Below are 144,179 nucleotides of genomic sequence, written 5' to 3'. Positions count from 1 at the left end.
TTCCGTGCTCCATCCCGTTTTTTCACCGCTCCTTGAGCCAGTTTCCTGCCGCTGCATCCCCTGCGGCCCCTCCCCCCTCCTTCTCACCACTCCTTGAGCCAGTTTCCTGCCACTGCGTCCCCTGCGGACCCTCCTTCTTACTGCTCCTTGAGCCAGTTTCCCGCCGCTGCGTCCACTGCGGCCCCTTTCCCCTCCTTCTCACTGCTCCTTGAGCCAGTTTCCCGCCGCTGCGTCCCCTGCGGCCCCTCCCACCTCTTCCTCACCGCTCCTTGAGCCATTTTCCCGCCGCTGCGTCCCCTGCGGCCCCTCCCCCCTCCTTCTCACCGCTCCTTGAGCCAGTTTCCCACCGCTGCGTCCCCTGCGGCCCCTCCCCCCAGCCCTCCCATTGGACAGGCCCTCCCGCCTCCCAGCTGCCACACCCACCCTCCCCTCCTCGTATGCCAGCCGTGGCGTGGCCGCGCCGCAGGCGCGCCGCTGGCGCACCAAAGGCAAGCCCGTCTGCGCCCGTCCGCGCCTGGACCACGCCCAGCGCCACCCCCCCAGTCCGCGAGACCCCTGCACCTCCAGATGCCGCTACACGGCCGACCAACTCAATGCCCTTAACCCCGGCCGCATCACAGCTTGCTCCCAGCCCTCACCAAGGAACACCCACGGATCCTTCGCATGCCACACCTGCAGATTCACCTGCGACAGAACAACAAAACCAACAAAGACTGAAACTAACCACCTCCACTGCATACTCCTCAAAACCCGCTCCGCACGCAAGCACGCCATCGAGCTCTGGGACCTGCTCGACTCCACCGCCCCAGACGTAGCCTTCCTTACCGAAACCTGGTGGAACGACTCCTAGGTGCCCGACATCGCAATAGCCATCCCGGACGGCATCAAGATCATCCGTAGGGACCGCAAAAACAGAATCGGAGGAGGCATAGCCATCGCCCACAAATCCTCCCTCAAGGTCGACACCCACACTGACGACTCCCTCAAGACCGCCAAACACCTACACTTCTGCATCCACACGACCCCAACACCACTCTCAGAGGAACGCTCATCTACAGACCCCCCAGACCACGAGCACCATTCAGCGAATCCCTCGCTGACCTCACCAGCACCCACGCACTCACCTCAACGGATTACATCCTCCTCGGGGACCTAAATTTCCACCTGGAGAACAACAACGACACCAACTCCACTACCCTGATCGACAACTTCACCAACCACGGCCTCAGACAACTCGTCAACACACCAACCCACATCGCCGGCCACACGCTTGATCCCATCTTCTCCTCAAGAGCCCATGTCACCTTCAACCATACCACCGTACTCCATTGGACCGACCACCACTGCATCCACTTCACCTACAAGAAACCTACCAAGCACCACTGCACCCAACAACCACCCCGCCGATGCTAGAGCAAAATTATGGAAGTCCAGCTTACCAAAGCCCTTGCCCAGAACCCACCCCCCGACCCCACCGACCCAGACACCGCCGCCAACAACCTCACCCTGTGGATCAACGACTGCGCCAACACCCTCACGCCACTCAAAAAACCCACCGACAACCAAGCCAGAAGAAAAGCCGCCTGGTTCACCGACGTGCTCCTAAATTCCAAACGCGACTGTCGGAAGCTGAAAAAGAAATGGCTCCTCAAACGCACACCTGACAGCCTCACAGCCCACAAGGATGCCACCCGCAAGCACCACCAACTCATCAGACAAGCCAAACGATCCCACTTCAACAACGCACACGACAGCAAAGAGCTCTTCAGCATCGTGAAAGAACTCCCCAACCCCAGCGCCAACATCAACGACATCCCTCCATCCCAAGAACTCTGCAACGCACTGTCCACCTTCTTCCACCGGAAGATCACCGACATCCATGACAGCTTTGACGCCACTCCCACGCCAGACCCCACCCCCAAACACTCCACCTGTGCAAACCACCTGACGTCCTGGACCAACGTGAATGACACAGAGACACGCAAGATCATGAACTCCATCCACTCAGGATCTCTGTCAGACCCCTGCCCTCACCACGTATACAACAAAGCCGACTCCACCATCGCCCCCAACTACAGAAGGTCATCAACATTTCCTTCAAAACAGCGACATTCCCTGAAAAATGGAAACACGACGAAATCCGCGCCCTCCTCAAGAAGCCCAAAGCAGACCCCAACGACCTCAAGAACTTCCGACCCATCTCCCTGCTCCCTTTCCCAGCAAAGGTGATTGAAAAATCATCAACAAACAACTAACCAGCCACCTCGCAGACAACGGCATCCTAGACCCCTCCCAGTCCGGCTTCAGATGAAACCACAGCACCGAAACCGCCCTTCTGGCCGCCACAGACAACATCAGACGCCAAATGGACAACGTTGAAACATCAGCCCTCATCCTCCTGGACCTATCTGCCGCCTTCGACACAGTCTGCCACCGCACCCTGAAATCACGCCTCCACGAAACCGGAATTCAAGGTAAATCCCTCGACTGGATCGTCTCATTCCTCTCCGGCAGAACCCAGAGAGTCTGCCTCCCCCCCTTCCGCTCTGAAGCCACCGACATCATCTGCGGCGTCCCCCAAGGCTCATCCCTCAGCCTGACGCTGTTCAACATCTACATGGCCCCCCTCGCTCAAGTGGCCCAACAACACAACCTCAACATCCTCACCTACGCCGACGACACCCAGCTCATCCTCTCACTCTCCAAAGACCCCCACACCGCCAAAACCAACCTCCAGGAGGGAATGAAATCCATCGCCGATTGGATGAGAAACAACCGTCTGAAACTGAACTCGGACAAGACGGAGGTCCTCATCCTCGGACCCACCCCCTCTGCCTGGGACGACTCCTGGTGGCCCACCGCACTAGGAACCCCGCTGACACCGCCCGACCACGCTCGCAACCTGGGCTTCATCCTCGACTCCTCCCTCACCTTGTCTAAACAGGTCAACGCAGTTTCCTCCTCCTGCTACAACACACTCTGCATGCTCCGCAGAATCTACAAGTGGATCCCGACAGAAACAAGAAGAACAGTGACACAGGCCCTTGTCAGCAGCAGGCTGGATTACGGCAACGCACTCTATACAGGCATCCCAGCAAAAGACCTACTACGCCTCCAACGTATCCAAAAATGCCTCTGCCCGGCTGATCCTCAACGTACCACGCCACAGCCACATCTGCCACCACCTGAGAAACCTTCACTGGCTCCCCGTGGACAAAAGGATCACTTTCAAGCATCTTACCCACGCTCACAAAGCGCTCCACGACACCGGGCCAGCCTACCTAAACAACAGACTCAGCTTCTACACCCCCACCCGTCAGCTCCGCTCCACTAACCTCGCCCTCACCGTCGTCCCCCGCATCCGAAGAAAGACCTCCGGTGGCAGATCCTTCTCATACCTCGCCGCCAAAACCTGGAACACCCTCTCCACCAACCTGCGACAGACTCAAGACCTACTCATCTTCAGAAGACTCCTCAAGACATGGCTCCTCGACCAGTAACACCAGCTCTCCCCCCCCAGCGCCTTGAAACCCTCACGGATACGTAGCACGCTTTCAATGATTGATTGATTGATAAAATCTTATTCGAGTTGCCATATTGTAGTTTTGTTGATGTGCTTATTGATATTGAGACTAATGAATATGCTAGTAGGTTGTAACTAATAGGGAATAAATATCCAAAATCTTACTAGACTTGTGTGGTTATTTAATGGCCGAAAGGTCATGGGGTGTTTCATTCTCATTAAATGTTATCGATTAGTTTGATTAATTATTTATTGTGAATATCGATTTGATTATCGGTCTATGGATTGAGATGTTAAATAGATATCTTGTCCTGAGGAGTCTCCAATCAGGGTCAAAAGGTTAATTGGCCTAAAACGAGTCCTCTTGTAAGTAAACTATCAAAGGTGGGGTGCGTTATCACCACCTTTGCCTCATTTGTTTTGTGCAACTGTGGCGCAAGCAGTGCTCTGCACTGATCCACCTTTACAAACTGACGCATTGGGCCCAGTGTGTCAGTTTGTAAAGCCTTGCGTCACATTATATCTGCCCCAAGTATAATGTATGCAAAGTAGGTATTCTCATGGCAAATCCACGAAGAACTGACTCCGTAAAATTTACAACATTTTACTGTGCCATTCTACGACTTCAATACGTCTGAGTTTTACCACGTGCTCACAGCAGGGGTAAAAATGACGCAGGGCTTCTCTCAATGGGGGCCTCCTGGCATTGCTCGAGTAGTGTCATTTTTTTGCGCTAGTCCAGCAATGTGTGAGTTTAACGCCACAGATACGTCAGAATTTCTGAGGCATCTGTAAAAATGTGTGCCATGGAGCTCTGTATTGAAAGCACATCGCATCCATGGTGTCATTAGCGGGTCGTAGGGCAGCGCAAGAAATCTGACGCATCGGAGCCGATGCGTCAGAAACTCATAAATGAGGCCCATAGTGACTTTGCAAGTTTCAAATATCTGTACACTATGACTGCATCTTTACATCTCACAATGGCACCCAAATATGGGATGATAGTAACAATGCCTATCCCTACAGATCTTTCTACTTCTCTCTCCCTCCAACCATATAAATGCAATTTCCGACTGGAAAACCCAGTGAGGTAACCAGTTAAGCAGACTATAATCATAATAAATTTCTAAATTTCATGCAGAGATATGCAGAGCTGTTTAAAGCTGATAGGTACTGAAAATCATGTCTCTCACACCTCATCATCCACCACACTGCTACGAGCTGTGTCTTACAGGATAACTGCACGTTGGTGGTCATCACACATAACGTGGAAACACTTCCCATACAGGATCGCAAAGCAAAGACAACATCCTTCAAACCACACACCTTCCATCAGGGTCGGATTGGTAAAGTGGGAATTCGGGCATCGGCCGGTGGGCCAGTGCCTGAGGCCCACTTCTGGGCTGATTTTTTGGGTGCAATGATGATGCCGGTTTTGGAAGGTTTTGAGATGAGCTGTGTTGTCTGGCATTGTCTTGGCAGTGACTCTAAGGGAGCTAAGCGCCCTCTCTGAAAGCCTACAGCAGGGACAGACGGTCTCCTCCCGATCCCCTGCGGCACTGTCCCTACTCGTCCTTTGCTGGGTCTGCCATTCAGTGAGTGGGGGGCTACGGCCACACTTGAATGCAGATCGATACCAGTGAGAGAAGAGCAAAGAGGAAGAGCTGCCTCGCTGCAGCACAGGTGTGAAGAGCAATTATCAACCCTCACCTCTCTGTTAGAGGCTGGCAGTGTCCTACATCTGACCACTCCCCTGCCTAGCTCCACATGAAGGGCATTGTGGTGGAGGTGCGGATGGTCCTGAGCAGCCTCGGTGGAGCCAGGCTGAGGTCGGCCATTTCACACCGACATCTTCACTTTAGGAGACTGGCTTTGTACTGCCCTGATCCCTGCCCTGCCAAGTTCTATACACTTGCAGGACAAATTGAAGGGGGTGGGGGACAGCGTTGTTAGACCCTGCAAAGCCGTGGGCATTGGTACTCCCTGAAGGAAGGCAGATAGGCAGATGGAGGGAGACGTTTACGAGTGATAGGGCGAAGAAAGGGTAGAAGACAAGCTTAAGGGGGTGAGATAGACAGGCAGAGGGGGTGAGCTATGGAATAGATGGGAAAGAGACAGAGTTATGGAAAGAGTAAGAGAGGCAAAGAAAGACAGGTGGAGACAGTACAGCTGTGCTACAGGACGGGAAACTAAAGTTCCAGAAGAAAGAGAAACATAAGTGAGTGGAAGAGAGATCGAAAGATTAGAGACAGTGAAAGAGAAGAATGAGAAGTAGAGAGATAAAGAGTGTGTGAGAGGTAGAGAATGTTGTGTGCATGAAAATATAGTTGGGCACCCTCTGCACTCTCCTCCCTGTAGCTGGGCACCTCCTATCTCGTCTCCCTACAGCTAGACACCCTCCGCACTCTCCTCCCTATGGCTGGGCACCTTCCTCTCTCTCTTCCCTATAGCTAGGCACCCTCTGCACTCTCCTCCCTATGACTGGGCACCCTCTGCTCTCTCCTCCCTGTAGCTGGGTACCTCCTCTCTTGTCTCCCTATAGCTCGGCACCTTTCTTTCCCTTCTCCCTATAGCTGGGCACCTCCTCTCTCGTCTCCCTATAGCTAGGCACCCTATGCACTCTCCTACCTATAGCTGGGCACCTTCCTCTCTCTCCTCCCTTTGGCTCGGCATCTTCCTCTCTCCTCCATATAGCTGGGTACTCTCTGCATCGTCCTTTCTATAGCTGTGCACCCTCCTCACTCTCCTCCCTATAGCTGGGCCCCTTCGGCACTCTTCTCCTTATAGGTGGGCCTCCTTCCTCTCTCTCATACCTATAGCTGGGCACCTTCCTCTCTCCTCCTCCCTCTTTCTACCTATGTTTTTGTGCCTCATTTCTTTCTACCTCACCAGTCACCAAAACCCTGCTAAAAATCACCCACTCTCTCTGCATAACCCATCACCTTTTAATAACTGTCTGCCTCTTTCTCTGCCTCACCTATCTTTCTGTTTCAGATCTCTTCCCTTGCGGTCCTACCTAAAACCATTACTTTCCCTCTCTCTTCATTGATATGTAGACTTTATGTACTGATCCCTAATCTCTATTTCAGCCCTTTCAACCACATTTCTTTCAACCACACCTCTTTCTTCCAAATAACCCTCTCTGAATCCTCCCTATCTCTATCTGTCCCCTACTCTTTATCTAACTCCAAACCCTCTCTACCCTGTTGCTACCTCACCCCTTTTCTCAGCGCCTGGCAGTCCTTTTCATATTACTGCACTGTATTTCTCCTCCACCTGCTGTGCCCCTCTCACTCGCTACCTCATCCATTTCATCTAATTCTTTACCTCACCACTCTATCTGTATGTCTCAGCTCTACCTTTCTCAACAATCTTTCTCCTGCATCTCACTGTCTACTTCACATTTCATACACTACTTCATCTTTCTCCCCACACATTTCTCCCTCTCTCACACTTCCCAACCTCTCAGTTTCTGTTATCATTTGAACACTCCCTCACCTTTCCATTTCTTTCTAGCTCTAATCCCACTGTGTTGCTTCTCTCTCAACCTTACTCTTTTATCACTGTCTCTAGCCATCTTTTTAAACTATCATTGCTTTTCTCTCTGTCTTCCATCTCTTTCTCTCTGGCACACCTTTAAACACACCTAGTGTGCTTCATATCTTTGGCTTGTTCTTTTATATCTATCTACTTCACCTCTCTGGCTCTTCTTCACACTTTCACTCTTTATCTATTTCAATTCCCAAACCTTTTCTCCACCTCACCTCTGTCTCTACTTAACTTCCTTTTATTACAAATAATCTCCTTTTCTTACGTACACCCTATCAACCTACCTTTCTCTCTACCTAACAGGCCACTTTACCTAAACAATCTTTCTGTAGCTTAATTATCATTCTGTCCCTTTCTCTAAGTCACAGCTATCTCTATCTTGCCTTTCCGTATATTTCTGCCTCATATTTTTGCCTGGGTACTCCTGCAGCAACCCTCTTCCTACATTACCTTTCCCTCTACTTCACCCCTCTCTGTACCCCACCCTCTTACTTACATTTCTTTATTCTTAGCTCCATCTATATGTATCTACCTCTCTACCTCATTCCAAAATCTTATCTATCATTCTAAACCCCTTTTCCTATCTACCTTTTCCTAAAATTCCACATCTTTTTTTCTGGCCTCCCTATCATTATCTTCCTACCTGTGTCCTCATCTCACCCATCTCTCTATATCATCTCAGTTTTACCTCCCTTCTCCCCCTACATCTCACTGGAACATTCTCATCACCTCTCTGTCCTTTCAATTTTGCTTACTCAGCAGAGAAGGAGCTTACTGTCAAACTAGAGAAAGAAAGGTAGGGCGGAGAGGCGAGGCAGAGGAAGAGAATTAAGCAGTACATTATTTTATTTCACCCAATATAATAGTGAAAATCTTCAGAGTAGTACTTTGATTTTCATGACTGCAGCAAGAGGGAAACGAGGGAAAGTGGTGAAGAGAGATTTATGTAAGATTTTAGATATTCATCAACCAAAGCTACAATCTGAAGCACTATGTGCATATGTTTCAAATGTTATGCACTAGTCCACTAAGCATCCACCAAGCCAACCTTACTGTGTCTTTCCTAGAATGGGAGGAACGGGTGGGTTGGATAGTGATTTGCACATAAAGTATTGTTTTTGCATGACAAAGCCATTTCTTTTTGCAGTTGGGCTTAAATATTTTATCAATGCTTCTTCAAGCCTTATGTTGGCACTATTTAACTGGAAGGTGCAGGGCAGCTCCAGCTTTTGGCTGTTTTGTGTGCCCCCGTTTCTGGAAGGTTCACATATAATTTAGCGTAGTTTGACATGCTGGGAGCTTACATTAACTGAAAATTGATTTAAAAATCACATCTCTTAAGATAACACTGAAAATATGAGATTTGTATGGGACCTGTGTGTCCAGGCTGCCCCCTCACTCCTTACTCATCCAGTCAGCAAAGTGGGGTTTCTTTAAGGAAGGAAAGGGATAATTATAGATTTTCTTTCTGCCTCCTACTTTCCAAGCCTAATTTCATCAGGCAAGAGCGATAAAGCATCTAGGTTCTACAATTCCCACTACCAGCAGCATTTAATCAAAACGTTGCTGGAGGAGGACTAAGAAAAGAGCTAACCAGCTCTGAAGGCCGACAGGAGAACCTGCCTCAATAGACTTCTTTTCGACCATTTCTTCAACTCCTCATGTCCAGTCATCTCCTCCCTATGAGGAAGGAATCCTTGCCTGAATCAAGGCCTTCAGTGCCCCACTCCAGTTCCCGAGGCCCAGGCCGAAAGGCAGACCACAACTCATGCATCCAAAACTAATCAGGCTCACCTAGCCCTTTGCTTTATGTAACTCTGTCAAGCCAGGAGGACCACAGGTCAGCAAACCCAAAGGACAAGCAAATACACCTGTCACCCCCACTCCCATACCCAGAGAACTGACAAATGCAAGCTGCCCTAAACCCTTAAATCTTGGCTTTGAGCTAGATTTCTATGGTTGAGACTGCAAGTATGTATTCAGCTTCTAAAGATACAGTATTTCTTGTCTTGACCAATGTTGTTCCCCCCATGAGCTTCCAATGCTTTATTTACCACACATATTTGCAAAAATGAGCCCCCTTATATTAATCCAGCAGTGTTTCATGAAACTGCGATCTGCCACTATTTTGGGGTTACCCTAGCCCATTGTTGGCCCCAATCCAACCCTATCCTACATTGTGTTACTGACCATGTAGGTAAGAGATTCAGTACCCCACATTGGGGTTGTGAGGGCTTCCATAATTACAGCAGTGCAATACTTGTGTTTAAGAAACAAATTAGAAATAAATGATGGGCTTGTGAAAGACCCTCTCTAAATAAATCGTCATTTTATTTTGCTAACAGTTCGCATTATAAATCATTATGCCGAAAAAAAGGAGGCAATCAGTTGGAAATGGTAACGAGTCATCTATTTTCTACTCATGGCGAAGCCAGGATTGAATGTGAAACATTGAATACAGAGTCCTGTGTATGTTTCCATTTTAGACAGTTGATGGCGCACAAGTCACTTCAAAGTGAAATAAAACCGTTGTCCTTTCGTTCTCGTATTCACCACAAGCGTTCATCCCGAAAAATGAAACCGGGTGCACCGCATGCGAGTCCTGTATGGGTCAGACATACAACTGTTCGCGGTGCATCCTCCTTTATGGCAAACCGTTCAGCTTAAAATTGTTAGGTTAAAAAGAGAGAATCCTTTCGTAAGAAACATAAACATATTGTCAAATAACGTGTAGAGCTGCCACTTTTTTGTTTGCATTTCAGGTATGCACGCACCGCCGACTGGGTTAAACAGGTTTCAGTCCCCCGTGTGTGTCATAGCCCAGACGGCTGCAAGTTCAGGAGACTTGAACGCAACTGCCTGCTGGGGTGGAGATGTGCCCGCAATTGAATTGCACCACTACTTTCTTGCCACGTTGTTGCTCTACAGAATCAAGATAAGTTCAAAGGCGTCAGATGTTAAGCATGAGATCAGTGTCGAAACGTAAGGATGCTGTAGTATAGCCCCTGTTGTGGTCACCGGGAGAGATGACCGACTTATGAATGTAGTGCCCAAGGCTGTCTAGGAACACAGTGCATATACACAACTCAGGAGTCTGGCTCTATGGTTCTGTCTGGTCTCCACGCAGGAAACTAGATCATTTTATTACTTTGCTACGCCCCCGTCATCGTCACAACCATTACACGGTTGGACGGCAGGTCTATACCTCGGGGATCCTGACTGCTGAGGCAGTGGTGGGTTGCCCGCACAAACACTAAAATGTGACATCCCTCCCACAATTTCAGAACTAACAAACAATGAACAGCAAACAAAAGAAAAATAAAAAGTGGGGGAGAGAGAGAGAGAACAGCATGGAGGAATTGGGATATTAACACTGCACCAATGAACATTCTTCAGGGCCTGAGATCCCTGGTAAGTGTGGTGTGAAGAGGAACCTATCCTATCCTAATAGTGAGAGGCTCATATGCAACACACTCAAGGCCTACCTGAGCATTACTCTCTCTAAGTAGAAAAGCGGCTGGGCTGAGGCCTGAGTAGATGTTCCTCAGTGATGCTCCCTTTGACGAATGTGTGACTACAAGGAGCATCTTCCCTACCTCAGACCAGGGGCAAGCTGCCCTTAAAGTTTAGGGTACCTCCAAATTTGATGGTACAGCCACTAGCTGGTCTCGTCTCTCGTTTCCCCCCCATACTTTTTGTGTTTACGGCCTTGAACTCTCACCAACTTGCTCCCTGGATGTCTGTGTATTACGAGCACCAAATCTTCTCTCCCTAACTGCCTATGGTGAGCTCTTCTCTTGAGAAACATCTTATCATTCTTTTCCTTCCTGTGACGCAAAGCAGCCGGTGCTTCGTCTTGGAGGGCAGAAGGAGATTCTAAATGCGGAATGGTATCATTCACTGGCCTGTTCAGACACAAATTATTTGGGGTGACCCCTGTTGTGGAATGGGGCATTTGTCGGTTTCTCGGAGGTAAGTATACAGGGCACAGTCCACACTCCTCCCTTGCGCCATTGCAATGCGAACTGTCTTGTTCATTGTCCTCATCAGCCGTTCCACCTCTCCGTTGGCTTGTGGCCACCGAGGCATGATTCTCAGATAACATACATTTCGGGACTTCAAGTACTTAAGGAAATCTTGGCTGGTTAAGGCGAGTCCATTGTCAGTGCGCAGTTCATGTATTTGTCCATGTGTGTCCATTATCTTTTCAATTCGAGGAATTGTTTGGCTGGCGGATGTAGGGCCAGATTTTTGGAAAGTGGCACTGCACCAATTCCAGCGCCACTTTCCCTGCGCCCCTTAGCACCCCCCTACTGCCACCATGTGTGCACCGTATTTAAAATACGGCGCACCACGGCGCAGAGTAAGGTTCAATAGCGTCATTTTTCATGATGCTATTGATGTACTCTGGAGGAGTAGTGCCAAAATATTGGCACTATTCCTGCACAGTACATAGGGGCCCATTCTAAAGAATGGAAGGCCCCTTTTAATGCCTGCTCTCACAGATTTCCTTACGAGATTATTCTGGCTCCCCCTAACAGGGGAACGCCTGGTGCAGGCATAATGTAGCTCAAAGGGTTACATTGCATTGCACCACTCTGTAAATACGGCACAGGGATTTTGGCCTTGTTGGGCCACATTAACATAAAAAATAATGATGTTAATGTAGCGCAAGGTGGCACTAGCAGACTATAAATATGCCCTTTAGTGTCAATTATTAGTAGCTCAGGATATTTTGAGAAATCATTTACTACCACAAGCATGTGGCGACCTTCTGGTAGGCTGCTGAAATTTGCACTTGCCTGGTGCCATGTGATCAGTGAAATGGGAGTTGTAATGGGTGCTGGAGATTCAGCCGGACCAGTGTCTTGGCACATTGTACAAAGGCTGATGATTGTCTCCTCTAAGTGATCCAGCAGGGGAACCACACTTTGCTTCTCAGCTGGGCTTTGGTCTTCACGATGACCCTGGTGTGCAGAATGGGAAAGGTCCAGAACCCTCTGTTGCAGGGCCGGGGGTATCACAATGCAAGGTCCCCCCAGTAAGCATCCTTCGGGACACATCACTAACTCATCCTTCACATGTCATAAGGAAGTAAGGGTCTTTCCTGCCTCTGGCATGCGACAGGCTAGATTTCAAGTCATTTCATCACATTTTCCAGAGAACAGGGCGGTCATCGGCAACTGAAGGCAGTCATCCCTTCGGGTCTCAGTGACGATTTTGTCAAGTGAGATCGGCAACGGTCTGGGACTTTTCATGACTAGTCGGATATACTCTTCGACTTCTTGAGCTTCAGACTCATCCCCGGTGGTGGCCAGACGAGCAGGTCGGGACAGATAGTCTCTAGGGTTGAGTGATCCAGGGCAATACTACTGAGAAGCAGTACTCCTGGAGCTGTGGAATCCATTTCTCTATCCTCAGGGTGGCTTAGAGGAGCACCCTGAGAACAGGGGGATGAGAGGTTTGTGGTCTGTGTAGACCGTGAATGGATGTCCATACAGATACAGGTGAAAATTACGACATCCCCAATGAATGGCAATAGCCTCCATCTCAATGTGAGAATACCTCTGCTCTGTGTCAGTGAGTGCCTGACTGGCATACGCCAGCGGTGCCCAGTCTTTGTTGGGTTGTCTCAGGGACAGCACACCTCCCAGTCCGGTGGGGCTGGCATTACTGATAGTTCAGACTCTAGCCGGGAGTCGAAATAGGCCAAGGTGGTGGTCTCAGATAGTGCATCTTTCATGGCTTGGAAGGCTTGTTCTTGTGTGGGGCCCCAGTCCCACACAGTGGCGGATTTTGTAGCTCGCGAAGGGGAGCTGCTAGCGCTGTAAGATTAAGGATAAAACATCTGCAATAGTTCACCATGCCTAGGAAACCCCTTACGCCTATGACAGTGGTGGAAGCCAGTGCAGAGCGGATGTCCTGGACTTTGGATGGGTCAGGCATAACCCCGGGCTCTGAGAACTGGTAGCCAAAGAAGCTAACCTCTTTTTTTGAGAAATGCACACTTCTCACGGTGCAATGTGAGCCCATTGTGTTGGAGCCTTTGGAAGGTCACTCTGAGCCGTTTGAGGTGTTCCTTGAGAGTTAGAGCATGTATCAGAATGTGGTCACTGACATTTAGGACACTAGGAAATCCTAATAAACACTCCATGGGTGGTGTCTTAGAACACCTCAGCTGCACTTGAGACTCCAGAACTGAGGTGCTTGCATTGTTGAAGGCCTACATGAGTGGAGAAGGTGGTGATGGGTCTCGACTTGGGTGTCAGCATTAACTGGTGGTAGCTGTCTCGAAGAGACACTTTTGAAAACCATCGAGAGACGTCACTATGTCATCCACTGTCGGAGTCAGATGCTTTTCCCTTCAGATCGCCTGATTGGGTAGATGCATGTCCATGCCTATCCTGATTTCTCCTGGTTGTTTAGGCTTGCGGGCTACAATGATCAGGGACATCAATGGCATGGGGCCTTCCACCCGTTCAATGATGTCCGCCTCTTCTAATTTCTGCAGCTCTGCCTCCACTTTCCGGCGGAGATGAAATGCCACTCGGCGATGACTGAGAGCCACAGGCTGGACTGAGTGGTCAATGTGCAGGTGTACCATTCGGTCCTTGAGGCATCGGATGCCTTCAAATAGCTTCAAATACTCCACTATCAGAACATCAACTGTCGACAGGTGCACACTGTATGGAAACGTGATCTACAAAAAAAACGTGGCTGTGCTTTCGGGTTCGCACATCCCAAGTGCACAAACAAAATGCTATGGGAAAACTGTGATCTATAAGGTTGCACAATGTCCTCTAGGTGCCGTCCTGGTATTCACACCCAATCACCAATGGTGTGGTTTTCCCAACTGGAATTCCAATTGGGACTGAACTAATTTTTAAGATTAGCAAGGCACACTGCACTGGTCCACAAAGTCTGTATTGTGTATAACATGTACGACTACGACATTCTTTACTACTCTTCACCTTCACTAACTCTAAGGCTTGTCATGGCCATGTTTTTTTTTAATATCTCTGTACTATTGCCATGCACGGAAGACATTCCATTATAGAACACTTTAGTCAGCATGATTATGCCTTACTTATGGACACTTTTTCTCTGAATATGCCTTGAGAAAGTCTTGATGACGAAACACGTGTCGGCTGTTGCTATTGGAATCATCGTGTCTTGGGAAGAATAAATCTCAATGAGCAACAATACGTGTTCAGAACATTTGTGTACATGTTATACACAATAAAGACTTTGTGGACCAGTGCAATGTGCCTTGGTAATCTTAAAAAATTGTATGCAAACATGACGAGTTGGAGGCATTCTGTGGTCTTGCAGCTCAGGAATATTCCGGACCCTTCATGGGTCAAGTACACCCTTGCCCTCGTGGTTTGGTCCTTGTGCTTGATCTGAGTTTTGAAAGTGCCAGCAATAGGCAGTGGTGTAGATGAAGGAATACACATGCATGCTTGTTGTTCTCAGTGTTGGTGGCCCGGGGACAGTCATGAACACAGGTTCCGTCATTATATTGATAGAGGCACCAGTGTCAATGAGCCTCGAGATGGGATGCCACTCCATGGTTAACATGCATTTGGGAACATGAAGTCTTCAGGTTGCATTGTATGGATGATGCACACCGTTCCCTCCGTGTCATTGTTGTCCATGTCATCATCACTGCCCAGCTTGATAGTTCTGTGATCTTCATGACTCTGGTCTTTTGGGTAGGCTCGACTCTTGTGCACTTGCATATTTTCGCAAAAGGGTTAATTTTGGTACATGCTGAACACCTCTTCCCCTGGGCTGGGCCGGTACCTTGGTGAGGGTAGGAACCTCCACACCAATGGCATAGTTTTGGGGTTGTGGTTGACTTGGGATGGGTTTACTTCAGTCCGGAGTGGTGGCTGTGATGGCATGTACTGGTTCAGTTTTCACTGGTTGTTGCAGAACAGTTTTCATGTGCCTGGTCGCACTTTGGACAGTTCTTTGGGGTGGCCTAATGTGAGGATATTGATCATCGAAATGCCTGGCACTTGGAGTATTCTCTCCCTTAGTTTTGTGGATGAGCATCCTTGTATAAATTGTGCCCTGGTCAAATCTTCGGCGTCGGGCAAAGTGCACATGCTTGCCAGGTCTTTCAAACAGGTGTAGAACGCATCCACCGACTCATCCTGTTGTTGCCTCGCTTGGTGCAGTAGAAACCTCTAATAATCGGGGTTCGTCAGTGGTTCAAAGTGCGCCCCACTTCAAGTAGAGACAGAGCTATTTTATGAATTTCGTCACTCCCCAAGTGCAGAGGCAAAGGTTGTTTCTTAACATCTTTGATTGCCATGGCTGTAAAGTACGTCTCCAGTCATGCTAACCAGTCCTTCCACTTGGCTGCGATTGAGGACAAGGGCCCATCGCAGAGAAATGGTTCACAATGTCTCTTCTTTTCCTTTGGACATACTCTCTTAGAAGCTAAATCTGTAATTTCGCTAATTCTCTTTTACATTGGAGGCATCCACATGTGCTAAGTCTGAACTTGCGACAGAACATGTGTGTCTCCTGATTATGCTGTAGTTGGTTTTTCCCTTTTTCCTCTTTCTTTAATCTTCACTTTCTGTGTGTATGTGGATCATCTGACAGGTGGAGCAAAGTCTGTGGTACGCTCCTGAGTAACTCCTCTGAGGGCTGGAGCAGAGCCAGTGAGTGTATCAAGTGTCAGCTTGCAGGGGGGAAAAACGTGCCACTGGCATTCACACAGACTGACGTGGAATGACGATGTCATTCGGTTCCGGGCAAACTGGAAACAGTCCTTCCAAAGCGGCCTGGAGACAGACGCTGTGTGCCCAACGTGGCTTGCTGGTGAAAATGGGGCGATGCCTGTTTCATTGGAGGCAGGAGGATCTTGCTGGCCACATGGTCGGAGCGAGGAGCGCACAGGCCACATATCGGTGAAGCAGAGGAGCCGATGTGTCTCAGGGCCAGCCACGGGGGAAACAGGTGGTGAGGCTGCAGCGAGGATCCAGCGTGGGCTGGCAGGATGAGAGGTCAGTGTAGCTGATCGGAGGCACGCAGCTCGCAAATCTGTGCAGTTATTTCAGTCCACCAAGGGAGTGGTGGGAAAGGTACCTGCTCATTACCAGCTGTTATGGTCATCGGGGCGGTGACCGACTTATGTATGCAGTGCCCAGGGCCGACTAGGAACAGGGGGCCCACACATACGCATGGCTTTCACAATTTGCACAGCGCGAATACACAACTCAGGAGTCTCGCTCTATGGTTCTGTCTGGTCTCCGCGCGGGAAACTAGACCACTTTATTACTTTGCTATGCACACGTCATCACCACAATCATTACATGGTTGGATGGTGGCTATACCTCAGGAACCCCAACTGCTGAGGTAGTGGTGAGTTGGCCGGCACAAAAACTAAAGCATAACAGTCCCCTAAAGGGACTGCACTGTGATACAACCCTAAGGAGGGTAGTCGAGTCTCCTCCGCCTCTGACTTCTAGTAACAATAGGAACTCCGACATTAGCATCAGAGAAGATCGAAAAGTTTGAGTGGGAAACAGGCGCAGATTATTGAGTGCAGGATACCAGTTGTACGAATTAAGGTTTTGAGCATGCACACGAGTGTCTGGCTATCAATGCGGGCCCACTCTACAGTTGTCTCCCTTCAGAGTACATGGAGGGTCCCTCCCCATCGGGCTCAGTCAGGAGCTCTCAGGCCGGGGTACTATGCTGAGGGGGCCCAATGGAGCACGGGGTGTGGGTATAATGTTACACCACTGCATGAGATATTGATCACTTAAACTTCCAAAGTTTGGATTGTGTAGCATCTTCCCCAGCTTGGAAACATGCAGATGAGTTATGCCATACAGGAGCTCTGCTTAACATTACTTTGTTCTTCAGCATACACTCATCAACTGCCCATTATATCATACTTTCTGTTAACCACACCCTAAAACCTCGCTGCACATTATGTGCTTCCTGTTTCATAGTCCACCCAGAACCAGTCCCAATTAATATTGAGCAGAATTCAACCATTTTACTTTTGTTCTACCTTTATTTCATATAACTTTCATGAGGATGTATACACACCTAGTTCTTTGAACAAAGTACATTAAAAGCTTGACTAGCTTCAATAGACATTAGCCCTAATTCCAAGTGAATGGTTATATTTGGTGTACTTTGAGGGAGACCTACTAGTATTTTCAAGAACATGAACTTGGAAACAGACAATGTAGGAGTAAGACTCCAGATGTCCCCACCGTAAATAGCTGCTGCCATATCCTGCACCTTATATACTATCAGAGCTGAAAACATCTGCCGACAGACCTTTTTGCAAGCTGGAATGCTGTCTCTGCAGTTTGAGAGAGAATAATATATGGCATAAGGCACCCCCTGCGATATATTATCAGGACATTGCAAGTCATGGAGGAGTTCCTTCACCATATAGAGGAACAAGGTTAAAGTCTGAGCTCCCTTATGTCTTTAGGGACCTCCGAGGTGACATGTAATATGCTTATCATGTACTGCAGTGGGTATTTTATTCCTTACAATACAAGGCCAAACCATCACCTTTCTGATAAACCACTTAAATCCTTGGGTTGTAGCCCTTTCATGTGACAAAGAGAGCATGTTTGTAAATATGAAGAATACAAATAGAATCTTTAGTGCAAAATTAAAGAAATAAAAAAAAGGTCAAATATTTGTTGCAAAACTATATTAGAACCAGTTTAGTACAAATCAGCTTGCTTTCTGAAAAAAGTGTAGTAGCTTGGAATGTGTAGACATATAAAGAAAGATTCTAATGTTTCTTTAATTACCAATGGAGTGGAAAAATAAGCATGTTGCCATAAATATCTTCTTTCTGTCTGTCACTGCACAACCAAAAAACAGAGCAAAACAAAGAAAAGCCTAATATTGTTTTCATTATGTAAACAGCTGCTTTAATTATTCTCTGTAACCTGACCTGCCCTTCACCTCAGCTTCTAGCTCTGGAAGCAGGCATTACTAAGTCAGTACTCAACTGAAATATTATTACAATTGAGTTTTGGCATAATTTCTTCATAATAGGTGACTGGGTAGTCACAAGTCACCTGTTATAATTAAATTAGAGATAGGTTTTTAATACCAGGACTGCAGAATTCGCGTACTATATGACTCTTATGTATATGGTTTTTCCATTTCTCAACATGACTGTATCTGACTTCAAGACAGTGTCAGAGACAGTTTCCATATGAATGTTATTCAAAATTAGATTATCATGAAAGGATTTATGTGGGTTGAATACCACATGGTTGGTCATAGTTTGATTAATAAGTAGACCATTCTCAATGCCATAGTTCTGAAAACAGCTTAGCAGCTACTCTCTTTAGACTGGCCTAAGGGAAACCCTCAGGGTGGAATCTGGAAATAAAATTGTTGTAATTTTAAATCCTCAAAAGATGGAGAATTATTTGTGGAATTTGTACATGTACCCATTACACTATGAATAAATGGAGTAAACATTCTAGTAGGTCAATCCACAGCCTTGACCTAGTAATTTCCCCATTTGGGCTCTTTAGACTTTGGACAAATATGATAATGCAGCCATATCAGCATTTTGAGTAAATATGGCAGCATTACAAGGCATGGAAAGCTTCCAAAATGTATCTACTGGAAGACTATCAAATGCTGGTTTTAGACTGACACAAACCACTTAAAGTGATTTATTCCTCAATTCCACATACGTCCCCACCAACAAATGGACTCTAAAGGTCTGGTCTATAGTGCTTGTGTGAAACCCTGCCCGACAGTGCGAAAATATGTTGTTTGAAGAAACATGTTGTTCAATGCGATCCAACAGCATATGCCCATAGATTTCTGTTAATTATCTATGGAGCTAATGGGTCTATGGTGAGCAGGACTACTCCTACAGCTCTTTTATAGATGGAAACAAGCTCTGCCCCAAGCCATGTGGGGTAGAGAGAACCACTTTGAAAAACAGCATTGGCCAGAACTACAAAGCAATGGACCTATATTGGGAGTTCTGATTTGGAAAGGTCAGCTCGAATTCTGTTTATGCCCTGCTAGCCTCCTGTAGTGCAAATGCAATAACATCAGGGCTTGGATACCAAGTGAGATTAAATCCCTGATAATATAATCAGTTGTTCCTTCTCCTTTATTATGGAATTACAGGTATACAATCTGGAGATACATCTGGAGATATGTGCATATCAGGAGTAACCAATGTGTCTTTAAATCCGTAGGCAATTACATTTTCCAAAATGCATGTATATCTTTCTTGCTGGTTGCATCTATATGTTCCAACCACTGATATTGCATCCAGTTTTCTTTTAGCTTCTGTAATACATTTTTATAGGGTTTGTGCAGGCTATGATATTTTCACTATTTCCATTCTTAATTTCATTTAAGAGAGCTTTCTTTACATTTTTTAATGGTGCATCATACCAACTGCGAACATCTCGGTTCCTGGAATGTGAACAAGAGGGTTTTTTGAAAACAAAAAACATGCCTAATGCTTCTATTACCCTCTAATGTGCCTATATGTTACCAGTGGGTTCATGAATCAAGCAGTGGTAGCTGATTATTGTACGATTCAGAGACAATTACTCCCGACTACGCTATCCCACTTTACCCTCCTCCTGTTATTTGATACCTGAAATGCAGAGGGCACCCCTTTCCTATGAGCACTATTTCCTTATCCAAAATTATAATTAAATACAGGGGGCCATGGTCACTTTCTATTATAACACTTACTATAATATCACACATTAGATGCTAATCAAGGTGTTTAATAAAAAAATAGTCAACATAACTTCCACTCCTCCCTTAGGTGATTGTGAGTCTGGGTGGATGAGCATATGGTGTCCTCACATTAGTTGGTCTCAGATCATGTGTCAATGTCAAGAGAGTTGGCTATTGTGCGATTGCTTTGACATTTTTAGCAGGTGTTAAATGAGTTGGGGTATACCCTAATTTGTGTTCTTATCTTCAATTAAGTCAGAGTGTCCTCCCAATTATCTAGAAATTATGATATGCTTATCCCAATCAGCCAGGAAGTTGTCTAATAATAATTCTAGACTGACCAATTTGCCATGAATTTTACTATGGATGTGACTTTTATTTTAAAGATTAAATAATGTCATATGCCGTCCAGGTGGAAGGGATAGATCAACCCGGTGAAGACCCTTCGAATTTATATGAGTTGGCAGTGTATGACAGTTTAATAATACAATTAGCAGAACTGTTAACTTCCTGATGGAGTACCTTTCTGGGATCGGAGTGCAGATATACCTATGTTTCTAAGACCTTGTAGATAAACTGGATCTATTGTTTCCTAGAACAAACATATGTGTTGTTTTGCAATACACTCATACCACGTTGGATCGAAATATCTATGGGTGAGTCACCCTATGTTCCAGCATAAAATATGAATTTTTTTTGCGAGTAAATCCTGTTTGGATGGCTTTCCCCTTGTACTATCCCCATCCTTCCTTTTACTATCCAACATGAGAACCCCTTGCTTATTTTTTAAATTCCATTTGCTTTGAATCTCAGGGGTGGCTCCTCCATAAGGGCGGAGGAGCGTCGCCCCTGCCAGCAGCGAGAGCTGCAAACTTTTTACCAAAAAACAATAATAAACTGTGTTTATTATTGTTTTTTGGTAAAGGGGGGGCACAAGCTGTGACACTCACCGAGGGGGAGTGCACAGCACTCTCCCTCAGTGCGTATGAATGTTTGGTCGGCAGACTTGGGAAGGCCAAACACACATGCACAGTAGGCTCTATCCAGCCCAGCAACACAGTTGTAGGGCTGGAGAGAGCCTGCACAGCCAATCCTAACGCTGCTGTGAGCAGCATCAGGATTGGCCGCAGGGCAGCCTAGGAGCCTGTGCCTGCAGCAGAGGAGCGGATGGAGCGGTGCGGCAGCAATTGAGGTAAGTGTTTTAAAAAAAATAGTTTTAATTTAATTTTTATTCCCCCCTCCTGCCCCCTCTGCTTGCCGCGAGCCATGACTGTTGATTCTACCTCCACGTCGACCAGAAGTCTATCAAGCTTATTGAAGGCGTCGCATCAGTGTCACTCAAATATTTTGTTCAAGAATGTTCCTTTCCATTTTTAAAAGGGTCCCAGTTTGCATGTGTCTTATGCTGGATTTTCCTTCTTAACATAATGGAACATGGTCCTCCTCCGCGAGCGGGGTGGGTATTTGATGATTCACCACTTGCTCAGAGAGTAGTAGGTTAGGTTCTTTGAGTCACAAGCTCCTTGTATATTGATGCTTGATGAGGAACTTCTGGGAGGAAAGCACTTCCCTTGTATACCTGTAGATTTAAGGATTACGGGCTTGCAATCAATACTAAGCAAACCGTCTTATGAGTTCAGAAGTAGACATTTACAAATTAGTGAAATATTGTCCATCTCCCCTTTGCCTGTATCTCTTAGCTACCTTAATATTGTAATACTGTCTATGGTACAACAACAGTGTCTTACTTATAGTATCCAATGCATATCTCTTTTGATCTGGGATTCCTGGGGTTCAGCATGAGCTCCCATGGGCTATTTCTGTACGCCGGTCATGTAGACAGATTTAGAATCATCATATGTCAGGATCTTTCTACCATTAATCTATTGCTGTTCCAGTTTAGCTGTGTTGCCTTGTCCCCCTCCTGACTCCCAGCTGCATTATCAGATCTTATAACACCTTTTCCTCTTGAGCCCCGCACGTGTTCTCTACAATTATCAGGTCCTGGTGTACTGAGGTCTGAACTTTTATAGGGTACATTTCATTGTATATTCACTGACACTTTATTATTTCAGGTATCATAGAAGAGTTAATCTTATCCTGTGGGATCCTACCAATTGCTGAGTTTCATGTTCTAGGGCTGTTGATACTTGAGAATAGGTGTTTTTATTTACTTTTGATGCAAGCAGACAATAGATTCTCCCCAACCGATCTTCCATCCTGAAGACCATATCCAATATTCTGTTAATTATTACAGCAAAGCTTTTCAGACTGATAAACTTGCATGTGCAGCGTCTAGGTTCTTTTGATGCAGGCTCTATAGGAGAGCTCTTGCGGTCATCACTATTAAATATTATTGATAATTTGAGGAGCCTTGATGTATTTTATTGGGGATTGTAACACCATTAGCAAATCAGCATCTTTATATACCAAAAGAACTTCCATCTCTTGCCTTTCACCACTAATCGTGTTAAATAGAAAAATGTGTTACAATAGTTTGAGCAGAGAAATAGGTACCAAACTGTCTTGTGCCTGTATTGCAACGCTAAGAGCTCAACCATTGTTTTTTTTAACCATATTCATTTATAGTACACACCTGATGATATTATGAGTATAACGTAGTTTACTCTCCATTAACATAGCAAACATAGGAATGGAAATCTTAAATTCAAATATACAACATACAATATATTTCAATTTAGATATTTATTATAGCTAATTAAACATTCAGTTCGCACATAATATAATCAACATAGAATCAACCCAAAAAATATATAATACAACCCCCTACCCTAAATGAAACATACATATATGAAAACATAAATAACATAACAGTAAATACGCAAAAATAAACAAATAACACAGAACCAACAAAATCACAAAATAGTATACATACAAATTTACAACCGCCTCATACATGAGAGGATATTTAAACAGCACAATAAAGTTACTGCTTTGATGCTACAATTATGCGTTGTAGTTTGGATTGTATAAAATTCAACATAATAACAGCCAATTCTAGGTTATAATTTCCTGATTCAAATTCTCGTGTTACAGGCCTGATGGTAGCCAATCCTGGTCAGGGCTTCAAATTTGCCAATTTCAAACACTTCATGCCAATATTCAAGACATGCCAATTTACCACACCTGATGATATTACATGCTGGGTGCACTTAGGATTTTGTTAGAGGATGGCTTGTTTTTTTTTTACCTATACAAAGGACATCTCTAGGTTTCATTTTCACTTTCTGTTTTGAAACTGCGTCATCACCAGTTCTGCTGCAATCCACAGTCAATGCGCTGTGGGCAAATCCTGTACTTCCTTTTTAGATCAAGCATGCAAGGGCTTTGACCAGTTGTAATCTGTCTGGACTTATAACCAAGCCCACGCACGCCCATCACTATCACTCATTCATGGGTTTTCCTTTCAAAAATACTTTATCATTGGTAAATGCTTTACGTTTGTCCCTCCTTGGGATGGTTTTGTTACCGCCTTGGACACAGACCCTGTTACATGGATTGCACGTTTGCCGATACGTTTGACTGCGAGTGAACTCCTTTTCCTTTTGTGACTCTCCTTCGCGCTCATGGTGGCCTTGGCACTTTGAATCGACTTGCTTATGTCAACTGTTTTACTTTTTATTTTCAATTTATGTGGCAAGAAAAGTCCAGGTAGGAATTTACAACGCTAATAGCTCTAACTCGAGCAAAATCGAGACCCATTGATTTGCAAATGCTTGTTATGGACTGGCTTGACAGCCCACTTGTCACCAGACAATTATGTGAGAACCAATAGGAGAGGCACTTTGGCTCGTCCTACTTGTTGGGAGCCAGGAGTACATGTTTTGATTAAACAGAAGTTATGTGCTTCCACACAAAGAGGGTTTGTCCTCCACAAAGCTGTGATCATTTTGTTCATATATCCAGCTGCCTAAGATTGAACTTTCAGGTTCACATACTTTTTTTAAATTCTAACAATATATAAGTGTCTTAGATAACTAGATAATTTATGCTGGTTTTCTCTGACAGCAGCACATATCAGAGGAGGGCTGTCATTAACCATACATGTCAATCCTCCGGATTCAGGTGGGAGACTACCGAGTTCAAGGTTAGTCTCCCACATTCTGATTCCTTTATGCAGAAACCTGATTCAGAATTTTGTAAAACTGCTAAAAATAAAGTGTTGATGCCTGTTACGCATGCTCCAGTCACCCCTGCAAGAAATACCTTTGGCATCAAAGATTAACGCTTTGTTTTTAATTCTTGGAGGGGGAAATTAGAGCATGTGACAGGCCTAGACATTTTATTTTTGGCAGTTTTACATAATGCTCACAAAAACAGAGTTCAGAACTGTTAGCGCGTCAGGCCTTATTTGATTAATTTATTTTTAAGCGTTGTAGGTCGATGGACCTTTTGACTGCGCTTCGAGTAGTTCCCATCATGTAACCCAGTAGTAATGTAAATCAATAGCAGTAAGCAGTAACAATCAATAACATCAATAATCAATAGGAGTCAGTGATTTCCACACACCATGACCTCTCGGCCAGGAAAAACCACACCTTTATGTAAATGTTAGAATGTTTATTTCCCTATATTAACAATGCTGATATCACGTAACTTGGTCTAAAAATCAAATGGTAAGCATATAGAAACAATACTGGTTGACCAATCTCCTAAAGAATCGCAATTTAAACAAAGCTTGGACCACTACACATTCTAAGGTTAAAATACAAATTAATAGCAAGAATAACTGTGAAAACGAAATGGCGTACATTTAGATTCAGCAAGGAAGAGACATCAACTATTATTACATGTGGCGAGCATCATCACTGAGTTCCCTAACTAACCTTCAGATTAGAATAGCATGTTCGGACTTCATGGAAAACAATTTAGTCAACACAAATTTGGAAAGCATCTAACTATGGTTCTATCAAAATTAGTGATTGGTACCTAGGGACCAAAGCAAATAGACATAACAATCAGTAACAGCATCTTATACCTGGTTTCAGTTTGGTTCCCCAAGCTGTGACAGTCTTCATCAATTGGACATCAGTTCGGTCAGCATTGCATCAGGATTCAGAATTAAAATTCAGAATAGCAAAGTCTCAAGAATAGACATACGGAATGTCGCTTCTAGGCAAGAAAGTTAAAGAAATTAAGCATGTCCCTTCTCAGGACAGTCAAGAAAATAATGGTGAAATGGTGTTCTCCTCTCAGTGCAGTCTGGCTCAGTTAGATTTCCTAAAACTACTTCCCACATTCCTGTTTGTTAAAGAATCATACGTTTACATTTAGTTGAATGAAAGTAGAACCCCAAAACTAAGAATTTACTAGTACACGGTTCACATGTCGATGATTGGCTCCTCTTCTCCTGTTCCTATCGTTGGGCTTGGCAGGTAACGAACTTGTATCATCTTATACTCTAGTCAGTGCATTCATTGTTTTATCCTGGGAAGGTCGTCCTTACACACAATATGTTGTACATTGTATCCCTAGCTAGTACAGCATATTCTAGCAAGCAGTTCTCATGAGAAAGAATTTAATCTACTAGCATTTGGTCAACGCAAAGGAAAATCACAATTTAATTCTCTAAGCAGCCATTTTATAAATCGCCTGAGCAATGTGGCTTGACATGAGGCCGTGGAGCCAGGCCCAAGACCTTGCTAAATTAAGGCCTATGATTAATACAGCAAATACATAATACATAACCTTTAGTATGACATGCTACTACATTAATCCAAACAAAAGTTCAACATTTTACATTAATAAGCTGTTAATGACTACACTTCGTGAACATTGACGGCCACTCAAGTAGGCACCTTTTCAAATGAGTGCATTATTTCTCTACGTTAACTCATTTTCTATGCAAATCAACACTCAGAATACATGAATATTCATTAGTAAATATTACAGCATTAAGAATCCCTACTCTGATGACTAAAGGTATCATCACACATACATCTTCCCAAACAAATGTTCTCTCTTTATTTCTTCCCTCCTCTGATCATTTTTCATCTTCTTTGATTTAACCATTCTACACAGTTTACATATTCCATATGCTCCAATTATGCAAGACACAATACTCAATATCCCTTGTATTATTTTCAATATTATCACTTTGACGTTGTTGCTGAGCCAATTTCCAACTGAAGCAAATCCCTTGCCAACTTTCACCCAAACACCTGGTTCTTTCAACTTTTTCAAATCAGCACTTTCATTAATCAGATTAGCTTCTAATTTCTTTGCTATTATCAGGAATATATGAGCAGCAATGCTTCAAATTAAGCATTTTGCAAACTCGGACATCGTTTGCTAAAAGAATGTTTAATGCAAGGCAGTTCTGAAGAGTCATAGATCTTATTGCAGCCATGTCTGTATCCATTAGGATCTTGGCTCCTTGAAAATTTGTCAACATGTTGTCCATAATAGTAGACAACTTTTGAGTCTTTATAGAATTCAGAACAACTCCTACTGAAGGAATTATTGCTCCAAATATATCTCCCACTATGGCAGAAGGAGACTCTCTCTTTTGTTTAATGTGATATAACCCAGTCATTTTCGGTAATCTTTTCAAGTTCTCAAGTTGGAATATCTTTGGGAAAACTATCCCCAAGTAACATGTGTCATACCATCCTCTTGGAAGACGGTAATAAGCATTTGGTCCACAGATGTAATATATACCAGGAATCGCTGGGCCCTGTACATTCAACATAAATGTCCATTTACTCTGAAACAAAAACACATGTCTACATTCATTCGTTCCCACAAATAAAGTGTCAGTGCTTGATTTAGGCCTATATATACACAAAACATTCCTACGTGTTGCACATCTAAAACTAATTTCCCTTGTGTTTTTATTACACTAAAAGCGTAATCATTTCTAAAAGTCCTTTTCTCTAAGCCCTTTTCTAACTTCTCCTTTAATGCCTTTCTCCTCTCCTCTGTGTGATCTATGAAGCTCTTTCCTAATGGTGTAAACAAGCATGTCAGGTTATTCATGTGCGCACATGCCGTGCCAAAAGTTAATTCAGGCTCAAAGAAACCTCTCACTAATACTATGTCATTGTCCTTATCTACTCTACTCAGGTATCTAATTATGGGGACAAAGGAAAACTGGACGTCATGATTGGAGTAGAAATCGTAAATGCACTCCTGGTTATAGAATCTTGTTAGTAACAGAATACAACTTATCCCATACGTGAGGGGCAAACTATGAAAGGTAACTCCTTCGACAGAAGGAATCTCCGTGCACACATAAAGATTTCTCGCATCCATCATCTCAACATACTCACTCAATAAGCGATAGAAAACATTAGAAGAAAGTTCCGCTTCGGCATTGTCTACGTGCACATACTTCTCATCTAACCTAAACTTCTCTATCTCTGTTAGTGCAGTAGTTGTCTCTAAAGCTGAAGTGTGGTTGGCTTTACTCTTGTGAAGAACAGTCATTCCCACAATCAATATCAACCACAATATCACGCACACAATTGCCAAACCAATACACATGATTTTACAGCACCTATTCTTCCTACCTTGCTGGCTAACATTACTCATGATCTGTAAAGAATCAGAAAGTAGAAAGGAAAAATAGGAACTATGCTGCAAAGTAAAAAATAAAATCACCAGTCTTCTTTCAGCAGTTATTTACAGCTTTCAGTCTCACTTCCAGGATCCTTTGGTAATCGGTAAGATTGTCAAAAATCAGTTTAGCAGCTTGTCAAATCAGGTTATCAAAGTATTTTCTGGTTACTTTCAACAGTCTCTTTTTCTTTGTACTTTTCTCAGCTTGTAATTTCAACAGTTCAGTTCATTGATTTCCTTCAAGTGCCAAAATATTTACCTGGAATGTCTTGTTCAAAACAAAAAGATAAAAATTCTCTTTGCCATTCACTTGTTGTTGCATATGCCCATTCAGGACCAGCATATCTTCAACTTGCTATTCTCTTCCTTTTCAACTTTCTATCTCCATTCAATTCTCCTTCACTCAGGTCTTCTCTCCTTGTCGTATCTACTTCCTCCTCAATTGTTGTCACAACAATTGCTTCCTTTCTCTTTGCTTTTGGCTCCGGCCACTTATCTCCTTTCAGTAGACCCTTGGTCAATGCTCTTTTCAGTGTTGAACTTGCAACTTCTTCTTGCTCTGCAGGATTTTCTCTTGACGGACCTGCGACTGGTTCAGGAGGGATCAGACCACATTGGCTTTGATCCGCCTCAACTCCTTCCCCCTTGGAGTCTGGGGTTTGCTCTGTTTGTCTCTCAAAATCGTCTACTTCTGGGAGAGCCCTCTTTTGACTAGACTCTCCTGCGACCTCAATTGTGATTAGCTCACTGTCACTCTCCTGGAGGTCTTCTCTGACTCTCACAAGAGTGACTGAACCGTTCTTAACGTGCTGAGATCCGGTTTCAGTTCCTCTTTCTTCTCTTTCTGGCTCTGAGGCTGGTCTGGTCGTTGTTGGTACTCTCAACAATTCCTCTTCATTGTCCAGAGGATACGCCACTTTTCTCATATGGCTTGCGTGGACCCAGTTAGGAACTCCAGAGCACTTCACAGTTGTGGTAGTGATCAGAACAACCTAAAAAGGGCCTTTCCACAGAGGTTCCAAACACGTCTTCCTCATGTTTTCGTATCACAACCCAGTCACCAGCTCTCAGGTTGTGTCCTTGATCTTGAGATGGTTGCAGTGTGGTGGCTTTGACCTGATGAGAGAAACAGCGAACTACATCAGCAAAACCTTTGCAGTAGTCCAACACCATATCATCTGTTATGTTCACAAGAGCATTTGCAGAAACCGCTGGCAACCTCATTGCTCTGCCCATGAGGATATCCTGCAGTGGCAATCCTGCCTTTCTTTCGGGTGTGTTTCTCATTGTCATCAGGACTAACGGTAGTGCTTCTGGCCATTTCAGATTTGTGGACGCACACATTTTCGCAATTCTTGATTTCAAGGTAACATTCATCTGTTCCACAAGTCCTGATGCTTCAGGGTGGTAACTACAATACAACTTCTGCTCAATGTTCAAGGCTGCACATAGTAATTTAACTACTTCATTGTTGAAGTGACTTCCTCTATCTGATTCTAAAGAGATCAGAACCCCGAAACCTGGAATCAGTTCCCTTAGCAATAGTTTTGCTACTGTGAGGCTATCATTTCTTCTTGTAGGGTAAGTTTAAATCCAATGACTAAAGATGCAGACAATCACCTACACATATCTCAATCCTCTACACATAGGCAACTCAGTAAAATCCATTTGTATTCTGCTGAGTGGACCTCCTGAACTTCCAGTGTGGTGCAAATTACCTACTGCCCCTTTTCCTGAGTTCCTTTGTTGACAAATGACGCAACAATGGCAAACTGCTTCACCAACTTGTCTAAATTTCCGATTGAACCAATTTTGCTAGAACAGGCGAATCACAGTGTCCCTCCTAACATGTGTTGACCATGATAATACCTAGCCATTTGAGTAAACAAACTGTTCAGGAAAACCAACTGGCCCTCTTCTGAAACTCACAGTTCTTCCTGTCGCTGTATACATTTCATGTTGGCCCATTATAATTTTTCCTCCCTGTCAACATTATTCTGCAGTGTTCTTAGGTCTTCCAACGTATTTATTATATGGAATGCATAACTTGGACATGTTTCATCTTCTTCAGGTATCAATTCCCACTTATCCTTGAACGATATACAGTTCAGTGTGCAAAACCTTGCGACTTGATCCGCATATCCATCCGCAGTGGCACAAACTTTTGCGATTTCAGATGTGCACTGCATTTCACCACAGCAATCTTTTCAGGCATTTGGATAGCTTACAACAGCTCTTGAGTCCTTTCACCATTTCTCACTGGTGAACCAGAAGAGGCCAGAAAACCTCTCTGTGACCACAGCTGGCCAAAATCATGGACTATTCCAAATCCATACTGGCTATCTGTATAGATGGTAACTTTAAGTTGAACAGAAACATGGCACGCTCTAGTAAGGGCTGCCAGTTCAGCTACTTGTGTAGAATATACTCCTCGCAGCCAGGACGCTTCAAGTGTACCAGAAATCGTGCACACAGCATATCCTGCTCTCAGTACTCCCGTACTGTCCCTTAGACAGGAACCATCAACAAAGATAATTTGGTCATTTTCTTCTAATAGGGTATCTCTAATTTCAGGTCTTAGTTTTGTACATAGGTCAGTTACTTCAAGACAATCATACTCAATGTCTTCCAATTTTTCAGTTTCAACATTTTCATCCAGAAGTAAGGTTGCCGGGTTAAGCACTGTACATCTTTTCAATGACACATTTGGAGACCCTAAGATGCTCGCCTCGTAGCGAGTCAATCTGGCATCTGTCAAGTACTACGTTTTAGCCCTGGCAAGTAAAACTTCAATAGAGTGAGGGACTATAATAGTCAGGGGATTTCCCATCACAATGCCTTTACAATGTACGAGGCTCTGTCAAACCGCTGCTACTGCATGCAAACAGCCTGGTAAAGCTGCTGCACCTGGATTCAAAGTAGCTGAAAAATATGCTACTGCGCGGTTTACACCGCCATAAACCCGTGTCAAGACAGACAAAGAATGTGCATCACTCTCATGAGAAAACAACGTTAAGGGTTTTTTGTAGTCAGGCATACCTAAAGCCAGAGCTTTGCACAAACACTCTCTCAATTCAGAAAATGCTTTCATATAAGCCTGGTCTAACACTAGGGGGTCAGTGGCCTCTTTGTGAGTCAGCTTCTCCAATGGCTTTGAAATGACTGAAAAATTGGGAATCCACTGGCAACAGTAGCCTACCATCCCTAAAAACATCCTAACATCGCTCTGTGTGGTTGGGGGATTCATCTGCAATATGGCTGTGACCCTTTCTCTGGATATTTGCCTTATTCCCTTCTCAATCTGGTGACCCAAATAGTTCACCTCTTTCTGACAGTACTGCATTTTAAGGGGGGACACTTTATGACCATTCTTTCTCAAATGGTTCAATAAGGCAATCGTATCATACTTGCACTCTTCCTTTGTTTTGGATGCAATCAACAAATTATCAATGTACTGTACCAATGTCGATTGAAAAGGCAATTCCAATGACTCCAGATTCCTTTTCAAGATCTGGTTGAGTATGGAAGGTGACTCTGAAAACCCTTGAGGAATTCTACACCAACAGGAAATTTGATCTAAATATTTGAAACTAAAGAGAAATTTACTATCCTTGTGAAGAGGCACAGAAAAGAAGCCTGTGACAAGTCTATGACGGTAAACCATTCAGCATCACATGGAATCTGAAACTAAATCACAGCTGGATTGGGCACTATGGGACAAGATTTGATCACAATGTCATTTATTTTTCTCAGATCCTGGTCAATCTGAACCTTCCCACAGGGCTTTTTCAATCCGATTATTGGTAAATTACATGGGCTTCTCAACACTTTTTTCAAGACCCCTTGGTTTACAAATTCTACAATTATGCGAGCAACTTTCTCAATGATGTCCTGTGGCATGTGGTATTGGGAAATCTGAGAAAAAATTGCGTTGGGCTTTATTGTAACTTTAACTGGCTCATCTCCCTTTATCAGGCCAATGTATTTCCCTGTCAAATCCCACACTCTCTCTTTAACTGTTCCCTGTAAGTCAGAAGGAATATCATTTACTGTAAAAACTGGAAAGAAACTAATCAGGGGGTATTCCTCGTTTATTACTTCACCCTATGTCTCTGGAGCTGGTTCATCCTCATTGTCACTGTTGGTCTGTATCTCGATTCTATCATTTGAACAATTAATTGAGCACCTGGTTTTACATAGCAAGCCTCTCCCCAGTAGGGATACCAGACTTGAGTCACAGACTACAAATGTATGTAATCCTTGAAAGTTGCCAATTTTAACCTGAACTGGTTCTGTAACTGTATTGGTCAAATACTGATTCGCTACTCCTACAATCTGGATTGTCTTTCCTGAAAGGGGCAAGTTTGGGACTTCTGCAGTCCTTACTGTAAAGCATGTAGCTCCTGTGTCAACCAAGAAGGAATCCTTATGACCCATTACTCTTCCCTTCACATAGGGACCTTTCTGATCTACTTCCAAGGAAGCTGCAGGCACATATTCCTCTGCATTCGAACTCTCACTCATCCAATCATTGTTTATTCCATTCTCACTGTGTAACCTGAATTGGTGTACTGTGTTATTACTCTGGTTAAACTTCTGACCTGTAACCTGTTGAGGACGCATCACCTGCTGCTATTCCATTGGGACTTGAGGTATTTGGATTTGCTATCTAGGTACCATTTGAACCTGCTGCGGCACTGGATGTAGCTGTGTCATCTGTACATGTGGCATTTGCACCTGCTGCATGGGTTGAAAATTTTACATCTGATTCATATTGGTATGAAATTTTGAATTATAATCTCTCATTCTCGGTCCTCTCATGTTTTGGAACGAATCAATGTCACTTGTTTGCTGAACAACATCTTCCTGCACCATCATCGGACACTCCCGCTTTCAATGTCTGACTGCTCTGCAAGCGTGACAAGGCAACAATTTCTTCATTTCCTGCACATCATTCTGAACTACTACAGTACTCAAATGGGGACAACGGTTTCCAATTCCAATTCCTCCATGACCTCTACCTCTCACCAGATTTTGAAATACCACATTTCCCTGATGCTGTGGAAAATTTTCCTGCAACCCTGTTTGTGCCACTTTAATCTGAATCACCATCGCCTTTTCTTTCAACTTTCTCTGCTTCAACTCAGTCTCGTCACTACAGTACTTTGCATACTGCAATACCTACTCAATCAACTTTGATTGCCAGCAAATCAAATGACTCTTAATCATCTTGCTAATTTCAGGTCAGTCCTTCCACAAATCTGAACACGAAATGAATCATACATTTCGGCTTAATCGTTTCTGTACCATCATAATGCTTAAACGCCTGCAACAATCTTTCATAATACGCATGTATTGACTCTTTCACTTCCTGAGCTGTCCTGCCTATTCTCTGTCAATTAATGTTTTGGGCGAAATTCTTGTTTTCAAAAATTCAATCACTTTGTAGTAATATTTAATTACCACAGGAGATGGTGCGCCTGTAGTCTGGTCTCTCTCTGGTTCTTTTGTCAGCCAATCTATGCTCCTCTTGCACTCCATCCACAAATCAGCTGGAACTAATATCTCTAGTAGATTGTTCAAATCCTCCCACAGGCATTTTGCAAGTTTCACAAACCTGTCTGTCTGCAGGTACCATTCTACTGGGTCTCTCTCAACCTGGGATAGTCATTTGTAAATGATCTAATGTCACTTCTGCTCTAAGGGACATGCGCAAAATTCCCTCCCGGAATCTCTCTCATTGGTAAACTTTTCACCAGATCTTTACCCAGGTGAACATTTGCAGTAAGAGCCACAGAATCCCTTTTCTTTTTATCTCTCTTCTTTACCCATCTGCCTTCCCACTTGTCTACTGCCCCCCACGTCTGGACACTTTGGAGTAACTCCCTAAAGTGTGCCTTCATACCTGCAGATCTCATGTGTTCAAAATCTTTTGAGTCAAAATCTAACCTGTAACTCCTCTTCAAATGTTTTGTTTTCTCTATTCCTATGCCATACTTCTCAGCCACATCTGCTAGCCTTTGATGCACATTGCCCACCCCCCTTGTATAGTTCAAGTACTCCTCTCCCCTAGGAGCACTCAACTGGGTATTCAGCTTGTCTAACCATTCAGTCAATTGTTGAGCAGTCAAACCTTGCAGCAAAATGTTGTTAGCCTAAGCATTTGGCAATGGTGGCACAGCTACATTTGGAGATTGCAGTGTCAGTAATTTCAGGCTGTGACTAACGTTTAGCCCTATTACCATATCTGGAGAAACTTTTAAGGGACTAAGGTCTAGCAATTATCTGGTTCCGTCAAAAGTCTGTCCCACACGAGAGACTATTCGAGCATTCTCGTTGAGCCCTCCCGTCATTGAATTCTGACTCAGGGCTCCCTGTCCACCTGCACTGTTATTCTCTTGTGCAAACAAAGATACAACTGGGCCAATGGTAGCAGGTACAAATACAGCATCTGGGCTTTGTCTAACACTCAGGTTCTGTGGGTGCATTATTCCTGTATTCTGACTCATCAGTACAGACATGTCTGTCTGAGTCCCTGTCATCAGAGTGTACTTTGACATGGCTTGCAGCTGCACTTGAGGCAGTAAAAGTGGAGTCGGCTCTGTCTGAACCAATGTCGGTTTTGGGAAAACCTGTCCTGTTGACACTATTAAGTTTGTGGCAGTGGAATCTGCTTTTGTGCTACCGGTGTAGTAGGTGCATTCAGAATGCTCTGCATTGGGCTCTGTGTCATGCTAGGATAAATCTGCACTGGACTTGTCATGTTAACCTGTGTCAGTGCTGAAGGGTTTACACTAGTGTTCGGACCGCTCTCTTGTGCTGCATATGGTGGGGGACGATTTCTCAATAACTGTAAAATAAAATCATCATCATTTGACTCTTCCTCAAGTGTTAAAGATCTCCTAGACTCCTTTGATCTCCACTCTCTCCTTTCAGAAGGGCTTCTGTTTATCTTTCTAGTGGCTTTCCTTCCTTCTCTCTCGCTGTCCTGTATAATTGCAGGAATCAATTTAATCCCCTGTAAAGTCTTGGTTCTCCAAAATTTCTGCTCACTGTCCCATCCCATCTAGCCTCTGCTAATGTTTTCTCTGCCTTTCTCATTCCCCTCTCAAATTTCTGTTGATGTTGCTGTCTAGCAACTAATTCCCAGATTGCTAATGTCTCGGAGGAGGTTTCAGGTCATACAGCACCCTGCTCAAATTCTCTATGCTCTTCAAATTAAATGTTCTGTGGGCAGGAAACGCTAACTCCCATCTTCCTCTATCATGTTGCACCATTGCTTCAGCCAAAGACATGGTGCAGCACCATTGTCCTCAATTACAATGTGAGCTGGTGTACCTTCTGGAGTTGCAATATCCCCTATTTTCATTGTAATGTATGTATCTCCCCTTAAGGCACTCATTAAAGCTTTGAAAAATGTAATTTTTGCGACCTTTAGGCTATTCTAAATCGAATCAGGAATTGACTTTTAATCCCAGAATCCTCTTCTCCAACCTTCTCAACCAATTGGGCTTCATGGTTGTCTGCCAATCTGTCTGCAACCCTTCTTTCTAACCAACCTATCCCAGCGCAGCTCCAATAACGTCACACTCACACGTATTGAAGCTGACAAAGTCTTGCGGCTTGTCCTCCTAAGCTCAGATTCACACTAGGCTAATACAAAATTATTGTGAGCACTTAATAAAATAAAAACCCAATTTGTTTGTTTACTGCAGGTAGGGTAACACCATCGCTTCAGAAATCTTACAGATTTTTCACTGACGGCGTTTCGCTCTAATAGCTACTCCTTCTTTCTCAGTTTCCCTGATTCGCAAGTAAAATCCGACCCACAAATTTTACTCTCAACTGATCAGTGGGTCTGTCCTGATGCACATAGGACTCACCAGATCTCAGTCAAAAAATTATTTCGCTCTTTTTGACTCACACTCTGACTTGTCGACCACGCCCGATTGACCTATTAAACCAGACAAATTACAACACAAAACAAGTGTCTCATACTCTTTTCAATATACTCCGGAGTCTTAGACCACGAGGGGCCATACACCAACAACCACATGGACAATGTTTTAGCACAAAGTGCCACACACATGTGAAGTTTGAAGACTTCCCTACTCTCACACTTCAGAATACGCACACTCCTTCTACAACTTCATTTGGAGTATGCAAACTCCCTAAACCCTCACAAATATCACAATTTACCTGCGATTTGCATAAGCTGTGCAAGTGTGAAAACTACTTCATTCGCACTCACTAGAACACCTGGGAACATCCTCAAACAATCACTGGCAAGTACCAAGGTTCTGGGATAGTCATTCTAAGTACTTTGGGGCACATTTCCTCTCCGCTTTGTATCATCGAATCTGAAAAATTCAACTTTCACTAATTTTTCTTACCAAATCTGTAAATGTATTTTTATTTTTTTATTTTTTTTATTGTCCTCATCTCACTAATCCGTGCCAAGAAAGGAAGGATCCACTACTCCTTGACCCCCAGGTGTATAGCCCCACAATATCAACGGGCCACTCCACCTGCCACTCTCTTCCGTGGATCCCCCTGTGACCTTGGCAAATCCTTCCCAGCTATCCACCTAGTACCATAAATGGACAATACGCCTAGATGCGCGGAAGGGGGGATCAGGTATAATCATCGGACTTCATAACCAAACTGAGCATCTCCAATCAAGTAAGGATTTGACAAACATTTTCCCATCCCAGCCAAAAAATATCTCTTTTGCTAATAGGCCCGGCTCTGTCCAACTTATATAGTCAATCTACCGAGTTCTGCCACTCCTGCACTGTGGGAGGTAGTGAGCATACCCATTTATAACAGATTTGCCGCCGGGCAATAAGCATCAAAACAAACAAAAGACATTGCTGTGTTTGGGCTTTCAAGTCACAAACCCCAAATAAAACTAAAACAGGATTCAATGTTATTCCTTCACCAAATATCTTGTTTAGGACTTTCTGCACGGATTCCCAAAAATAAGCCAGGCTGGGACAATTCCAAAACATATGAATATCATCCGCATTTGGGTCATCACATCGTGGACAGTTCTTCTGAGTTTTGCCAATGCGGGACAGCCTTGCTGGAGTCCAGTACACTCTATGCAAAGTAAACAAATGGTTCCTCCTCATTGCTGCTGATTTAACAGCGGACCAAAGATTTGAACATGACCTTTGCCACAACGATATTATATCAATGGTTGGAAAAACCTCTCCCCACTTCTGGAGCAAGAGAGGGCGGGTCCTCCTCAGTTGCCTCCAACAAGGCTTGATACTAAAAAGCGATTTCCTTAAGTAAAGGTCTCTGAGTTAATTTCTCCTCCCAACTAGATCTACCAATTTCTCCTTCATGTAATGATTTAATCCAACTAGCCAAGTGATAATATTTCAATTTAGAAATGGACCCCCCCGCTCTCTCCAAAAATGTAGCCCATGGAATCAACTTCACAGCCTCTATAATCTGTCCCCACCGTAGTACCCCACTCACTTTCAGCGGATGATAGCTTATCAAGAAGACATACCAGGGTACCTGGTGAATCCCAAATTGGGGCTAATCCAGAATAATAAGCTATCCCTAGTAGGTTACGAATCTGTAGCCAGACCTTACAGGCCTGCTGTGGAATCTTAAGTCTGACTTTTTAAAAAAACCTTGGATGACCAAATTTATACAAAAAAAACCCGGCCCCTTCCTCTGCCTGTGCTGTCAAAGCTTCCCACATTGGGGTATACTCTGACTTTTTACTTAAAAGAATTCTGATATTCTTAAATTGAAAAGCCAAATAATACTTATAGAAATCAGGTGCTGCTATCCCCCATTCCTTCTTCTTACACAACTTCTTCCAAGATATCCTTATTCCCTTATGTGCCCAGACAAACGAAGACAAATCTCCCTGCAGTTTTGTAAACCACTTACCCTTTAATTCCAAGGGGATAGCGTTAAATAAGAAAGTACATTTTGGCAAACTTATCATCTTCAAAATGTTAGATCTACCTATTAAAGAGAGAGGGAGAGTCTTGAAATGGACTTTCTCAAAATGTATCCTTGCTAGCTCCCCCAGATCTTTTATAATCTGAACTCCTAAATATCTAATCTCTTGTTTAACTAACTGGGATTCATATAACATATTCCAGCACATAATCTCTGTCTTCTCAACATTAACATTGTAGCCCGACATTCTACCAAAACCTTCTATCACCGAATTTATAGAGGGAAGTGAAAAAGAAAGATCCCTAGTATAAATCATCAGATCATCTACATACAATGCAACTTTCTTCTCCCAACCCTTACTCTGAAAGGAAAGAATGTCCCCGTTATTTCTAAGCGATATCGCAAGAGGCTCAATATATAAATCAAATAATAAAGGGGATAAGAGACAACCCTGACGTGTCCCTTTAAAAATGCCTACTTCCTGTGATAGCACATCGTTAATCAAAATTCTCGCTGTTGGTGACCTATATAGCTCTTTGACTGCTCTAATGAAAGTGCTCCCTAATCCAAACATTTCCATTACAACCTGCAAAAATAGCCAATTTACCTGATCAAATGCCTTAGCCGCGTCAAAAGTTATTGTTGCCAGAGAGAGCCTCTCAGCTAAGGCCAGGTCCATTGCGACAAGCAAGTCATGCACTAATTCCTGCAGCTGTCTACCTTTAATAAACCCTTTCTGATCTGGATGGACTAGTCCAGAAATGGCTTTCCCCAACCTTTTAGATAACAAGCATGTATAAATTTTACAATCTGAATTAAGTAATGAAATAGGCCGATAAGAAGAACATTGTGTTGGATCTTTACGGGGTTTCAAAATCAAACAAATTACAGCCTCAGTCCAAGAACTCAGTGCATGAGCCCCTTCCAGAAGCATATAGTTGAACAATTTCAATAAAACCGGGATTAGTTCTTCCCTCAGTACCAAATACAGCTCATTCATTTTGTATTTAGAAAAGGGCTTGGAGCCCCGTCAACTTCACGTCAGTGTTTTTTATTGGTTTGTGGGCTTCCCTAATAAAATCTGCTTGCTTTCATTAGTCGAAGGCACCCATATGTCATGCCTTATCCGGTGGCAAGCCCTCCGCGAGTGCAGCGACCAAGTACAGAAAACATGCGAGGCTCGCTGTTTTCCATCGGGCTCGTGGACTTTTTTTTCTTTAATTTACGAGCGCGATCTCGCTTGGCAGAAGTTGAGCGCTTTACATACTTGATTTCACTTTTTTGGGTTCTGTACATAAATGCACTTTTGCCCGATAGGTGAAAAGTCGGGTTAAGAGTTTACAACGCGATCAGCTCTAACATGAGCAAACGCGAGACCCGTTGCATTGTAAATGCTTGTTTTAATGTTTTGCCTGCACAGTGCTTGCTTGTTTACATAATCGACGTGGCTGCAGGCATTTCAAGCTTGCTTGTTTTCAATTTATGCTGTCATGGTTAACGTGAATGCACAGCTGACTTCTTACACTTTGGGTGTGTGCATCACCAACATTCGCAACAATGTGCTAAAAGTCCTCCAATGCGTATTTTCCTCAGAATATGGCGTCCCTTGTGATGATGTGCACTGGCCAATGGTGGTGCATGCACATCCCTGCACTAGCCAATGGCAGTGCACACACAGTCCAAGTGCTCAGAAGTTTTACGTGCCCGGGAGACAGGTACATGCTAGTAACGTTTGGCGACACACCACACTGCATTAAGGTTAATAAAAAACGAATCTTTTTTGTTTCACTTCATGTTTTTCACTTATGAGAGAGGTCAGCTAACATATTCCTCCCCTTATTTTATTTTTTTAATTTCGGCACAGGAAACCAACACCTCCACTACCACCTTCCGACGTTGCACATCCTGTTTTACAATATGGGGGATTTTTTCTCTTTGTACATCTGAAACGGAGGTGGAGCCAGGTCACAGTGTGCTTAAAAATACTGCTGGTGATGTCAGCACATTGCAGTTTGTGCGGACTGGCTATCTCGTATGGGTGGTGTGTTTCTATGTTCTTATTCCTTTCTTTTCACATGATTGATTTCTCATGGCCAGGATTCCGGGATTCTTCCACGCTTCACTGATGGTGTATTTGGGGTTATGTTTGTTATTTTGCGGGGCAAGTTCTCAGAACTTTGTTACAGAAGGGTGCAACGTGTAGGCACTCTACTGACCTGCAGCCCTGGAAACAAGACTTCCTCTAACTTCAATGCAATCTTTTTCTTTTGAGTTCAGGTGGCCTAAAGCAGAAAATGAGTTTAAGAATACAGATTGCAACAGTGTCCTTTGCCTGGACACGTGTACGTTTTTAAAAACATGTCATTGTTTTGCTGTCTGTTCAGTTACAGGACTCCTTCTCACACTAGGCAATCTTCCAGATATTGTGGTCTGATCTGTGTGAACTAAAATCCTGTGCCTGACACGGACTCCCACTGCTATCTGGCCATTAGCTGGGTTTTTCCTCTTGCTATATCCTGGTAGACGATCACACAATGGTGAACATATACATCCAAACCAAGTCTGGACAATGGTTTTAACCAGTGCTTGTTCTCATTCTGCACTAAACACACATCAATCACCATACCCTGAGGCACCCTGAACTCACACACTTATCAGCCTTCATTCATGCACCACTCACCCTGCACAGAAAGCACTCACACCATTCTCTCTGCACTCATACATTGCTGCCACACCTCTTCAATTATTATTAATACCGTAGGCAAAACCGAATACATTCATCAATGCTTGTTTTTCTAATGAAATCCAGCAACTTTTTTTTGCTGAAGAGATGTATTTTTTCAAAAAGCAAATACAGAGTTTTATAAAATTGCATTCAAACTAAAACTATTGTTCGACCTGGCATCCTTGTTGTGGTTTTCCCCTAACGTTTTGCCTTCAGACCTCCTGTTTTGGTGACTTTGTTGTTGCTGGCCTGAGGACTCTGCACACTTCACCACTGCTAGCCACTGCTTAAGTGCTTGTACTCTTTCCTTAAAACATGCTGAATTGGCTTACATGCAACTAGCATATTTAATTTACTTGTAAGTCCCTAGTATAGTAGCACTACCTGTGCCCAAGGCATATATATATTGAATGCTACTAGTGTGTCTGCAAGACTAATTGTGCCACCCGTTTACGTAGCACTTTCAACATGTCAAAGGCCTGCTGTTGCAGTCTTGTGGGACAGTTTTAAACTGCCATTTGGACCTAGCCAAATGAATATTTTACCAGGCCCAAACCTACCTTTTTGATACATATAAGACACCCCATAGTAGGCCCTGGACAGCCCGAAGGGCAGGAAGCAATGTATTTAAAGAGGTTGGGTATGTACAATTACGTCTTACATGTCCTGGTAGTGATGAACTGTTAAATTCATTTTTCACTACTGCAAGGCATACCTCTCCCATAGGATAACAATTGAATTACCTTATTCCATTTTGTAATTGTAATTTCAAAATGGGAACAGGTGACCCCCTTCACGTTTGTTTGTAGTTGAAATTGGAATTTAAAATGTTAACTTATGGTGAAGTCCGATTTTAAGTTACAATTTTTAAAATGCCACTTTAAGAATTTTGGCAATTTCTTGCCTTAGCAATTTGGTGCCTGCAGCCTGTCTCTAGTTCACTTGACTGGGTGACGGTGACAGTTAAACTTTGTGTATTTCTCCCAGACAGCTACACACAATGGAGAGCTTAGGTGTGACTGGATAGGCATCACTGGCAGGATGGGAGGGGGGAGCTGGGCCCAGCTCCACTTACACTTGAATAGGCCTTGTCCTATCTCTACACAAAGAGCTGCATGCCCCCTGTAGTTAATCTGGAGCCAGGGCCAGAAAGGCATGCAGCTAGAAGATTCTTCCTATTTCAAAGGCTGGGTATTAATACTGGACCTCAGATACCACCACTTCAGTACATTGGTAGACTTATGAATACTCTACCAGGAAAAAGGACTGCTGTACAGCTACAAAGACTGCCACTCTGCTGGACTGCTCCCTTGCTGTGATAACATGTTGCCTACTGCCCTCTTACCTGGGTCAGAAGGACTGGATCTGCAGCCTTGAACCCAGAGTTGGCAGGCCTCCTGATTGAAGCTTCATGAACATAACAGGCTTCCAAAAACCTTATACCTGCACTTGGACTCTGCCACCTGTGAGTCTATCCTGCAAATGGTGCCACACCAGTCCTGGACCCTTGGAAGGGGACTTAAGGTGCTCTGCCAGCCCCTGTGAATCCAGCAGAACAGAAGCATCTATCTGCAATGCAGACCCAAGCAGAATTGACATTTCTCCACTGCTGCATGGATTGGGCCCATCCTAAAGAGCTTCATTACTGCTGCAGTCCATCAGAACCGCAACTACGCAATGCATTCTCGGCGCAGGTCCTTGCATCCTGCATTGATGGCAGCCATGATACCGCTGGTGGACTCCTCATTGTAGCCTCACAGATCTTTGGAACTGACCCATCGCCCTAACTGCATGCTGCATCCTCGATGCCAGACTTGGAATCGCAAGCCCCCTCAATGGGATCCTTGATAATGACTCAGGCCCTTGCATCGCAGTCTTTACATCTCTTAACCGACGCTTTGCTCCGATTGCACAACACATCTTTGATGCAGATTCTCGCAAGGCTCTGCAAATCAGGAGTTAATTTATTTTGTTCAGCGAGCCTAACTGGGTCTCTGTAGCTGGCCCACGCTCCATCACAGTCAGCCTGAACTTGTGAATTTGTCCCGGTCCGACACTTTGTGCTTTTTGGCACTAATTTCACTGAACCCTTTAAAACTAAGTAACTCTGTTTCTGCTGACTGGATTTTTGGCGTTTTGGTCTTGTGTTTTTCTATTGTAGAAAGGGCAATTTTTCTAACTTAGGCCCATATTTATACTCTGTCATTTTTTTTTTAACACACATTTTTAAACAAATCTGTCACAAATTTAACTCCATATTTATATTTTGGCGTTAGACATGTCTAGCGTCAAAATATTGGAGTTAACTAAATTTTTTGCCTGCGGAAAACTACCTTGTGTCAGTGAGATGCAAGTTAGGCGTTTCTGCAAAAAATGTCTCAAAGGCCCTAGCGCCTTATTTATCCTCCCGTGCAAACATCACACATGGGAGGAGGAGGGCCTTAAATAATGGCGCTAAGCCTGCTTAGCGCCATTAGTTAACGCCTGGGTATGGGAAGGCGTAAGGGGGACCTGGAGAGAGATTTCCATGGTCAGAGACCATGGAAAGTGCCCTCAAGTTCCCTTCCCTGTCCCCAGGGACACCTGCACCCACCCTTACCCACACCAGGAGGTCACCTATGGATGGGGGATCCATCCAAAGGTAAGTCAGGGTAAACATTTTTTTTTTTGGACCAACGCCACTCGGGGGCCCTGACTTGGGGCCCCCTGCATGGCACTGGCCCCAATGGCCATTGGGGTGGTGGGCATGGCTCCTGTCTTCACTGAGACAGGAGCCATGTCCATGGGGCTTGTGTGCCAGAAAATGGCGCTACACAGCTTAGAGGCATTTTTTTGTCCCGGTTCCCCCTATGCCACTCCGGCCCTGTTTGCATGCTTTGCAAGGATGCTAACAGAGCCTTAGCGCCGGCTAGTGCCATTCCATAAATCTAGCGCCCGGCCGGCATCATGGAATGACGCTAGCCGGCGCTATACTTTTTGCTGCAAACCTGCACTAACGCAGGTTTGCGTCAAAAGTATAAATCTGCCCCTTAGTGTGGGATCCTTTTTAGGTCGAGCGTAAGTGTTCGACCTGGTGTATACTTAAATATACTTATACTGTGGGTTTAAAGCAATTTAATTTGTTGGTTGCAGTGTCCTTTAAAAATTCTTGCTCGCTAGTGGTCAGTTCTCCCTTTTTTCCCTCTTTTTTCTGTTTCAGAGCAGTGACCAACTACTGCATTGTTCCACTTTGGTTTCTTTAACTGATGCTGTGACATATTATTTTTGACATTTTTTTGGTTCTCCCCTTCACTGTGGGTATTTTGGGCTGGTAGCTGCCTGCATTTTATTACAGGATTCCGTTCCTCCCACCTCCTCTCATGTCGTTGACGTTGTTTTGCCTTTATTCCAGTGCCTTCCTTGTTTACCTCCAGCTCCTAAAATAAGCTTATTTTACTAAACAAACACCCGATCATTTAGCTCACTGCTCAGGAAAGCCACAAGATGCCCTTCATGGTAGAATGTAGCTAAACCTAGAAGCAATTCTGGCTTAGCCTCACATCGCAGAGAGCCTCTCTGTCCAGGGTCCCTCCCTGCCAGCACTAACGACATTGTACACTGGGCATTGCTTATCTCCTTTATTGGGGCCATAAATCTTCTCAGGCTGCTCTGCACACTTCATTAGCGCTTTATTGAAATGTGAGGCAAAAATGCTTGCAAGACATTTCATTCTGTCAACATACAAACACTGTCCTTGGCCCGAAGAGTGAAATTCCCTTTCTGTTCACATTCAGTATATTTTTCACTTCGTTTGCTTTGCCAATATTGTAGACCGACTTGGCCTGCCTTCTGTAGCCTTTGTTTTTTTGTTCTTTTCCCATCTTCAGTTTTGCCAGCGGAGGTGGGTGGTAACCAGGCTTCAAACTCAGCTACATGGAAACAAGCTACTTTCAAGACAAGCTGATCTGCCTATGTATTGTGGAACTTCAAGCACAGGGGTCCACCCGAGCCCAGTTCCTTCCCAGTTACTAGCCTCACCAAAACCCCTTAACAAGCTGTAACTGGTTAACTTGATTATTCACCAAAAAATGCATGCGATAAGAAATATAAAAATATTAATTCAATTAATAGAACTTTGTAACGTTGTCTTGCTGCCTCTCATTAGCGAAGCCACAGTGAGTTTCATATGGAACTGTCTTCTTGCGCCACCTGCTGGACACCAGTTATATTAGCAGAGGCCTGAGAATCAAGTGCTTGAATTTATCACATGATCAGATTCACAAACACTCGGTCAAGATTGCGGATATCAAATGGGTGATTACCCACAAAGTCTCACATTAGCCATGGCCAGCTGTTGAAGTCATTAAAAAAAGTATGGGAACTGTGATATGTGGGGAGGTTGAGTGAGCGTTGGGACAGAGGTTTAAGGGGTGGCTAAAACATCAAAATGTTCTGTAACATTGTGAGGTGCATCTCCCTCAGGTAAGTACATCTAAAATAAAGCACAGTTTAAGGGCAAAATAAATTCAAGTTAAGTTTATCAGTGGGAATTCTGTACTGTATGACACCACTATCAGTTAATGCACTGCAGAAGTCTGTGTCTGTAACCTGTAACAGATTTGAATCCTGGTTGGAGCAGTGGAGAATAATGACTTGTATATGTTTAGTGCTAAGTGGTCCTAGTCTGTGAGAGAAAGAACTGTGAATATTTAAGTCATTACTTTAAACTTGTATTACACACAGTATAAGATAAGGTGCTACAAAAATGACCAAAAACCTTTGAGATAAAAAAAACTCCTTGCATCTTTTGGTGGAGCGTGCAAGCGCTCTGATGTGTTGTAATCTATCTGTGGGCTTTTAACCACATCTACCGCACGCCCATCACTATCACTTGTTCATGTGCTTGCCTTTCAAAAATCCTTTGTTATCATTGGTAAATGCTTTACATTTGTCCCTTCTTGGGGCAGTTTTGTTACCGCCTTGGCCATCGACCCAGTTAGATGGATAATTGCACGTTTGTTGATAAGTTTGACTGCGAGCGAACTTGTTTTTCCTTTTGTGTCTCTTCTTCGCGCTCAGACTCATGGCTGTTATGGCACTTTAAATCTACATGCTTATGCAAACTGTTTTACTTTTAATTTTCAATTTATGTAGAAAGAAAAGTCCAGTTAGGAAGTTACAACGCTAATAGACCTAACACGAGCAAACACAAGGCCCATTACATTGCAAATGCTCAGTGTGTGGTGTTTTCACTTTAGTACTGTTTGAAATGTTGCATAAATACTTTACACATTTCCTCTAAATTAAGCCTTGCTGCTCTGTGCCAAGCTACTACAGAGTTCAGCACAGGTCAATTTGGAGTTTGCTTGTGCCTTATCCTGACAAAGACTGTGGTTTCTACTTGACTATGGCTCACACCCCAGTCAACCAGTAACACAGTTTCGTACATATACATTTGCAGATGGAAGTGACTAAACATGTAAAGAGAAAAGCAGTGCATTAGTGTGGGTTGTATGATTTATAGATTTGCAATAAGCAGTAAATACTGGATTTAAACTGGCTGAGGGTGTGAATAGTATGTGAAGGGCATGTAGCTCACTTGAACCTGTGTGTGATGATAAGAATTTAACAAAATGTGTCTATCCCAGGCCCACTTCTTTCCCGTTCAGTATAGTGTTAAAGGGACATGTCAATCTTTAGTAAAAAATTTTTAAGGGGAAATCCCACTTGGCTCTCATTGAGTCAGCTTTTGGAAGAACTTCTCCTCACTCATATCAGGGGTTCACATTTGGAGGCAGAGTTGCCGAGGCTGGTAGCAGTTATTTATTCAGTATGCAGAATTATAATTTTTTGTTGAATTTCTATACTCCACCATCCTTACAGCAGGTGAAAACAACTCAGTATTTCCAACATGAAAAGAAGTAGTAAATCAAGCCTAAAAGGATAGTCTTTCTTCGAAGTAAGGCACCTGCATTAAGGTGAGCCACCCGTGCATTTGTCAATGCCCAAACCTGTTGGTCCATACTACAAGACTAAAAGATGGGTTCCACTGATTTATCTGCTCAACACCTTCTCCTTATGCATAGTGGGGGAAATAGAGCTTCTTCTACTGTACAGAAGGTGTCACAATGATCTCCCAAAATCATGAAGAACATTACCAAGTACTCTGCAGAGGCCATCTGTCATATTTCTCTAGATAGCTCATAGAAAATTCACAAACACACCTCAGGAACCTCCCCTTCCATTGATGAGAGTGGGTGTAATAGTATGCAGAGGAATGTGACCTTGAATGTGTTTGAAATATTTTCTGGCATAAAGATTACATAAGCGAGGCTCACAATGGACAACATTTCTAGACACTTACTTTATGCTCAATTGCCACTTACTAGAGAACCTCAGCAAAAACATGTGGCATTCAGTTGCTAAATGTCTCGGGAAAGGGGGGAAAATAACTGGTATTTGTAGTCTAGAATATGGTTGAGGACTTCTACACTACGGTATCAGGTTTGTGAAAATTGAGGGGCATATTTATCTTAATGTTGCATCACTCTTGTACCATGCAAGTGGCCCCAAGGGTGAGGCAAAAACAAGGTCAGATTTACGAAGCCGCACAAGGTCCCCTTGCATGGTCCTGAGTGACTTGACAAATCTGGAGTAACCAAAGGCAGTGCAAATCTCTACCTTGCATTACTGTGCCTCAGAGAAGCGTTCTATGGTTAGAGCTTGGGTGTTCCCATGCATCCACCCATGGATTTTGGTGCATTATCAAATATACCAACAATGGTAAACCTGGGAATGCATCAAAATGCTACGCCTTCCCAGTGGAGGTGCAACAAGGAGAAATATCTTTATTTCTCCTTGTTGTTTCCTCTTTCTAAAAGTGCTGCGTTCCTCAGCACACTTAAAAAGAGGAAAATGACTCTGTGGATTGTTTTTAGGCAGGAAGGTGCCCCTTTCTGCACAAACCAATCCTACTTGCAATGGAAGAAGGGTGCCTGTGTTGGCATGAGGCAGCATATTGTGTACCATTGCAAGAAAAGGGCAAGAACGTGTCATATGATGTTAAATGTAGTGCATTCCTGCCCTTTTCCTTACATGCAGAGCAGATCACCAAGATGGCTTGCTGCGTGAAATAATTATGAATCTGCCCCTAATAGTTTTAGCCCGCAAAAAGCTTTCTTGTATTGTTCTGCTCTGACCAAGTTGTTATTGGTCCCAGAAAAAAGTGGCAAAAGAAATCTTGTCTTCAAAGGACTGTGGTTATTCAATGCACTGTTAAGGCTTCCTCTGCAGTGTCACTCTTATTTTTATACTATAAAGGCAATGGGCATGTCTGGGTGTGAAAGGGTGGCAGCCAACTATGATAATTTTGTGTTCCAGCGCTAATTTATACAGATGAAGCACTGCATCTAATTGTAGACACAAACTACGTCTCCAGTTTCCAGACTATCAATTTGAACACAAGAGAATGCTTTAAAACAAATAACATTATTGCATGTTGGTTCATCAAAGGTCCAGGGATGGCAGAAGTAGTATCACGCACCATCTGACTCCCATGACATCATAATGTTGAGCCCTTGTGGACTGATTATTTCTTCATCGTCAGCCTACATGATGTGAGGGGATTGAACTCTGAGAGCGTCTTTACTGTCTGTTTCTGCTGCTCTCTAACAGCCAGATGTACAAAGCCCTTTTGCATTTCTTAACGGTCCAAGTCGGTATTTTGGGCTGTTAAGAAATGCAAAACTGCCTTTTCTTTTGTACAGAGACCTTTAAGAAATCGCAAATTGTGATTTCTGCCCTGTGGAAATCGCAATTTGTGATTCCCAGAATAGGAAATCGTGAAATGGGATTTCCTATTTGCGATTCCTATTCTGATGTACAAAGCATTTACTAAATGCTGCTTGGGCATTTAGGAGATGCAATTATCACCAAGTCGGTGGTAACCAGGTACAATGCAATAGGTCTAGCATTTGCTTGAGTTAGAGCTATTGGCATTGCAAATTCATAAGTGGACTTTTTTTGCCACATAAATTGTTCAACCCTGCCTCAAAATGTCGTCTTTTCCTGCCATATAATTCCAGTGTCCCTGCATATAACAAACAACACTTCCATTTACCTTCTTCCTCTATCTGCCATGCCAATTCCAATAAAATACCACTTTCACCACCTCACCATCAGAGTTGCTGGCTGGCTAATACAATTCCCCAAAAAAGACGCAAGACAGACACGGCGAAGAAATACATTAGAAGGGTCACCCAAAAATATAAAGATTGTTCAAACATTCATAGTGTAATAAGGATGTTAAGATGGCCTGAATCATGGTCATAATTGTATTAAGGAGAGAGTATTAAAACATATACAAATATCATATAAACCTTTATCAGAAATACACTTTTGGCATTAGACTTTAATGCTCAAAACAACCTCTAGGGCGCAGCATAACAAAAATATAACCATATTGTTAGCCCTTAGGGAGCATAGCCCCCGGAAATAAAAAAGGAGAAAGTAATGCAGTATAACCATATACTTAACCCATAAAGGGTGTTTTTAGGGCTAGCAGTCCTACTGCAATGATATTACAAACAAGGCTTTGAAATCAAAACTTCTCCCAGCTGTGAAACAAAAGTTCTAGCCATGAAAAGACACTGAATGGCGGGAGGGCTTATTATTTTGGGGTCCCCACTAACCTAGTGTGGGGCCCCAGAGATGGTGTATACAGAAAGAATGTTTTGAAAGTGATCCCATTGTCCTAGGACCACCAGAGGCTGAGTTATGAGAAAAATGTTTTGAAAAAGTAATGCCCTGCAAAGCATTATGGGGTGCGTTTTCATGCCGACTGTAATGCTTACAACAGCCCCTATAGGACACATGTATGTAACCATACTGTCAGCCCTTAATGAGTATAACCACATGAAAGAAATGAGAGAAAGTGGAGAAAGTAATGCAGTGTAACCATATATTTAGTCCCTAGAGGGTGTAGTGCACACACATTTTCAGGATAGCAGCCCTATTGCAGTAATACTACAAACAATGCCCATAAAACGTAACTTCTCCCAGCTGTAAAACAAAAGTTCCAGTCAGTGTAAAAAGACACTGAATTGTGGGAGGGGTTGTTATTTTGGGGTCCCACACTACCCTAGTGTGAGGACCCATAGATGATGTAGACAGAAAGAGCATGTTGTTGTGAATGTTTGGTGGTGGTCCTTGTGCGCTATTACCACCACAGGCTGAGTTATGAGCAAAAGTGTTTTGTAAAAGTAATGCCCTGCAAAGCATTATGGTGGAAGTTTCCGTGCCACAAATATTTTAGTTAATTGATATGACTGTAATGCTTAGAACAGCCCCTAGAGCACACCACAATGAAAATAGAATTTATAAGACACATGGGGGGTTAATACAACTTTGGAGGAGGTGTTAATCCGTCCCAAATGTGATGGATATACCACCAGCCGTATTACGAGTTCCATAGGATATAATGGACTCGTAATACGGCTGGTGGTATATCTGTCACTTTACCGTCACTTTTGGGACAGATTAACACCTCCTCCAAAGTTGTAATAACCCCCATGGTCATGTAACTATATAGTTAGCCCCTAGCGGGCATAACCACACAAAAAGAAAATGGCAATAAATAATGCAGTGTAACCATGTATTTAGATCCCTAGAGGGCATAGTGCATTACACATTTTCATGGGTAACAGGCCTATAGCAAGGATATTACAAATACGGCCCTTCAAACACAAGCTATTCCCAGCTGTTAAACAAAAGTTCCAGCTACAAGAGTTCTTACAAAGACATTGAATAGTGGGATGGGGTTACCATTTTGGGGTCCCACTAACCTAGTGTGGGTACCCATAGACTGTTGTGAAGGTTTTGGTGGTGGTCCCATTGTCCTAGGACCACCAGAGGCTGAGTTATGAGCAAAAATGTTTTGTAAAAGTAATGCCCTGCAAAACATTATGAGGCGAATTTCCCGAGTGCAGTGAATATTGTAGTATCAACTCTCCCGCTGTGCCGGGAGAGCCGCTTTCTATTTGAGGATTTTTGTTTTACGTAAAGCATTTACCAATTTCAAGTGTTTTAAGGGGAGAACCACAAAAATTACTCTGATTAGGTAACTGTGAACAGTGTGACCAGCACTCCATTTCCGCCAATCGAGTGCATGCTGTTGTGCCTGTTCACGCTGTGAATGCCATGGCTGCCATGCAGTACGAAGTGGAGGGACAAAAGGAAAAAAATTGGTCACCCAGACTGAAGTATATCTTCAATCGTGCAATAATCCATGTAACAGTGGCAGTCTGCAAGGTGTGGAAAAAAACAGCCTCAAGGCAGGACAAACGTAAAGCATTTACCAATAACATCAAGTGATTTTTGAAAGGCCAGCCCATGAACTAATGAAAGTGATTGGCGTGAGATGGACATGGTTAAAATCTCACAATACTTACAACAGGTCAAAGCGCTTGCGCGCCTGACCCAAAAAGCACCCCTTAGATATATGTGTGCTGTACAGGTGCACCCCTATTTTTGGGATGCACTAAGGGGGGCCTTTTGCCATCATGGTTTAGCATTTCCTAAATAATGATTTCTTGATAAGACATCACTATTTAGGAAATGCAATACTGGCCCAATGACTAAAATGCAATGGGATTTCTTAATACCGATTTCCTATTAGCGATTCCTACTTTGTATTAGGAAATTGGTATCTCTGTACATAGCATTTTGCATTTCTCAAATCGCCCTAAATAACCTCGTCGTACGGTTTCAATGGCAATGCCAGAGACAGGAAAGTACAAGCCCTTTGTTGATGCCCAGGCATTCCTTATTGTATACTACATTGTGGAGCAAGGGAGTGGCCAGAACATTAAAGTAGCTCCCACTTTGAACAATACTTCTTCAGCACCTATTGAGCAAAGCCAGTGAGCCTGACCGTCCCTAGTATGGTGGATTTTGCAGCATAATTGTTTGTGAATTTTTAGTGAACTGTCTTTCAAATGACTCTCAAAGGACACAAAAACAGGGGATTCTTTTCTCTCTTCCTTTCCCCTTTTCAATCAACCATAGTTTTTTCTTCGCCTTTTTCATTTTTTGCACTTCCTTACTTTTTCTTTATTGTATTTCTGTTTCTCTGTTGCACTCTACATTGTTGTTTCTCCTTTCTATACAATTGTGATTATTTCTCTTTCCATTTCTCCATCGCTGGGTATAGCTCTTTTCCCGTCCCTCAACATTCAGCTCTCTGTTCTGTGATGACTTTACATGTAAAATGTTATTCAAGAACGATTTCAGACAGAAATGGACCCAAAAGGCATCAATTAGGCTTTTGGTGTGACCAAGTTAGTCAGTACTTCAGGGCCAGTGTTGGCCTCCACTGCAGGTGCTTAAGGCTGAGTTCACTATGGCCTTGCCGGAGAGACTCACAGCATGCTTCCATACCTGACTACTTTCATTTCACCAACCTAAAAGCAACGTAGGACAAACCAGCACTTAGTATTATGCAATGGTATGTTATGCAAATTTCTGGAGCACACTAATCACCCATGAGGGTTTCCAGGCGTTTGGGCAGGCGAAAAGGCGTGTGGTACATGACGAGTTATTCGAAGAGCTAGGTCTTCAGTTTTTTGCAGAACTCAAGAAGGTCATTCCATGTTTTTTGGTGCGATGTAGGAGAAGGAGTGACCTCCTGTTCTGCTTCTGTGAATTGGGGGGGTCTATGCGAGTGAGAGTGAGGCTTAGTGGGGAGGTGTGATGGCCTGGTGAAAGTGTATGCAGTAGTTGAGGTATCTTGGGCCACTGTTGTGTAGTGCTTTATAAGTGTATGTGAGGAGCTTGAATTGGATGCATTTGTGGATGGGCAGGATGAGGAGCTCTCTGATGTGAAGAATGATTTATGTGCAGCAAGGCAGGTTGAGTGTGAGTTTTGCTGTAGGGTTCTGTATGGTTTGTAGACTGTGCAGGAGTTGTTTGTTGATTCTGGTGTAAAGTGCGTTGACGTAGTCAAGTCTGTTTGTGATAAGTGCGTGCCTAATGGTTCCCCTGGTTTTCTGTGGTAGCCACTTTTGTAGTATGCATAGGATGTGGAAACAGGCAGCACTCACTGAGTTGACTTGTACCATCATGATGAGATCATGCGTCCGAAGATCATAACTTCTGTCTTGTCAGAGTTGAGCTTCAGGCAGTTGGTTCCCATCCATTCTGCTACATTGATCATGCAATTGTTGAAGTTAATTCTGGTGATGGTAGTCCAGGAGGGAGAGTATGAGTGTGGTGTCACCCATGTAGGAGAAGATGGTGATGCATTGGGATGGATGATTTTAGCACGTGGTGTCACATAGGTGTTGAACAGGATCAAGATGAGCAATGATTCCTGGGGACTCTGCAGAACAGGTTCTTGGACTTAAATGTAAAAGGAGGGAGTCTGACTCTTTGAGTTCTCCCAGAGACGAAGGAGAAGATCTAGCTGGGTGCAGGTCATTGAATTCCAATCTTGTGTGGTGTGTTGTAGTGTGGGTGACTGTGTGGAAGACTGTAGAGAGACTGGGGAAGATGAGGGCCTCTGGATTGTCTGTATGTCAGTGGTGGCCACAATGAGTGCCATTTCCGTGCTATGTTTTTTTCCTACAACCAGATTGAGAGTTGTCCAGTAAGTTGTGTATTTAAGGTGGCTTGTGAGTTGTATGTTGTCGGCATTCTCTATCACCTTCCTAGGTAGGGGAGCATGGAAATCGAACAGAAGTTGCTCAGTTGGCTTGGGTCAGCCAATGATTGTATAAGGTGTGCGTTGACTGCTGCATGCTCTCAGTGGTTTGGGAATGTGGTAGATATGATGGAGTTATTGATGATGTGGGTGAGGGTGGTGCTGAGAGGTGATATTCCGAGGTTGTAGATTTGGTGGAGGTATGGATCAGTTGGGGCCCCAGAGTGGGCGGTCTCCATGATTGTCACTGTTTCTTCTATAAAGAGAGTTTTCCACACGTTCAGGAGGATTCCTCAGGTGGTAGTTGGCAGGATGGGGATGAGGTTGCTGGGGTGTGGGTGGTGTGAGAAGTTGTAGATGTTCATGATTTTGCTGTAGAAGAAGTAAAATGGTTTGCCACAGAGATCTTGGGAAGGAGTGATGTTGGCGGAGGCTGACAGTGTGGTGAATTCCTTGACGATTGCAAAGATCTCACTGCAGCTGTTGGTGCTCCATTTGCAGTGTCCCACTTGCACTTTTTTTCTTTAATTTTAATTGTATTTTAAAGTGTATTAAATAAAATACCAGTCACATACAGTTACATTCAGCATGTAATATTTGTTTCATTTTATTTCGAGCCCAATTTATTATCAGAGTTTGACAAAAGATGGGTGAGAGTGGCAGACTAGCAAAAAAGACAATGAGGGTGATGTGAAGTCCCCCTTCCCAGTGCTTTCATCTAGATGGCCCAGGCTTTTCATCAGAAAAGCCAACGCTTTGTGTTTGGTGGCAAATTAAGTTAAAGTTTCCACCTCTGTGCACATTGGTGGTCATTGGTTAGTGTGAGAAGTTAATTGCATTTTTTAAAGTCCATTGTCGAATCATGAGGATGTGCCACCATACTGCACAGTGGCAAGGACCTAACCAAGGATGTAACACAAGCCTCTGCAGCTCCTGCGGCAAAGGGGTGCCCTCACCATTAAAGTGGCGCCCACTCTGCCTTGCCCCATTAATATATTTGGTCCCCATCATTTTTTTTTACGCCACTGGGCATAACACAGGCCCCCTCAGCCCCAGCTGCTCAGGGGAGCCCCAACCCTTCAGGTAGCCCCATTCAGCCCAAGCCAATGAATATTTGTGCGATATGCAAGAAGCAGGGGCCCCTCATATTCTGAAGGGGGGAGCACCATCTGGGTAATGCCGCTTTAGAGTGGCTAATCATACCATGCCTGCAGTTGTATTTTAAGTCTCAATGGTAGAGGTGGAGTGCTTCAGCAGTAATGGTAGACCATGCTTTCTATGAAACGTCTCGCTTCTGGGGCTGGCGAGCGATCAAACAGAGCGATGGCACAGCTTCCCCCATCGATTCCCCTGCACATTATAACCGCGAGGCCTAGTTTCATGGAAGTTATGATTCTGCATCTGCCAAAGAAAGCAAATGATCCCTTTCCCAGCCAGCTCTGCCTGGCCCTGGCAGTTTCACTGAAGAGACACTCGGGATCAATTAAACTAAGGTTTACAGTGCAAGCTACAAAATAACTGCTTTTATTGAAAAGGCGCAGCACAGCAATGGATTTCCTGTCAGATTACTGCAAAGAGCAATGGCAGTAAACTAAAGGCAACTTCAGCACCATTTAAGGCTTCTGCTAGCATAGTTATCTAGATATTTTAAATAAGGGCCTCTTCAGGTAAATTCAAGTTTCTTGATAAAGAACACATCTTGTGTATAGTTTGTCAATTAGTGAGAACAATTGCTTCATGTTACATTCATAGCTGTAATTAATGCATTTCATGACTAGTTACGTATCACCAACAATGTCACACCGATAACCCAGGCACCTTCATGCATGAATGACATTGCCCTTTATATGTTATGGGTGATTTCTCAAGATCATTCCCTCTTGTATAGACAACATTTCATTAGAGCCACCAGTAAACGCCCCATTCATGAGGTGACTGGTCTCCCTGTGACAGTAGGTTTCCGTTCAAGGGGGCGCCGCACTTTTCTAGAACACAAGATGAGTGGTATCAGTAAAGCATATGCAACTGACATATCGTTACAGTATAACAGATCTGTGATCCATTCAGTCTGCTTGGGTGTTGGTCTACTTCCCCAACTTATTGCAACTATCCTTTTGGCTAACAGGAGTTCCAAGGCCACAAATCTCAGAACCGAGGAGGTGATATCTCAAGTGTATCCAAGAAGGGATATTAGTGGAGACAGTTCGACATTATCACCCACCAACCACCTCCATTCTGTTAACTCTGACTCTGATGCCGCTTCAAGGATGAGACTTTTGCTACATACATGATTTACCGCTAGTCCCATGGAGTTCAGTTCTGACGGATTATATAATGTATGTTCTGTACAGAAATCTGAAGTTAATTAGTCTTTGTATGTTCTGTGCAGAAATGTGAAGTTAATCAGACTTTGTCTACTGTTTGGGGATAATAATCTTTCCTCTCCGCAGGAAAAGTCCAATTGATCATCTGTAAGTAAAAGTCCAAGCCCCCTGATCCAACGTCATCTCAACCTCTCATATTGCATATTTTTCGTGGTTGTGCATACTCTCAATACGAGATGTCTAGAATCCGGAATTAGAATCATTTTAGACAAAGCGAAAGCAAATCAGGTTCTAATGGGAATGACTGGTAAAATGCCTGCATTGCACATCAAAATTTGAAGTACAGGAAGGTATTGTGTGAGGCTATCACTCTTCCTCTTGGAGTTTTTGTACATACACATTCCCTCGTGGTAGCACATGATGCACACACCTTAATCCCAGATGTCTCAACTATTACCAGGCCTTGGGCTCTGAGTTAAGAGGGAATGTCACCAACATTTCCCAGTTAACTTGAAGTCCAAATTAGCTACCAAATTTAATGATCTCTCAGATCAGGGAGGAGAGGTTATCTGCCAGGTCTTTGAAAAACAGAAGAATGTGATACATGTATGTGTCATCCAAAAAGTGGAGTTGGAGATGATGTTCTCTCAAGTAGCTAGACGAAGGTTCAATAACCGTGACAATTAATAATGAGGGAAAAGGAGAGCCTTATCTTGTGCCCCTAACGAAATGTAGTGTATTCAAGATAGCATTATTTGTTTTAACAGTGGTGGTGACCCCAGTATGGAGGAGCGACGTTAAGCTCACCAATCATTCCCCCAGCCCCACCCTATGTAGTACTGTGAAAGATTTGTACTCAAAGAAATCAAACGACTTTTAAGCATCAAAAAATATGTGGTGGGCAAAAAATGGTGGGCAGGTTTGGAATAGTCAGTGCATCAATTCGAAAAGCGTACAGACGTTGTGTGCTTTGATTCAAACCAGTGTAAACTCAGACTGCTCTGGAAATAATATCCCTGACATGAACAGGAGGCTTATTTACAATAACTTTTGTTAGCACTTGTTTACCCTGTTAAAAATAGACAATAAATAAACTGCATATGCCAGGTAATTCCTTCTTCTCTATCGTCTTCATACATTGGCAGTGGGGGAGGACAAAACGTCTAAGAGTGTCCTCTAAAATTCTATTGTGAATCTGTCACTACCCAGACCCCTTTTTGGACATTTCTCCCACGGCTGTTTTATTTCAGTTATCGATATCAGTTAGGCAAGAACCTCACTGTGAGGGGAGTAGCTTTAGGGGGGTGTTTGGGGTGTTACACCCGCCTAATAAATGCATTGTCTAGTAAATAGTTGGGTACAGGTGCTTTCAGTCAAGTATGGTGAGGTGTCTGTCGGATTTCACCTAGGATTTTTACAGGCACACACAGACCAAAACATGCACAGACTCTCTCTCTAAGCTCTGTTTTTAAGTTCCGAAAACTGTTTGATGCTTCGCAACATATTGTGTTTTTGGTAACCCTAAAAATCCGCACTGCTCTCCCTTTCCATTGCCTCTTAAGCCCCCTCATGCCCGGCATTTTAAAGTAAGTATTTTACCATGATACGCCACATGATTCCCAGCTCACTGCCAGTGCCATGCACCCACACTAAAAAAACATCAATGAGATATTGAAGTATTTCTGCTTCCAATCAGAAGGATCGGGGGAATTCGGGTTTATGGAAAATGCTGTAAACTCTTGCAGGGTACCAGGTGTATCATACACCCAGATACTATTTTCTTGCTCAACACCCATTATTTCTCCAGACGCCCATTGACACCCCAGTAATACAGCCAATGTGGGCCCTGAACCTTCCCCTTTTTTGTATACCGATGCCCTCCCCTGTTTTTCTACAAACTTCGACTTCATTCCTGAATTGAAGCAACCTGACTTTCAAGTCTTTCATGGATACTCTAACATCAATTGCAGCATGTTGATACTCTACATTGTGCAGATCCTTCTCCAGTCTATTAAGTCTAGCGTGACTAGAATATAACTCCCCTGAACATTCAACCAAACTCTTCCAAATTTAGGGGGAAAATATTCTACAAATACCGCTTTCATCTCTGCTGCAAACACTGTATCAAGAAATGTCTCAGGTGGGAAAAGCCAGAGGTTGGATATAGAGATCGGGATGTGTATATATAGTGGTATTTATGCTGCATAATAATCTGATAGTGTCCTCTGGAGTATTTCTTTGCTTCTCATAGCTGTTCAGAAATTCAAATCTGCAGGAAGGAGGTGCTCAGCCACATTAATAATATATCGCGGATACCGATTGTGATGTTGTAGTGATAAAAAACACAAGGGAATTAGGACCTCGCACGTTAGGTGAGAGCCGGAAGCGAGGGAGCTTGTGAAGGCACCGGCGAGGGAGCTTGTGAAGGCACCGGCGAGGGAGCTTGTGAAGGCACCGGCGAGGGATGAGTTTGGGACCAATAAAATCACGATAGTAAGTGAGAAGGCAGGAGCTCGTTCGAGCCTTGAGTTGAATAATAAATAAAGCACTTGTTGAAATGATTAACTGTCGTCTATCGTCCATTCCAGAAGTTGGAGAGGTCATCAAGGAACTGCCGACTGACATCACGTCATCTTATCAAGAAGTTTGTGAAGCACTTAACAGGACATTTCTCTTCAAAAGAAACATAGATTATGAACGATACACTTTCAACTTGGACTCTCAAGAAAAAGTTAAATCTATGGGAGAGTTTATCTCACGTTTCAAATATCTTTCCCTCTACTCTGCGTTTGACACCTTCATGACTGAAGATGCACTTCGGCTGTGAATAACAGAGGGTTGCCAATAGGAATTCCTGGGCCGGCGTCTCATAAAGAAAAGCTACTCATTGTATTAAATAGAAGTGACAACCTGAGTCCATGATCAAGTTGAAGAACATGCAAAGAAAGTGGAGGCAGGAAAGGTGGGAAAACGTGAACAGGCCTTCAGAATTCAAGCTCGTCATAGAGAACATTGTTCATCTGACAATCGGCAAACATCCAAATCCACAGATCGCCCCCACCAGACTGATCCTCAACACAGTTCCACACTAACATGCTACCACTGTGGACAAGGATTTCTGCATGCCGAGTCATGCTCTGCCATCGGTCAGAGATTTCACAGATGTGGAAAAGATAATCACTTTGAAAAAGTAGGGCGAGCATCTCAAAAAGAGGTTCAAAGAAAGTCTAGGGAATCTAGGTCTTGCCATCATGCAAAGACAGTAAGTAACCGATGAGACCACTCTATGAGCTCATTGCGAACAAGTCTTTACTCTCACAGTACCTACCCAACTCTACCGTCCACATCTTGTGAGTCACAATCTCTCATGCCAATCTCACAGGACAGTGAGTAGTATGTCTGCATGGTAGCTGACCATGATAGACTAAAGAAATACCCAAGCCTGCTCATTCATATTCGAACACACCCAGCAAAATTTGTGCTAGACAGTGGAGCGTCTCTCAATTACAGCTGTGTTACGGAATATAGTAAAATGAATCCTAAACAAATATTGCACAAAGCTGCCATGCAAGTTTACACGTGGATGTCCAAAAAACCTCTACCATGTCTAGGACAATTTCTTACTTACAAAGATAGAACTGTACAGGAACACATCCATGTCATTCACTGGCCTAAAGGAGCAGATTGCCTCCTCAGTCTGCCCACCGCAGGACATCTGAAGCTGGTAGAAATACTATACCAGGTAGATGATGAACCTGACATTGTGAACAAGATTCCAAAATTGTTCACAGGACAATAGATCATTTTCAAGTTCGCCTTCACATCAATGAACAAGTGGCAGCCGTAGCTCAACATTATTGGAAAGTACCTTTTTATCTTTAACAGGCAGTGGAGGATGAGCTACAAGATCTCCTCCTGGTGGACATCATCAAGAGATTATCCGGACCAACTCCAAGGGTGTCCCCAGAGGTTGTAATGCCTAAACAAGGATCAGAAGGAAAAGTGGCTTATGTGTGCACATGGCAGCTCCAAATATTGCCATTGAACAGGGACAACACCCAGGACCTCATATCAGTGACAATATTACGTTGTTGAATGGAGTAAAAATCTGCTCTAAATTGGACCTTAACAAGGGTTATCACCGGCTTGAACTTCATGAGAGTTCATTCTAAACACCACGTTTTTGACTCATTACGGATCAATCAGGTATAATTGCCTCAACTTTGGTGTCTCATCTGCAGTAGGAATTTCCAAGAAGTGATAAGAAGAGTCATCATTTATATTCCCAACACCCTCAACTACAGTGATTACATCTTAGGCCCATATTTATACTTTTTGACGCAAACCTGCAACGCCATTCCATTGCACCAGCCGGGAATCATATTTAAGGAATGACGTAACCGACGCTGCAGCCTGGTTAGCGTCAAAATAAATTACGCTAACCAGGCAGCGGAGGCGTAGGGAAGACTAGGGGTTGTGCGTCAAAGAATGGTGCAAGTCAGGTTAGAGTCAAAAATATTGACTCTAACCTGACGAGCGTCATTTTCTGACGCACAACCCCCATGGAAATGACTCCTGTCTTAACAAAGGCAGGAGTCATGCCTCCCTTCCCAATGGTCATGCCCAGGGTACTTCTGTCCCCTGGGCATGGCTATTGGGCACAGTGGCATGTAGGGGGGGACAAGTTAGGCCCCCCCATGCCACTTTAAAATATAAAAAAAATACTTACCAAAACTTACCTGGACTTACCGTGGATGGGTCCTCCCATCCATGGGTGTCCTCCAGGGGTGGGCGAGGGTGGCAGGGGGTCTCCCTGGGTGCAGGGAAGGGCACCTGTGGACTGCTTCCATGGTCGAAGACCATGGAAATGAGCTCACAGGTCCCCTAATGCCTGCCCTGACCCAGACAAATGACTCTAAACAGGCTTAATGCCATTTTTTAAGGCCCTCCTCCTCCTGTGCGTAATTTTTGCACAGGAGTATAAATAAAGCGCAAATGCCTTAGAGTCATTTTTTGCCCAGGAATGCCTACCTTGCATCTCATTAACGCAAGGTAGGTTTCCACTGTAAGAAATGACTCTAACTCCATAATTTTGGCAATAGACGGGTCTAGCGCCAAAGTATAAATATGGAGTTAGGTTTGCGCCAGATTTGCACCAAAAACAATGACGCAAATCCGGTGCAAACAGAGTATAAATATGCCCCTAAGTGTTTGGTGACACCGTCAAAGAACACGACAAAGCACTAGATCGTGTATGTCATGCGCTCATGGAGGCAAACCTAACCCTCAACAAAGACAAGTGCGAATTTAACAAGTCCACGTTAAAATTCTATGGACATATCTTTTCAGGTAAAGGGAGGAAGCCAGACCCTGAAAAAGTCTCAGCTCTGAGTGACACACCTTGTCCCCAAGATGCTGATGATATTTGATTGTTTCTAGGAATAGCCAGCTACTGTGCTTGGTATCTCAAAGATTATGTCACTATCAGTTTCCCCCTGCAATAGCTGACAAAGCAGGGTAAACCCTTTAAATGGTCAGAGAAGTGTGATCAAGTCTTTGACACCATGAAAGCTTCTGGCTTACTTCAGCCCACGCAGAAAGGCAGAGATCACTGTGGATGCTAGTCCCATAGGACTTGGAGCCACATTAGCACAATATGACAAAGAGGGCACCCAACGACATATAGGGGGTCATTACAACCCTGGCAGACGGTGTTAAAGCTGCGGTAATACCGCAAACAGGCCGGCGAAAAAAAAAAGGGAATTATGACCGTGGCGGAAACCCCCAACATAGACAGCCACTTTAACACTCCGACCGCCGCGGCGGTACAGACAAGCAGCGCTCCGGTCACTGCCAACAGACAGGCGGAAAACAATGTACTGCCCACAGTATCACAACCCGCCAATCCGCCACCTTTTCCGGGGCGGATTCACCGTGGATAAAAACACGGCGGAAACAGACATTTCAAAGGGAAAACGCTCGGGGAACACGAGGAAGGAGGCCACCATGGAGCCGGAACTACAAATACTCCCTGCTCTTGTCTTCCTGCTCCTCTACGAACACCAGCAACGTAGGCGCCAAAGACAACGGTGAGTACTGCACCTACGACATAGGGGAGGGGGGAGGCAAAAGTCACGGACACACACATGCAACACCCCCACCCCCAACCCGACCCTCACCCACTACAACACACACACCAATGCATTTCCAAACAGCACAGTAACAACCCACAACCCCCCCGGATGAATGCAAAGACAAAAGGAAATCAGTTCAAACTTTGTAATGTATCAAAATACAGTAACCAATGATATACAGATATATATCAACATTATAAAAATCATACATCACGATTAGTACTGCAGGTATGCACATATCAAAGTCCGTGGACCACTGGGCCCACAATGCATGGGTGAGGCCCACACTAGATACCCGTCCACAAACGGAGAGAACACTGCAGGGGCATCAGATAGAAATACAACAGGCACCTCAGGGGGAAGGGAAGGGGGGGGCACCTCAGCCGGATGACTGCACCACGCCAGATCCACGACGGGGCTCCATGCCCATTGATGTATCCTGGGGAGTGCAAAGCCACAGTCTCTCAAGTCTTTTCAGTGGGTGGTTTGCCCACTGCTTTATCCTGGGGAGTGCAAAGCCACAGTCTCTCAAGTCTCTACAGTGGGTGGGTAGCCCACTGTACCTTCCTGGGGAGTGCAAAGCCACAGTCTCACAAGTCTTTTCAGTGGGTGGTTTGCCCACTGCTTTATCCTGGGGAGTGCAAAGCCACAGTCTCTCAAGTCTCTACAGTGGGTGGGTTGCCCACTGTACCATCCTGGGGAGTGCAAAGCCACAGTCTCACAAGTCTCTACAGTGGGTGGGTTTCCCACTGTACCATCCTGGGGAGTGCAAAGCCACAGTCTCACAAGTCTTTCCAGTGGGTGGTTTGCCCACTGCTTTATCCTGGGGAGTGCAAAGCCACAGTCTCTCAAGTCTCTACAGTGGGTGGGTTGCCCACTGTACCATCCTGGGGAGTGCAAAGCCACAGTCTCACAAGTCTCTACAGTGGGTGGGTTGCCCACTGTACCATCCTGGGGAGTGCAAAGCCACAGTCTCACAAGCCTTTCCAGTGGGTGGTTTGCCCACTGCTTTATCCTGGGGAGTGCAAAGCCACAGTCTCTCAAGTCTCTACAGTGGGTGGGTTGCCCACTGTACCATCCTGGGGAGTGCAAAGCCACAGTCTCACAAGTCTTTTCAGTGGGTGGTTTGCCCACTGCGTTATCCTGGGGAGTGCAAAGCCACAGTCTCTCAAGTCTCTACAGTGGGTGGGTTGCCCACTGTACCATCCTGGGGAGTGCAAAGCCACAGTCTCACAAGTGTCTACAGTGGGTGGGTTTCCCACTGTACCATCCTGGGGAGTGCAAGCCACAGTCTCACAAGTCTCTACAGTGAGTGGTTTGCCCACTGCTTTATCCTGGGGAGTGCAAAGCCACAGTCTCACAAGTCTTTCCAGTGAGTGGTTTGCCCACTGCTTTATCCTGGGGAGTGCAAAGCCACAGTCTCAAAAGTCTTTTCAGTGGGTGGTTTGCCTACTGCTTTTTCCTGGGGAGTGCAAAGCCACAGTCTCTCAAGTCTCTACAGTGGGTGGGTTGGCCACTGTACCATCCTGGGGAGTGCAAAGCCACAGTCTCACAAGTCTTTCCAGTGGGTGGTTTGTCCACTGCTTTATCCTGGTGAGTGCAAAGCCACAGTCTCACAAGTCTTTTCAGTGGGTGGTTTGCCCACTGCTTTATCCTGGGGAGTGCAAAGCCACAGTCTCTCAAGTCTCTACAGTGGGTGAGTTGGCCACTGTACCATCCTGAGGAGTGCAAAGCCACAGTCTCACAAGTCTTTCCAGTGGGTGGTTTGTCCACTGCTTTATCCTGGGGAGTGCAAAGCCAAAGTCTCTCAATTCTCTACAGTGGGTGGGTTGCCCACTGTACCATCCTGGGGAGTGCAAAGCCACAGTCTTTCAAATGGATCACAGTCTCCACTGGTTCAGGAGGGTGACTGGTGCCCAGAGTGCTTCATCCTGTGCAGGACAGACGGAGTGGATGAAGGTCTCCACTGGTTCTGGAGGGGGACTGGTGCCCAGAGTGCATCACGCTCCCCGTGACGGTCCCAGTTCCGTCACTGTCCCAGCTGCACATGGGCTAACGATGCTTGATTTGGCGGTCTTTACGCTGTTCAGCGGTCTTCACCATGGCGCTCTCTGCCCTGTTCAGCGGTGCTTGCCTTTGCTGTCTCTGACCTGTTCAGCGGTGCAGTGCCATGGCGGTCTTTGCCCTGTTCAGCGGTGCTTGCCTTTGCTGTCTCTGACCTGTTTAGCGGTGCAGTGCCATGGCGGTCTTTGCCCTGTTCAGCGGTGCTTGCCTTTGCTGTCTCTGACCTGTTCAGCGGTGCAGTGCCATGGCGGTCTTTGCCCTGTTCAGCGGTCTTCACCATGGCGGTCTCTACCCTGTTCAGCGGTGCTTGCCTTTGCTGTCTCTGACCTGTGCAGCGGTGTGTGGCATGCCGGTCCCTCAGTGCCCAGTGGGGCTGTGGCTGCCGGGGCCCTCCAGGGCACTGACGCTGGTGGTGGTCTCCGGACCAGTGACGATACTGCTGCCCTCCAGGGCACTGACTCTGGTGGTGGTCTCCGGACCAGTGGCGATACTGCTGCCCTCCAGGGCACTGACTCTGGCGGTGGTCTCCGGACCAGTGATGATACTGCTGGCGGTGGCGTCCCGGCCGGCGGGGAGGATGGCGGCCTTCTCCTCCGTGCTGCTTTTACCAGACCTTGGAGACCTCTTCTGCCCCTTCACCACCTTGGGAGGAGTCACAGCTGACTCGGCACTCCCCCGGGACCCTTGTGAGTTGTTTTGCCGGCAGGAGGCTTCACCCTCTCCCGTCGGGCACTTTCCAAATTAAGGTGCTTTACAGGGGGTGGACTGGCAGTGCTTTGGCTCCGTGTCACACTGGCTGCCCTGGTGGCCGGTGCACTCCACAGACCTTTAACACGCACCACTGGTACCGGACTTTTTTGGCTGAGGTGCTACTACGGGACCGATGAATTGGAGGGGGGGGGTGATGGGAAAGAGGTCAACGTTGCTTAGGAAGAGTCTCTGGCGAACACTGGGATGGGTAGCTGGAGGGGGTCTGGGAGTGGAGGAAGAGGAGGTGGTTGTAGGAGGTGTAACTTTAGGTGATTTGGATGCAGGTGCATGTACTGGAGGCTGTCATGAGGTGGATGGATGTTGGGTGTGTGGGTGCCCGCGTTTGTGTACTTTGGGAGGGGGCGTCACAGACACACTGGGAGTGGACACAGGGGACGTGTAAATGGTAGTGGGGGTGGTGATTGCAGGTGAGCGGGGTGTGGTGCTGGGTGTTCTGGTGCGACTCCTAGTGCCTGTAGATGTAGTGCATGCAGGTGAGAGTGTAGACGACACTGGGAGGGAGGAGGGAGACGACGAGGAGGGGGACACAGTGGAGGCAGTGGATGTTGCTGTGTCTGTATGTGGGTGATGCTTGTGTGAGTGCCTGTGGGATGTGTGGTGCCTATGTTTGCCAGAGCCACTTTTGGGTGTTGAGGTGTGTGCATGCTGGTCTGATGGTGTGCTTGGGTTAGGCTGGGATACAGGGAATTGGGTCTGGGTGGAGGAAGTTGGAGGGGGGAGGCTAGACACAGGGACAATGGCTGCCATCAGTGCTGAGGCCAGAGATTGTAGGGTTCGATGAAGGGCAGCCTGACCAGAATGAATGCCCTCCAGGAATGCATTACTGTGTTGCAACTCCCTTTCTACACCCTGGATGGCATTCACAATGGTAGACTGCCCAACAGTGAGGTACCTGAGGAGGTCAATGGCCTCCTCACTGAGGGCAGCAGGGGTGACTGGGGCAGGGCCTGAGATGCCTGGGGCGAAGGTGATGCCCACCCTCCTGGGTGAGCGGGCACGGAGCGAAGGCTGAGGGGCTGCTGGGAGGGCAGTGCTGGTAGGGGGGGTGGCAGCTGTACCTGTAGAAGTGGGGGACAAAGATGGTGCTGCAACCACAAGGGAGCTCCCATCGGAGGACGAGTCCGTGTCGCTGGTTGCTGATCCGCTGACCGGCGTGAAGCTCCCCTCGCCCTCCGTCCCACTGGTGTATTCGGAGTCCGTTTTTTGGCCCTCCATGGCCATGTGGGATGCAGCTCCTTCGTGCTCCGGTGCCACTGTACCCCCGCCTGATGATGCTGATGCACAGAAGAACAGGGAGAGCACAAAAAGGGGTGGGGAAACAGAAGAAAGACAGGTTGAGTGCAACGCTACCGTTGGCGGACAATACAGACACAGCAGCCCCCTGCACTACGCCGTGCTCTTGGCCTCTACAGATGCAATTTCTGGGATATGGCCTACATGGCTATAAGTGTCATCTGTCCACATAGATGACACAGGCGCATGTATACCTGTACTTGGAACTCTACAGAGGTGGGGTGGGGGGCCACAGGGCCATGCCTTACGAAGGGGCCTAGCCTACGGAACTCGCCCTGGCCTAGGGAACCCCACAGCCCTCCTCCCCCACCCAGACCCCTCCACTGCGCGCTAAGTCCGCAGAATGAGAGTGTAATCACCCCCTTGTGTCTGCTGTGATGCCCTCAAGCGCCCATCCAACTCAGGGTAGGCCACCGCCAGGATCCGGAACATCAGGGGGGTCATGGTGCGACAGGCACCCCTCCCACGTTGGGAGGCCATCCCCAGCTGAGCCTCCGACGTCTTCTTGCTCCAGCGGCGAATGTCCTCCCATCTTTTATGGCAGTGGGTGCCCCGTCTCTGGTGGACCCCCGGGGTCTGGACGTCCTTGGCGATGGCACGCCAAATGTCCTACTTCTGGTGGGCGCTGACCTACATGACATGTACAGGGGAAGAAGAGAAGTCATTACCAACTGCACCGTCGAAGTGAGTGGCCCCCATCCCTACCCTTGCCAGGTGGCACATGCATTCACAGCCCTTAATGGTCGCAGAACTCTGCCCCCTTCCTACTGACATCCAGCCCTCTCCACCCAGCATAGCCCATACAACGTGCTCCCTGTGTACTTACCTGTTGGTCTGGAGGACCGTAGAGTAGCGTGTACTGGGGGAGGACCCCGTCCAAGAGCTTCTCCAACTCCTGAGCAGTGAAGGCAGGGGCCCTTTCCCCAGATGCAGCAGCCATTGTCTCTTCCAGACCGAGGTCACAGCAGCACTTGCAGTGTAGGTCCTCTCCTGTCGAAGATCAGGTATCGAGTGATTGAACAGATGGAAAATGGTGGTCACGACCGTGGCAGTGACGTCTGCGGCGGTGCGTATCATCACCGCCGGCGCAATTCATAATTGGCTCCTGGGACCCATAGGGTCCAATGTTAACCAATGCAGCATTGCGCCGTGGTCTACGACCACCTACCACAACGGTGTACAACGCCAGCGCAGTTACCTCACATCCCATTGTCCCAGTTTAGAGGTCAGGCAGCCGCCATTTCAGGGGCCCACATGGCTTCATTTACTACTGCGTCACACATACCTAGGCCTACACTCAACACACATACAGGAGGAGTTTAGTATTTGGTGTCGTGTTCTGTGTAGCTGTGGGTACATACCTGAGAATTTGTTGACTTTGTGGTCGCTGTTGTCCTTCTTAGGCACCGTCAGCTGTGACATTTGAGGAGATGGCGGAATCCTCCGGTGTACCGACCGCTGGTGGACCTGTTAACAATGGAGGAGCGACATTTGATCATCACCTACAGGTTTGACCGTGCCACAATCCAGGAACTGTGTACCCAGTTGGATCCAGACCTGATCTCACCAATCCGCCATCCCACAGGAATACCCCCTGAAGTGAAGGTGCTATCAGTGCTCCATTTCCTTGCAAGTGGCTCATTTCAAACAACTGTGGCCATGGCATCAGGGATGTCCCAGCCTATGTTTTCCAACGTGTTGTCCAGAGTGTTGTCTGCCCTGCTGAAATACGTAAGGAGCTACATCGTTTTCCCTCAGGTGGAGGATTTGGCTACAGTGAAAGGTGACTTCTATGCCCTGGGACATATCCCCAACATCATAGGTGCTATTGATGGCACACATGTAGCTCTGGTCTCCCCACGCAGGAGTGAACAGGTGTACAGGAACCGGAAGAGTTATCATTCCATGAATGTACAGATTTTATGTTTGGCAGACCAGTACATCTCGCAGGTAAATGCTATGTTCCCTGGCTCAGTGCATGACGCCTACATCCTGCGGAATAGCAGCATCCCGTTTGTGATGGGTCAACTCCAGAGGCATTGGGTGTGGCTATTAGGGGACTCTGGTTACCCCAACCTGTCATGGCTGTTGACCCCAGTGAGGAATCCCAGGACCAGGGCAGAGGAATACTACAATGAGGCCCATGGGCCGACTTGGAGGGTGATCGAACGCACCTTCGGCCTCCTGAAGGCCAGGTTCAGGTGCCTCCATATGACAGGTGGTTCCCTATTCTACTCACCAAGGAAGGTGTGCCAGATCATCATCGCCTGCTCGATGCTTCACCATCTTGCTTTGCGACGCCAGGTGCCTTTTCTGCAGGAGGATGGTCCAGATGACGGTGTTGTGGCAGCTGTGGAGCCTGTGGACAGTGATGAGGAGGAAGCTGAGGAAGAAGACATAGACAACAGGAAGTCAGTCATACAGCAATATTTCCAGTGACACACAGGTAAGAACACATTTTTTACTATTACATTCACTTTCACAATTCTACCTCTATCCTGTCTGTCGATTTCAACCAGTATATGGTAACTGAGTTGTACATTTCCATTATGGTTTCACAGGTGTGGTTACCAACGTGTGTCATCTGCTTGCATCCTTCATGGACTTGTGATGTGTGACATAGGTATGTTGGCATTACATTTGAAAACACATTTTTTCACTGTCATTGCTTATACACATTTTCTAGATCACAGACTGACTCCAGATTGTTTTGTGGTTCAAGGATGTTTATTGAGGTGCTAATTATTGGAGGGGGTGGCAAAATGGTGATGGGTGATGGTGGAGGAATGTCCATGGCAGAGTCCAATCTATTAGTCACACAGGTGCACTGCCCATATGGGCATAGGAATTGGAGCTGGGGCATTTCCAATCTGGACAGGGTAACAAAGTGAGACAGTGGGAGGACAATCAGGGTGGTCTCATTTCCTGGCGGGGGTCTTGCCATCTTGCTCTGTCCTGTTCCTGGATCTCAGGGACCGCTTGCGGGGTGGTTGTCCGTCTGCAGGGGGTGGGGTGCTGGTGTGCCGGTCCTGTGGCGGGGCGTCCTGTCCACTAGCGCCGGTGGAGGTGGTGGGCAGTTCATCGTCCATGCTAGTGTCAGGGGCCCCTTGGAGCGCCACGGTGTCCCTCATGGTCTTTTGTATGTCCTTCAGCACCCCTACGATGGTGCCCAGGGCGGAGCTGATGGTTCTGAGCTCCTCCCTGAACCCCAAATACTGTTCGTCCTGCAGGCGCTGGGTCTCCTGAAACTTGGCCAGGACCGTAGCCATCGTCTCCTGGGAGTGGTGGTATGCTCCCATGATGGAGGAGAGGGCCTCGTGGAGAGTGGGTTCCCTTGGCCTGTCTGCCCCCTGTCGCACAGCAGCCCTCCCAGTTCCCCTGTGTTCCTGTGCCTCCGTCCCCTGGACCGTGTGCCCACTACCACTGCCCCCAGGTCCCTGTTGTTGTTGGGGTGGTGGGTTACCCTGGGTTCCCTGTAGTGGTGTACACACCGCTGACTGACGTGTCCTGGGTACGGAGGTATGGGCCCGCTGGGTGGGTTCTGTGCTGGTGTTACCAGAGGGTGGAAGGTCAGTGTTGGGCTGTGCCTGTGCAAGGGGAACCAACTGTCCCGAGGCCCACGATGGTCCGGGCTGGTCATCTGGATCCAGTTGGCCTAGGCTGCTGTCGTCACTGTGGGCCTCTTCTGTGGGTGGGGTGGAGATGTCTGGACCCTCCTGTGTGGTGACATTACGTAGTGGTCCTGCAGGGGTATAAGAGCATGATTATTGCATGTGTGTGTGTCATGGTGTGCAATGGGTGGGTGTGCGTGTACCCCAGTGCAAGCATTCCTGTGTGGGGGCTTGTATGATGATGGTTGGGAGTTGTTATGGGTATGTGCAGTGAGCATGCTTTGGTGCTGGGTGTCCATGCTTAGTTGTGTCATGCAGGGCTTGGTCTTGGGATGTGTGGTTTGTGTTATTAGTACATTAGTGAGGAGTTGGAGTGATAGGGGAGGGGGTGAGGGTGGGGGTGTGTGACAGCATGCCGTAGGGTGGGGATATGATAGTTAAGATTTGACTTACTAGTGTCCATTCCTCCACCGACTCCTCCGAGGCCCTCTGGATGCATGATGGTCAAGACCTGCTCCTCCCATGTTGTTAGTTGTGGGGGAGGAGGTGGGGGTCCGCCGCCAGTCTGCTGAATCGCGATGTTGTGCCTGGAGGCCACTGAACGCACCTTCCCCCGTAGGTCATTCCACCTCTTCCTGATGTCCTCCCAATTTCTTGGGTGCTGTCCCACAGCGTTGACCCTGTCGACGATTCTTCGCCATAGCTCCATCTTCCTGGCTATGGAGGTGTGCTGCACCTGTGCTCCAAATAGCTGTGGCTCTACCCGTAGGATTTCCTCCACCATGACCCTGAGCTCCTCCTCGGTAAACCTGGGGTGTCTTTGGCGTGACATGGGGTGGTGTATGTGTTGATGAGTGTGGTGATGTGGGGTGTTTTGTGCGTGGATGTTGTATGGGTCATGGTGTTGTGTGCCTCTGTGTGGTAGGGTTGTCTATTGCTGTGCTATCTCTCTGTCGCCTTTGTCTCTAATTTTTGGTCATAGTGGTTTGTGGGTGATGTGGGTGTGTGTTTTATATTGTATTGAGTGTGTGGGAGTGGTGTTTGTATGTGTCTCAGGTGTGTGTAATTCGAATTGTCCAATGTGGCGGTGTTTTGGAGATGTGTGTGTATTTTGAGCGCGGCGGTGTGTACCACCAATGGAATACCGCGGTTGAAAGACCACCGCGTGGATTCGTGGGTCGTGATAGCATGGGCGTGTTTCTGTTTGCGTGACGGTGGAGGTTTTGTTTTCGCCAGTTTATCACTGACCTTTGGTGTGGCGGACTTGTGTGGGTGTCAGAATTTCGGTGGATTCCAAGCTGTGGGTCATAATAGCTGTGGCGGAATTCCTCGGCCGCGGCGGTGTATTGGCAGTCTTCTGCACGGCGGTAAGCGGCTTTTACCGCCAATGTTGTAATGAGGGCCATAGTGACTTATGCATGCTACAGTCTGACTGACACTGAGAGAGCATACTAACAGCCAGAGAGAGAAAGCCTGGCTGTAGTCTGGACCTGTGAGCATTTTCACATCCTAATCTATGGGAAGCACTTAATTCTTATTATGGACCACCAAGTTTTAACATCCATATTAGGGAACCCCAGAGCGAAATTGCTGCCCAAGATTGAACGAAGGAGAACTTGCCTTCAAGAATATACCTACAAGCCAGGAAAAGTAGCAAATCCTGCGGATTACATTTCCTGACATCCTCCAGAAGGAAACACTCACTAACTGGGGAATGCATCCACTTTGTCATTGATCAGGCAAGACCATCTGCAGTTCTACTTGAAGCCATCACTGCGGCCACTGCTGAAGATGTCACTCTTCATGATGTGACATTTCACATGCGAATAGGCATGTGGAGACATTTGGAAGAGCAAAAAAATGAACAGAACATTGACATCAAATAAATAATTTCCTTCTGACACATCAAAGAGGAACTGACTATTGCCAAAGATGGGTTAATACTCTGGGACAAGAGGATTGTTCCAATACGACTGCATCAAGGGGTGGTCAGCCTGGCCCATTAATTACATGGGTCATTGTGGCCACTTAAAGGGCACTACGCAAGCATGTTTGGTCCCCCTCCTTTGACCTGATGGATTAGAACACATTGAAAGATTGCCATCAGTGTCAGCTTGTCAGGCGAGAAGAACCACCTCTGCAGCTGCAGATGTCTGAACTCACAGAAAGGGTATGGCAACATGTGGCAGTGTACGTCTTTGGCCCTCAGCAATCAGGCAAATACATCCTTGTTATAATGACTGAGTATTCCAGATTCCCTTCTGCTCAACCAGTATCATTTACAAAAGCCTCTACCACCATACTGGTACTGAAAAATTTGCAGCACAGGGAATTTCCAAGGTGGTCGAAACAGATAATGTTCCTTCCTTTAATGGACATGAATTTTCCCATTTTGCCAGTGATAGAGCGTTCCGTCCTAATAAATTACCTGTATTTGGACGCTCTTGGGTCGATGAATCTTTTGACCAAGTGGGGCTCTCTTCACCCGAGATTAGTCAATTTAATCAAATCAATAATCAATAACGAACATAAGCAATGCCCTGATCAACAACTCCCTTTCCAACCTTCTCCCAAACTCCTGGTTCTTTCAATTCCTTCAAGTCTGCACTTTCTTTTGTTAGATTTGCAAGCATTGTTTTAATCTTTACACTGTTGTCTGGTATATACGTGCAACAGTGACGCGCACCAAGCATTTTGCAAACACCGCCATCCTTTGCTAAAAGAATGTCTAGGGCAAGCCTGTTTTGAAGAGTCATAGCTCTTTCTGCTGCAAGTTCAGCATCCATCAGGATTATAGCACCTGAAAACTTTGTCAACATGTTATCCACTATAGTAGACAACTTTCTTATTTTGATGGAATTCAACACAACTCCCAATGAAGGAATCATGGCTCCAAATATATCTCCTACCACAGCAGCTGCGGTCTCTCTTTTCTGGATACGATGAGATCCAGACGTTTTTGGAATCACTGATAGGTCATCCAGTTGATAAACCTTTGGGAACACTATACCCAAATAACATCTCCCCCACCATCCCTTTGGAAGACGATAATAGGCATTTTGCCCACAAATGTAATATACACCAGGTATGACAGGATCAAGTCCGTTCAGCATGAATGTCCATTTGGCCTTAAAGATAAACGTATGTTTACATTCACTCGCTCCCATGAAAATGTTATCATAATAAGATTCACCACGATATATACAAAATTTCCCTACATGCCAAGCGTCTAAAGCTATTTTTCCTTGTGTTTTTATTGCGGCAAAAGCATAATTATCTACTGAAGTCCTCTTACTTAGCTCTTTTTCTAATTTCGCATTCATTTGTGCCCTTCTATCATCTGTGCGATCTAAAAAGCTTATTTCTACTGCAGAGAGCGAGCATGTAAGGTTTTCCCTATGAGCGTGAGCTGTTTCAAAAGGTTGCATTGGCTCGAAAAATTCCCTCATTATTTTAGCATCCCAATCTTTAGCAATCTGGCTTAGTTGCGTTATTATAGGAACATATGCAAAGGTAACATCATAATTTGAATAAAAATACTGTATGTTAGTTTGACCATAAAATCTAGAAGTTACTAAACTACATGTAATCCCATATGTAAGAGGCATGTGGTGATAAGTCACCCCTTCCGTTACCGATGTCGGTATCTGTGTACACACATAACAATCTTTCGCATCCATAGTCTCAACATATTCTGTTAGTAGGCGATAGAAAACATTATACGAAAGTTCCTTCTTATCATGCAAGTGTCTCTCATCTAATTCTAGTCTTTTCAATGCGGTTAGTTCAGTGACAGTAACAGGAGCAGAAGTAGAAGCATCAATTTTCTCATTCTCACCCTTACCACGCGTTGCAAGCACTATTGCCATTATTATTAGTACACATGCAGTTATCAAGCCTATACACGCATATTTACAATATTTCACTCTACTGTTTTGTGTAGCGTACTTAGTCATGATCTGTATAGAATCAGAGAGCTAGAAGCACTTATAAAGAAACGATTTAGCAATTAGTTACAAAGCTGAACGAGCGCAATGTTCACACAGTTTTCTTCAGGAGCCCAGTCACTTATCGGTTAGCAGCATTTGTCTCAATTCGGCAATAACTCAGTCTTTTATCAGTTAGCAACGTTGTCTCAAATCGGGTTTAAGAGTCAATCAGGTTATCAAAGTCTTATCAAGTTAGCAAATGTCTCATCCGGTTTAGCAATGTCTCAGCTGGTTGTATCACGTTAGATTATAGCAAGCAATGTCATTTATCACCCTTTCAATCAATAGTGTCCATAAAACTTTTCTTTTCTATTGGTATCTCTTCTTCTTCGTTCTCGAGGCTAAGAGATACAAATTCGTCGGTCCAATCGTCATTGACTACATATGCCCATTCTGGACCGGAATATCTCCTGTTTGGTATCCTTTTCCTTTTCAATTTTGCATCTAAGGACCTGAGTCTGCCTCACTGGTACTTTCCTCTTTGGCCAAGTCTTTTTCTTCACTTGATGTTGGTACCACGACAGACACTTCCTTTCTTTTCTCTTTCACTCTTGGCCCTTCACTGTCGTTCAACGTTTCTCTAGTTCTTAGTTTTACTGGTGATATACTTGGTCTTCTCTTTGCACTGTGTCTACTTGATGGACCTGCGATCTCTTCTGAGGAAGTTTGAACAGTTTCGTTCTGTTCTGCCTTGTCCCCTCCTTCTGGGGAGTCAATCAGGTTTTCCTTTGCTTTTTCTGTACCGTCTGCTTCTGGGAAAGCCCTCCTCTGATCAGGCTCTCCTGCTTCTTCACCTCTTTCGAGCCCTTTATCACCGTTACTTTCTTCAGGCTCTTTGTCACTTTCAGCTGCTTCAGGCTCTTTGTTACCTTCAGCTGCTTCAGGCTCTTTGTTACCTTCAGCTGCTTCGTCGCTGTCTGAGGTTTCTCCTTGGTCTTCCCCAAGTGAATCGGTTGTTTCGTCCTCAGAGAATATTTCTCTCTCCTCTATTTCAGCCTGTTCGCTTCTAGTTCTGTTTTGCTCTGTCTCAGCGCTCAGCACTTTGTTATCAGGTACTGGCAGTTTCAGCGCTTCAACTTCCTCATCTGTGGGACACAACACTTTCTTTGTATGACTGGCGTGGATCCAGTTGGGAACTCCCGCACACTTCACAGCGGTAGTGGTCCTCAGGATCACTTGGAAAGGGCCTTTCCAACGGGGTTCCAGACACGACTTCCTCCTGTGCTTCTTTATCACGACCCAGTCACCTGCTTTCAGTGTGTGTCCTGGACCTTGGATCGGTGACAAGGTGGTTGCTTCCACCTGGTGAGAGAAAGAGCGAACCACGTCAGCCAGACCTTTGCAGTAGTCTAACACCATATCATCTGTAATATTCAAAAGTGCGTTTGCGGGAACTGCAGGAAGTCTCATGGCCCTGCCCATGAGAATTTCGTGCGGGGACAATCCAGTCTTTCTGTCAGGGGTGTTTCTCATTGACATTAACACCAAAGGCAATGCGTCAGGCCATTTCAAATTTGTCGATGCACATATTTTCGCCATTCTTGATTTCAGTGTACCATTCATCTGTTCCACCAGTCCTGAGGCTTCAGGGCGATAGCTACAATGCAGTTTTTGCTCAATGTTCAGCGCTGCGCAAAGTAACTTTATCACCTCGTTATTGAAGTGACTTCCTCTATCTGATTCTAAAGAGATCGGGAATCCGAAACGTGGTACCAACTCCCTCAACAATAGTTTTGCAACTGTAAGGCTGTCATTTCTACGTGTGGGGTATGCTTCAATCCAGTGACTAAAAATGCACACAATCACCAACACATACTTCAGACCTCCATGCACAGGCATCTCAATAAAGTCCATCTGCATTCTGCTGAACGGGCCACCCGCCCTGCCAATGTGGCTCACGTTCACAACCGTTCCCTTTCCTGGGTTCATCTGCTGACAAATGACACAACGATGGCAAACTGCTTCTGCAACTTGACGGAATCTGGGGTTAAACCAATCAGTTTTGAACAATCTTATCATGGCATCTCTCCCTAGGTGAGCCTGCCCATGATAGAACCGCGCCAGCTGCGCTAAGAGACTATTTGGTAAAACAAATTTTCCTTCATTTGAAACCCATAACTCATCTGGTCTCCTTGTACATTGTGACTTAATCCAGGAAGCTCTTGTATCCTCCCTGACGCTATTCTGTAATGCTTTTAGTTCATCCATTGTATCCACGACCTTCAAGGCAAATGCTTCAGCTGGTTCGAGCTCTGGTTCACTTATCAAATTCCATTCATCCCTGAGCAATATACAGTTCAAGGCACAAAATCTTGCGACTTGATCCGCATATGCATTTCCCAGGGAAACATAGTCCTGTCCTTTTGTATGAGCACTACACTTTACCACTGCAATTTCGGCTGGCATCTGAATGGCGTGTAACAATTCCCTTATTCTCTCCCCGTTTTTCACTGGGGACCCTGAAGAGGTCAGGAAACCTCTCTGTGACCATAGTTGCCCAAAGTTGTGCACAATTCCAAACCCGTACTGACTGTCAGTGTAAATGGTAACCTTCATCAATGTAGACAGTTGGCATGCTCTTGTAAGGGCTACAAGCTCTGCTACTTGTGCGGAATAGACTCCTTGAAGCCAGGACGCTTCCAAGACACCTGTTACAGTACATACAGCATATCCTGCTTTCAAAATTCCCAATGCATCTCTTAAACATGACCCATCAACAAAAACAATTTGGTCATTTTCATCAAGCTTAGTATCCTTAATGTCAGGTCGGGGTTTTGTGCAAAATTCAGTCACCTGAAGGCAGTCGTGCTCGACGTCTTCAGCGTTCTCAATTTCGGCATTTTCACCGGGAAGCAAGGTTGCTGGATTCAACGTAGTGCACCTTTTCAGCTGCACATTCGGTGAGCCCAGAATTATTGTTTCATACCTTGTGAGTCTTGCTCCAGTCATGTGTTGCGTTCGGGAGCGGGTCAAAAGTATCTCAACTGAGTGAGGGACCATGACTGTTAATGGGTGTCCCATCACTATTCCTTCACTCTGAGTGAGGCTGATACCAACTGCTGCTACGGCGCGCAAACACCCTGGCAGTGCTGCTGCGACCGGATCCAAAGTAGCTGAAAAATACGCTACTGGTCTGTTTATGCCACCATGGGCTTGGGTCAAGACAGACAAAGAACATGCATCACGTTCATGACAAAACAATGTGAAAGGCTTTGTGTAATCAGGCATACCTAAAGCTGGAGCCCTGCACATGCATTCTTTCAATTCAATAAAAGCATCCATCTCATCTCCTTTCAGCTCAATTTCATCCAAGGCATCCTTCTGGGTCAGTTTCAGTAAAGGCTTTGCTAGAGTTGAGAAGTTGGGAATCCACTGGCGACAGTAGCTCACCATCCCCAAAAACTTCCTCACCTCCCTCCTTGTCTTTGGTGGACTCATTTGAAGTACACTTGTTATTCTTTCCTTCATTATTCTCCGTGACCCTTTCTCTATTTGATGACCCAAGTATTTTACTTTCTTCTGACAGAACTGCAACTTTGAAGGAGACACCTTGTGTCCATTCCTTCCCAAATGGTTCAGTAGAGCAATGGTGTCGGTTGTGCAGCCACTTTCTGTCTTAGATGCAATCAGTAAGTCATCGATGTACTGTACTAGGGTTGACTCGAATGGCAATTCTAACGCTTCCAAGTCTTTCTTTAGAATCTGATTGAAAATTGACGGTGACTCCGAAAACCCTTGAGGAATTCGACACCAACTGTAAACTCTGTCTAAGAATTTGAAACAAAAGAGAAATTGGCTGTCCTCATGAAGAGGCACCGAAAAGAATGCTTGTGACAAGTCGATGACTGAGAACCACTCGGCATCGCAAGGGACTTGAAACATTATCACAGCTGGATTCGGTACTACAGGGCAGCATTTAATTATGATGTCATTTATTTTCCTCAAGTCCTGCACTATTCAGACCTTTCCACTCGGCTTTATCAGTCCCATGATTGGTGAATTACATGGACTGCTTAACACTTCTTTCAATACTCCCTGTTTTACAAACTCGTCAATGAGTTGGGCGACTTTCATGAGGGTGTCTTGTGCCATGTGGTATTGTGGGGTCTGGGGAAAGGTTACATTGGGTTTTACGGTCACTTTCACTGGTTCCACTCCTTTCACCAATCCCACCTCTTTTCCTGTCATATCCCACACTTCCTTTCCGACTGTTTCCCGTAATTCAGCTGGAATATCTTCTTCAGTTATCATCGGAAAAAGGTTAATCAGAGGATATTCTTCATCGACAGTTTCCATCTCATCCCCTTCTACACTGTCCTCTTCTTCCCCATCACTGCTCGTCTGAATTCTAATTCCATCGTGCGAACACATAATCGAACATCCCAATTTGCACAATAGGTCTCTCCCTAACAGTGCTATCGGGCTTGAGTCACATACCACAAAATTATGTAACCCTTGATAGTTACCAATTCTGACTTGTACTGGATCTGTGATTGGGTTCGTCAGGTGCCTGTTTGCTACTCCCACTACTTGAACTGTTCTCCCTGAGAGTGGCAAATTTGGTACTTCAATGCTCCTAACAGTTGAACGTGTGGCTCCTGTGTCAACCAAGAATGAAACACGATGACCCATAACTCTTCCCTCCACATATGGACCCTTTTGATCAACTTCCAAGGATGCTGCAAGCACACAATTTCCCTCCTCATCTGAACTTTCACTCTCCCATACATTGTTTATTCCATTCTCACTGTGTAATGGGAACTGTTGTACTGTGCCATTTGTATTCATCACCTGACCCGAGATCTGTGGAGGAATCATCACTTGCTGCTGACTCACTGGTGCCAAAGGTATTTGCATTTGCTGATTAGGTACCATGGGAAACTGCTGTTGCATTGGCTGCATTTGCGTCATCTGCATACGGGGCATCTGCATCTGCTGCGGCTGCATGGGCTGTAATCCCTGCAGCTGATTTATGGTCTGAAAATTTGGGTTTGGACCTCTCATTTTCGGTCCCCTCATTGTCTGGAATGCATTGACATCATTGTTTTGCTGACCAACACCTGCACCTTCCTGCACCACCATCGGGCACTCGTGTTTCCAATGTCCGACGATTCCGCACACGTGACACGGCATCACCCTTTTCATTGCCTGCACACCATTCGGAATCGCAACAGTGTTCAAATCCGGACCATTACTCCCAAAGCCTCCTCTGCCTCTGCCTCTCGCCTGTGGCTGAAACACCATATTTCCCTGCGGCTGCGGTATCTGCTGTTGGAACCCTTGCAACCCTTGCAGACCTGTCTGAGCTGCTTTAAGTTGCATCATCATCACTTTCTCTTTCAACCTTTTCTGTTTCACTTCAATTTCGTCGCTACAGTATTTCGCATAATTCAACACCTCATCAATAGGTTTCGACTGCCAACAAATCAAATGCGTCTTTATCATCTGACTTATCTCTGGTCTCAGCCCTTCCACAAATCTAAACACAAAATGAAGCATGTCCTTCGCCTCTATTGTTTCCGTGCCACTGTAGTTCTTGAACGCCTTCAACAACCTCTCATACTAACCATGAATCGACTCTTTAGCCTCTTGGGCAGTTCGATCAATCTTCTGCCAATCCACATTTTTCGCGGCAACCTTCGTCTTCAAATGCTCAATCACCTTATAGTACAAGTTCATTACCATAGGTGATGGTGCACCCGTATCCCTGTCTCTCTCTGGTTCACTTGTCGGCCAACCTACAGCCCTTTTGCAGTCTTCCCACAAATCTGCCGGAACCACAATCTCAAAGAGGGTGTTCAGGTCTTCCCAAAGACATTTTGCAAGCTTCACAAACCTATCAGTCTGTTGATACCATTCAATCGGTTTCTCTCTCAGTTTGGGAAAATCATCCGTAAAAGACTGAATGTCGCTTCTGTGCCACGGTACATGTATTAATTTTCCCCCTGCTGTCTCCCTCATTGGTAACATGGTTATTGCATCACTACTCTGTGGTCTTTTCTCCTTATGCTCTGGGACACTGTCTTTCCTCTTTTCCTTTTTCTTTGCCCATCTGCTTTCCCATTTGTCTAAGCACCTCCACACTTGTGCACTCTGCAGCAATTCTCTAAGGTGCGCTTTCATGCCTGCTGACCTCATGTGTTCAAAGTCTGTGGTCCCGAAATCCAATCTATAGCTCCTGCTCAAGTGTTTTGTCTTGTCTATCTCAACCCCATTTTTGTCAGCTATTTCTTGCAACCTTCTATGTACTTTGTTCACTTCTCTCGTAATCCTGGGACATAGATACCTCAGCTCTTCTTCCGAGTAGGACTCTAACCTATTCAAACTCATAGTCCCTTCCACCATTTCTTCTGCTTCCATGTTCAACCTGACCCTATTCAGATAGTCTTCTCCCTTCCCACTGGCTGAGCTTTGTGTGGAATTCAGACTGTTGAACCACTGTGTCAGCTGTTGCGCATTCAACCCCATCAGTGTAGCATTCACATCGACTGCCATTGATGGTTGCGGCAACTTTTCAGTGTTCGATGATAGCGGTATCATCAGTGGGGGACTCGACCTCACCACTGTTGACTGAGCACATATGGGACTAAACTCCATCAAGGACCCAGATCCAGTTGGCAGAGCCGCTATCGGAGTTGTCTCTGGAGTATTTTCTATGCACCTCCTTTCCGTCCCATTCTGCACCATTGATCCTTGACCGCTCATACCTGAGTTAGGCTGAATGTACAAAGGTACCGGTGGACCTACAGTAATGGGTAGGGATATCGCATCTGGGTTCTGTCCATTCCCCAGGTTCTGAGGCATGTTCATTCCCACACTATGGGTCATCATTGCCGGCATGCCCGTCTGACTCCCCGTCATCTGAGCATGTGCGGTTTCCCCCTGCATCTGCTTTTGAGGCATCAAAAGCTGGGTTGATTCAGCTTGTGCCAATGTTGGGTTGCGACCATTCTGTACTCCCATTACGGTTGGATCTAGAATCATTCCCGTACTGTTGTCACTGCTGTAGTACCTTGCGACCTGCGGCTGATAATTTTCTGCTGTTTTCAATATAGGCACATCTGGATATATTCTCCTAACCTGCGGTATCTGCGGGGTAAACAGTAAACTCGGGTCCTTAGATCCCAATGGCGTTTCTGAACTCGGAGTTTCATTATTCTGTACCGGTGCCGGAGGGGCAGAACTGGTACTTGGACCTTGTTCACTCTCTGCATAAGGTGGTGGACGGTCGTTCAGCAATTGCATGATGAACTCCTCATCCTCTGACTCTTCTTCTCTCCTTAACTTTTCCTCGTCCTCTCTATCTTTGGAACACCTCCTGTTTGTCTTACAGGTAGCTTTCTTGCCTGTCGCCTCTTCTTCCTTAGCAATTGCGGGAAACAATTTTATCCCCTGCAATATATCTGATCTCCACACCTTCTGTGCATTATCCCACCTAGCGTCCGCTAGTGCCTTTTCTACCTTTCTTATCCTGGTCTCGAACTTCTTTTGCTGTTGCTGTCTAGCCATTAGTTCCCAAATCGCTAGAGCCTCAAACTGTGCTGGCCTTGGAGGTACCTTCATGTCGTACATCGCGAATCTCAAATTCTCTAGGATCCTTATATTGAATGTCCCATGGATCGGGAACGCTATGCTCCCATGTCTCTCTGTCTGCTTGTGCCATTGCTTTAGCCAAAGGCATGGAGCTACCCCCCTTTCCTCCATTACAATGTAAGCTGGTGTACCTTCGGGTGGCGTCTCCTCTCCTACGCTCGCTTTAATGTAAGACTCCCCCTTCATCGCACTCTTTAATGCTTTAAAAAATTTCATTTTCTCGTCTTTTATTTCACAAAGTTTGTAATCAATAAGTGACTTTAATTCCCGGAATACTCTTCGCTTGCCTTTCCCCTTCCAATCGAGCCCCACGGACTGCGTCCAATCCGTGCGCGACCCTTCTCTGCAACCAACCTATCCCAGCGCGGCTCCTAGTGACGTCACACTCACACACTGCGGCTGACAAAGCCTCGCGGCTTGTCCTCCTTCACTCCGCTCCTCTCGTAACAACTTCTGGCATGTATCGCGAGCAACCAAATAATAATAAAACAGATCTGTCGGTTTACTACAGGAAGGGTAACACAATCGCTTCAGGACCTTAGGGATTTTTCACTAGCCTCGGCAGTTATTCCATCTTTCTCGGTCCCCACTTTCGCAAGCAAATCCTGACCCGCAGACTCTGCTCTCAACTTGTCAATGATCTATTCTAGTGCACTTAGAATTTGTCAAAGCCCGAAGTCGAAGTTTTCTTTCACTCCCTTAACACACGTACCGACTCGTTGACCACGCCCGGTCAACCTATTAAACCGACCAGACCACAACATAAAACAAGTGTCTCATACACTTTTCAACATACTCCGGAGTCTCTTGACCTCGCAGGGCCCGTCTCAACAACAACAACCACGTGGACCTTTTTCTGCACAAAGCGCCACATGCACATGAAGTTCGACGACTTCCTTACTCTCACACTCGGAGTCGCACCTCCGCTATTCTCTAAAATCCTCGCAACCTTTTCAAACAATCTGCGGCAATAAGCTGTGCAAGCGCAAAACCCTGACTTCACTCATACCGTCACTAGTACCGCCAACGCCGATTTCACACCTCCATTCTCTCCATTCGCAAGCTCCGAGATCCCGGGAAAGTCGCGGGGGACTTAGGGCATCATCATTCTCTCAATCTGTTTTACCCAAGAAAAATCGAATTCAACACCGTATACCTCTCGAGTGGGGTCTCAAAGAGCGCAACCGTTACCTCTCGAGTGGGGTCCCAAAGGGCGAAACCATTACCTCTCGAGTGGGGTCCCAAAGTGCGAAACCATTACCTCTCGAGTGGGGTCCCAAAGTGCGAAACCGTTACCTCTCGAGTGAGGTCCCAAAGGGCGTAACCGTCCTCTGCTACCATCTACTGATAGAGCGTTCCGTCCTAATAAATTACCTGTATTTGGACGCTCTTGGGTCGATGAATCTTTTGACCAAGTGGGGCTCTCTTCACCCGAGATTAGTCAATTTAATCAAATCAATAATCAATAACGAACATAAGCAATGCCCTGATCAACATAACACTTCACAATTAATCCAGAAAACATTTCGGCGAACCATGACCTTTCGGCCATGAATAACCACACCAGTTCATTCAAAGTTAATGAATTTATTTCCCTATATTAACAAAGCTAGCACGATATAAATGTGTCTCAACACCAAATGATATATGTAAATGAACATTAATAGCTGTCCATAACGGCGAAAAAGATGCAATCTATGCAGCATTTGAATAACAATGCATTCGATAATAGCAACGCAAACCACTAAAACTATAATCTGTAATGGGCTAATTGCATACATTAGTCAGCATAACAAGGTCCCAAATTGCATCGTGCAACAAATTAATCCTCATCTAACCTCAAATTAGCATCTGCATGTGGGACTTCATGCAAAAAAACAATTTAGCAACATTGATTTGGAAAACTCCTAACTAGGGCTCTTATCAAAAATCAGCAGTTGGTTACCTAAAAAGAAACACAATGCAATTGTACATTTTCCTTTCATATTTACCAAATTCAATCAGCATTCAAGGAAGTCTTCGTCTCACAGGTACCGATTTCGATCAGCATGGGACGGGGGCAAAGGGGCAGGGTGGACGGGGCAATTGCCTCACAACGGCAAGATAAAAGGACAAAACTACTACTTCATGCAAAGGGACGATCAAAGTTAAAGTCTCTAGGGCGAGAATTACTTAAAGTCTCTTTCTCTCGATTAGAGAAAGCATCAAAGTCTCATTCAAAATGGCGTCGAACATCAATTGGCATCGTAGAAGATGGCAAAATGACGAGGTCGGCAAGATGGGCCATAATGTCTGCAATGGGCAATAATGTCCTCAATGGGTGCAATGGGTAATGGCTAATGTCCTGCAAATGGCGGGTAATGGCGCGCCTTCTTCTTGTGCACCAGGTTTAAATAATCAACAGTTCAAATCCAGTAGGGTCTTCCATTGGAGGGTTCATAGGTTGGCTTCAAATTGTCCAATCAAAAACAACAATTCACAAGCTTCTACCTAGGCATACATTATCCTTGGAGTCGGGAACCTAAGTTGCAACATATTTTACCAATTAACTCACTTTCAGAGCTTCCATTGTCTGCACCTGCAGATTGACCTTGGAGCAAAGAAGAAGATGCCAGGCTGGCACGAAACCTTAAAGATAAGCATGTGAACCGATCTCACTGGAAAAGTACAGCTCCAAGCAAGAATACACGTTTTATTAGCACATTAGAAAAACACGAGCATCTAAACCGTGAGACAAGGCAACTAGGCCGAAGCCTCCACTAAAGTTATGCTAAGCTAAAACATTTCAAACAAGCAAATCATGGCACACGTTTACGGTTATGTCAGATTAGTACAATTCTAATACATCACGTTATATAAAGCACGCTTATAAATGTTGGCGAACTACTCTGAGGGCACATTTGTCCCCGTACAATCTTTATTAGTTCGGTTAAAGTCACACTTGATTATTGCGGCACTACGTTTATGCGCTAATAAATGTAAAACCTTTGTTTCTGCGTCATCACCAGTAGCCTCAACTGTAAACATTGGAAAATCATCCCCATGTGGCCTCAAGCTAATGCGGTGGTGGAGAGATTAATGGCCATTTTAAAGAAGACTGTACAGCAAGCTGAACTGTCAAGGTGAGAGGGTCAATTGGCCTTAAATGAAGTACTGCAAGCAAACAGAACCACACCTCGCAGCCAATGTCCTGCCACCTTGATGCTGAGTCGTGCTGTGCGCATGAGGATACCCACCTGGGAAAACTCAGCAAGCCATGCTCATCAAACTCCGGATCATGAAAAGTTGGTCGAACTAGATCAGACCAAGAAGGCAAAAATGAAGGAATATGCGGACGCTTGTGGGAAGGCCAGGCCATCAACGGTCCAGGAAGGAGACTGGATGCTTGTCAGGCAAGAACAGAAGAAAAAGACCGACAGTCGACATTGTGAGCAACCCCTGCAAGTGACCGTTCTGAAAGGTACTACGGTCACGGCCGTCTCTGACAACAGTACGATAGCCCAGAACATTTCTAACTTTAGAAAGTGTGTCTCAGCAACCAAGGACCCATCTTAGTCTCAGACAATGACGATCTCAAAGCTACTAAAGAATCAACCGGCAGTCCCAACCCTCATTCTCCTTCTGCTACAATGGAACTGCCAGTATTAAATTCAGTACACCAGTAGCAGCGAGCACCAAAGACCTACACGTCTGACTGAAGAAATCTAAAGACTTGCCTCACAGCGAGACTCTTGTGCAAGCAGGGTGAGATGTAATGTTATAGTAATAAATAACAAAGACATTTTGACCTCACATGTAAGGCAAGAGCCGGAAGAAAGGGAGGTTGTGAAGGCACCGGAAAAGGAGCTGGGGACAGATACAATCACAATAGTAAGAGAGAAGGAGGAAGCACATTAGAGCTCCGAGTAGAATAATAAATACATCACTTGTTGAAACAAATAACTGTCATTGGTTGTCCATTCAGAACAAGACAGAGCACCGACGTCACGAAACCCAGAAGTTATTCTATTTCATTTGGGACCACTGAGGGATCGGGCAGGAGAAGAGTGTAAAAACTGTGATTAGGCACATGTTCGATGCTGCAAATCATCTAATTACCAGATTCTGGAAAAAAGAACACCCAGTTGCCTTTAGAGATGGTTAAACTATGGTATACCATGTAGTTGAAGAAACTCCCATGATTTGAAACAGATGCACAAGACGCTTGAGACAATTTCGGAGCAAGTTATTAGTTACTTTACTTCATTATCCATATTGCATGATTTCCCACCAAAATTATTAGCACTCAGGTTATTTGAAATGTGAGCACTTGTGCCCAGTGGCGGCCACTTTATCAAAGGGGTGGAGGGTCAGCAAATATTACAAAAATAAAAAAATAAATAAACGTACCTTATGTCTCTCCTTCTTCCTCGTACTTCCGGAAGATCAAGGCTTCCAGCCTCCCCTACAATCACAACGCTGCTGTCAACAGCATGACAGCAGCGTCGTGATTGGTATGAGTGCCATGCTTTGTCGCTCAGACAGGGAGTAGGGCCCTGTACACTTTCTCCTGAAATGCAAAGTGTGCATGACTGTTTGGCTGGCCTAACATGGCTGGCCGAAGAGTCATGCGCACTTATGTGCACATAGCCCTCCTCCAGCCCAGCCCTGCCCCGCCCCTCCCTAACCCCGCTCCCAAGGAAAAATAAAATGATAATAACGTTGCGTTATTATAATTTTATTTTTCCCTTTCATCCACTGCATAAAGCAGTGGGGCGACGTTCCTCCGCCTTACCGGACGAGCCCGCTGATTGTGCCTGACAAACATGAAGATATTTTCAGTATGTCAAATTGCCCCTTGAGAAGAATACACTATTATACATGTTTGAGGCTGACAGGGGGCGTGGTGGATATGTTGGAGAGGCAACTGGGTGGGGGGCTGTTATCCCAGCGTACGTGTCCAAGGCTTTCCCATCATATGGGAAGTGAATCTACATTTGATTTTAAACATTACGGGTCTATTTTCGCCAATGTGTGTTCAATGTACTAAAAGATCTCTAATGATGCAGTCTGGCTAATAATATGATACAATTGCAGACATGCATTTTTTAATTCAATGGAATATTGGGAAAAAGCATCACATTATATGTGGGTTTTGACAAATAGGAGAGAGTCCTGCGTTTTACTTTAGAAAACACTTTATGATTAACTGGATGTTGCAGAATAGGCACCCGTTTAATCCAGTTTTTTCATTCCTTGCAGACATCCTAGTCTCCTTGAAATGCACTGCAAACCAATATAGTGGTGCAGCACTTATTCAAGAATAATTAGCATTACTCTGACATCGATCTTGTGTATAATACAGTCTACTTCGTAGTTAAAGACAGTCCCAGTGACAGTCCCAGTGTGGGTAGCTTGTGACACTCTTCAGCCCCTCAATTAATGGGACTGTAACAAGATGTGGTTGTGGCTAGGAAACTCTGTACAGTTGGTGAAAGCATATGTCTATCACATTGTTTACATATAGATACTTCGCCCATGCCTTTTTCATATTATAGATAATACACATATTACAGCACTGCAGTTGCTGGCGTGAACTGAGAAAGTCACCTTATGAGAAGATAAGAATTTAAACAACTCTTATTAGGGCAACCACCTTGACCTCCGGTAGAGTGGCATGATAGCTCACTGACTGTTTACTTGAGTCCTTCCTAAACACTTTCACCAGATCACATACGGTGTCCCAATATATTAACACATTGACAATTTCTCAAATCTGTCCTTTATAGATGATGGTTAAAAGAGAAATAGGAGCAGTTATTTAAAGCATGGGGCTGCTTCTCAAAAGATGGCTTGGAGAAATGTTCCACGGACGAAGCCTCTGTTTAAAAGGTATGACACAAGGATTGATGTGCTGGAACAATGCAGAACTCCCCTTATGCACCACTGTTTCCACTGCTGTAATCCAAACCTGGTTAAGGCGCTGCCTTTGGAATAAAAGAAATAATGTAGTACATTATTATAGTATAGGATATAGTATGTGTACCGCCTTCTTCTAACCTACTCTCTCCTACTCGTCTTTTTAACTTTCCTTACTCTTTTTACACGCCATGTCTTCCCTTCTCTCTTGCTGGCTCTCCAGCCTCATACTCCCTATAGTCTGCCTCTCCAATGCTCTTAAAACCCTATTTAGTCATGTGATTACTTATATCGAGCGCACGCTCCCTCTGTTTGGTAGGCAAAAATTTCCTTGCCCAGTAATCCAGGAAGAGAAACCCTTCTGGTTCTGTTTATCCATTGTAAGACCCAAAACCCAAGCACCTCCTCCTCTATGCATGTGAATGTCTGTACCAGTAATTTTAAACTTTCCAAAATCCATTTGCCCGGGATGTTCATAGCTGGCCTTAATGAGTATGGAAATGAAGACCCCAGGAGACCAGGATTCTTCGGCACACCTCTCAGGCAAGTAGGTCTTGTATGTCTGATTTTTTAAATCTATATTGTACTCCAGTCGAAAAGAAGGCTGGGTCAGCAGAGGGATGCCCGCTACTGGCCTGGGAGAAGGCCACCTTCCATACTAAGGACCATATTTATGACCCGATTTACGCCCCCCTTGCACCACATAACGTGATGCATGACCATTGAAAACCTTAAGTGAGATTTATGAAGCCAAACAAGGCCACCTTCCGTGGCCCTCCGTGGCCTCATAAATCTCAAGTAATGTAACGCAGCGCAAACCGCTGTGCTACATTACTCTGGGCCCGGGAGGTGTTTCCATTGGTGTTGTGTGGGTGTTCCACACAACATCCATGGATTTTGACACATTCCCAGATTCACAAGAACTTATAAACCTAGGAATGCGCCAAAAAGATGTGCCTCCACAGGAGAGGCGTAACGAGGAGAAATATGTTTATTTCTCCTTTCCTCTTTTTTATGAGCGCTGCACTCTGAAAAGGCCTCTCGGATTTGTTTGTGCATGAAAGTGCCCCATGCAAGGATATTCTTTTAAGTACTGAGCATTCCTGCCCTTTCCCTGTGTGGCAGGGCAGCGCAGCAAGGTGACTTGCATGAATATGGGCCTACATGTTCTCTGCCAGACAGGCAGAGATTGCTATGCCTTCAGCAGAGCAGCCACAGCTTCCCTAATGCCACTGAAGCTTAGTTGAGCAGGTGCCATTGGTAATACTCTTGCTACGGATTATTTTATTTTTTCAAAAACTTAGGTCCATATTTACTGAGCCTTTGCATTGCCCTTGTGTCATGCAAAGTGACACATGGACAGCACAAAGGCTTCAGTAAGATTTACAAGGCCACACCAGGGGCAATTTGTGCCACCTTGCTTGGCTTTCTAAAGAAATATAACGCAACACGGCAGCTTTCTCTGAGTTACAGTACATCTGGAGCTTTAGGCGTTCCCTGGGTGGAGACTGGGTTTCCTTTGCATGCACCATGGATAGTGTGCAATTCCAGATTTACAAAGGTTTGTAAACCTGGGATTGCTTGAAATCAGTACGCCTCCCAGAGGATGCCGTAAAGGAGAAAATTGTTTTTTTTCTCCTTGTTATTTTCTCAGCATGCATCACCCATACATAGAGGAAAATTCCTCTTTAGCTTGTATTTGTGCAGGAAGGTATCCCTTACTGCACAAACCAATCCTTTCATAACACAGGCACCATTTCAGTATGAGCCAGCCCAAGGAGAGAACAGAAATGCTCCATATCTTTGTAAATAGGGAGTAGTTTTGCTATCTTTCCTTCATGCAACGCAGAGCAGCGCAGCACAGTAGGTTCCCTTTCTGCACTGTGTTGCATGAAATAATAGCAAAAATACCTATTACTCTCTAAGTGGGAGTTTGTTATTGAAAAACAAAAAAACAAAGGGCCCCAATACACTGGGAGATTTCTCAGTTGTGCCCCCTGTCATTCCCTCTGATAGCTTCTTTTATCTTCACAACTACACTAATTAGATGAGAATTATGGGGCTTGGATAGAGAGAATTGGCTAAATTTGTGAGATGGCTGAATTTCATCTTTCCTGGGGATGTATTTCTACAAGTGTAAATTTGACTTAAAAGGACATGTGTTCAAGCTGAACATTTGAAGGTGATGGGCTAATGTCTTCTTTTGAAATTTCAGGCCCAAATTTACTAATATTTTGCGTCGTGATTGTGCCACTTTTTTTGACGCAGAACTACTAATATCAGATTCACCCATTATGAACTCTCCATCAACCCTAACTCAGAAATACTTGGTCAGGCAGGCCCTGAGACCTAGTTACTGATTGACATGCCACAGGTGTGTCTGTTACATCCTCTTTGCATGTGTGCTGCGTTCTGCAGCACAAACACATAGAAGACCATGGCTCTAAGGAAGTTTGTGTGCAGAGAGTTACCACTTCCTGCACAAAATCTATCCTGCCCACCACACAAGCACATTTGCAGCACAATGCAAGGGTGCCTGCAATGGTGCTTGACAGCCAAAAGCGCATCAGCAGCACAGCAACTTTCCTTACTGTGCTGCGAATGTTTTAACTTTCAGTTAATCTGTGTTTTGCCATCAAGTATCCATCCATCCTTAGTTCATCCATTCTGCCACTCTTAACACTGCATGATGTAGTGACATATTTTGCTAAATCATCTTCAAGCTAGGGCGTTCGGATTTTTTTAAGTTTTCCCTTATCAGATCTCCTTCAAAGGAGTTGATTGCTTAGAACCTGGTGGAAGAATCACCTTTCAATACTACTTATTGCCTTTTAAAGACAAATAGTCACTTGCACATGATGTGGATACCCATATGGACTTTAGCAAATACATTCCATGACTTATTCCAAACAGCCGCTGCTTACAGAGGACCTCATTTTGGCCAGCAGGCAAATATGCTGAGCACATTGCAGGATCAAACGGTGGGTTTGGACACTGGCAGGCAAACACTGACCATTAAATTAGTGGTACAAAAAGGGCTTGTTTCACCCTTACCCGTTGTAGAAAAAATGTTCCCATCAACACCACCAATGGAACATTCCTGTGTGCTAACTCTTGCAATACCGGAGTTGTCAGAATAGGATTGGTCAGTCCCCAGTTTGAGCAAATATGCTGGGTGCAGCATCCCAATTAACTCCTTTGCACCACGCTTTCTTGCCAAAGTTGGTGGTGCAGTCAAACAAATTAGGTGGAACTGGTGTCTACAAAGTGACCCTAAAAGGCTTCAAAAATCATATAAGTAAGCAATTCATTTCAGTCCCACTAAATTTAAGACACCTACAGTTCATCCAATTAGCTACCCCGTCCAAGCAACCCAACGTCAAATTGAATTCATCTTGTGTCCCTGTGACATTTGGTAAATCTTAATGGCATTAGCACAGGGACGAAATTGTAGCTTTTGCCTCTGAGTACTGTCATCAGAGCCACTTAAGTTATTTATTTAAGCATTTTCAGGACAGGGGCAGTCTCCAATCCTGTAAATGGCCGCTGCAACATTTGTTTTTAATGTTGTGGCCAGTCAATCAGAGTGCTCGCTCCCATAGGACCCTCAATCCCATGGGAGCAAGGTGGTCAAAGGAGAAAAATGCCTCCTTGGTTAATAATGGTCTGTATTTTGAAACTGTGCTCACATACTCTCATGAGAGTCCCTCAAGCCCAACTGTCTAAATATACAAATATTTTGTAACCTTACTTTCTCAAAGGCTACTGACTCAACCAAACCACAAAAGGTTGCTTTCCAGTCCAGAATCTAGCCTCCTGCCAAGTCTTGTGTGAGTCCATTCAGCAGATTTTGCCTGTTGCACATTCCAAAAAAATTTGCATGGAACTTTGTGCTTTTGGATCCCATTTTTCTCGGCCTCCATTAGGCAGATCACCCTGAAACATTCCAGGAATTAACTAAAGAAAAAAGAGCACTATTTGGAAATTTTACTGAGAATTTGTAAAACAGTGCCAAAGCTATTAGCAAACCAAAAAAGCCATTTCAACACCATCCTAACTATAGCTACCTAATGGTGACCACTGCTGGGTAATGGGGTATTTATTTATATGTATATATGTATACATTGGGGAACCATACCACTTCACAAGAAGAGTTAGATTTTTTAAGGATAAACAGGCAAGCCTATCACATGCCCAAACAAGGAGTTGCAAAAGGAAGAGGAAGAGAAAGAAAAGAAGAGGAGGAGAGGTGAGGTGAGGGAAAGAGGAGAAGACGATCAGAGGTAACTGGCAAGGAGCAACAAGAGATACTGTTGAATGAAAACACAGTAATAAACTTAATGGCCTTGATATTGACTAAGGAAGAGATTCAGAACCTATCTTTAGAACTGTCTTATTGTGGCAGAAGTTATTTTTATTATGTGCAGAGCATGAGTGACCTTTTCAAGTTTACGAGGAAACTTAAATTAATGAAGCTAAATAAGATGAAAAGTGTGAGAAAGCCTCCAACTATGATACCTTTGGTGGAGGTCACACATAGCAACTTACTTATTGAGGATGTATATGTGATGAAGGAATGTGTGGAATTGGGAAATGAACTAGCAGGATACATAGGGGAAAGAAAAGTAGGAGACATTTTGGGAAAGGAAGGATTGATGTTGTTAGAATAAGGAGGAACTGTATTGAGACCCAGATCTAAGACTATACAAGGAAACATGAATGACACGATAGAACAATTTGCGGATGTAGTCACCAAAGAGTTGAAGCAATTATGGCCTAAGAGTGTAAGGAACATAACCAAGCCAGAGAGAAATTACATTGATACTATCAAGAAAATAGCGACGAACCCTGAGGTAGTAGCACAGGGCTCATATAAAGGCGGCAGTATTGTCCTCTGTTCAAAAGAGGCATACACGTGTGAAGCTTACAAACAATTGAATGACAACACCTGTTATAAAGGAGTGGATTATGTGTCCTATCAGTCCATAGAAGAGGAGTTCACATGAGCACTAAGAGAATGGTATAAACAAGAACTGTTGAGTGAGGATGAATGGGGCTCTTTGAAAACTGCTAACCCTAAACTGCCAGTCTTTTATTTAACCCCTAAAATATAAACAAAACACCCAGAATCCCCCAGGGAGGTACATAATATCAGCTCAGGAGGGGCTTTTTGAGAAAATTTCACATTATATAGATTAATTTTTAGGCCCTTTGTACAGAACCCCCTGTGATATTTGAAAAATACTACTGACTTTTTAAGGAGAATGTTTGATTTGAGTCGGGAAGAAAGTATGCTTTCAATGACCTTGGATGTTATATTGCTCTCTACAAGTATACACAGTGTTGATGGCTTAAGGGCTACAGAGTATTTCGTCTGAGCAAGGTTATATAAGCACAGCAAGATGTTACTTAAATTGATGGAGTGGTGTCTAAAAGACAATATATCCTTTTTCAACAATGACATTTTTGAACAGCAACACGGTACTGTGATGGCCACCTGCTTCACCCCAGATATGTACATTTGCATATAGGCTGGTAGGAGGAGCAGGTGCTCTACAGCCCCCCCTTGGATGTGTGGAATTCAGACATTGTTGCATGGTTTCAATATATTAATAATATCTTTGTGATATAGAAAGGGGATGATGCAAGTGTACAACGGTTTGTGTGTGAGATTATTGACAATTACCTCAATTTGACATTTACTAGTAACATCAGTAGTGTTCAAATAGTTTTTGGATGTGAAGGTGAAAGTTGAAGGACATAGGTTGAAAACTACCTTATTCAAGTGTGGGGAACAGCATACTGCATGCAAGTAGCTCTCACCACAGACCCCCAAAGGAGAGTGTTCCATATGGTGAATTATTGAGAGCCAGGAGAGTATGTAGTATGTCAGGACACTACAATGATGTTGAGAAAAACATTTACATGAGATAAAAACAAAGGGGGTACAATGACATAGCAAAAAGGAAAGTAACAAAAAGTGAGAGGGAAGTAATTATTTATTTATTTATCAGCAGAAGGGTTTTTTCAAGTGTAGTAGGTGCAAGGCATGTAGAAACAGCAGGAATGTTAAAACATACAAGACGGCTTTGGGGGAGGTTAGAAGGATAAATAAAGCTCTCTCCTGTGTTTCAGATTATTGCATCTATGTATTACAATGCCCATGTGGTTTGCAATATGTTGGGAGCACTATTGGTCCTGTGAAAAAGAGGGTTTTGGAGCACTACAGAGCTATTAGGAATTATGATACCTCATACCCGGTTGCCAGACATTGGTCGAAGTTGCACAATCGAGATGCCGAATGTTTGGTATATGATGGTATTGATAAAATTGAGAGAAATATACGTGGCGGTGATCGAGAAAGGCTCCTTAGAATAAGGGAATCTGAATATATTATTCTCCTTGGGAGTAAAACACCGGGGGCTTGAACGAGGATGAGGAACTTTATGTACATGTAGGCTTAATGTGATGAGAAACAGTGAGCAGAGTATATTCACCGATTTCTCCTTTAGGCGCTTTTTCTAGATTGAATATAAATATTGGACAAAATTTGTGGAACTTTTATATTAGTGTCACATGTTAATGGTTTCCCGGGGAGGGTGTGTTTGTTCCGTTATGATGACAGATTAATTATGGCCGTTTGGCCAGGTATGAGATGTAATATAATGCAATGTAAGAAATATAAGGGATTGGTTCATTTATATTTATATGTAAGGTATTATGGACTTTCTTTATACTTATGAGAAGTGTGGATATTTTGACATCTGTTCATTTGAATAGGAACAGGTTAATGATTAATTAATTTGCAACTGTGTTGCAGGTGTTATATATGTTTTCACACCTAATAATGAAAATTAGATTGGTTATTTATTTTATTTTATTTTCTTTTTTGAAATTATGGAATACATAGTGAAATCATTTTAGTGTTCTCTGTACATGGTAGTATTTTTTCAATGTTTATGAACTGTGGGTATTTAAGGTGAGAGGGGAATGAGCACAGATTTTTTCATTTGGGCCACGATGAAAACACTTTGGTGTTGAAACGCGTTGCCATATTAGAAGTAGACTCTGGATTGTTATATAAAATAAAGCCTTTGGCTTGAGAAGCTGACACGCTGGGTGCAACTTTCTTTTCCGCTATTTGAATAATGTGGCAGAAATAATACATTCATCTCATACATTCAGCCAGGAAAAGCGTATTGGAACATGTGCGGGCTACTGTGAAACAGGATGCCACTTATCCAGTGGCTAGGCACTTTCTGAGCAATCATAACAGCAACAGTAGTCATTTTCATTTTTTCTGTTTGGATCAGGTCAGCAAAGATGAAAGTGGGGGGACAGAGTCCACAAATTAGGACGAGCAGAGTTTGAAAAAAACAAAGGTTAAAGTAATGTTATTGTTAGGTGAATTTCTCAATGACAGTGTTAACGTTTTGAACCAAAAGAAAAACACAGAAGTTCACCAGTTATAGTTAGCAGAGCTAAAACTATAACTTGGGCCCCCGCCGTGCACTGCTTAAGGCCTCATGTATGACATCACTCATCACATGTTCTATGACATTATGTATGACATCACTGATGACATCTTAAATTACATCATTGATGACATCACCAAGCTTGGTCCCGTGCAATGGGGAGGGGACAGGTAGCCCCCCATGCTGGGCTAATTTCTGCACTGGGGGCCACATCCCTCGTAACCCAGCACTATATTGAATGGGGAGCAGCACCCACGCAACTACCTCTCCCTGACCCAATTTTGGCCCTGGAGAGCCCATCTACCGGAGCCTGGAACTATTTGAAGCGGGAAGGGGGCACATGGCCTACCTCCACGGGTTGATTTCAGCTCTGAGGACCCCATCCCCCAGGGCCTGTCCACACTTTAAAGGGGGAGGGAGGCACGCACCACCCCTCCCCGGCCCGATTTATACCCTAAGGGTCCTCATCCCCTGGGGCCCAACAAATTACACAATGTTAGGTGGCACATAGCTCCTCCTTCCCTGGGCTGTTTTTGGCCCCAGGGACCTCCTCTCTTGAGGCCCAGCACCTATTTAAATGGGGAAGGGACTTGACTCATGACAACATCAGGACTCCACTGTGCAGGGGCATCATGTTGGATATAGACAGGCACCTTGAGTAGGTATTGGGGGGTGGGGGGACTTATTTTTGGGAGATGGGTCCATGGGTTTGGGAGGGGCTCTTTACCCTTCCATTTTGGGGCAGAGGAGTGGGCTGGGCGGAAGTGTTTCACTCATGTGCCCCTTAGTGGCAGCTGAAGTCTCAGGAGGTGGAACAGGGCTAGATTTGATGCAGGAGGTACTTGGTGGGACCTTTCTCTTTCAGGTAGGATGGGGGAAAGGGGAGGGAAGAGTTCAAGGGGGGAAAGGAAAAGCTTCTTAGAACTAGTGGGGTGGGCTGAGGGAGGTGGTATGGGAGTGGAGGTAGAGGGAGTGGTTGTAGGAGGAGGAGGTGTGTTGGACTTGGGTGCAGGTGCATGGACAGTGTGCGTGTGTGAGGTGGATGGCTGTTGGGGGTCTGAGTGCGAGCAATTGTGTGTCTTTGGAGGGGGCAGACAGGGTGGGGGAAGTAAAACAGGACGTGTGGATGGATATTGTGATGGTGTTTGCAAGTGAGGTGGGTGTGCTGTATGAGGTGGTGATGGTGGTGACTGCGCATGTGGTGTATGGGGTACATGTCTGCGGGTCTGCCGTTGTGGTGACTGTGGGCAAGAGTGTGCACATGGCAGGATCTGGGGCTCTTGATGCTGTGCATGCAGGTGTGATTGCTGATGTGACTGTGAGGGAGGAGGAGGAGGGGAGACAGTGGAGGCAGTGGATGATGTTGTGTGTGCATCTGTGTGTTGGCTGTGTGAGTGCTTGTGGACTGCCTGTGTTTGTCTGTGCGAGTCTTGTCTGTTGTTTTGGGAGCATTCTTGTCAGAACTTGAATGCTTGTCAGAACGTGTGCATGGGATTGGTTTGGGGAGAGGAGACTGGGACTAGGAAGTGCCTCCTTGAGGGAAAGTGAAAGAAACAGAGACACTGGCTGCCGTCAGAGAGGGGGCCAGAGCCTGAAATGATCTCTGTAGGGCCACCAAGTCCGTGAGTGCCCTCCAGGAAGGCACCGCTTTGCTGCAGCTGGGATGCTAGCCCCTGGATGGCATTCACTATGGTTGACTGCCCTACAGAGATGGATCTCAGGCTGTCAATAGCCTTCTCACTGAGGGCAGCAGGGCTCATTGGGACAGTGCCTGAGGTGCCTGGAGTGAAGGAGACGCCCAGCCTCCTGGGTGAGCGGGCACGGGCAATTCAGTGGAGGGCTACTGGGAGGGCGGTGGCAGTAGAAACTGTAGCTAGGGTGTTCCCAGAGGGGTCCGCCACCACCAGGGATCTTCCATCAGAGTCAGTTGTATCAGCTCCTGTCCCCCCTCCAAGGTGGTCCCCTCGCCCTCCATCCCACTGGTCCCCTCGGTGTCGGTGGACTCTGCCTCCTGGGTCCCGAATGCTGCAGCTCCCTCACTCATCGGTCCCCCTGCTCCTTCACCAGATGATACTAATGCACATATGGACAGGATGACAAAAGGAGATGGGGAGAAAGAAAGGGAGCACAGGGTCAATCACAGCACCAACAGCACAGATGGCATAGACATCACTGTCACACACTGAGACTGAGAACGGGCAGTATGGACCACACTGGCATACCATTGGCTAGGTACCGCAGCAGGTAGGAGCCAAACACTGCCATCTGTACACCAACTGGGACCAACTAAGCCATGTCTGACATGGAAAGCCACCTACCTAGCTATCTGTAATATGCATTACACCCAAAATACCTAAGCTGGACCAAACAGCAATGTCTAAGCTGGCATGTTGGGGCATCCACTGACCAGAACCCTGCACCCAAATCCCATGCCACGCAGCAAAGATGGTTGTCACTCACACTGTACTCACCTCCTTGTGGCTGCTGTAATGCCCTCAAGTGCCCATCCAGCTCTGGGTAGTCCACTGCCAGTATGCGGACCATCAGGGGGGTCAGGTTCCAACTGTCACCCCTTCCTTGTTGGGAGGCTCTCCCCAGCTGGGCCTCCGCAGTCTTCCGGGCCCGGGGTCTCAGGTCCTAACTCCAATTCTTTCCTGCAGTAGGTGCTCCGCCGGCTATGAACCCCCGGGGTCCGCACGTCCTTGGCGATGGCACGCCACAACCCCTTCTTCTGATGGGCGCTGACCTGCAGAGGAAACACAAACAGAGGAACACCATGTACCAGACAATCCAGCCTGCATTTGCCCCTCACCAGGCACACACACGACCCGTACCTCTGCATGAACACTGCCATCTGCCATACCTCCCCAAATGACACACTGCCAGCACACACACATATATATACATGCAGACATGTCGCATGCAACGTACCCATGATGTACTCACCTGTTGGTCTGGAGGCCCATACAACGGCCCATACAGGGGTTTGACCCCATCCACAAGCCTCTCAAACTCCTCCAACCTGAAGGCTGGGGCCCTTTTCCTTGTAGCACGGGCCATGGCATGTTCCAGACACAGGTGACAGCAGCACACGCAGTGGAGATGTAGTCCTGTGGAGAGTCAGGAATCATGTGAAGTGATAGACAGAAAATGGCGGTCACATCTGCGGTGGTGAACACCGTCACCGCCGGCGTTGCTCACCATTGGTTCCTGTACTCCGTAGAGCCCCATGTTAGCCATTGAGGAATCGCAAGGTGGTGCAGACAGCCTCCTGCCATGACACCTAACGCTGGTGGAGTGAGGTCACTTCCACCTGTCCCTGCATACAGGACAGGCGGTTGCCATTTTCTACTGCTAGTACACATGTACAGATTTAATAGTGCGTCATTAGTGTCGAATTTACACACCGAGACATTTCCAGTGTCTAACATGCAAACATGCTCAGTGTACACTAATGTTGTGTTAACATAGTTCCTGTTGTCACGCCCTTCTACCTTTTGGTTTACATAGGTACCAAGCACTGCGGATGAACAAGAGGAGGAGGCATGCACCCGTGTACAAGCCCCTTGTGGACTTGGCTACACTGGAGGACAGACACATCATACTCACCTCTTGTCTGGACAGGGCCACTGTTAGACCTGACAGCCTTAGGGTGGTCACCCCTAACTTTTTGCCTGCCTCCTTCAACTTTTTGGACACTGTTTTGACTGTTTTTTAGACTCTGCATACTTTACCACTGCTAACTAGTGCTAAAGTGCATATGCTCTCCCCCGTTAAACATGGTAACATTGGATCATACCCAATTGGACGATTTAATTTACTTATAAGTCCCTAGTACTGTGCACTATATGTGCCCAGGGCCTGTAGATTAAATGCTACTAGTGGGCCTGCAGCACTGGTTGTGCCACCCACTTAAGTAGCCCCTTAAACCTTGTCTCAGGCCTGCCATTGGAAGGCCTGTGTGTGCAGTTTCACTGCCAATTCGATTTGGCATTTAAAAGTACTTGCCAAGTCTAAAAACTCCCCTTTTTCTACATATGACACCCCTAAGGTATTCCCTAGGTGACCCATAGGGCAGGGTTCTGTGTAGGCAAAAAGCAGGACATGTACCTATTTAGTTCACATGTCCTGGTAGTGTAAAACTCCCAAATTCGTTTTTACACTGCTGTGAGGCCTGCTCCCTTCATAGGCTAACATCGGGGCTGTCCTCATATATTGTTTGAGTGGTAGCTGCTGATCTGAAAGGAGTAGGAAGGTCATATTTAGTAGGCCAGAATGGTGATATAAAATCCTGCTGACTGGTGAAGTTGGATTTAATATTACTATTTTGAAAATATCACTTTTAGAAAGTGAGCATTTCTCTGAACTTAAATCTTTCTGTGCCTTACAATCCACGTCTGGCTGGGTTTAGTTGACAGCTCCTTGTGCACTCACTCAGACACACCCCAGACACAGGATACTAGGCCTCACCTGCATACATCTGTATTTTGAATGGGTCTTTCTGGGCTGGGAGGGTGGAGGACCTGCTCTCACACAAAGGACTGCCACACCCCCTACTGGGACCCTGGCAGACAGGATTGAACTGAAAGGGGACCTGGTGCACTTCTAAGCCACTCTTTGAAGTCTCCCCCACTTCAAAGGCACAGTTGGGTATAATACACTTCCTGGAGAAGAAACTTGTAACCAGAACCTGCTTCCTGCCAAGAAGAACTGCCTGGCTGCCCAAAGGACTCACCTGACTGCTTTCTGTGAAGGACTGCTGCCTTGCTGTTGCCTTGCTCCCTTGCTGCTCCCTGGCTGCGATGAAGAAGTGCTCTCCAAGGGCTTATATTGAGCTTGCCTCCTATTCCCTAAAGTCTCAGGAACAAAAAGACTTTTCTCTTGCAACTGGACTCCTTGTGCGGCGAAAATTCGACACACAGCTTGCTAAAAATGACGCACAGAATTGCCCCGCGGTGAGAAATTCACCGCACGCCGACACAGCCCGACTTCGCAAGGAGAAGATTGACGCGGCGCCTGCATTGCGACCGGAACTTCGAAGCACGGCCCACCAGATCGACGCATATCCGACCTGGGATGACGCAGCCTGACTTCCAGAGGCCGGAAGACATTTCCACGCAACGCCCACCGTAACGACGCAGCGCTTGTGACTCCACTCCACAAGCCCAGGATTCCACGCACAGACCCCAGGACGTCTGAAAACCCCGCAACCCGAAGAGGATCCACAACCGAGGACCGGAAATTGACGCACAGCCATCCCTGTGTGGAAACTAAACGATGCATCACCATGTGCGGCCCGAGAAATCGACACACACCCCCTTTGTTTCCTCGCTTCTCCTCCTCTGCGGCCAATTGCGGAGATTTTTCACGTGAACCAGGTACCTTGTGCTAAAAAGAGACTTTGTTTGCTTTTAAAAGACTTAAGACTCTTTATATCACTTTTCAGTGACAGCTCTACATTTACTTCTCGCATCTTTGATCGTTTTGACCTGCAAATATCCAGATAAATATTACATATTTTTCTAAACACTGTGTGGTGTATTTTTGTGGTGCTATATTGTGTTAGTGTATTATTTATTGCACAATTACTTTACACATTGCCTTCTAAGTTAAGCCTCACTGCTCAGTGCCAAGCTACCAGAGGGTGGGCACAGGATAATTTGGATTGTGTGTGACTTACCATGACTAGAGTGAGGGTCCTTGCTTGGGAAGGGGGTAACCTGACTGCCACCCAAAGACCCCATTTCTAACAGCCACAATCACAGAGCTGTGTGCATAATTGGAGCCTGATCTGATACCTGCTATCCGTTGCACCACAGTAATACCCCATCTTGTGCAGGTACTATCAGTGCTACATTTCCTGGCTCTTTCCAGGTGACAGTGGGCTTGGCTGCAGGAATGTCACAGCCAATGTTCACTATTGTACTTGCAAGGTGTCAAGAAATGCCCCCTTGGCATGGTTACCCCCTAACTTTTTGCCTTTGCTGATGCTAAGTTATGATTTGAAAGTGTGCTGGGACCCTGCTAACCAGGCCCTAGCACCAGTGTTCTTTCCTTAAACTGTACTTTTGTCTCCACAATTGGCACAACCCTGGCAATCAGATAAGTCCCTTGTAACTGGTACCCCTGGTACCAAGGGCCCTGATGCCAGGGCAGGTCTCTAAGGGCTGCGGCATGTCTTTTGCCACCCTAGGGACCCCTCACTCAGCTCATGCACACTGCCTCACAGCTTGTGTGTGCTGGTGGGGAGAAAATTACTAAGTCGACATGGCACTCCCCTCAGAGTGCCATACCAACCCCACACTGCCTGTGGCATAGGTAAGTCACCCCTCTAGCAGGCCTTACAGCCCTAAGGCAGGGTGCACTATGCCACAGGTGAGGGCATAGGTGTATGAGCACTATGCCCCTACAGTGTCTAAGCAAAACCTTAGACATTGTAAGTGCAGGGTATCCATAAGAGTATATGGTCTGGGAGTTTGTCAAACATGAACTCCACAGTTCCATAATGGCTACACTGAGAACTGGGAAATTTGGTATCAAACTTCTCAGCACAATAAATGCACACTGACACCAGTGTGCAATTTATTGTAAAATACACCCAGAGGGCATCTTAGAGATGCCCCCTGAATACATACCCGACTTCTAGTGTAGGCTGACCAGTTCCTGCCAGCCTGCCACACACCAGACATGTTGCTGGCCACATGGGGAGAGTGCCTTTGTCACTCTGTGGCCAGGAACAAAGCCTGTACTGGGTGGAGGTGCTTCTCACCTCCCCCTGCAGGAACTGTAACACCTGGCAGTGAGCCTCAAAGGCTCACCCCTTTTGTTACAGCGCCCCAGGGCATCCCAGCTAGTGGAGATGCCCCCCTCTCTGGCCACTGCCCCCACTTTTGGCGGCAAGGCTGGAGGAGATAACGAGAAAAACAAGGAGGAGTCACCCACCAGTCAGGACAGCCCCTAAGGTGTCCTGAGCTGAGGTGACCCCTGCCTTGAGAAATCCCCCATCTGGAGTTTGGAGGATTCCCCCAATAGGATTAGGGATGTGCCCCCCTCCCCACAGGGAGGAGGCACAAAGAGGGTGTAGACACCCTCAAGGACAGTAGCCATTGGCTACTACCCTCCCAGACCTAAACACACCCCTAAATTCAGTATTTAGGGGCTCCCCAGATCCCAGGAAAGGAGATTCTTGCAACCTGAAGAAAGAAGAAGGACTGCTGACCTACAATCCTGCAGAGAAGGAGGAAGACGACAACTGATTTGTCCCCAGCCCTACCGGCATGTCTCCAACTTCGAAAACCTGCTCCAGCGACGCATCCGACAGGGACCAGCGACCTCTGATGCCTCAGAGGACTGCCCTGGACTACAAGACCAAGAAACTCCCTTGAACAGCGGCCCTGTTCAAAACCAGCTAGTTCTTTGCAACAAAGAAGCAACTTTCAAAGACTGCACGTTTCCCGCCGGAAGCGTGAGACTTCACACTCTGCACCCGACGCCCCTGGCTCGACCTGCAGAAAACAAACACCTCAGCGGCGACTGCAAGCCCGTGAGTAACCAGAAACAACCCCCATGAGCCCCCACAGTGACGCCTGCAGAGAGAATCCAGAGGCTCCCCCTGACCGCGACTGCCTGTAACAAGGGACCCGACGCCTGGAACCAACACTGCACCTGCAGCCCCCAGGATCTGAAGGAACCGAACTTCAATGCAGGAGTGACCCCCAGGCAACCCTCTTCCTAGCCCAGGTGGTGGTTGTCCCGAGAAGCCCCCCCTGTGCCTGCCTGCACCGCTAGAGTGACCCCTGGATCCCTCCATTGATTCCTACCTGAAACCCGACGCCTGTTTGCTCACTGCACCCGGCCGCCCCTGTGCCGCTCAGGGTGTACTTTGTGTGCCTTCTCGTGCCCCCCCGGTGCTCTACAAAACCCCCCCTGGTCTGCCCCCCTAGGACGCAGGTACTTACCTGCTGGCAGACTGGAACCGGAGCACCCCTGTTCCCCATAGGCGCCTATGTGTTTTGGGCACCTCTTTGACCTCTGCACCTGACCGGCCCTGAGCTGCTGGTGTGGTAACTTTGGGGTTGCCTTGAACCCCCAATGGTGGGCTGCCTATGCCCCAAACTTGAGAGTTGTAAGTGTTTTACTTACCTCCAAAACTAACCTTTACTTACATCCCCCAGGAACTGTTGATTTTTGCAGTGTCCACTTAGACTGTTTGTGATACTGCTTTCATTCAAAGTTCCTAAAGTATCTAAGTGAAGTACCTTACATTTAAAGTATTAAATGTAAACCTTGAACCTGTGGTTCTTAAAATAAACTAAGAAAATATATTTTTCAATATAAAAACCTAATGGCCTGGAGTACGTTTTTGAGTGTGTGTTCCTCATTTATTGCCTGTGTGTGTACAACAAATGCTTAACACTACCCTCTGATAAGCCTACTGCTCGACCAAAGTACCACAAAATAGAGCATTAGAATTATCTACTTTTACCACTATCTTACCTCTAAGGGGAACCCTTGGACTCTGTGCACACTATTTCTTACTTTGAAATAGTATATACAGAGCCAACTTCCTATACAAGGGTTTTGGCAGCCTTGCTCAAACACATGTTCAGCTACATCACATTCCCCCAGGTAGATGAATTGCCCACTGTGAAGGCTGGATTCTATGCAATGGGACACATACCACATGTGATTGAGGCCATTGACGGGACTCATATTGCCTTAGTCCCCCCAATGTACAGGTGTACAGGAATAGAAAGAGTTTCCACTCACTCAATGTTTAGATGGTGTGCCTTGCTGTCCAGTACATCCCCCACGTCACTGCCAAGTATCCTGGGTTGGTGCATGATGCCTTTGTCCTGAGGAATAGCAGCATCCCACAGTTGATGGCTCAAGTACAGAGGCACAGAATGTGGTTTATAGGTGCGTCTGAGACCCCACCCAATGTATGTCAGTGTATGCCTTCAGGAGTCTTGCCCCATGTCATTGTACAAGGCTAATGTGTGTCCCTCACTTCTTCCAGGTGACTCCGGCTACCAAAGCCTGTCCTGGCTCCTGGCTCCTGGCTCCCGAACCCTGTTTGGAATCCGAGAACAGGGGCTGAGAATAGGTACAATGATGCTCATGGGTGTACCAGGAGGATTGTTGAAAGCCTGAAGGCCAGGTTCAGATGTCTCCATCTGACAGGTGGATCCCTATGCTACTCCCCTGAGAAGGTCTGCAGGATTGTTATTGTGTGCTGCATGTTGCACAATTTGGCCCTCAGATGCCATGTGCCTTATCTGGAGGAGGAGGGGGTGACAACGCAGCTGTGGCAGTAGTGGACACTGAAGACAGTGAGGAGGTGGAAGAGGAGGAGGATGTGGACAACAGGACACATCTGATACTGCAGTACTCCCAATGACACTCACGTAAGGCTGTTGAACTATACATTTCTCCATTTAAGTGTTGTGCTGTGTGGCTGTAGCATAATCCAGTCACTACCTTTGTATACCATCTGACTGTCACCTGTGCCTTTGCTTATTGCGGATGTTGGTGTGGTTACAACAGTATAATGCTGTGATGTGTTCAGACTGCTGAGACACATATGTAGTATGGATCAACATATTACTGGACATTTGCTCAGGATAATGCAGTTCAATATAGTACAATACATTGTACATTTCCTTCAGATAAAGCACTTTTTCTCAAGTTGTGTCCAACGGTCCAAGGATGTTTTTTAACAATTTGGTATACAATGCAAAGTGCAAAGTGGGGTGGGGTGATGGTTGGGAATAGTCCACTGTAGTGGGCCAGTCTGTTTGTAGCACATGTCCAGTGTCCAAGGGGCCATGGAAAGGGGAGCAATGGCAGTTCAAAGTGGACAAGGTGACACAGTGAAACACAAGGGGGACATTTAGGAGGGCTAATTTCCTGGCAGTGGTCTTGGTCTTGGCAACTGTCTTTGGTGTCTGTCTGGGTTGCAGGGGACGTTTACGGGGTGGTTCACCTTCTTCATGGGGAGGAGTGCTGTGGCTTGTGGGTCCTGTGGCAGAGCCTCCTGTCCACTAGTTGCAGCAGATGTGGAGGGCTGCTGGGTGGAGTGGCTAGTGGAAGTGTCCCACTGGTGTGCTCTGTCCTCCCACATGGTGTTGGCCATGTCACCCAACACCCTTACCATGGAGGCCATGTTAGTATTTAGGCTCTGCAACTGCTGCATGACCTCCTTGTGGTGTACCCCCTGCAGCCTGCGGTTCTCCTGCATGATGGTGATCACCTGACTCATCCTGCCCTGGGATTATTGATATGCCTCCAGGACATTTGTAAGTGCCTCCCGGGCAGTCGGTTCCCTGGGCCTGTCCTCCCAGTGGTGCACAGCTGTCCTCCGACTGTCCCTGGCCCCTTGTGCCTGTGTCTCCTGAATGGTGTGCCCACTCCCACTGACACCAGCACCCTCATTATCTTCCCTGTGTGGTGTGGACTCAGGTCCCTGTACAGGTGGGCACATTACTGATTGACGTGTGCTGGGGACAGAGCTGTGGGGGCACTGGCTGGCTAGTGTGGTGTTAGATCCAGAAGAGGGGGAGCTCTGTGGTGGACTGGCTGTGGAATGGGGTAGCCAACTGACCAGTGGTCCCAGATGGCCCAGGTAGTACATCCAAATCCAGAGCTCCTGAGTTGCTGCCATCACTGGGGGCATCTTCTGGTGGGGTCTGGGTGGCTGTGGCACTTCCCTGCTGCTGAAATTTGCTGGGGCACCTGTGGGGATGTAAGTGATGTAATATGCTACATGTCAGTGACATATTCCACATTACTAGCTTTCCCACAGTTGTTGCAGTTGTCCTCCCAACTGTGGGTATGGCATACAGGGCTTGGCATTTAGGTTTGGTAATTGGGGTGGTGAACTGTGTGGGACGGAGTGTGGTGATGAGAGTCAGCATCGGGGTCGTGGTAGTATGCAGGTATGGGGGGTCATAGGTAATAAATGTGTCCAGTAAAATGGTAAAATGTCACCAGTGTCCAGACCTCCGGCTACTCCACTGAGTCTCTCAGGATGCAGTCTTGCCAAGACTTGCTCCTCCCATGCGAGGAGGTGGGGGTCCACTGCCAGCCCTCCTGATGGCAAGCTGGTGCCTTGCTACAGTGGAACACACCTTTCCCCGTAGGTCGTTCCACCTCTTCCTTATGTCGTCCCTTGTGGGTGGATGTTGTCCCACGGCGTTCACCCTTTCCACAATTCTCCACCATAGCTCCATGTTCCTGGCATTCGAGATCTGCTGTACCTGTGCTCCAAACAGCTGTGGCTCTACCCTGACTATTTTCTCAACCATGACCTGCATCTTCTCATCTGTGAACCAGGGGTGCCTTTGTGGACACATTGGTGTTGTGTGGGGTGTTTGTACAGAGGGTGATGTGTGAAGTAGTGGGGTGTGTGGTGTGTGACGGATGAATGGGAAGTTGTAATATGTGTGTGCAGTTCTCTCGGGGATTGGCGTGGCAAAGCGTTACGGTCTTGTCGTGTTTGCAAAGGATTGTGGGTGATGTCGGGATGTGTTTGATAGTGCTGTGCGTGGGTGTGTGGGGTATGCATATTTGTGTCAGGTGTGGGTTTATGATTCTGGCCACTGTTGTCTTGTTTTGCTTTTGAGTGGCCATTTCATCCGCGGTGATGTGCAGTGCCAATAGTTTACCGCCGTTGAATGTCTGCTGTGGTGATTGGTGGGTCATTATTTGAGGGCGTTGTTTTGGTGGTGGAACGGTATGGGTGGTAGTACCAACAGTTTATCACATTCAGTGGGGCTGGTGGATTTGTGGTTGTGGCTGTTTTCTGTCAGTTTTGTGTGTGTGTGTGTCATAATCTGGCAGACGGATGTTCGCCTCCACAGCGGTATGTTGGCGGCAATCACTGCAACGGTATTCAGTTTTTACTGCCAATGTCATAATAAGGGCCTTTGTATTTGGTCTTGCTTGGTAGGAGATTTGAAACTGCTCTCACTAAGCTAGAGCAAACATAGGTTTCCCTGCCCACACCAGTGTGGGCAAGGAAACAAATATGTCGCAGGGGTGGGCATTTGAACCAGCCTTGGAGGTAGGCTCCCCAGGGCCATTATGAGCTCAAGCAGGTGGACACACAGCCCACCTCCTCAGGACTTTTTTGGCCCCAGGAACCAGATTCCCCTCGCCCCAACATCTATGTAAATGGCGAAGAGACCATGGGGCCTTAGTCCGAGACTAGATTTGGCCCAGCGGACCTCATCCTCTGGGCCCTGGCAAATGAAGGGTGGGCACCCTGGTGATCACCCAGGGCACTCACTATGTCCTGGTTTGGGGCCACAGTGGTGTCCCGCGGCCCGTGGCCCCAGCCAACTCCCCACATCCAGTAGGATTCTGCATTTCTACCACCCACAGGGAGCAGCTAAAAATGCTACTTCTTGTGGGTGGGAGCAATATTCAGATCTATTTCCATGCCTGCATCATGGCAGGCAGGAAAACAAATGTAAAGTCTGCTCCCATCTGGTGGAGGCATTTTTAAACTCCCGTCAACTGGGAGCAGACTTTGTGTTGGTCCCACTTGGCTGGAGGTTTGAAATTGCTCCCACCAAGTAAGAGCAAACCCAGGTTTCCCTGCCCATGCTATGCAGGCAGGGAAACCGATATGTCACTGTGTGGGGCACCCCGGGACATAACCTGTTAGCTGGCACAAGGGGTGAGCTCCATGGAGCCATTAGTGGCTCAAGGAGGGACCTTTATTGGCTTGGGGAGGTGGGCAGGATGTCCCTCCTCCCCAAATAAATAGTTTTTCACCTGGGGTGGGCTCCTCTGGGCTTATAAAGTAGAGATGTGGCCCCACTGCCAGTTTTTCTTCTGGTCCCGCAAGATTCTCGCAGGAGTGGAATTTTTTTGCCATTTTTCCTTTTCTAGACTCCAGGGTGGTCCCTCTAGGTCCCCTATGGGGCCTATGTGGTCTGGGTAATTCTACACAGCCCCATATATCTTTTTTCTTTTACAATTTCAGGCCTGAGGACTGAGTCCCTGAGTTCAGCAATGGCAGCCATACACAGCGCTCGCTCTCGCTGGAGTGAAACTCCCACTTGTGCAAGATGGCCCACGGAAAAATAAATCTCCCTGGGCCAATCAGCAAGCTCCATTTTTTAAATTAATGCTGTCACAAGATTCTGAGTGACTCTTGTGAGCCCAACCATTCAAATGTACAATTTTTGTTTTACCCCTAATTTCTAAAAAACTACTAAACGGATTTATACCAAATCACAAAAAGCACAATCTGTGGGCTATGATCTAGCTTCCTGCCAAACTTAGTGCAATTCATTCAGCAGCTTTTGCTGTAGCCTTGTGTAAAGAAGTCTGTTAAAAATGTATGGGGATTTTACGTTTTAAGAGCCCTTTTCTTTCTCAGCCCGCTTGACGGATCAAACCAAAACTTTACAGGGAGGAGCTGAGGTGGATGAACTTTTTTTTGGAGCTTGGAACTTTTCGTTAAGATTACAGAAACGGGGCTAAAGATATTAGCAAACCAAAAACACTCTGTCTATGGAAAAGTGAACCTAACTATAACTACCTACTTGCGACTGCTAATTGTAGATATATATATATATATATATATATATATATATATATATATATATATATATATATATATATATATATATATATATATATATATATATATATATCCACTAAATAAAACAAAGGTTACATGGATGTTAAGCTCACATTTTAAAGGTACAAAACCATAGAAATTCCGCTGTTTTAGTTATCTGAAGTAACTATAAATCGTGCCCTAATGGAACTATAACTTGTACTCTGCCATGCACAGTTTTTTCATAAAAAAAATTAATGCAAATATTACATTGATATAATCAGTGATGTTATCAAAGATGTCATGACTGCTGTAATTTGTGGGGTAATCAGAGATGCATGGTGAGGTCTGTTGGAGGAGATAAGGCGGGTGGTGTTGAGGGCGTTGATCCACATGCACTTTGAAACTTTTCTCCAGCTGATGTGGTGTCTTCGGGCAGACTTGGAGTAGAGATCTGTGAGCTGGTGATGTTGAAGTTGGCCATAGAGTGGTCGGTCCAGGTGAGTTCAGTGGCGTGGCAGTACCTGATGTGGTCACTGGAGGTGAAGATGAGGTCTAGCATGTGTCCTGCGGTGTGCGTCGGGTCATGGATGAGTTGGATGAGTCCGATGTTTTCATGCTGTAGAGGAGAATGGTTGTGTTTATATCATTGTGGTCATCGAGATTGAAGTTGGGGTCATCAAGGAAAATGTAGTTGTTGGAGACTTTGGTGAGGGGGTGATGAAGTTGACAATGAAGGTGCAGGAGGCTGGACATGGTCCTGGAGGATGGTAAGCCAACATGCCCATGATGGAGGTTTTGCTGTCTGTTTGGAGTCAGAAGTTGTGGTGTTCCTTGGCTGGGGTGGTGTTGTCATTTGTGGTAATGCTTTTGATGGATTCCTTGTGCATGATGGTGATCCCTTGCTAGGCTTGTTGATGCAGTTGTGGTGGAGGATCATATATCCTGCTGGTATTGAGGCGGATATGCTGGGTTTAGAAGTGGGGTTGAGCCAGCTGTCAGTGGGGAAGAGGACGTTGGGTGTAAGGGTGGAGATGACATCCCAAATCTCAGTGATGTGTTTGCACAGTGAGTTGTCAGGAATGAGGCCATTCGTGGTCCAGGTCTCGTCTGAAACTCCGCTGCACGACTCTGCTGCCCTTTATGTGCACCACTTGTCTTCCCCTCTTGTTCCAAAGGTGGCCTTCAGCATCGTCTGCCCTGTGGCAAAGCCCAGCCACACCCAAGCACATTGCTCACTATTTTGAAGACTTTGATGCAGCCAGACCTCTGGAAAAGAGCAGAGTTCCAGAATGGCAAAGTGTCATCCAACCGAAGTATCCTTGTCTCCATGGTGCATTCATAAACAAGTAGGTCGTACTCGTAGCGGTAAGGCCTTGCTGAATCAAAGTTTGGAGGAAGTCATTACTTCCAAAAGGTAAAGCGCCCCTTAGCATAACGAGCAAAGCGTTTTTTCAGTTTCTAGAGTACAGAGGCCTAGGCGCAACAATCAAAGGCATTTCAGAGCACAGGTGTAAAGCTCTCTTTGCACGGCAATTTAAGCGATTCAGTTCGCAGATGTAATGCGCTCTTGGCACCACAATTCAAGCGCATCAGTTCTCAGATGTAAAGAGCTCTTGGCACGGCAATTCAAGTGCTTCAGTTCACAGATGGAAAGCGCTCTTGGCACAGCAATTCAAGCGCTTCAGTTCACAGATGTAAAGCGCTCTTAGCACGGCAATTCAAGCGCTTCAGTTCACAGATGTAAAGCGCTCTTGGCACGACAATTCAAGCACTTCAGTTCACAGGAGTAAAAGGTTATTGGCACAACAATCAAAGTGATTTAGGCCATTTGAGTAAAAGTGCCCCCTTAGTATAATGAGCGTAGTGCTTTAAGGCAAGACACGTAAAAGCACTTCCTGGTATTATTAAGCAAAGCGCTTCAAGTTCAAGTAAAAACTTTTTGCCCATTATTGTTGTGAATGTGAAAGTATTTCTGGAGATATGCAAATCATAGTTTTCATTGTTCTTTGAAAGGCTTTAGATGTGAAAAGCATATTTAATTCTTTGAGATTTTCTAAGTCATGACCAAAGGTTTATGTTGTGAATACATAGATGTTACAGGATTGATATTCTGTGTATAATCATAGTTCAAAGTTCTTGCCATCTCTTGATTCTGAGGTCGTAGTTTACTTTTGTTCCATGTTTCAAAGAAGGGGCTTTACCCTCATTTCAAAAGGGGTCTCTACTGATATCTCGGAGACGCATTTAGTCAAGAGTCTATTGATGAGTTCGATTTCTATGAATGAGTAAATGCATATTTGTTCTAACCTTTACTTTTCAGATTTCTCTCCCTGCTGTTCCTTACCCTAATTCCCTTCTCCCTGACTGGCTTCATCATAACTCTGTGCTATAATAGCATTCTGAGTTGGTGACACCGGAAGGTGGGCCTTTTGTTCAGCGACGTGCAGATCCTGAGGAAAGGACACCGTGACATGAGTGTGTGTTGAGAAGGGCAAATGCAAGTTTGTGTTTTAGTTCAGATGGTGTCAGTGGTGTCTTTGGGGTGGGGCTGGTCAGTGGGCTGGTGTGTGTGCTGTGGCAGGTAAAGTAGCAGTGGGTGCAGGTGAAAGGTTCAACCATTGAGCGTGCATTGGCGTGGTGGCAGTGTTTGTTGCAACGTCTAGGGTCTAGGGTGTAGAGCTCAGCGATTGTACATCTGGCGGGCGGGAGGACCAGGGGTGAAGGTGTTGGGCGTGGTCCAGGTGCGTGCGGTCGAAGATAGGCTTGCTATTGTCATGCCTTCGATGCACCAGCAGTATGGATGCACTGTTGCTTGCATTAAGGAGGTCCTGGAGTTGGCAGGGCTTCTGTTTATAGGAAGAAAGGTGAGTGGGAAAACCCAGGCAGTGGTGGTGTCACTTGGCCAAATGGCAGCAACTGGATCAGACTGGAACAAGCAGGAACTGGAGTCCAGTGACAATCTAGGTGACCTGGTGCCTCTTCTGACATTGTTAAAATCTGGGCACTTTAAATAACACGTGGAAGTGAGTCACGCTACTGAAACAAACTATGATGCTACCCCTTTAAATTTAACAACAAAGTGGTAGCCTTTTCCTGCTCTGACCTTTGACCTGAAAATCCTGGCCCAGATTTACTAACATATTGAGTCAGTGTTGCATCACTTTTTTGATGCACTACCAGCACAAAATTGTATTTCGGGAATTACTAAGCCATACAAAACCCGCCTTGTATTTGTTTGTGTTGCTTGGTAAAAAAAAATAGGAAAAATAATGCATAGCACTGCCTTTCTTTACTCTGCATCGGGGAGGGAGTTCGGTGGGTGGAGCATGGGCATTCCCATGGATAAGCCCATAGACTTTGATAAAAAATCCAGATTTACTAAAGTCTGTAAACCCAGATTTGCACCAAAATGGTACACCTACGTGAAGCTGGAGTAATAAGGAAATATAACATTATTTTTCCTTGTTGCTTCTATGCATGTGTGCTTTATTCTGTAGCCCTTTTTCAAAGAGCAGTAAGCCTCTAAGAATAGTTTTTGTCTAGGAAGGTAACCCCTCAACAGCTCCTTTGAGTCCGCCACCTTCCCGGAGAGCTGGAAACATGCCGAGATCAACACCCTCCTCAAAAAAACCAAGGCAGGCCCAAAGGACCTTAAGAACTTCCAGCCTATCTCGCTGCTTCCCTTCCCAGCAAAAGTCGTTGAGAAGGCTGTCAACAGACAACTGACCCGCTTCCTTGAGGAGAACAGCACCCTGGACCCTTCCCAATCCAGATTCCGCAGCAACCACAGTACCGAAACTGCCCTCATCGCTGCCACTGACGATATCAGAACAATGCTGGACAATGGCGAAACCGCAGCCCTCATCCTCCTGGACCTCTCAGCTGCGTTCAACACTGTCTGCCACCACACCCAACGCACACGCCTCAGCAATGCAGGAATCCGTGACAGAGCCCGGACTGGGTCACCTCCTTTCTCACTAGCAGAACCTAGAGAGTCTGCCTTCCCCCATCCCGCTCTGAAGCCACCAAAATCATCTGCAGCGTACCCTAGGGTTTGTCCCTCAGACTGACCCTCTTCAACGTCTACATGGCCCGCTCGCTAACCTCGCCCGATCTCACAACCTCAACATCATCTCATACGCTGACAACACCCAGCTGAACCTCACCCTCAACAAGGACTCAATTCTGAGAAGACGGAAGCCCTCATCTTTGGCTCCACTCCCTCCGCATGGGATGACTCCTGGTGGCCTGCCACTTTCGGACCCGCTCCGACTCCCACTGACCAAGCACGCAACCTAGGATTCATCTTGGACTCCTCATTATCCATGACTCAGCAGGTCAATGCCATCTCCTCCTCCTGCTTCAACACCCTCTTCATGCTCTGAAAGATCTACAAATGGATCCCCACCGAAACCAGAAGAACATTCACCCAAGCCCTCGTAAGCAGCAAACTGGACTACAGCAATGCCCTCTATGCAGGAACCACGGCCAAACTCCAGAAGAGGCTGCAGCGCATCCAGAACGCCTCTGCATGCCTCATTCTGGAATCCCCTGCCACTGCCACATCACAGGCCATCTGAGAGACCTACACTGGCTCCCCGCCAACAAGAGAATCACCTTCAAACCCCTCATCCACGCTCACAAAGCACTGCACAACACCGGACTGGAATACCTCAACAGTCGGCTCTCCTTCTACACCCCGACCCGGCAACTCCGCTCTGCCGACCTCACCCTCACAACCGTCCCACGCATCCGCAGAACTACAACTGGCAGCAGATCATCTCGCACCTTGCTGCCAAGACGTGGAACACTCTTCCCACCCACCTGCGTCAGATCAAGGACCTCCTTACCTTCAGGAGACTTCTCAAGACCTGGCAGTTCCAGCAGTAGCAGCACCTCCCCACCCCCACCTTCTCCCCCCCATCTCAGCACATTGAGACCCTCACAGGTGAGTAGTGCACTTTACAAATTCCCTGATTGATTGATTGATTGATTCTTGCACAAAATTTTCTGACCACAACACAGGAACTGATGCGTCATGATGGAAGGGTACCTGTGTTAAGGCTAGGCTGTCAAAAGTGCACCAGCAACAAGGAGTAAGCAGAAATGTGCCATACCTTTATAATTATGGCACATTTCTGCTCTCTCCCTTCAAAGCAAAGCAGTGCAGCAAGTCCTCTTGATGCGTTGCGTTGCATGAAAGCTTAGTAAATCCGGTCTTCTATTTGCAGTACTCAACCAGTATGGCATTGATCAAAGAGAGACGAGGAACAATAGTTGTAGTTCTCCTTGTTACTTCTTTTTCCCATGTGTGATGCCTGCCACATCACACATGGTAAAACTACAATGCCTTGAAGGCTTGTTTTTGTGCAGGAATGTGTCTCTTCTTGCACAGAAACAACTCTGCTCGTAATGCAGATACCTTGCATTATAAGATAAGGGTGCCTGCATTGGTGCTAGGCTGCATATAGTGTGCCAGTGCTAGAAGGGAGCAGAAGAGTGACATATCTTAGTAGATACAGCGCATTTCCAATCTCTCTGTTTCACGTAACTCAGCAACTTTGCTTGCTGCCCTGCGTGAAACATTAGTAAATCTGACCATCCATTCCTCTGCTCTGAAAAATTGTATATGTGAGGCTGATGTAGGCTTCTAGAAATGTGACACAGTTTAATTCTGAAAGAAGACGCTTCAGTGTGCAGTTGAATTTGCTCATGTAATTGATGTATATTTGAGACCGCATATCAGCTCTACCCAGCAGGAGAGATGAATATGCCTTGTAAGAGGCAAGGTCAAATTTTCACCCTCGAACTACTGCAGCCAGAGATCATTACTCAATGCACACTCTCAGCTTTAAAATTGAGCTCGTAAGTAAGTGTGTCTGTGCTTATTTTAAAGGAGTTTTCCATAATGCAAACATGACTCGAGGGCATTAGAGGGATTTTCGATGGATGGTTTTAGGTTACAGATCATTATAGATACCATCAATATTTACAGCAGGTACATGAAAAAAATTAACCATGGCCATTAAACAAAGGCACAATAGGTCACCATCGAACTAGGGAATGCAGTAGTTCAAAGGCGAGTGAAGAAAAAAACAAAGAATCAGCATCATGATTGGCGCAGGGCAGGCTGGGAGCCTGTTCCCAGAGTGCTGCGGCAGTGCAGCGGTGAGCATAAGGTAAGTTTAATTTTTTCTTTTTATATATTTTTTTATTTTTGTTTTGCTCCCCCCACCCCGCTGTTGGAGTGTAGCTTTTATAATCAAAAATTAACAGGAATTGCTTGCAAAATAATGTGTAATGAAGCTGCATAGAAAACGTGACAGACTAATATTACAATATGTGTTTGAAATGTGCCCACAGGGAGTGGCCAGCAATGTATACGATGTTAAATGGAATTGATTAATAATGAATAATTAATGTACTAAGGTACGATTCTGTTTTAATATAAAGAGTTATATGTGAAGATTTTGTCGAATTAATCATTAGGCCTTAGTTAGCAAGAGTCTGGGCCTAGCAACCTGGTCTCATATTAAATGTGTTTTTCTAACTTGCACTGTGCTGTCTTCCTGAAGGACATTAAGCTGTACTTTTCCAGAAGCTAAGAGATGTGTGTAACCGTAGTAAATTCTTTCTCATGAGACCCGACTTGCTCAAGGAGACATTTTTGTCGAATGCAACAGTGTAATTCGCACCAGGTACAAGGTCGCTCAAACTGGTAAAGACAATGGAGCTACTGACTAAAGCGAGGAGTGTTACTCTTTCTACCTGACGTTCTACCTGTTGAAGACGTAAATCACAGGAGCCAATGAACTGCATGAGAACTGTTTTAAGTGAAAATTCTAGTAAGGGGACCAACAGACTATTGGATAGTGATAATGGTGCACCAAATACGGAGCAATTGGAAATTAGAGACTTGTCTGGAGAATTCAATTTAACGACGCATCACAAGGAGAAATCAGCCAATTTTCCGGGAGCCATTTGCGTGCCTTTATCCTGCAACTTTACTCTTATTGGGACATCAGAGGGACACTCTTAGTGTTGCTCTGATATTCTGATTTAGTCCTTGCTGCTTGATTCCTTAAACCATCCTCAACCCTTTTTGGCCTTGCCCAATACTTACTTTTCCTCCTTATGAAGGAAGTATTCCTTATTGCCCTGTCTTGCTGAACTTTGCTGCTTACCCTGGCTGATGACGGATCGACTGCTGTCCTGAGGACGAAGACTGATTCTGTATGCTGACCCATTACGGAGGGTAACTATATGATAATGACATTGTAATTGTCTGTTTGCCTTTTCTTTCTAGGTACCAACTGCTCTTTGATAGAGACCATAGTTAGATATTTCCCAAATTTGTGTTACTAAATTGTTTTGCATGAAGCCCAACATGCTGATGCTGATTTGAGGTTAGTTAAGGAGTTCACCGACAATTGGGTGCAAATAGACAAATGACTGGATCTTTGCTTTGTTGAATAACATATTAATGCTATTCTGCTAAAGTTAATTCATGTTGACGTCGTGCTTTGTTCTAATGTTCATGATCTTTGCTTTGCTGAAGTCATATTCAAGGTGCCACATTGTGACGTTATTGATGTGTTTTCTGGTATTGAGACTAATAAACTTGCTAGTAGATTGTAACCAATAGGGAATAAATCTCATAAACCTTACTAAATCGAGTGTGGTTATTCATGACTGAAAGGTCCTATTGTTTTTAAGTTCTTATTAATGCCATTAACAAATTTGGTTGGTTCGTTATTGTAAATATTGATGAAGTTATTGAACTAGTGATTGAAATGTGGAATAGATATCTCGTCTTGAGGTGTCTCCAATCAGGGTCAAAAGGTATATCGGCCTAAAACGAGTCCCCGTGCAAGTAAAGTACCTAGGGCGGGACGCGTTATCACCACCACTTTGCCCAGTTGCCAGCTGCAACTGAGCACTACAAAAAAGGCCTCGTCTGTGTATTTTTCGTTTTTCTCTTAGTAGCTTCCCCTGCTATCTCTTGTTTTATTAGCATGATAACAGCAACGAGTTTCGGCTGGTGTGAAGACAGCCTCCACCATCTAGGGAAGAGCAGTGGGTTATCCTGAGACACTTTCAGCAGAGAAAGAGACTGGGCATTACTCTTGAGGCTACGGTGAACAATGAGCAGTAAATGGGCATAGAGGTGTATACAAAGGGGAAAGAAGCCAGGTGAAACAAGGACGCCACATTTTCTGATGAAATACAAGGTATTTGTTCCAGTTTTTAAGACTGCAGTTTGCACTTGAATTAGAATTAGGGTAACATCTTCTATATTCCAGTTTTTATTTAAAATTACAATTCTGTCTCTGTTGGCTTTAATAATAATTTAGGAATTATGTACTTGACGCAGAAAAAGCATTTCATTCCCTAGAGTCGCAATTCTTGAAGGCAACCCTTCTCAAACTTGGTACACCTCGTGGATTCTGCGACCTCATTTTGTTACTGTACGCCAATCCTCTATCTAGCCTGTTTGCGGGTGAATAATCACCTTACAGACCCATTCCCCATCTTCAGGAGCACCCGTCAGGGATGCCCCCTTTCCCCTCTACATTTCATGATAGCTCTTGACCCATTGATCGATCACCTTCAAAAATACCACATACACAGGGGATTACCATTCCAGAAAGGTACACTTTTAATATCTGTCTACGCAGACGATATACTACTGTTTCTATGAGACCCTGCTACTCATCTTTTCCCGAATAATAGGGAAATTATTAGCTATAGAGCCCTTTCGGGCCTGTCAATTAACTGTCATAAATTTAAAACTGTTCCCACTAACTGATGCCATTACCCTCTGCTCTGTTGAATATTCATTGCTGTGGTGGGATGACTCTCCAAAATCCCTTAATATTTTTCTCCAAAGAGACAGATGAGGTGGTTTGTTATAATTATGGGCCTACAATTGATGAGCTAATCACCCAGATAGACAGGTGGATCCGACTGCCTCTGTCCCTTGCAGTGTGCATAGCCATCATAAAAATGGTGGTGCTACCACGATTTCTCAATGTATTCATTAATGTCCTGGTTGCACTGAAAAACGTTTTTTTCTCTTTGGTGCGTGGCCTTCTAACGCAACTGATATGGGACGGCTGCCACTGGAGGATCAAATGGGGGACTCTCACACTTCCCTATACAAAAGGGGCTTTTGGTGTACCAGACTTTTGCTTATATTACCTTGCCACGCACTGCCACTTGTCATCCGGATTCCAGACTTCCCGATCTGAAACCAGAGCATGATCAGGCAGAACAGCTTCCCCTCCTCGATCCTTCCCAAGAAGTTATCTCGCGAGCCCCTTGATATACCAACTATCTCCAACACCTGTTGGGCATGGTCCGTGAGTGATATTTATTACTACAGGCTTTTCATGATGGAGAAATCTGCAGTAGCAAATGCATTTACGTGTATCAGGAATCCCTTTGTGAATTCCATTAAGGCATAGAAAGATATTTTCAGTTATAAACATAAGTTCACAACATAACTTACCTTTGTGAACAGGATCCCATGTGTGTGTAGAAAAATTGGTAGACAGATAGATAGATCCTTCTATATCTAAGAGGAAAAAGTAATTGTTTTTGTCATTTTTCCAAGTTGTTTTTTATTTTATTTGCGTTCTACCTAGAAATATCAACTAGGTTGGTACAAACTTTGGGAGTAGAGTGCACCACGGTGGGGAGAAGAGAGTGTAGGTGAAAAAGGATTCTAAGAGAAAGTAAAAAGCTGATGAGGGATGAGAATTGAGTAGTGCATAGAGTGGAAAGGTGGAAGTAAAGGGGCCCAATCTGCAAGTGAAGACATGAGGCTGATGTCAGAGATAGCAAGAGAAAGAGGAGAAGCGGATGTAAGAGAGCCTGAACCAGCAAGAAAGGTAACAGGTTGAGAGAGAGAGACATGAGGCAACAAAAACGAACAGGGAGAGGAAAAGTGGATGTAAAAGGGCTGAACAAGCAAGAGCAGGTAAGAGACCTGGGAGAAATGATAGAAAAGTGCAGAGTATAGAGAAGAGGTGGATGTAATGAAAGGACAAGAGAAGGTTAAAGATGGTAGAGAGATGCAAGGAGAGTGAAGTATGGAGGGAAGAGGTGACATAAGAGGGACAGAGCCAGCAACAAAATGTAAAAGAGTTTGCCAGAAAGGGAGTGGAGAATTGGAGAGAGAGTGAGTGTGAGGGGGGCAGACCCAGTGAGAAAATCTTAAAAGGCTGGGGGTGGGGGTGAGAGGTGAAAAGTAGAGCAAGGAGGAGAGAGGTCGGTGTTAGGACGAGCAAGAGAAAGGGTGCCAGAGAGGTGAGAGGCGACGTGGGGAGCAGGAATGGGTGTGTTAGATGTAAAAGCGGTAGACCAATCAAGGAAGGGGAGAGGCGATGTTGGAGAAAGAGGGAAAGGAAAGAGGTGAATGGAAGAAGGACAAAACCAGCAAGAAAATTGCATCAATAGACAGTAATGTGACAGAAGGAAAACTAAATTATATATTAAATCAGAAAATAAATAATGTGCAGCTCTATTTAAAAGCAAATTGAACAAAATAAATATTGAATTTAGCATCAGGTTAAATAAATAATGTTTTATTAACCACTCTACTTAATCCACATGCAATACGTGTGAACAATGGTGCATATCAAAATGTAAGTAGTTGGTTTCATTATTTCAGCATTGCAAGATTACACACCCAGTACACACAAGCCTCAATTCCGAGTGGACCTTTAAATTCCTATATTTACTGAGAACTGGTTGCTTATACTACTTCACTTCTGGAATTGAATAGAAGAGTTATCATTTTTTATTTAAAAAATCATCTACTGTAAACTCCATTGAGTCTTGTGCTGACCTGTGCAAATCTGAATTTTTCCAAGAAAAATTTAAAACATGGCTTTATTTTGACACAAGTGTAAGATCTTTCATACAGAACTGTGAGCTTGACCCGCTGTTGGGGATTTCACAAACTCCAGCCTACTCTTTATGGTTTCTACCACGGTTCTTGCCCTCTCAGTTAAATTTGTCACCCCACGGATCCATATCCTGCTTGTGTCCTGACTAGATGTCTACACTTCATTACTCCTGTCTGACCTCCCTTTGATCAGTATCAATTCCTACAGAGTGGGGAAAAACCATTAGCATTCCTCTGTTGAAAAAAATATTCAGTGGACTCTAAGCATTTTACCAACTTCATACCTACCTCTTTGTTGCTTTTTCCCTCTAAAATCGCTGAAAATGAAATCAGCTGACAAATCTTCTCCTTTGGCAAAAGTAATTCACTTCTTGACCATGTTTAAGCTGAATTCCACCACTTTGTGGGTGAAAAGCAGCTCTTTTTGCTGTGTCAGTGATTTGCATCTGATTCATGATCAAGAGGTAAAGCGGTGTTGCACTTCCCATGCAATGCTTCTCAATAGACTGGAACGACTTAGGATTCCAAATACTACCCTAACGTAGTTTAGCTCTTTTCTGTTTGAGAGGTTCAAAACAGTCCATCTTCAGTCATGTTTTAAACCTCTCACTTGTGAAGACCCTCATGGCTCCTGTCTGTGCCCTGTGTTATTTCTTTATGTTACCGGTATGTCCCAGGTAGTTACCCAAATCATTGTAACCTTTAGCAATGATCTTGGCTCTGCCCAAGAGATATTTTGGTCTTGCATGCTAGCTACTGCCTCCCGGATGAAGACTAATTCAAACACAATAGCAAAAAAATTAAAGACCTCATCTTTAATTGACCTCCTTACATAGAGTGTTCTGTTTACGGGTTAATGGAGCTAGCTCCATCGCCCACCGCTGTTGAGTTAGCAAGAAGATTTGAATTCATTTTTGACAATCTTCGCTCCTGATTTAAACAGCTCTATTGTGTTTAACCCACTGGGTTTTACTGCATCCGAAGTCTGTGTAAAATCATCCATTTTACGCCTTCCATTAGCTTTCAAATCATCTTCCTTGAAAGCATTGTGTATCTGTCATTGTGCACTGCATAAAATAGGTACTGTCCTTTCAGCATTAAATAACTTCCAGAACGCTACACTCTGCCAGTCAACCTCCTCTGCGAATCTAAAATTAAGAGCACACCCCTTGAAGGCTCATCCTTTTTGTCTGAGAAGCACCAGAACCTTTTTCTTCCTGTGCTCTAGTATGACTTGAATCTTCTGTCCCACATTAATGCAGTCACCATCTCCCTCTGGTTATCCCTAGGCACCAGGACACTTTGATAGGGTATCAGTGCTCTCCACCTATTATTTCCATTCATTCAGTAGAACAAAAAATGAAGAAATGTGCTTCAACTACACTATTTTTTACAAATTTTTCCAAAGCACCTTCGGGAAGGAGTCTAGGGAGGCAGTCCAAATATCCTGAAAAATAATTTTGGATGCAACTGTCCCAGTATGTTTTAGAATGCATCATTAGCCAATAATTGTACAAAAAATAGAATTAGAAACAGAATCTTAAAAGAGAAACTTATTTCATGTATATGAAAATTCAACATAAACCATTTGTTCTGCTAAAATTCCTAGAAACACTCTAAACCTACGGTAAAGTTTGTTGCATCCTGTTATACTTAAATCAAAGCTACTGGGTCAGGGTACTTTACAATAAATTATTCACCATATATTCTCGAAAATAATTGTTTTCATGCCTTTATGTCACAAGCATGGCAGGATACCCTACAGGTCTGAATTTGTCCCTCCTCCAGCACCTAGAGTGCTAACCTCAATGCTTCATTTGTTACAATATAAGTGCCAGGGCCCAAGGCTGTAGGCCACTGCAGCTTCCACCACACATTCCCCCTGCCAGCGCTGCCAATGACAGTACCAAAGCAGCTACTAACCATCACTCTCCTACAAGTGTGACAGACTATTCCATGCCCCTAAAGCTATAAGAATGGATTGGGCGGCCGTTACTTGTCATATTCCCTGTGTACTGAATTAATAAAGAACTTATTTTGTGCTCAACGCAAATTAGACAGCCAGCACCACCATATAGCAGGATGCCTTAAGCACCAGTTTAGTGCAGGTGCTGAGCACTGAAAACCACCAGCACAAATTAAGCACTGGTTGGCCTCCTCAAAGTTAGGGTCTAGTTTGTGATTTGTAAAAGAAAGAGAGGTGTTGCCCAAAGCTCTTTCTCAGAAGCCTGCGGCTGGTGCAATTAAGAGCTAGCACACCGAGTACCAAGGTGGCATAGTCTAGAATCCACCTCATGCCTCTCACATTTACTACCAGACACTTTCTCTGCCTTTAGCTCACGCTTGCACATTTCCATTTCTCCTTTTGTGACTTTTTTTTTGTCTTTCTCTTCCTCCGTCTTTCTGATTTGCGTTTTTTCCTCCTTTGAACTTGGGAAAAACGGAAGCAGAAAAGTAAATGCCGGACTCCAAAACTAAGTGCTGGTGGCCCCCACCGGCAACTTCCGGCTCAAAATAAGCACTCAGTACAGAGCTGGTAGAAGGAAATTCAAAAATTTTAGTATTTGCGATTACATCATGCACACAAACATGTATACTTTTCAGAATACTATTTGAAAAGTTCTTTACAAAATTAAATATATTTTTGGGATTACACATTCATGGTTCGATAAGCAGGTGAAAATGATCTCGGGAAACACAGGGGTAAATCATCAGATAGTGATGAGTAGGTCATAACAAGTCATTGAAAAAAGGATTGTCAGTTGTGCCGTCAGTGTTCTTATATCCTTACTAATGTAAATTGTGCTAATGGTAATAGCGTATGTGTAAAGGCTATGTTATTTGCAATTTACATGTTATTAATGTGCATTTTCTATTTGCCAGGACATATAAGTAAAATGTAGACATTGAAACCTATTAATATTCTATATGATGTCTTTTGTTTATTTATAACACAACACACACACATGTTGGATTAAGCTGCAGGAAAGAGTTTAGGTTTCATTGGTGATTAGTTAACGTGCAAATTATGTGTGAAAAATCTCCTAACACCCAATATTTTCTGTGGATGGGTGTTAAGAGATTTATTTTACATGGAAGAGAAAAAAGTAAGAACATGCACATTATTTAAAGCATCTGAATTGTATCTCACTTCAAGAGATTAAGGGGCATATTTACAAGCCCCTTACGCCCCTTAAAGCTCCCGGAGTATCATTTTTTTACGCTATGGTGGCACTAACCAGTCCCCCACCCTGTGCCATATTTACAAAGTGAGGCGTTAGAAAATGGAAGATTTGGTGCTCTAGGTAGGGCATGGGGCTTGATAAAAGATGAATTAGCAGTGGACAATGGCATGTTGTTGAGAGGTACAAGGTTGGTTCCACCAAGTGTGCTCAGAAATAGGATTATGAACCAAGCTCATGAAGACCATCTGGGAATAGTCAAGACAAAAGAAAATTTAAGAGCGAACTTTTGGTGGCCAGGCATGGATTTGGAAGCAGAACTTGTGGTCAGAGAGTGTATACAATGTTCATGGAGCGACAAAATATTAAAAACTCATAATGTACCAATGTATTGTAGGACTTTGCCATACAAACCCTGGGATGAAGTGGCTATAGACATTGTTGGCCCTTTATCAGGTGAACACTCTACCCCATATCTGATTGTATTAATATACCTGTTTTCCAGGTGGATAGAAGTAAAAAATGTATGTGATGTCTCCTCTTCTAGTGTGATAAGTTTCTTGGAAGACATTTTTGGGAAAGAAGGTTTTCCTAAGTTGTTGTTATCGGATAATGGACCACATTTTTATTCAACGGCTTTTGAGAAATGTATGGGTGGGTGCGGCATAACGCACAAAAGGTCGGCGGTATATCACCCCGAGACTAATGGTGCAGTAGAAAGATTTAACAAGTATATCAAAGAAAGCATCCAACTGTTAATGGCGAACGCTTTGAATTGGCGGACAGAACTATTGAAGAGGATCACGGCTTATCGGTTTTCACCACATTCTACCACTGGTAAATCCCCTTTTGAATTGTTTAAGAAAAGGATACCTAATACCACATTGTGTCCAGGTTGGATGGAGTGGATGAAAAATAGCTTCAATTTGGTCAATACTGATTGGCGGGATAGAGAACTAAGACTCATGGAGAAAAGAAAGCAAGAATTTGATGCAAGGAAGAAGGTGTGTAAAGTGAACATAGCTGTGGGTGATCTAGTGAAGATAAAAGCACCCATAGGGTGTTTAGATGGATCAAAATTCACAAGACCCTTTGTAGTCGTCAAACTATTTAAGAACGCTGTCAAAACTTCTGATGGGAGAATTTGGAACAGGAACAGAGTGGTTTGGATGAAGGAAGTGGTGGAACCGAAAATAAGTACGGAAGGTAAAAGCAGAAGTGAACCTTGGTCAGGAACACAAAGTGACAGCCGGGGTGGAGTTGAAAGGTGTGAAGGAACATGGAAAAGTAGTAGGAGGAAAGTCAGTCCTGAACATCTTAAAGACTATGGCCCTCATTATAACCCTGGCGGTCAAAGACCGCCAGGGCTGTTTCGTCGGATGCACCGCCAACAGGCTGGCGGTGCAATCCATGGAATTATGACCGCGGCGTAAGCGCTGCGGTCGCACCGCCGGGACCGGCGGTTTACGGCCACGTTGGTCCTGGCGGTTGTAATCCTTCAGGGCAGCGCTGCCCAGGGGATTACGAGCCCCCCTCCCGCCAGCCTTTTCATGGCGGTAGGAACCGCCATGAAAAGGCTGGCCGAAAGGGGAGTCGTCGTGCCCCTGGGGCCCCTGCACTGCCCATGCCATTAGGCATGGGCAGTGCAGGGGCCCCCTGCCACAGCCCCATGGAGCTATGCAGACAGTGAAAAGCACAACGGGTGCAACTGCACCCGTCGCACCGCCGCAACACCGCCGGCTCCATTTGGACCTAGCTCCCGTGTTGCAGCCGACATCCCCGCTAGGCCGGCGGGCGGAAACTCGGTTTCCGCCCACCAGCCCAGCGGGGATGTTGAAATGGCAACCGCGGAAGTGCGGCCGCATTGGCAGCCTCTCAGCAGTTACAACTTGGCGGGGGATGGTTGCCGCACGCCAAAGTTGTAATGAGGGCAAATGTCCTCGATTGAATGAGTGGGGTAGTGTTTTATTGGTTAGTAAGTTTGTTCTTTACATGCAAAGGGAAATGTTGCATTTATTTTGTTATAGAGAAAATAATCAATACTCACTGTGTAGCGGGGGATTTAAGTTTATTGGGTTATATGGTTGATTTCATATGTTTGGGGTGTAAGGGTTTCTGTTGCAATGATGCTTTTCTCTTTGTGTTTAAGGTTTCTTATGGGGATAACATATATTTCTGTGTTAGCACTTGTTAAATATAAAAAAGGGAGATGTGTGGTGTATTGTTATGAGTGGGATCGCGCGATCTCCATGGAGATCGAAGGGAGAATGAACGAGGTGGCGCAATGACAGTTGGAAGAAGAAGCTGGATGGCTGGGGCTACTAAGAAATCTTTACGTTATTTGAACCTGTTGTGTTACGTTCATTAAAGCCCGATTTCACAGTACTCATGCCCATACTCCTCATGAATTAGCATCATACCTGTGTCACACAAGGATGCACAAGGCCAATCCAATACCTTGAATGTCAGTAAGCAAGAAATGCAAGGGCGTCTTGTTGTGGCCCCATGTCAACTGATAAATAGTGAATAATGCTACACTGAGATAGGTAGGGTAAATGTGAGAGTGAGCACAACTAGACATTACAGCTATTGTATATTGTATACACTTATTTTTGCATAAGAGTCAGACCATAGATCCAGAAACAATGAAACACCTCCCATGGAGAAGAGGACATGGGAGACCTATGTGCATGAAACTTTCAAACTAGTTCAGTGAGGTGCATGAAGTGTCACACTTAGCAAGATGTCAATGCCAATGAGGATGGAGGTTCTCCAGGCAGGTGTGGATACATTCATAATTAGTAGCCTGCCAACAACAATGACTCACTTCCACAGTGGTGCAAAGGTGGGCTGAAACTTGCCCATTAACATATGTGAAAGTTGATAAGATAAGCCAGTACAGGTAGTGTGCCTCTGCATTGCATAACTCACCTGGAGTTACACAAGGCAGTACACACTGCTGGATTTGCTTACTCAGTGTCAGGTAGCGAATATATCAATAGAGGTTTGTAGGCTATCTCCTGCAAAACATTACTGGTGTACATTTCACAAATTTACCCTCAGGCAAATATACTTAAGATTGACATATATCCTCTGGTATACACTTGTAGCAACACCATGATGACCTTTACTTAAACATATTTCTGTACACTCATTCTCCCAGGGCTGCATTCGCCGAAGCACATTTTAAATAAGATAATGCATGTCAAGAATGTGCATATGCATGCTAGAGTACTCATCTTACTAGACCTTTGTGGCGTATAATACAGGGACCATTGCACCATGATGCAGGTTGACTGCGTAGGTGCTAACCAGTCTAAGCCCACCAGCAGGTGAGCATTGTAATGGGCTGTATGCTGCTAACACAGTGCATTCTTACATGTGAACTTTTACACAGTGAAGCAACATGACTGTATACCTTGCACTTTATTAATACCTCCCAGAAAAGGAACATAGAAGATATATGGGACCTGAGTTTGATTCAATTCCTATCCATGTATGGACTAGTACATTTGTGCAATGTGCTCCAAAGTATACACATTGCACAGAGATATGAAAGCTGACGTCCAGTTAAGACCTGCAAAGACATATGACCAGAACCCTGCCATGTGTACATCTACACACACAATGTGCATCACTCACGCATTTTGGTAATAATTTGTACAACACAGTGGTTACCTAGAGTACTGGGCCTGCATCCTACAGCCTCAGGGCATCATTGTAAATGTTCCTCTCTCACTTCATTTCACATAGTGATGACATGGACCACTCTGAGGGAGGCTTAAGTACCCGTTAGGCTGGATTACAACTGCCATACCTCAGAGTAACTTAAGTAAATTAAGATTTTTAAATCCTTATGATAATGTACTAACACCCTTACAGTAATACGTGTTAACATTTCTTTTGTTTTCTGTCATGGGTGAAACCCATGATTTGGTAAAACATTGCCCTATTACAACAACATTCACAGCATCTATCATAGTAAAAATGATTGTGATGGTGTTCTGCTGACCCTGTCCTACATGACACACAGCTAGAGGGACAGTTATGTGTCAACAAACATTTTAAGTGTTAAACAGCAAGTATCCATAGCCACACCTATGGTCAGTCTCACTGGAATTATGTAGCAAGAGAGGTCAAATGTATGCAGCATGTATGAGCACAGTATGCTGAATGAAGAAGAAATATATTTGGCATATTGATACACATTTTATGTTACTCTGATTTCAGACAAGCTTAGCGACGGACATTTAACTTCACTGCTACATCTGTTGAAACAAGATTTGTTATGTTTGTGCCTTTTGTGGTATGAGGAAATTTGATTGTGTTGAACATTTGTAGATTATGCACCAGATGATGGTTCATGTGTCAAATGCATAAGGACTATAGATATGCTGACATTACCACAGATGTAAACATGTATGTAAAATGTGGGTCTGCTTAAATTGCCCTTAAGTTGTGTTGTGTTGGCACACTGGTTGCAGTTAATTGATACGTCCCAGTACACATCACAATGTTACAAATCACATGGATCACACACAGACGTCAGTAAGCAACATCCATGTACTTATTGCACTTACTGGTTGCATAGGGGTCCAGAAGCTGTGGACCTCAGCCTGGTTGAATGGGAGACATCCACCTATAAGACAAAGATTCAGATTGCATTGTAGATAGTGCAGTTACACATGGTCCAAATTCCATAATAAATACTATCTCAACCCAGTTTTTAAGATATATTCAACACTCTTGACACACATATGCATCCATTGTATTATATGGAATGCAGTTAATCACCTTGCTGGGCTGAGCTGGCTGGATGTTGAAGGTCATACACATCTATCATTACATGCCTGAAACATGCATCAGGCATGTGATATTTTTAGTAATGCTGATTAGCATAATGTCAGGCCCCTTGCATCATGACACGTGGATGACACCATTGGCCCTAGGCAGACCGAAGTAGTGCTAAGATGGGAAAGGAAAGGTATAAACAGTATGTGACTTTGAAAGGGCCATATCAGAGTTATCATTGTGCTGACTCGCGGCAATGCATGCTACCTTGCAACATGGTGTAAGGGTGAATGCCTTGTAAGCAGGTTTGTTTTGTTCTGTAAGACCCATAGTCCTGCACATTTACATTTGTCTGAGACTTTAATCTGTTTATGTGTGCTGCATAATGCAGCACACATTGAACATTTAACATAAATAGAGATTTAACATATATTTCTTGTTTAGCCATCAACTCTGGAGCGCTAGCATTTTTTTTGCATTCTTTGGTTATTCAAATATGTTAAATCCGGGAATACTTATAATTCCCAGCATGTTCAATGTATGCAACACCCCACAACCCAGTGAACAACCCTTTGGGCCAGAGTATGACAATGCAGCTTTTGGCTTTGTGTTGCTTTACACTGGCTTTATGTAGCCACTATAAGGCACACAAATTGCCCTTATGTTGCTTCAAAATGTTTAGTCATTGTAATGCACATGATGCAAGTCGCATGGTGCAATTTAAAACAACAACATTTCATATTATGTCCCTTTGATGCTTAGTTTTTGCATGACTGCTATCGCTACAATACTACATGCAGATGGTACGTAAATACAGTCTTACGGGGCGTTTGATCTTCAGTCCCAGCTAGTTCACCAGATCAGCCTCCCACACCACTACATCAGTCCAAGGATGTTTCATTTATGTGGTGTAAATTCTTGTCAGGTGCCAATGCACACGCTCCCACCTGTCTTTCCTATCCTTGGGAGAGTACCCCTGACTGACCTCAAAGGCCAGCATCCTGGGCAGGTAGTGCAAAATGAGCTATAGGAGGCCCCTCACCTCTCACTCTGAATAATTCCTACACCTACCCTTTTCAGACATGTCCCTATCCCTCCCTAATATCCAACACCCCAAACCAAGATCCCCTAAACTTATACCTACCCATAATTCATAAAACACCTAAATAGACGTAGACTCAACAGTACAAAGACAAATACTAATACAATACAATACAAAAAGTCACAAAATGTATACAATTCACACTAGACAGGAACAGATCAGACACTAGCAAGACCAAAAATTGCTCCAAACCACCAGACACTCAAAAACACCTCCAGCATGCAGCACAGACTAACAGACTGTCACGGAAAGTGAAACTAACTTTCGCATTTACTAGTATGCTGCCTGCCACACCCATTGCATTATTTCCTTGGCATTTTCTGTTCTTTTCCAACATTTGCGCCATTTTTTCTGACACATTGCAATGCAAATGGACATTGTGTGATGAAAACACTGCGCAGTAGCACTTCTGCAATACAGTTAGTTCCACGCAATGGTGGCAATTTGGCAGGTTTAGACCCGCATACAGGGGCGATGCGCTGATTTGGAGCTATGCAGCAACCGTGATGCACTGGTTATGAGCCACAGGGAGGGTACGCTTGATCTATAATAGAAACATGGCTTCTGGGTCAAACACATTAGGGCCACTTTCATAGTTCCTGGACTGGAGTGGCCCCACTTGGGAGGTGAGAATGACAGATGGCAATGACCGAGTGCTGAAACAGTGTGGTTCATAGACTTTCATGTCCCTGACACTTAGGGGCCCATTTACAAGCAGAATATCATCGCTCTTGCACCACGCAAGGTGGTGCCATAGCAACGTTAGTCCTAAAAGAGATTTATGAAGCCACACAAGCCCACTTTCTGTGGCCCTGAGTGGCACTATAGAGTGAGAGTAAAGCCATGCAGTGCAAATGGAGGTGTTGCCTTACACTGTTCTGGGAAGGCGTTCCATGGGTGTTGTGTGGGTGTTCCCACACAACTTCAATGGTTTTAAATGCATTCCCAGATTAACCAGAGCTGGTATGTCTAGCAGTGTGCAAGAAAGATACACCTTTCCAGGAGAGGCATAGGAAGCAGTAATAAATGTAATTATTTTCATTACTTTCACTTTCAATGTGTGCTGCATTCAGCCACCCACATAGCTCAAGGGATATGCCTCTCAGGAGTTTATATTTTTGTTGGAAGGTGCTTCCTCATGCACAAAAAGCAAACCTGCATCCAAAACAAGCACCGTTGCACCATGGTGCAAGGGTGTCTGAGTTGGCACTAGGCAGCCAAGATGGCACCAGCGCAGGGGAAAGATCAGGAATAGGCAATAATATTTTAAATGCAGCACATTCCTGCCCTTTCCCTTTTACACAGTGCAGCACATCAAGGCGACTTGCTGCACTGCGTAACAATACTTATTAATCTATGCCACTGTTTAGTTCCCAACTACCTTTGGACTGTACTGGAGTGTGAAACATAGAACACGCAGTACCAGCACACACACATTACCCATGTGCACACTGTGAGAAAGTAGTCTCTTTCTAGCCTTGTTACCCCCACTTTAGGCCTGTTTGTGAGTACATGTCAGGGTATTTTCACTGTCTCACTGGGATCCTGCTAGCCAGGGCCCAGTGCTCATAGTGAAAACCCTATGTTTTCAGTATGTTTGTTATGTGTCACTGGGACCCTGCTAGTCAGGACCCCAGTGCTCATAAGGTTGTGGCCTATATGTATGTGTTCCCTGTGTGATGCCTAACTGTCTCACTGAGGCTCTACTAACCAGAACCTCAGTGATTATGCTCTCTCATTTCTTTCCAAATTGTCACTAACAGGCTAGTGACCAATTTTACCAATTTACATTGGCTTACTGGAACACCCTTATAATTCCCTAGTATATGGTACTGAGGTACCCAGGGTATTGGGGTTCCAGGAGATCCCTATGCAGCATTTCTTTTGCCACCCATAGGGAGCTCTGACAATTCTTACACAGGCCTGCCACTGCAGCCTGAGTAAAATAACGTCCACGTTATTTCACAGCCATTTTACACTGCACTTAAGTAACTTATAAGTCACCTATATGTCTAACCTTTACCTGGTAAAGGTTAGGTGCAAAGTTACTTAGTGTGAGGGCACCCTGGCACTAGCCAAGGTGCCCCCACATTGTTCAGGGCCAATTCCCCGGACTTTGTGAGTGCGGAGACACCATTACACGCGTGCACTACATATAGGTCACTACCTATATGTAGCTTCACAATGGTAACTCAGAATATGGCCATGTAACATGTCTATGATCATGGAATTGCCCCCTCTATGCCATCCTGGCATAGGTGGCACAATCCCATGATCCCAGTGGTCTGTAGCACAGACCCTGGTACTGCCAAACTGCCTTTCCTGTGGTTTCACTGCAGCTGCTGCTGCTGCCAACCCCTCAGACAGGCTTCTGCCCTCCTGGGGTCCAGCCAGGCCTGGCCCAGGATGGCAGAACAAAGGACTTCCTCTGAGAGAGGGTGTTACACCCTCTCCCTTTGGAAAATGGTGTGAAGGCAGGGGAGGGGTAGCCTCCCCCAGCCTCTGGAAATGCTTTCATGGGCACATTTGGTGCCCATTTCTGCATAAGCCAGTCTACACCAGTTCAGGAACCCCTTAGCCCTGCTCAGGCGCGAAACTGGACAAAGGAAAGGGGAGTGACCACTCCCCTGACCTGCACCTCCCCTGGGAGGTGTCCAGAGCTCCTCCAGTGTGCTCCAGACCTCTGCCATCTTGGAAACAGAGGTGCTGCTGGCACACTGGACTGCTCTGAGTGGCCAGGGCCACCAGGTGACGTCAGAGACTCCTTCTGATAGGCTCCTTCAGGTGTTGCTAGCCTATCCTCTCTCCTAGGTAGCCAAACCCTCTTTTCTGGCTATTTAGGGTCTCTGTCTCTGGGGAAACTTTAGATAACGAATGCAAGAGCTCATCCGAGTTCCTCTGCATCTCTCTCTTCACCTTCTGCCAAGGAATCGACTGCTGACCGCGCTGGAAGCCTGCAAAACTGCAACATAGTAGCAAAGACGACTACTGCAACTCTGTAACGCTGATCCTGCCACCTTCTCGACTGCACAACTCTCCACGGCGTGAGGGATCCGTCTTCCAAAGGGGAAGTCTCTAGCCCTTGTTGTTCCTGCAGAAACCTAAGCTTCTACAGTCCAGTAGCAGCTTCTTTGCACCCGCAGCTGGCATTTCCTGGGCATCTGCCCATCTCCGACTTGCTTGTGACTTTTGGACTTGGTCCCCTTGTTCCACAGGTACCCTCGACTGGAAATCCATTGTTGTTGCATTGCTGGTTTGTGTCTTTCCTGCAGAATTCCCCTATCACGACTTCTATGTCCTTTGGGGAACTTTAGTGCACTTTGCACTCACTTTTCGGGGTCTTGGGGTGGGCTATTTTTCTAACCCTTACTATTTTCTAATAGTCCCAGCGACCCTCTACAAGGTCACATAGGTTTGGGGTCCATTCGTGGTTCGCATTCCACTTTTGGAGTATATGGTTTGTGTTGCCCCTATCGCTATGTGTCCCCATTGCATCCTATTGTAACTATACATTGTTTGCACTGTTTTCTAAGACTATTACTGCATATTTTGGTATTGTGTATATATATCTTGTGTATATTTCCTATCCTCTCACTGAGGGTACACTCTAAGATACTTTGGCATATTGTCATAAAAATAAAGTACCTTTATTTTTAGTATAACTGTGTATTGTGTTTTCTTATGATATTGTGCATATGACACTAGGTGGTACTGTAGGAGCTTCACTCGTCTCCTAGTTCAGCCTAAGCTGCTCTGCTAAGCTACCATTATCTATCAGCCTATGCTGCTAGACACCCTATACACTAATAAGGGATAACTGGGCGTAAGACGGGCGCTAAGGGGCACAAGAAAAGTGGCACTGCACTATATACAGCACCACGTTCCGTAAATCTGCATCTATGTGTTGGGTATGTCTTGCACAGGCACATGCGTTCTGCACATGTTTTTTTCATGCTTACCTTTCCTGAAAAGCATGCTTTTGAGCAGAGATGAGTGTAAAACACAGCAGCAGACCTTTTGAAAAGCTGTGTGAGCCAGTAGGCCTCACTGCAGTGAACCAGGGTTGAATGTTAATTTACACTATTACTGTTCACTACATAAGATGCTTCCATCCCCACTTTAGCTCTGTCTTAATCCTACCAAAGGCAGTACCGTACATCTATTATGAGTGCAGGTGTTTTTCTGGCTACACTGGTCCACGCATATTTCAATCCTTACAGCAGGCCTTTGTCATGGCACACATGGATATTCCCTGTTCCCCTTTGGGTATATACCGGAGTTGGTGAGCCACAAAACTATGCAGTTCTACCCTCAGGGCAGGAGAATAGTAATCTTAACATGCAGGTGTAATTTCATACCCAACATCTTGATTGCATCATATTCAGTGAGATTGTGTATGTACACATACATTTGTGCTTGACTTTGTACATTTACCATCTCTGTTTCCTACCTTGTCTTACTTCTCTGGGTAATCCCACACATTGCTACTTCATCTGGTTATTGTGTTCTATTACAGGCCATTGAGCCTCCTTGCATTGCTGTAAAAAGCATGGTAAATTTGTATGATGCCATGTGTGGCCAGATGTGGTATTTACATCAGTCGGCCCCGTAAAGGTTTCACATGTGTAGTGTTTAGTAGATCTCTGCCCATGCATGTATTCCTTCTTTACGTATGACATTTCAGCATCTACACCTAGGACTAGGCCTTTGCCCATGACAACTGCCACTCATGATCTGTGATGGTATCTGTGACAGCATTTGCTCCTGCAAAGTACTGCCATTCTGCATGTTGGTCCATTTGTGAGACACACTACAATGAGGGGTTTGCCATTTGGGAGATTTGTGTTCCATCATTCAATGGGTACAATAAGAAACACACTTTGCTGCGGCAGAACACAGCAAGACAGCTAGCTGTGCTGCACTGCACGGCTAAAGTGCATGAGGACAGGAATGGCCCATTTCTATCTAGATATGTGGCAATATTGTCCTATTCCTTTCATGCCGTACATTGCATCACATTGGCTTGCTGCGTTGATTTATTTATTTGAGTTATGGCCCCATGTTGAGCAACATCTCAGACAACATGATTGTTACCTGTTGAGGCCTACCTCTGGTTGAGAAGATGTGAGTGACTTAATTGTTACGTTGACGTTAACATAGAGACAACATGACAAATTAATTCAAAATTGTTTTTTTCTGTTGATGAGTTGACATAATTTCTGTCTATTTTAACTCAGGTGATATAGTTTAGCTAAAGAAATTAGAAACAATCTAGTCACATCTCCACGGACCAGCCAATGTGTGCTGGATGTCTCCTTCACTGTTTTCATCCACATCCATTACTTCTGTAATGGCTTATAGTCCCACAGGATAGTTGTTTTTGCATAGAAGTTGCACAATATAGCACAGACAAGGATTATTTTGCAGACCATAGGTGATGAGTACAATAGTCTTTCCCCGGACATATGCATGGATCTGAACCTGGACTTTAGGACACCAAAAGTCCTCTCGACAACATTCCTCGTCTTACTGTGTGCCATGTTATACCATTTTTATGCCTCCATATGGAGATCGGTGAATCGGGCTAGGACCCATGGCCGCAACTCATATCCTTGGTCAGCTGAAAGTACAAAAATACAACAGTAAATCATTATGCACATTCTTACAGTGGCATACCTGTCCATGTGTGTTATGTATGTTGGTAAACTCATACTCATTTCTTACAGTTCTGAACAATATGTGTTAGAAACTGTTCACCATTAGTTTACACATGTATCTTCAAGGTCTATGTGTCATTGCAAATGTTGATCATGTCCTATACACTGGACACTTCTACATGCTGACCTTCGTGTTTAGGCAGTAGATCACCGTGATAGGTACTTTGGAATGTTCTGAATATCTCTATGTATTTGCACCCACTATATGTGCAAAGTGACAAACTTATTATCATATTCTTTGGCATATATTCAGCCCTAGATAGGATGGGATAGTGCCAACATTTTTGACATGCACACAAACATTTGTCCTTTTGACACCTCTGATGTCCTTGCTTGCCTACATGACACTAGCACAGTCTCGCCTAATTTAGTATGGGTATTTGTTTAGTATATATGGTGAATTTCCAACATGTGACATGAATAGTTATATATTTTGTGGTCAACCAAGGTCTAATGCTTTTTGTCAACCAACGTCTAATGCTTTTTGCATGAGACTCAAGGGCAAAGTGCCATGCCTTACTTAGATTGACACATAGTTATGGCAATGTAGGCTGTTTTTATATGGGACAAAGTCATGTAGATACAAGTAACTTTCTACTTCAGACCTGGACACAACTCTTTAGGATTTCCCATGTATGTATGTGCTTTGGGCTTATAGTGATTCAGTACTTCTTTGCCTTAATTATGAAATCATTGTTGTGGCAAGAGAGTGTTGAGATAAGGACCCTGAGTACACTGTGATACCTTACCCTGATTGAATTTCGTTCTGTGTTTGTTTCTGGTGTATGACTTGTTTGACAGGATATTGATTGACTTTGTGAGTTCTACATTGATGGACTCCGAAGCAGGACATGTAGCCAACTTGTACCAAAAAACTGGTCTTCTGTCACATTGATGAGGTATGTCAATGTGGGTTGATAAGTATGTGGAAGTTTGAAGCTAGACTGTAAGAATGTCTGAAACGTGTGTACTTTGTACTGTTGGCATCAGATATGTACATGGATTTTACATTTACACATGAACTGGGCCTAAACGTACAGTGAATGACACAAAGGGAATTTATAACTACTTCTTCCAGTATTGCTCCTGACAGTTTGGTCAACATACAGGTTTACCACCATGTGTAACACATTGACTTAAAAACACAAGATTTGTTTAAACGTTATTATTTTAGTGAAATTTAAATAGTACAGAGACTAGGAACACCATTGAACATACACTCATCTCACACGTAGCTGTTACATTTGCATCAGATTTTACAGGGGAAGGCCTACACTGCATTAATTAAATGGTGCGTGGCACAGCTGGGGTCAGTGGACTTTTTGCCCCACGCAACCCTTAAAAAAAAAAGCAAATGCGTTGTTTCAGAAATTTGACTTACTGCTTGCTCCACGTTACGTCACAATTTGTGGTTCAGTGCTGGCGTAAGTCTCTCACAAATTTGCCCCGCAAAGTCCAAGGGTATGAAGCAACAAAAATATACAAAGCACTTGGAAGTGAGGACATCTACTATACTTCCTACATAGAATATACTAACATATTGAGCATATGAGCAATAGGATTATAACACCGAAATACTGTAATTGTACTTGAATTTCTATAGCTCTCATCACCCCTGACAAGGCATTGAAGCACTTTACTGTGAGTAGTACGCTACTCCAGAACCCAAGGTTAGTTGTTAATCCAGTGGTTTTTGTGATTAATTATGTGCGCACTTACTCCAATTATTTTGTGAAAGAATTATTTTAATAGCAGTTAGATGTGATCGGTGTGATCCTTAGTGGAGGCTACATGGTTTAAGCTTCATGGTTGGTGAGAAAGATAGCCTGGTGGAGATCATTTAATGTTAGGTTACAGGGATAGGGTTTTAAATAGGAGAGGTTGTTATCTATGAAATGAGGTATAAGCCAATTTCAGAATTACAATAAGAAGGATTAAGATGGTCTGTATGAGACCCTAATTCATAGCTCAAGTACTTGATGGTAATATGAAGGTCCGCATGCTGATTGCCGCGCCAAGTGCGCTGTGAGAGGATCGCCTACCTTGTACTGTGGACAATCCTCCTTCCAATACCGACGCTAATGATTTCACAGATGCCCTGGTCTTGGCAGCACAATGCTACTCTGGGAAAGCTGTCTGGGTTTTTTGGGTGTTTCTGGCATCGCTGGGTGACCTGCCCACCTGTATGTGAGTAGCTCCTCCTGGCAATTATACACAATTGCAACATGGAGCTACACGGAGCCTCTGGATGCGCTGAAGCTGCTTGAGCTGCGGAGACCGCTAGAAATGCTGAGGACGCCAAAAGGCACTTCCATTACCGAGAGGTACTGTGACATCATGGCGCTAGAGGTCCCTGACTGCTTTGGCTCTTTTTGCACTCTTCATTTATTTTGGTTGCTGCATGCTGTAATGTCCAGGTAGGAACAGCGGAGCAATGCGAGGGCTTCTTATTGGCTAGTAGCATGACGACCTGCAGCAAGATGAAAGCAGCTCAGTAGCCATAACAACCATGTGTTTTACAACAAGCCTATTTAATGGATCCTGCTAAGTCCTGCTAGGCGGTACAAACAATATTTAGACTGCAAATGTTCAATATTGAACATTAAAAAGAAAGAAAAATGAACTGACATTTAGCAACAGAGCTTAAGCAATTCCTGTCCTATATGTGGAAGAAAGTATTGCGGAGTAATGGCTGGGCTTCTTTTTTGCTCTCCTGGGATCCTTGTTCAAACACACGCAAAATCTGTTTTTCACTGGGGCCTCTAATCCTGCTTCTACGTGACATGATTTACATTAATAGGCGGAACCTTATGAGTTTCCATAGTGTTCTTACTTCTCATGGCACAACGGATGGCATAAAGTCCAGGGCTGGCAGCTCTAGAAGCCCAGGCACCCTCATGTTAACCTAATAAACTGAGCAGCAACAGGGGCAACATGAAAGGCACAGAGGCTCCCCTGTGGGGCCTGTTCCACGCTTAGACGAATGTAGGTAGCCAGAAAATGCTGGAAACATCCTCCAAGGCCTCCGCAAATCTTTACAGATGCTCTCCTGGGGGCGAGCTTCAGGACAACAATTCAACTCATGATAATCAGCCTTGCTTCTCAGAAGCAACAAGCCCCATAAATACAGCAACTATCGTAGTAAAAGCGAGACACGAGGCTGTGGAGACTGCACCTGAAGTACTCAATACCCTTGACGCAGACCCTGGCACTATGAACAATGGAGTCGGTTCGAGGTCTACCAATTCTCCTGCAACATCGATCCCTCCTACCGCTGTCATCTCTGGGGAGCCTGATCATTTCCTATTGCCTTCCCCGCCTCTGAGCCAAGGGCATGATGACTCTAGAAGGGACTCTATCGTGTCTGCAACCCCAGCGCTCACTTGCTCTCTGCTTCTTCTCTGGAGCCATCAAATCACCCTATTATTGCTTCTAATAAACCTAGCATGGCATTGGTAGGAGAGGCAGGGGATGACGTGCCACAGCTAAACCCCCTAAAGAGAGTATCGTTAATCATAAGGATTAAAATCTGATTGTATAAATTTGTGAAGTGGCTCCTATGAATGAAAGGTCAACTCAGCCCTTGCACTGCTCAGTCAGAGAAGCAGAGAAACAAGTGCCTGTGGCTAACCAAAGCCTGTCAAACCTTGTCACGTGCTATGAATCCTACAATACGGATGACAGCAGACAGACTATCCTTCTCCTACCAAGGTGTAGCCCCCTGAACGTTCTGAGTCATATTTCCAAAGGGACTGGTAATCCCAACAGCCTAGACAATCCGGAGTCATACGCTCAGAGAGTACTCTCAATCCTGTCAAAGGCCAAAACTCAGGGAGCTGCGACTCTCCTACGGCAATGCCAGGAGGCTCAGCCTAACGCTTACACTTAGCTTTGTTATGCTGCGTATGCCCTGCAAACAGGGTTCCCTGGAAACAGAGATGAAGACATGCAACTTATACCAGTCTTACCTGATTAAGGAGGAAGATCAGAGTCCGTTCAGGATAAGATCTTTCCCTCGGCTGAGATACAGGCCCCTCTGACTTCTGAAGTGGAGGAGTCAGAGGGAGCTTCTACTTGCTCCTCAACCTCAACAACCACTAAATCTATGCTGGAAACTATTCTGAAAGAAATACGCTTTGTTAAAAATAGCCAAGCAGTGCAAGCCGCCAAATCTGGCGCTCAAATTGTCATCTATTGAAAAACAATTTAGTGAATTTGTCGACACATGTTAAATGATTGAAAGCAAGATACAGAGCTTAGAAACACATCCTAAGCAGGTGGAGAGTAAACAAGAAGTGATGATGGAGCAAATTAAGGGGGTCATTCTGACCTTGGCGGTCTTTCCAAGAGACATCCGAGGGACCGCCGTACGGAAGACCGCCAGTGCTGGCGGTCTTCCGCACAGGCCATTACGACCGTTGGCAGCGCTCTGCCCGTTTCCGGACGAAGAGCCGCCAACAGCCATACTGGCGGCAGGTGGGGAAGTGGAGGTAGCTCCACCTCCACCGCCACGCCAACAGAACACCGCCCAGCGAATCACGACTTGTGATTCGCTGTGGCGGTGTTCTGTTGGCGTGGCGGGTGTCGGCGGTGCTGCCCCCATGAGTCCCGTTCCCTCCCGGAGGATCAACGGAACAGGTAAGGTGATCGTCCGTTAGGGAAGGGGGGTGGGGGGTGTTGTGAGTTGTGTGCGTGCATGGGGGTGTGCGTGTGTGTATGTGGAGGGGGCGGTTGAATGCATGCATGAATGCGGGGGCGTGTGTGTATGTGCATGAATGCGTGCATGAATGCGTGCATGTATGCATGCGTGTATGTGTGTGTATATGTTGGGGATCGGGGTGGGGTCCTGCAACCTTTTGGGGGTGGCAGGGGTGGTGGGGGGGTAGGGGAGGGATTCGTGGTGGGGGTAGGGGGTGGGGGAGACCCCTATCAGTGCCAGGGAAGGGATTCCCTGGCACTGATAGTGCTTACCGCCATGGATTTCATGGCGGTCCCAAACCGCATGAAATCCATGGCGGTAAGCCGGTGTCAGGCGAGTCGGAATTCCGCCGGCGGTATGTGACGACCGCCGGGCTGGAGACCCAGGTCTCCAGTCCGGCGGTCATTACCGCCGTGGCGGTCGGAACGGTGAAGCGGCGGCTGGCCATGGCGGTAACCGCCATGGTCAGAATCTATGAAAAAAGACCGCCAGCCTGTTGGCGGTCTTCCCGCCGCTTCACCGCCGACCGCCACGGTTGGAATTACCCCCTAAGTCCTTTAAACTTAAATGTGACGATTGGAGAACCATTCGAGCAGATCGAACCTGCACATTTTAAGCGTACCGGAGGGCTTAGAGAATGCAGGCGGTACTGATCGCTTAAAGGCTGCAATGATCAAATGGATTGCTAACCATCTTCATACCTATGTTGTGTCAGGCCCACGGGATATTGCACAGGGCTCTGATGATCTACTGGCTATTGCAAGAGTGCACAGGGTTCCTTCAGGGCTATACCAGCCTGGAAACAGGCCCTGTACGATTGTTATCTACTTCGAGGACTATAAGGTTAAAGAAAGAATTCTCTTGATTTTAAGGAAATGTAGAAGATTCTCCATACCAAATGGCTACTCCTTTTCTATCTACTGGGATTTGGCATGGGATACAGCAGCTAGGATGTGGGAAATGTGGGTCTTTATACCTAAGTTTAAAACTGCATCCATTCCAGTTTTATACACAGGAGGATCTTCTTTAAAAAATTAACTGGAAGAGCTTGCTTCTCATTTTTTCAGAACTAGAAGAAGCCAGGCACTTCTTCAAAACTGAATGTATCTCACAATGATGGCTGCATGAGTACCTTTGTTAAACTGAATAATCTATGCAATTTGAGGGTGGTGGAATGGAGTAAATCTTTTTTCCTTTTGTTATTCCATGGTGAGTGGGAGGTGACACTCCAATACAGCCTAGATATCACTGGTGACACCACATTGGTCTGGTCGGCCTCCATCCTCTAGCTGCGCTGTTCTAGAAGTGTTCTGGGGGTCCACTTCGGTGGGGGTGGGGGGAGAGGAAGGGCTTGTTGGGGAAGGTGTTAGGGGGAGAGAGGGATTGTAGGAGAGGGGTGGGGAGGGATGGGAAAGGGGGCAAAGGAAAAATAAATACTTATGGGCATATTTATACTCTGTTTGTGCCGAATGTGCATCAAAAATTTTAATGCACATTTGGCGCAAACCTTGCCCCATATTTAAACTTTGACGCCCGAGCCCGCGGATGTCAAAATTCTTCTGTGAGCGTCATATTTTGGATGAGGGAAACTGCCTTGCATGAACGACATGCAAGGTAGGTGTTCATTTTGACGCACAGGAGGGGGCGGGCCTTAAAAAATGGCGCACAGCCTGAATTGCGCCGTTTTTTAACGCATGGGTGAGTGCAGGCGTCAAGGGATCTGTGGGCTCACTTCCATGGTCTCTGACCATGGAAGGAGTCCAGAGGTGCCCTTCCCTGCCCCCAGGGACACCCCCTGCCACCCTCACCCATCCCAGGAGGACACCCATGGATAGGGGCACCCACCCCAGATAAGTACAGGTGAGTTGAGGTAAGTATTTCCTTTTTTTAAAGTGGCATAGGGGAGGCCTAATTTGGCCCCCCCTACATGCCACTATGCCCAATGACCATGCCCAGGGGACAGAAGTCCCCTGGGCATGGCCATTGGGCAAGGGGGCATGACTCCTGTCTTTGCTAAGACAGGAGTCATTTCAATGGGGGTTGTGCGTCAAGAAATGGAATGTAAATGGTCTATGGGGGCGGTAAGATGAAAGCTAAGATATTTTCGGAACTTGGCCGTCTGAAACAAGATATCCTTGTTTGGCAAGAAACACATCCTACTGGAAAAGAAGCTGATATTTACTGTATGTCTAAATGCTGTCAAAGTTATGTCACTCCCAGAATATGTGACTTAGTCAATGCTACATACTTCTCAGGTCAACAGGGGGGGGGTTCTATTAATATTTTTAATAAGTCCTTTAGGATTTTACGATCTGAAGTAAATCTGAAGGGCATATGGGCCAGAGCTGAAATAAAGTAAAAGCCACTTTGTCTAGGTTGAAATATATGCGCCGAATAATCAGAACCCACACTTTTTTTTGCTAATATGATGATTGAACTAAGCGCTGTTAGGCAACCCATTATTATAACTTGAGATTTCAATTGTATTCTGAGTCCAGCACTGGATACAACTAATTCTTTTCATACAGCGCGGTTGGGCAAGACTAGAGCCAGTATTTTAGACATGATGGACAGCTTGAATTTAATCGATATATGGAGAGAGCTAAACCATGATCTTCTGAACTATGCTTTCTTCTCTAGGCCTCATAAGAAATACTCACTCATTGTTTATTTCTTAATCAGCACTTCATTTTCATCAATTTAATCAAACTGTAAAGTGAATACTCTATTCAGACCACTCTGCGATAGAATTAAATTGGGCAGTTAAATTGTGGCGCTAACTTCAACCCACAATGATCCTTTCCCCCCTAAGTATATTCTTGCTCATTCAGAATATATTGTGGTCCTACATCTTTCCACACAGGAATTCATTGTGAATAATCTAGGATATCAGGGGAATTTCTCAATCGCCTATGATGCGGATCTCCAGGGTGAACAGCAAAGAGGAAAAATCCCTAAGGGCCCAACTGAATAACTTAATTTAGGGGCGTATGGTACAGGTCTCAGTTCGCTCTATGGCTTCCCAAGAGACATACTTACAGATCATGGATCTGAAATGCTGCATCTCGGCGTTAACAGTTGCGTATATAAATAAAAAAGCCTTCCACGTGCAAGCCATGAATTGCAAATTGAGAGAGAAATTTGGCACATTGCTGACTTTCTATGCCAGGCTGACACACCCAGAACTGTGGTCAAACAAATTCAAGATCCCACAGGCAAGGTCCATGGCCTTCTCTCTGAGATCTCCTTTATTTTTAGGGCTTATTCCTCTAAGCTGTATCAGGAAGAGCTGGAATGTAGCATCACCCTTATTAAGGACTATATGGTCCCTTTAGACTTATCCAAATTAACTACAGGGGATAAGGTTATAAGGTTATTGTGGCGGGAGAGTTTTCTAAGAAGGCACTCAAGCAGGTCATTGTTGGCTTACCATAAGGAAAAGTGCCAGAGCCAGATGGCATTCCATCCGATGAGTATAAAATGATGGCACCTGTAATTATTCCACTCATCTTGGAAGGGCTAAGAGGAATTTGGAACACTAGTGGGGCTCCATCCTTGTGGAACGAAACTGTCATTATAATATTCCTAAAAAAAGACAATGACCCTACTGAGTGCAGTTCCGGCTGATTTCCCTCCTTAATGCTGACTCAAAAATATTTACCAAGCTTTTGGCCAATCAGGTCAATAAGGTTATCTCTCAGCTTGTGTCCCCTTGTTCTGCTTTCCTTCTCTTATCTTATGACTGAGCTTACAAAACTTCTCTGGAATGCACTTCTTAGTTTAAAGAAGACATTTATTGTTATTATTACTTCACCACGGGGTTCCTGAAAGACAAAATTAGTAGGTTGGAAGCACACGTTTAAAAGTAGTCGCAGCAATGGAAGAAAAATATATTAAAGTACTTCTCAGTTACACAGCAAATACATATGGTTATATTATAGCATAACTTCAAAGCAAAGCATAAAAGTCGAAATTGCATCACCGTAGGGCCTATCCCTCTGCTTCATCTTTCTGGGACCTGCAAGTTGATCACTCCGGTTCAACTGCGAGAAAGAGATTTTGTACCCAAACAGGGAGAGGCAACAGACGTCCGTTCCTGTCTGAAGTCAAGATATTTCTCCTCTCGCTGTTGCCCAGGGCCATCGTTCCAAAAACGTGCCCCCTCCTCTCAGACTCGGGAAAGGAAGGCAAGCCTTTGGAGACTGGACAGATCTCCTAGACCCCTCCTTTTCCCAAGGCTGAGCAAAAAGGAAAACACCAAATGTACGCTCTCTTATCAGCTAGACTTTGGTGTGAAAAACACAGCTTGGTCTATCATGTGGAAAAACACAGCTCATCTGCAATGTCTCAACTGCAATGTCTAACTCCACGTTAAAGCCAATAGGCAGCTAACCTAAATACCAAATGTAATGTCTAACTCCACGTTAAAGCCAATAGGCAGCTAAAGTGAATACAGAATGTAATGGCTAATGCCATGTTAAAGCCAATAGGCAGCTGACCTAAATACCAAATGTAATGTCTAACTCCACGTTAAAGCCAATAGGCAGCTAAACTGAATACAGAATGTAATGGCTAATGCCATGTTAAAGCCAATAGGCAGCTAACCCAAATACCAAATGTAATGTCTAATGTCATGTTAAAGCCAATAGGCAGCTAAACTGAATACAACATGTAATGTTCTACTGGTGAACATTGAGCAACTAATATGCGCAGTGGTGAAACACAAAGCCATTGGTCAAACACAATTAATAGCATCACACTCCACCCTATGACCAATGAATTTTTGTTTTTATTTCAAACAAAAACAAAAAAAAAAAACATTAAAAAAAAAAAACATTATAAGCAAATCAGAGTTGAATGATAAACGCAATCACTGTAAAGCAATGGAAGTGGATTAACATATTGATCTCATAACCTTTCACATCAGATACATCTACAATGAAAAGACTGAAACTTATATACTCTGATTGGGATAGTTAATGTAGCATGAGTTCTACTCATGTAAAGGTACACAGTCCACCTGAAAGGTTTGCTGGAATGTAAGCGAAAGTCAGAGTTCCACACGAAAAAACACAGATTGATCTCAGGTAGAATTTGAACTGAAGGCGCCAGTTGCGCAAAATGGATCCATGGGGTTTGTACTTTAATCAATCAGGCTCAGGTTGGTGGTTTGGTCCCTCCTCCGACCCTACATGCACACACCCGAAGGGAGACCACACAGCACACTCATGGTCAGTGGCGAGTCGTGGTAGGATCTGCAAAAGAAAAAAGTATGACTTTTCTTGCAAATAACATTTGTAATCTGAAATGTGCCCTTCCTCTTCCTTTCCTTGTTTTACAATCTTGGGGCCCTTTGTTATTATTTATGCGGGTTCTGGAGGGTCATTTGGGGATTCAACCCACACCTTAGCACTGAGGTTTTTATCTGCTGCACCACAGCTTCCCTTTTCTTGCACTGTCAGAAGGGCTGGGGCAGACTCCTTCTTTACCAAACCTCCAATCACTGCACTTTTGACAAGTTGGGCAATTCTATCTCCAATCTGTATGAATGAATCAGATTGTTTTCTAGTTATCAGCAGAATTTTGATTTCGACTTGGTAATCTGCAGCAATCACTCCCCCTAAAACCTGATCAATTTGCCATATCTGTCCTGGTAACTTTCCTCTCCCCAACTGATCTTTGACTGTTTGTGGGACAGATCACATTTGTGCGTGCTGACAAATAGGACATTGCAAAATCACAGTTTTTATCAAATCTAGGGGAATGTGCATCTCTCTAATCTCTGCCCACCTGTAAGTGGATTTTTCTCCAAGATGTCCACATTTCTGGTGCACCCACTTAGCCATCCCCACTAAGTCAGAATTCTGGGTGGACACTTCTCTCTCTGAATTTTGCTCTTTAACATCTGCAAGGGAATTGAACCAGTTAGGTACAAGCCATGTGGAAAACCAAATGGCTAAACCATTGGCAGTGAACCAAGAATCAGTGTGAAAATGACACATCTCAAGCAGCTCCAGATTCATTTATTCGGTCAAGGCTACCTATAAAGTTCTGAAAGTTCAGATTATCATAAATCAGTCATTACCACCTTTTATTTCCATCTTGCGTGGTACTCAACAAGGTTGCCCGCTTTTACCAGCTATATATGCTTTACATATGGAGCCAAATATTAGATTTTTGCACAGCACCATACCAAGGAACCCATATCACTTGCTTGCCTCTACCTGGACTGTCTATGCTGATGATGTGTCAGTATTTTCACATTGCTTGGAAGCTATGATTCAGTGCTTGGAATATGTAGAGGTAGACTTTGGCCAAGACTAAGGGTATATATT

This window comes from Pleurodeles waltl, chromosome 5 (assembly GCF_031143425.1).
Source record: "Pleurodeles waltl isolate 20211129_DDA chromosome 5, aPleWal1.hap1.20221129, whole genome shotgun sequence".
In the NCBI taxonomy this organism is placed as follows: Eukaryota; Metazoa; Chordata; class Amphibia; order Caudata; family Salamandridae; genus Pleurodeles; species Pleurodeles waltl.
The sequence above is the reverse complement of the archived record's forward strand: the minus strand, read 5'-3'. Positions refer to the sequence as shown.